The 143,604-nt window shown below is 47.5% G+C and overlaps 2 protein-coding genes and 1 non-coding gene across 7 annotated transcripts in view; 2 read left to right on the forward strand and 1 right to left on the reverse strand.

The window, feature by feature from the left end:
- Positions 1-15,790: 15,790 nt before the first annotated feature.
- UMODL1 (uromodulin like 1) lies at positions 15,791-80,913 on the reverse strand. 4 transcript variants are annotated; one of them, XM_066259317.1, is made up of 22 exons: positions 80,781-80,913; positions 76,750-76,992; positions 71,354-71,515; positions 69,440-69,561; positions 68,020-68,206; positions 66,052-66,192; positions 58,767-59,021; positions 57,479-57,591; positions 55,902-56,121; positions 50,117-50,254; positions 48,150-48,713; positions 46,854-47,111; positions 44,447-44,559; positions 41,172-41,385; positions 38,959-39,096; positions 36,850-37,187; positions 24,598-24,743; positions 23,834-24,070; positions 23,394-23,553; positions 21,607-21,691; positions 18,786-18,988; positions 15,791-16,942 (listed from the first exon to the last, which is right to left on the reverse strand). In XM_066259317.1, exons 1-21 carry the CDS (start codon positions 80,854-80,856, stop codon positions 18,807-18,809), a joined length of 4,092 nt encoding a protein of 1,363 aa, XP_066115414.1. In that variant the 5' UTR covers positions 80,857-80,913; the 3' UTR covers positions 15,791-16,942; positions 18,786-18,806. The 4 variants fall into 4 exon arrangements, with proteins under 4 accessions (XP_066115414.1, XP_066115415.1, XP_066115413.1 ...); XM_066259318.1 differs by having other exon boundaries at positions 23,394-23,499; positions 48,150-48,716; XM_066259316.1 differs by having other exon boundaries at positions 48,150-48,716.
- Positions 80,914-81,846: 933 nt separating this feature from the next.
- Positions 81,847-81,922, forward strand: TRNAT-GGU (transfer RNA threonine (anticodon GGU)). The gene has a single exon. It is a non-coding gene; the product is annotated as a tRNA-Thr (tRNA).
- A 45,772-nt stretch (positions 81,923-127,694) lies between these two features.
- ZBTB21 (zinc finger and BTB domain containing 21) overlaps positions 127,695-143,604 on the forward strand; it is a 19,542-nt gene continuing 3,632 nt past the window's right edge. Inside the window, exons 1-3 of one of the 2 annotated variants that reach the window (XM_066259321.1) lie at positions 127,695-128,718; positions 141,389-142,986; positions 143,584-143,604. The exon at positions 143,584-143,604 is cut by the window's right edge and continues 3,632 nt beyond it. In XM_066259321.1, the coding sequence (XP_066115418.1) occupies positions 141,402-142,986; positions 143,584-143,604 (1,606 nt within the window). In that variant the 5' untranslated portion in view covers positions 127,695-128,718; positions 141,389-141,401. Of the gene's footprint in view, positions 128,719-141,388 lie in introns of both variants that reach the window. The other variant, XM_066259320.1, reaches the window with a different exon arrangement.

The following is a 143,604-nucleotide window of genomic DNA, read 5'->3' on the forward strand; positions in this document are numbered from 1 at the left end:
CCTTGGCCTCTGCCCCAGGTGCTAGAGTGGCTCTGGTCGCGACAGAGCAACACCCCGGATGGGCAGAGCATCGCCCCCTGGTGGGCGTGCTGGGTGGATCCGGTCAGGCGCATGCAGGAGTCTGTCGGACTGCCTCCCTGTTTCCAGCTTCGGAAAAATACAAAAAAAAAAAAAAGTACATGAAAAGATATTCAGCATCATTAGTAATCAGAAAAATCCAAATAAATCATAAAATATCATCACACACTCACCCAAATGGCTGAAACTGAAGAGATGGCAACACCAGTTATTGGACAAGACATGGTACAACTAGAATTCCCATCACTTGGGAGGTGAAATGGTTCAATCACTTTAGACTAATTCTGACAGTGTTTTATAAAACTAAACATCCACACACCCTGTGACTCAAACGTCTACTTTTAGGTATTTACCCAAGAAAAGTAAAAGCATCAAAGGGGCAGTGTAAGAGACAGTAGCTTTATCCAAACTAACCAAACACTGGAGTCAGTTTGGGAGCCCATCATCAAAAGGAGTAAATAAATATTAGCATAGTCCTACAACAAAATAATAATCTTCACTATCCCCAAGCCACCCAGAGAATTCAGAATGTCACTTCATTCTAATGAAGAAGAAGGATCTGTATAATCATGATTCTTGTGCGGCTTGGAAAAGCCCTTACACACGAGAGTACAGACTATGCAGTTCCATTTGTATAAAGGGGCAGAACTGGCAAAACTAACCTAGAGTGAAAAAATAATGGAACTATGATTGCCTCAGTGGGATGATAGGTTTGGGGAAGGCCATGAGAAAAATGTCTTCTTTTCTCAAAATCTTTTTTACTGATTTATTGATTTTAGAGAGGGGAGGGGGCACGGAGAAAAAGACAAACACATCAATTTGTTGTTCCACTTATTCATGCATTCATTGATTGATTCTTATATGTGCCCTGACCTGGGATCAAACCCATAAACTTGCCAAGGCAGAACTTTATCTTAATAGAAATTAGACTTAAATATTATACATTTTGCTGTTTGTACAGTTTATTATTTATTATTTATTTACTTATTTATTTAGAGAAGAGAGAGAGAGAGAGAGAAGGAAAGGGGCAGAAGGAGTGGGAAGCATCAACTGATAGTAATTGCTTCTTGTATGTATGTGCCTTGACTAGGCAAGCTCAGGGTTTTGAACTGGTGACCTCAGTGTTCCAGGTTGATGTTTTATCCAATCTCTGTTTTATTCAATCTCTGTTGCATCTACTCAATGAGTCCACTGGGGCAAGAAACCAGCCATGGAAAATGTGCATGAGTCTATGTTCCCATACAACTCTATTTATAAATGCTGAAATTTGAAGTTCGTGTGATTTTTATATGTCACAAAATATTTCCCTTCTTTGATTAGTTTTCAACCATTTAAAAACATTAAACCATTCTTAGCTTGCAAGTCATGCGAAAACAGCCAATGATTGAGACTGAGCCCCAGGGCTGGAGTTCGCTGATCCCTGACCTGGGAGAGGGCATATGACAGTTTATTGCACAATTCTTTCAACTTTTCTATGTATTTGAAACATTTTCATAGTAAAATATTGGGTAAAAAAATTTAAAGTTAACAAATAAACCACAACAGCTATTTCCTTAAAAGTCTGCCATAAGAACTGTGACCTTGTATACACTTTCTGGTGTCTCCTATAGTTTTTACTCTGCATAGATTGAAATGTATTTGGTACATAAGTATTCACAGTGGGGACAAATATGTTGTGAATTGCATTCTTTGTTATGTCAGAGAGCCCTTCACAGTCTTGCCCAGTGCTTTTCAATTTAAACTCAGCCTCACCTTACATCAGCCACTGTTCTTGGATTTTCAGCCTTTTAACAGGTATAGGATGTCTCCTGGATGGGGCACAGAGTTGGGTTTCTAATATTCAAGGTAATTCCATTTACATTAAATGACCGGACATGTGCTTAATCTGAGTTCTCTGGTGTTCACGCAGATTATACTTTCTCTTTTTAGGAGAAGATGGTGTGACACCCACACCCAGCTTCCTGGCCATGTGGTTTTCCAACTAATTCCTCATTCAGCCCCACAAACTCTGCTTCTCAAGACCAAGTGGGTTAAAGGTCTCCCCCTGTGCCTGCACCTGGACTTTCTGCTCTCTCCATCTGGGAGAACTTGCCTTCTGCTAGCGGAGTTTTCTAAAGTTCGCAGCTGCAGGGTCTTCTCTCCAGCTCGCCCATGCTTGCGCTCCCACACCCCTCCCACCTATCTCAAGGCCTGAGATGGAGTTGACCCCGCTGTCCTCATTCCCCTGCTGTCTGCAGGACTTCCTCGAGGTTATGGGAATGTGGACTTGGATTATGGTCTTTAACCCAAAAGTCTGACAGTGTATTCTAAAAGTGTGCCAGCTCTAATGGCCATTTCTCTTTCTTCCCATCTCTCCTACCCATCCACCCCAGGCCAGGAAGTTTTCCTCTGCATCCCAAGACTGGGAAAGGAGGCCAGTTGAGGTCTGCTCTCTGTCGAGCACTGGCTTCGGCTGTGGGGCAGGCATTTCATGGGCATTTCCTGGTGTGAGGACAGCAGAGAGACACACAGCTGGGATAGTCCTGTGTCCCAACTGTCCTACCCACTGCTCCAGAGTGGTTTCCCAACTGCAGGTAATGGGAGAGGAGGTACCAAGATGAATGCCTCCACCTGGGAGTGGGGCAAGTACAGGAGAGGGGCCCTGAGAGGGCATGGACAGAGCATTACAGGTACTCCATGGGAGCTCTGCAGCCTCAAGCCAGGTGAGTGGCATTAAATATTTTAAGATCACGGTCAAGAAGTATTTTGTGATCTCAGGGTCTAGGAGGTTGTCCTGGTGCTGACATTCACCAGGTGAAAACCTCAGTCTCCCAGTTGTAAAATGGGGTGATCCTGAGGAAAAAGCCTAGCCCAGGGTCAGGTCTGGCCAGGTTCCAGTCGGCACTGCTGCCATTATTGCTAGCCGAACTGGTCTCTCTCCTGGGATTCCATCTGGCCTCTCCACCTCCACCTCATCCCACTCATCAGGGTTGTCAGTGCCCCATGAAGCCAGTGGCGCCAGCACTGCCCTCATTATCACCTCCTGCCATTTGTCAGGGAGTCCTGATTAGAGTGGAGAAAGGGCCACCCATGAGGACACCCTCCATATCTGGGTTGACTGTGCCGGGGGTCCTTGGGAAGCTGTTTTCCTATTAAGTGCCTCACCCTGGATACTGTTTATCCTCTGAGCACACCTGGTGCAGGATCCAGCTTCCAGACCCCCAGGGTCTTCCCCTGACCTGCCTGGAGTCCTGTGTTCCCCTTCCCCCATGGATTTGCAGAAAAAGACTCTGTCAGGGCTGTCAGCCCTCCAGGTGTAGGGGGCTGGTATGTGGTATTCCCCAAGGGTCACTTAATGTGCCCAGCGACCCTGTCCACTGGGAGCCAACTCTCTTCAGAACTAGTCTACATCTGTGCTTTCTGTCCTCTTTTCTGTTCCCTTCCATGTCTGGGGAGAGACTTAGAGGAGTTATACACAGTCAAGAACAATTCCAGCTCCTTACAGGTGTGTTCTACCCATTTCATGGAGTAAGTGCTCATTGAGCACCTACTATGTAGGAACTGGGCTACACTGTGCACAGCCAGGGTCAGCAGTGAAGACAGAGGTGGGAGCCTGCTTCCAGTGGATGTGATATGAGTGGAGGTGGAGAGAAGCCGGGGATAATGAGAAAACAGGAGAGGGAGAGGCACTCTGCCCAACATGGGGGTCTGTCTCATAGAGACAATAGCTCCTGGGCGACGTCTGAAGGACAAGCAAGATAAGCAGGCATGGAACAGGGTGGAGTAGGTTGGGGTCTTGCCACACAGAGCAAACAGTATGTGAATAAGCAGGGAGGATTCTGGGAGATGCAAGTGGTTTAGATGGCAGAACATAGAGCATACGGTACTGGGAGGTGAGGCTGGGGGAGAGGTGGGCAGTGATATGCTAGTAAGTGCTTAACAACCAGTCCTGTGCAGAAGGAAGCATGTTCCTACCTCTGAACATCAGCTTACCCTTCAGGTTATTGCTATAAAGAGAACATAGTGCACAACTTACAAATAATAATAAAATAGACAGTTTTTTTGGTTGTAAATTTTATAGAGGCAATGTATTCTCACAGAACGCTTTCATTGAACTTTGTTAAACTCATTATTTGTAGCCTACCAGATCGTTGAAGTTCAATTATGATTTCACCATTTTTGAAGCTATTCACAATGTAACCACAGTTACAAACCTGACAAACTTTTCAGTTAATCTGCATTAATACTTTCTCCATTACTCTAAGTCTAAATAACCACCACCAACAACAAAATAACTTAAGCCCTGATTGGGAGTGTTTGTTCATTTCTATGGCATAAATACTTCCATCGTGGCCAATTTCAGGCTGCCATCGTGATGTCACTGAACACAGATTTGGCAAGAACACAGGTTTTTTATATGTTTATATAACTTTTTAACAACAGCCATTTAAGACGGATTCCAAAAGTTGAGATAAGCCAGTCCCAGCACATCCCATAGGTAGAGACTGGACCTTGGAGGGATGCCCAGCTCACGTTACAGAGTGAAAGAAGTTCCTGGGTGCTGGGGGGCTGGGGGCACAGATCTGAATGTCACCCCAGCTGAAACCCTTTCCAGGTCCTAATCTTGAAAACTGTGAACATATTATCTAACAGCTGGAAAGGTATTAAGGCAGCAGATGAGGTTGAAGTTTATCAGCTAACCTGACAATGGGAAGATTAACCTGGTCATCTGGGCAGGCCTGGAACAAGCGCCAGGATCCTGAGACATGGCAGAGAGAGGCAGAGAGCTCAGAGCAATGAGAAGTGGGAGAGCCTGGACTCGCCGTTCTGCGTTTGAAGGTGGGGAAGGGGCCATGAGCCAAGGAACGAGGGTGCCTCTGGAAGCCAGAACAGACAGATGGGAAACCTCCCCAGACCCTCAAGAGGGAACCAGCCCTGTCGACTCCCCAATTTTAGCCCAGGGAAACACAGGTCATATAAAATCATACAGGGGTATTATTTTAAACTACTACGTTTTTGGCAATTCATTGCAGCAGTCACTAGGACACATATAGCCCTGGGATCCCCATCTCCTGTTCTGTGACCACTATGTCCCGCCAGCCTGGAGAGCAAACAGCCAGGGCCTGGGTGGACCCACAGGGGCCCTGGGCGGTCACTTTGCTTCAGACGGGACTGGAGGCAGGAGGGGCTGAGTCCTCTTTAAGCCAGCTTCTCTGGGAAGACTGGCCTCTCTTTTTCCAGAAACAACAGTGGTTGGAAGCCAATCCAGTCCTCAGGACAAGAACTGCTGTGCATTGTTTCACAACAGATGTGCTGTAGAATCGAATTCCTAACCATGGTGTGGCCCCAGGCCAGCAAGGCCCTGATGTGTTGTTTGCTTTTAATGATTTGGGAGAAAGCCATCTTTGGGCATTATGTCCTCCAAACAGATCAGCAAAGCAGAAAATGCCCCTTTTCTCCGCCACAGCTAGACGGGCGCACCAGGCCCCAGCCCCAGTGCACGGAGCTGAGCCATATCCCAGCTTTCCAGTTGACCACCATGTGAACTTGCCTGCCTCCTTCTCACCTGAGAGCAGGTGGAGGGAGCGAGGGCGGGTGTAAGTGCCCTCAGAGGCTGGAGTATGGAACAGCAGGTCTTTCTCCTAAATGCACCTGCTGGGAGAGTGAGGGCTACCACAGAGCAAGGCTGCTTCCCGGTTTTGAGATTCTCCGACACCTGCCTCACCAGATTTTATCCTTCACCATATAGTCCCTGCCAAGTCAGGCCCCCCAGGCTTCATCCAGGGTCAAAGGTGTGGGCTTTGGAGTCTGGAAAACCCCCAGAACGAACTTGCTGTGGCAGGGCAGACTGAGAGAGAAGTAGGGAGCTGGGTGCCAGGCTTTCCTTTCCACCTGCGCCTCCTGCCCCCTCCTCCCACCTGGCCTGGTGTCTCCATCTGTGCCCCCCCTCCAGTCTCAGCAGTGGCCAGGCAGACCTGGGCCAGGAGGATGAGCCTTGAGGCCTGCATGTGAGGAGCTGGGGCGTTGGGCTGCCGGCCCCACACTGGCTTTCTCCAGGGAAGTTTAGGAGAGAAGACTGGGCTCTACTGCAGAGGCCTTCTGGAGGATTCCTGTGTGGACATTAGACTCTGGCAGCCAAGGCCAGGGTAGTACTGCGCGGGGTCCTGGACTGTCTGAAGTTTGAGACAGGGTTTGTTGACGTGTGTTTACCGGACCCCATGCACCAAGTCCATGTCACCTAGAAGCACTGGGACACCTGCTGCCTCTCATTTGTTCAGCCCTGCAGAAGGCACAGAGGCCCAGTGCCAAACAAAAAAAAAAAAAAAAGAGAGAGAGAGAGAGAGAGAAACACCCCCTTCGTCCCTCTGCCCCGAGAAGGTGGCTACAGTGGGTTGTGGGATTGCAATCGCAGGGCAGCTGGGAGAGAGGGAAACCTCCCACTGCCAGTCTTCACGGTGCCATGCATGCGTGTGGGTGCTGAGGGAGACAGTGCAGGGCGTGAAGAGTCTCAGGTCAGGGCAGGGCAGGGGAGACCTGGCTGAGCAGACAGGCCGCTGGCAGGGCCCCCTGGTGTCGACACAGTCCTGTTTGCTTACGATGGACGGGCTCTGGAGCTCTGCACTGGGCCTTCCCCAGCCCTGCTGAGCTGTGGCACCCCATCTGTATCCCCGCCCTCTAGCACTAGAGCCCCTGGGCAGCACCCTGCTCTGACCTGAGCACTGGCTTCTGCTTCCCCCATTCTCCTCGGCAATCAGCCCTCAGAGGCATGGTTGAGGTCTCATTCCTTTTTCTCTCCTCAGAACCTCTCTTAGCTGTATATACAGTACTGTACTCAACAGGTATTTACTTCGCCAGCAGTTGTACAATTTACCCCACTATGCCCCATAAAGTCCGTCCAAGAAGCAGGGCCTCAGGTAGCTCCTCCTCTCCAGTTCTCAGCAGAATTCACAGCCCACGTCAACCTGAGCCACATGAGCAATGAGGGTCCATCTGCATTTGGAAATCTGCAAAGACTATTCCTGCAGTGCTTGAATCCTCCCAGAAGGGTGGTCCAAGCTTATAAGAACCGTGAATAAAAAATGAGGCTCCCTCCATTTATTGTATCAGAACTCCTGTGGGTGAAACCCAGGAATCTCAAATACAACTCCTGCCCCAGTGGTGCTGATGCTGGTGAAAGTTTGGGAGGACCCTGTATCACTGCACAGGTCATCCATTGCACAGATGAAGAAGACCCAGGAAGGGCTTCTTCCCACCCTCCGAACACTGGCAGCAAGTAAAGCCAAGCTCCCCACAGTGGCATTTGAGTTCATAGTCTCCACAGTGGCTCTAAGACTGCTCTGCACTAGAAGGAGGTGTCAACAACCTGGGATATGTCTCTAGGTTGTTTTCTGCCGGCCTCCTCGTCCCTCTCCCAAGAATCACCAAGAGCCACTAAAGGTGCTCACCTGGCAGGCTGGTCCCATCTCTGCACGCAGCCCATGTGACAGGCCTCCCTACACCCAGCCTCTGGCCCTTCCCTCTTCGTCTGTTCATTTGAGGCCAGGGAACCCCTGGACTCCATCAAATGAGAAAGGAAAGCTACAGGAAGGAGGCTGTGGGCTTTAGGAGTATTTTTTAAAGGTTGTAAGGTGGTTTTTTTTTGTTTGTTTGTTTTTGTTTTTTTTTCCATTTTTCTGAAGCTGGAAACAGGGAGAGACAGTCAGACAGACTCCCGCATGCGCCTGACCGGGATCCACCCGGCACGCCCACCAGGGGCGACGCTCTGCCCACCAGGGGGCGATGCTCTGCCCATCCTGGGCGTCGCCATGTTGCGACCAGAGCCACTCTAGCGCCTGAGGCAGAGGCCACAGAGCCATCCCCAGCGCCCAGGCTATCTTTGCTCCAATGGAGCCTTGGCTGCGGGAGGGGAAGAGAGAGACAGAGAGGAAAGCACGGCGGAGGGGTGGAGAAGCAAATGGGCGCTTCTCCTGTGTGCCCTGGCCGGGAATCGAACCCGGGTCCTCCGCACGCTAGGCCGACGCTCTACCACTGAGCCAACCGGCCAGGGCCGTAAGGTGGTTTTTACAAAGCATTTCTTTTCATGTTGCCACGCCCAGTTTAGCTCACACCAGCAATGTGCACGTGCATGGATTGAGACACTTGGCAGCCACTGGCTGTGCCCTGGGCACCTCTCCCTCCCAGGACCACAGTTTCTTGGTGCTCTGGGGATGGGAGTTTTCCTCCTGCTTCAGTGGTGTTTGTCCCATGGCTTATCGACCCCTCTGCTGTTCAACACATTCCTGCATTGATCAACTCAGCATTGCGTCTCAGCATTGATGTGGCCCCAAACTCCACGTCTGTCTGCGGAGGCACACTCCTGCACCCTCACAGGGGTGAGGCCGGGGTCTCTTTCTAACCTCACAGACAGTTGTAGATATAGCTATGAAGTGAGTGGAGATGCATGTTGAGGGATTTTTCACTGAAAGTTCTGCATGCTAATTTTCTCTCACTCTTAGTTTCTTGAGGTTTTGTTGATGTTATTTTCTTTGTCTCTCTCTCTTTCTTTTAAATCACAAAATTCGCAGAGAGTGGACTGGAGTTAGCCAGTGAACTTTGCAATACTTTGGCACCAACTTCGTGGAAAGAAAATGCAGACATGGTGGGCATGGCTGAAGGAAGGAAGCCTGGCTGGGCGGTGCCCCCCATCCAGAAAACTGAGCATGGCCTTGGGTGACCGGCCGTCAAGACAGTGACCAGGGCTTCTTGTGGGCGCCAATGGCTGTGAAATGGGAACAGACAGCTGCAGGAGGATGGGAGGTACTGCTCCCTGGTGACTGTGAAGGTTAACCGCATTAAACCCGGTCTGCCTGAGATCTTTTCTGGCCACTGCTAAAACGCTCATGTCTCCATGGTTACCCTCGTGCTTCTTTTTTGCTGAGCCGGTAGCAATGTCTGCCACTCTAAGGAGAACAGCTATAAACACTTGGAGAGATGTGTGAAAGGTGACGCAGCCCGACTGACTGAGGGGCCCTCTTCCGGGCCGCATACTCCTGTTGGTCTCGTTCTGCAGGCGGGCCGGAGTCCAGGAGACCTGCGCTGAGCCCTGGCCCTCGCAGCCCAACTCTGCCTAGGTCTCAGGGTGGCTTCCCCGCTCTGTAAGGGAATCCGAGCTGGGGGAAGGGAGGGGCCCCCTCCCAGCAGCCAGGATATCTCTTTACGAGAGTTCGGTCAGCAGAGGCCAGGGGTACCCTTAGACACTTGCTTCCTCCCACAGGGAAGGCCCTGTGCAGTAAAGGGTTAACTCAGCAGAGTTAGGCCATCCAAACCCTGCATCTTCCGAAAAAACCCACACCAGGTTTCTGGGTTTCTGTGGCTCCTGGGACTGTCCCATCTGAGAAGAGGTCTGCACACCTGGGCCCTGACTGATAGTCGTGCCCACAAGGTATCTGTTGGTCAGGGGGCCACAATGTCCTGGGAGGCTACCGGGCACAGAAGACACCTTCCCCGCTACTGAAAATTTAATGGACAATTTATGGAGGCTAAATTTTTTAAAGACAGCTTATGTTCCTTAAGTACATTTAGCTGATGAATCTTAGTTATTGATGTTTTGTGTACATCTGGGAACTTTTAACAATCTTTCGAGGGAACCTTTTGAGTTTGATGAACTCCGGTGATGAAAACCCTAGTAACCAATCAATCCTGTTCATTGAATTACCTTGGTCATTTAAAACTGTACTTACTACCTAATTTACTCGACTTTCTTTGGAAGGTGTTCCAGCGGCTGCGTGCGTGCCCTTGGACAAACTCCGGTGGAAGTAACGCCGGGAGCAGGGGTGCGGCAGCTCTCGGACTGGCGTGCACAGTCTGTTGACATATTTAGTTTTTCTCCCTTGAATCTTGCAACATGGATTCAACAGCCCAGAAGGAACAGCACATTTTATTTATTTTTATATGTTTATTTATATACATTTTAAAAAAATGAATGGCACATTTTAAACTAAAGGCAGCTTTTCTGAGGCATAAACTCTAAAAAGCTGAGCTGTGGGGGCCTCTGACGTGCCTCCATCTCCCAGCAGCATGAACACTGTAACACACACAGAGATTATTCCTGAACCTACCAGAAAAGTCTTACTCCGATGGCTTGGATTTATCATCTATCTCTGATTCTAAACATTCCTAGAGTTAAAAAGGGCTTCTCACTACACAATTTCCTACCCTAAGCAAGAACAGGGTATGCTCTCAGAGTGTGAGAGATTTTGTCTGAATTGGAGACCTCGGATGACAGATGTTCTGGCTAGTTAGTTCTATTAGACCACTAACGAGACCTTCTGCCACAGGACTCCATGTTCTACGAAGGAGCTGGTCCCTCAGGCCATGTCCCCAGGTCAGGTGCAGAGCAAGGAAGCCCCAGGAGCTGAAGGCTGAGAAGCCCAGCACCAGAGTGGACAGTGGACAAGCCGGGCAGTGACACTGATCCTGAGGCTGCCTCTTCTCAGCCTCCATCTCAGTCCCTTCCCACCATAGGAGTCACATGGCTGCAGGCCAGCAGGTGAGGGAGGCACCTGGCAGAGAGCTGCTGGTTGGGAGGGCTGTGTTCATCCCACACCCAGCACCTGCCTCCCTCGGGGCATGGGGTGGGAAGTGGGTGAGAGCTCTGGGCAGGCCTGAGAAGCCAGGCCTTCTGGGCACCTGGGCTTCCCAGAGAGAGCCCGCGGTCCTGCTGTTGGGAGGAGGAAACAGCTGTGAGAAGAGCCCTGGAGGATATGGGGTCTTGGCATTGCTGGGGAGCACATGGTCCACCCTTGTGAATCTACAGAATCACATAAGCCTCCCTGGGAAAGGGGAGGAAAGGGGGTGCCTGGTGGTTCAGACTTCTTGTCACAAGTGGGCCAGGCGAGACTTCTTCCTAGAGCAAAGAGCTGCCCTGCCCCCTATAAGGCCCGTTTACTCATAGGTGCTGGGTGAATGGATTCCTTCCCAGTGGGTGGTCCAGTTGGGCGTTCCAGGGGGTGCAAGATAGCTCAGAGCATGGGGATGGGGGAGGGTGGCAGGAGCCAGAGGCTATGGCAGCCACCAGTGACCCGACTTCATGTAAAGCACGTATGGTAAGGTGGCCCCCATATCTTCAGTTAAGGCTCCATGGCCACCCACCTCCCTGGGCCACCTGCCTCCCCGACTATAGCTACCTGCTTTGGCTGAGTGACTAGGGGTTCTAGGAGATGAAGTCCCAGCAGGAGGTCCCTGACAGCTGCTCAGAGAGAGAGCAGGAACTGCTCTCAGGAGGGTTCCACCCCAGCCTCTTTGGGGTCATGCCGGGTGCTGACTCACCACCCCAGGGGGAGGAGGGTGCCGGGGTGACAGTGGCAAGGGGCTAACCGTCACTCAGCTCCCCTTGGGGGGCCAAGTATCATGTTCACCTTGTGTCATGTCTTTACTGTTCTCTCCTGTCTCCCTGAGTCATCGAAACTTCTGTTTCCAGAGATGGAGAGCAAAGGTCAAGGTTACTGCATGGCCAGGACTGGGGCAGAGGCCAGTGCCTCACCCAGAGAAGTGGCTGAGAGGTCCTGTGACAGCACACTGGTGAGGCTTTGTTTAGTTAGCCTTTCTCACATTTGTTCAGACGTAACCCTCTCCTCCCTGAACACCCAGCAGCACCTGGTAACATGGAACTGCCCTTTTGCAGTCCACACTTTGGGAAGTGGTGTGATGGCCATGGCCATAGAAAGCCCGGGCTCAGGTCCAGCTCCAGCACTGACTGCATAACTGGAGAAAGTTACTGATGTCTCAGGGCCTCCCGTTCTCTTCTTGTGGTCATGCCTCCCAAGACGATGGCACCGAGAAACAGGCGATGTGTGTCCAGCCCCCAGGGGCTCAAGTGAGCGCTCTACAAGTGTCATCATCGCCTGACTAGAAAGAGGAGCATCAGAGCCCTGATGCTAAAGGACAGGTGATGTCCTCAGTGTCTCTCTCATCTGTTGAAGGCAGAACTCAAAGGAGAACCCAAGTAGCCAGCCCAGGTCCCCCGGATCCCCTCACACACACCACACACACACTGCCAGGACTGCGCTCTCTCTGCAAAGTAGGAATCAGCATGAGCATTCTTGAAGGATCATTTGACAAGGTTGCTTTATTCTTCATGGTTCCTGGAAAACATTCTGAGGGAAGGAAGCCCACAGAGCTTGGAGCCTGGCCAACCCCAGAGTGAGTGGAGAGGTGAACATTGACACAAACTTGTTCAAAATTGTCTCAAGTCCCCTCCTCTTTGCCCAGGTGCCAGGCTTGGGCAGTGTGAATCAGAAACATGGAACCCTTCTCTTTCCTGGGTGCATTAATTTCCTGTGCCCTCCAAGTAGCTGAAACTGACAGGCATGATGCCCCCACTCTGCGCTCCTGCCAGATGGAAGTGGCTTTATGCTGAGCTGAGGCTCAGATCCCAGCACTCAGCTCAAGAGATCCACCTGACCAGAGTGGTTGGCTCATGGTTGGGGACATGATCCAGGATGTTTCAATCAAGAGACAATCTCAGGCCCTTTGATCAATAGTTGGGGAGACACTGTCTTTCTTCTAGACATGAATGAAGGAGCATTTAGTCCTGATTACCATCCACAGTTATTTGGGGACAAAGAGAGAACTTTCGGTTGAAGCCAAAACCACAGAAGGAGTGCAAAAGATGGACAAAACCAGGGTCCTTGAGAGCTGCAAGATTGGACCTTGCCTGAAGCCTGCCTAGGGCTTTGCATTTACAAGAGGGCAAAATTTTTCTCTGTTGTTCATTAAAGCCTGTTGGATTAGATGTTTCCATTACTTTTAGCCCAAAGCTCCCTAAACCAATGCTAGTACCATCTCCATTTACAGGCAGGGAAACTGGCGCTCAGAGAGAATTGGTGTCTCACATAGGAGAGCTGGTGCCCTTAACCTCAACACCACCATGACTCCCATAATCACACAGTGCACTGTGTGATGCAAAATCTAAATATTCTCTGGTTTAAGGAACCCCCAAGTGAAATCTTTATTGTCAAATTCTTCCCATCAGAATGACTTTGGTGTTTGCGATCTCAAAGTGAGATCGGCAGTCACTGATGATGGAAATGACCCTTCCTGCCCAACCACGGTGTTGGTCCAGAGTCCTAATGTGGGAACCAGTAGGGCTGTTGTTCCAACCGCCCAACTCCCAGCCCCTGTATACCTTCCTCCCAGCACTTATGTCCCCCAAAATGCCAAAACTGTGTCCAAGTCAGAAGCGCTTCTACTCAAACACACACGCTTGCTTCCTCAAGACGGCCAGATCTCCAGCTTTGCTCGAACCCTGAGAACCTGCTGTAGGCAGCCACCACTGTCCCCTCCCAGGGTCTTCACTCAGGAAAGCTGCCACCCTCCCTCCGTCCTAGGGGCTCCTTCACACACAGACTGTATCTTGGTGAGGCTGCCCTTTCCTTCCAGAAACGAGGAGGAAGGGTAAAGAAGGTGATTCCCTCTAGTGGGAAATCAGGGTGGGAAAGCAGAGTCCATATCGGCTTTGCCCACACACCAGTTGCACTGGCCACAGCATCCAATAACTCTTTGTTCATAAAATGCTGGGTATGTGCACCCTACAGGACCAGTATCGTTTTCTGGGCTGCTTCCAGGTGCCCCAGACCCCATCTCAGCAGACATGTGCTTCAGGACCCCAAATGCCTTTGTTGGATGGATGAATGGATTTCAAATTTTCTTTTGTTTGCCGGCAAGAGGTTCCAATTGGGCAAAAAGCACCCACAAGAAAAGCGGAGAGGTGAAGGCTGTAGAAATGGAAGGACCTCCCACCCTGGTCTGCCCCGCCATCTAGTGGCCAAAAGTGGGTGGTGCATCTGGGCCAGGAGGTGCGAGGGAGGCACAGGTGATTCTCCATCAAGACCCTCCACCACAGGGGAAATCACAGCCTGGGTTCCTGGGCATATAGGCACTTAGGGTCCCTGGTGGTGTCTGAATGTGAGAACTACCTAGGACCCAGAAAGTCAGCCGCCCAAGGCCAACTCGCCTTGGGGTGTGCCGTCTCAGAGGTCCCTGAGTTCTAAGGTCCTCAAAGGCCCTCCCTCCTATACCTTGACAGTAGAACCACTAGGTCTTCCCTGGAGGAGCAGGAGGGGACTGAAGTAGGAGGAAGGAGATCTCAGTTTCCAGTCTGAGTTGCTTGGACCAGAAATGTAAACATTTGGCCTCAGTTTGCTCATCTCTAAAATGGGGTCAGCAACTTCTAACTCATAGGATTGTTGCAACAGTTAGACAAGTGAGGGGAGAACCCCCTCAGTCATGCTCACTGTCCTTCCATGGCTCGTGGCAGGAGGCAGAGTGGGAACACGGGCTCACAACCAGACAGGCTTGGCTTTGATTCCAGCTCCTGCACTCACTAGCTGTTTGACTTGGGAAAGTTGCATAATATCCCCATTCCTCAAATGTAAAGAGAGAATAATTATACACGGAGGCTTGTAAGGAGGATGAAGTGGGATAAAAGCTGCAGAGTACATGCATAGCTCCTACAAAATCCCCTCCACAGACACGAAGACCCAGAGCACACTCAGTGTGTGAAGGGGTCCTCCAAGACCTCCAGGTCTGGCTTGCAGGCTGTGTGCTGCATGACTCAGAGGATGACATCTGCATCGAAGAGCAGGCGCAACCTCTGCAGATGTCCAGGACCACACTGGATGCCTCCTATCTGCCTTCTGTTTCAGGGTGCTTTGGATTTATATAGTTTCTTGAGCTGTGCCAGAAGAAGGAGTCTAGGACTCGAGGATTTAAATGACAAGCAATAGGCTGACTGAGTGGATTCCTACACAGCAGCCTTGACAGAGCAGCACCCCAGAACCCACCTGTGGAGGTAACATGAGTACACACACATGTGCTGGCCCAGGTGCAAACGTGTGCACTATTCTTTTTCTCTCCCTCCCTTTCTAGCCTCCTGGCTATAGTATTCATTCTCCAGATGGAGTTTGAATTCCTAAGGGCAAGGTCTCTACCTCATTCCTTTTGTCTTCTTATGATCAGTAAAAAAAATACCCTGAAACTCAGTAAACATTACTTTGTTGGATGGATGAATGGGTAGGCGGATGGTAGAGTGAGTGGTGGGTGGGCAGATGGAGGGGTGATGGATAGATGGTTGAGTGCAGGGATGGAGAGGGGAATGGTGAATGGTTAGGTGAGTGAATGGAGGAACTAGGTCAGGGATGCCTCATAGCACACATGCATTTGTCCCTCTCAGCATTTGTCATCACAGCCATAATCTGGTGATTTGAGTGTCTCTCTCCCCAATGTGACCATATGCTCAATGAGGCAAAGCTCAATCTGCTCTCTCATAGTTTCCTTTGAGCCCGGGACCGGGAGCATGGTGTGTGCTCAGGAAATATTTGTCAAAGAAAAGACTGGGGCAGGTGAAGGAAGGAAAGGGGAGACCAAAGCTTCATTATTATGGAAAACACAAATGAATAGAAGTAGCCTGTTTCATGAGATGGCATGACAACTGTGGATGAAATTTCCAAAAGCCATGCACAGCCATGGAGCTCAAAGCCTGGGTTATTGCATGTTTATTGTTTCCTCTTCAAGAAAGGTATGTTATAGGTCCTGAGCTGATATCAGAACAAATGGACCCAGCTCGGGAAGAGCCAGAGACACATTCTCAGCTTCCCTGGGCTGCCCCGCTCAGCGCTCAGCACTCAGAACCTGGCCCTCAGCAGACACTTAGCTGAGCATACGAACCAAACAGAGCAGCCAGCACAGTCACATGTCAATGTCATATGCAATTTATTCTACTTGTTCAAAATCGCTTATCCACAATATTGCATATTGCAATTCTTTACTGACTCTGAGAATATCCGATAAACAAAAAACTCACTTTCCCCAAATGTCTGTATCAGTGGTAGTTAATGATATCCAACAAAATTAATCTCATGAAATTAAAAACTAAAGATCATGTTACAATTCTAAGTTCATCAAGGAAAAATATTATATACCTTCAGGTGTTTACTATCAAATACAATTCAGTTTGTTTTAAGTAAAGTAAAAGGTGTTAACTGTTAGCATGGTATAATGGAGAAAACTCTAGACAAAAATATTTAGGTTCTAGACCTATCTCCTCATGAATTCATTTTGTGACCTTAAGTCAATAGTCCACCCATTTCTCCTCTGGGTTTCATTGTGTAATGGTTAAATGGTTCCTCCCACTGTGGCAGGGTTATATTTAAAATGGTTGGAAAAGTGTTTGGAAAAATATAAAATGCTGATATATATTATGTTATTTGTATTCATTATAAAAATGTTCATATTACTAGAGTGCCCTTGGGGTCACTGTTGTGTAAATAAAGATAATTTCTCAGGGTTGCAAGAGAAAAGTTAAAGAGCATGGACATCTACTAAACACAACATCAACGATGTGTTTATCACTGACCTTACGTCAAAAAAACTTTAAGTGCACAGTCCAATATCTTTGAAAATCAGAAATGTTATGTATTTGACCAAGAGTTTAGGCTGGCTGGCTGGCTGAATGAATGAATAGATGGATGGATGGAAGATGAATGGATTCAAAGATGGATGGATGGATGGATGGATGGATGGATGGATGGATGGATGTCAATGGTAGCAAAACCAGGAAGTACCACTTGGACCAAATTGGACGGTAAAGGGTCTGGGAGCGCTGGAGTTGTGGAGGTGCTTGGTTTGAAGATCTCTGTGTCTGAAGCTCCAGGCATCTCAGTGCCCTGCCCACTTCTCCAACAGCTCCTCTCACCTGCCTACTTGTCAAGAGCCTACATAGTCGGCAGGCCCCCTAGGGGCAGAGGTTATGTGTCCATCATCTCTGAGGCTCCTCCTCGCTCTGGTTGTGAGATAGAGTAGGCTTCCATCGATGCTTGAAGAAGAACCGAACTTGATTTACGGCTACCTGCATGGGACAGGAGGTCACGTGGGTCAGTGTGCATGCAGAAACGGAAAGGTTCAAACAGGAAAACCCCTAAAGTCTGGGTACTAGAGGGTTACCACCAACCCTGAGGGCACAATTTCTGTGCTGGCTGCACAGGAAGAGACTTCTTCAAAAGAAGGGCAGCGACTCCCGGGAGCCCAGAGGAATGGAACTAAGGGGCTTGTGTCCTGGCTCCTGGTGAGTGCAGCTCCCCTGTGTCAGTGGGCAGGTGTGCTGGCACGCACACCCTTGAGCTGGACAAACACTTCCTCAGGGACTTTGTGTTATCTGCAGAGAACCCCCTGTGGGCACAGGGCTCCTGTGCCAAGGGCCAACCTGGTGTGTGGAGGGGTGGGTGGTTGTTTAACACTTTCCAAAGAGCAGATGTTTGTAGGAAACTGAAAGCTAGTTATACGTGGTTTTCACTTTGGGAGACAGAATCCTCAGCAGAATAAAAAAACCAGAGAGGCCAGTTTCCCCTCTGGTGTTTTAATTTCAAGGAGGGGAAACACTCAGCACAGCCTCAACACCACACACCAGATTTCCTTACATTTCAGAGGACAAGTGTTGGTCCCATTGCTGGGATCCACATTAAGTAAAATCCACTAAAATTCTTTTGTGAGTCTCTCCAGGGAAGTGACTGGCCTCCAGTGTAGCCCTTCCGTCTGGGCAGTAAGGGGTCCGAGACCCCGGAAACAGGTACAGAGCTTTCAGGGTTCTCAGAGCAAAGATGTGATCTTGCCAGCATCTGGGGCAGCTCCTTCACCTCAGATGGAGGTGACACGACCCAGGCAGAACCATCACCTTGCGGACGAGTGTGCGGTGACCTCCTCTGCTGTGTGACCCGGGGGGGGGGGAATCTCTGGGGCCGATTTCTTATTTTCCAGGACGCGGCCATATCTATCGCACTTTACTGAGTTGTTTTGAAGGTCTGTCACCTCAAGAGAAGAAGGAGGCGAACGCCGGGAGGTGATCTTGGCTGGGGAGCTGCTGGCCCCAGTAAGGAGATGGGCAGCAGTGGCCAATCACTGTGGGGCATGTCCACATGACAGTACCCCTGACAGGGTACAGGGTGGGACAGGGTCAGTAAGCAGAAGGGTATTCATAACCCAAACCTCGTGGGGCCTAAAGCAGAGACTAAGGCACCACACTGAGGCAGGTGATTTTTTTATGATTAGAGAGTCAGGGTGAACTGAAATTTGCTGCTGTTTGCTCTCCTATTTGGGACTCTCAGGGGTGGCAGAGGACCCCAACTAGTAGGAGGCTTCAGGGATCCCAGGAAAGAGCTGTTCTCCTGACCCCTATAGTCGCTCCATCTACTGTTGGATGTCTGGTACCTCACCTTGAAAATTGTGGATATCTTAGATAAATGCTCCCAGAACCCCATTATTTTTTATGGAGACTTCAATACATGGGCTTGTTTGATTAAATCATCAGTCATTAAGGATTGATCCAACTTCCAACCCCTCCACATTTCCCCAGAGATCAGGGGTTGGGACTGAAATCCCCAACCTTCCAATCACATGGTTGGTTCTCCTGGCAACCAGCCCCATCCTTGGGGGATTTCCAAAAGCCACCTCATCACATAACAGAAGACACCTTTCCTGCTCCCATCACTCAGGAAATCCAAGGGTTTTAGGAGCTCTGTGCCAGGAACAGTGAGCAAAGACCAAATATATATTTCTTATTATAAATCACAGGCACAAAATGCTGACACCCACGAATCTAGCTTTTGCCAAAGCCACTGGAACACACTGTGCAGCCTCTGTCAGTGGCACAGGCGGGACACGTTACCAGCAGTGTCCCATGCCTGCCCCTCACCCACCATCAGAGCAGTCGGGATCTGCTAGTCATGGAACACCTGGTAGCTGAAGTTGTTGGGCTGGGTTTTGAAGTTGTACTTTCCGGTCATTCTCTGGTAGCGCACAATGAGAAGGGCAGCTGCCCCGGTCACCACGGCAAAGACAGCCACCACAATGAGGACAATGTAGCCAGGACCCAGACCTGGTTTCACACCTGGAGACTCACCTGCAGGGTATGAGACAGGCACAAAGTGAAAGGTCTGCCCAAAGGAGAAGCAAAGCATCTTTGAGGGTTGGTACCCCCTGCAATCCCAGCATTGAGACGTTGTTGTGAGTGTGGAATGGAGGGCTCAGGATCGAGCCTGGACAGAGCTAATTCCACGCTCCTGTTAGCTGCTCTGCAGCACTATCACCTGAATGTGGTTCAGCTGAAGCAACATAGCGGTGAGATGTCTGCCCATGTACCTGGGGGCTCCCAAGGGTGACGAGGAAATTGTCCCAAGGCCAGGACAGCACAGCAGCCAAGACAGCTCTGCCTGCCCAGCATTCTGGATAATAAGCACTGGCCCACAGGAGGAGGCCATGTGGCAGCAACAGGCCCTAGGTGGAGGGAGACAGCTCAGAGGGACTGCCCACATGGAGACACACAAGGCTCACACACTATAGCTCGGAGGAGTGCGGCTGACCTGGACCCAGGGAGGGGCAATAATAATAATAATAATAATAATAAAAACACAGAAAAATGTGGAACCAAAACAGAACTCAAATACACACTTGTACACTCATGTTCAAAGCAGCACTATTCACAACAGTCAACGGTGGAAACAATCCAAGTGTCCTTCAAAGAATGAATATAAATAAAAATGAGGTACAATGTAGCACATCCATATTCCAGAGAAAAAGCAGTGCCTGGCTTACATAGATAAAATAATGACTAAGTGGGTGGGTGGGTGGGTGGGTGGGTGGATAGATGGTCTGATGGATGGTCTGATGAATAGATGATGGATGGATAGAACCCAGAATATTCGGTAATTTTCTCTAGGCCATATCCCATAAGTATGAGAGCTGGCATTCAAACTCAGGTCCCCTGACTCCAAGCCCACTGCTTTCCCACTCTGGTTTTTATGCTATCTGCCATACCTATGAATAAATAGAAGGTGTGTGCCTAGAAACGGCAATGCAGCTCGTGTATGCTCTATTTCATATTAGGACCCCTGTTCTCCCCAGCAATTTAAGAAAATAAAGAGGGTAGGAAAAGCACGTTGTCCTAAGACCCAAGCCTACAACCACTGGAGGACCAGTGCAAGCACGAGGGCCTAGCACCCAGCTCTGGACAATGTGTTAGCCAGGGTGTGGCCTAGGACCTGTGAGAGTTTACGTTTCCCAAATGCTCTGGGTGAGAGCCAGCGTCTGAGAATCCCTGGCCAAGAAGCCCTCTCTGCCCAATTCCTGATGAGCATTCACATCGTGGCTCAGATCCTACACCCAGAACACAGATGTTCTTGTACCAGAAACTATCAAGAGGAAGGAGGGCCGTCAAAGTGAGGAAGAAAACAACAAAGAAGATTAGGAATAGCTGCAAAAAAAAAAGAAAAAAAGAGAGAGGAAAAACCAAAATAGCAGTGATGAAGACTGTGGAAGTTTCTTTCTTTCTCGCATAAAATTAAGTCAGAGCCCAGCCGTTGCCTTGCAGCTTTGCTCCGCGGTGTCCTCAGGACCTGACTCCCCCAGTGCCTATCCCTGTAGTCCTCACTGTCCAGGACAGTGGCTGGTGGCATCCGTCCCACCTGCGTGTCAGGCAGCAGGATGGGGAACGAGAAAGAGGATGGGGTAAAGCACAGGCATGGGATGTTTTGAGGAGGGCAGCCCTTGGGAAGACCTCATGGGGCACTCCCATTTGCCTCTCATTGGCCAGAACTTACTCATATGGCCACACTTGGCTGCCAGGTGGTTATATGTTTAAAAATTACAGTTTTTATTCCTGGCTAAAAACTGAAGTTTCTATTACTGTGGAAGGAAAGGAGAGCAGATATTGGGGAATAGCTAGCAGTTTTTGTCTTAATACCAAAAGCACACAATTTTCCCAGTGGATTTTTTTTTAATGTGATAGATCACAAATAAAAGAAAATGTCTTCTTGAAAACTAATGCTGAATTTCAAAAATAATGGGAATGTCATCAGCTGATGGAAGTTTTATACTGAGAGAGAACTGCAGTGCCATATTTCTTGTCTTGCACCTCTGATTTAGCCAAGCCTAAAATACAACACTGGCCCCATTCACATGCGTGCGTGTGTGCATGCACACACACACACACACACACACACACACACACACACAGAATTTGACCTGCCTACTGCCTGAGTTCCTTCCTCCTAACTACCCACTGGATGCAGTTATCCAGGATCAGGGAGCTTGACTGTCTTCATGTGGTCCAGCTCCAATATGCATTATTCAAACATGTGCCAACCTCCTGAAGCCTCAGTCTTTTCATCTGCAACATGGAGATAATAAAAGACCCAACTTCACAGGGCTGCAAGAACAGCAAATTGCGTTCTGCACGTAAGGAATGTAAGGTGGTGTTTCAGGTGCAGGTTCTGAACCAGGATGTGGATGCTGATCAGGACTTAGGCGGGGAGGGTTTCTCAGCCAGGGGCTTTTAGCTGAAAGGCCGGGCCTCTACATCAGTGTTAGTGGCATTATTGCTACTGTTATGATTCTTTTGGGAAAATAATAGGAGCTCCATGTTCCCAGAAATTGCTTTTTGGTTTACACGCTGGTAAAAATGGAATTGGTTGTGTCTTTTCTTTAATTGTCTTATTGTCTTAAACCAAGTCACCAACTCACCATCGGATCGAACAAGGGGCCCCCAGGACGTCTGGTGTGTTTCAGATTGCTCCCCACTTCTCAGTGACCGGAAGTCATTGCAATTCTGGTTTTAGATTTTTGTTTTTTTTAAATGAAAGAAATTTCAAGTTAGTTGAACAATGCTTATGAAAAATTTACCCACTCCCAGGGATGGTACTCTGATTCATGGATATTTGTTTCCTGATGCAGACATGAAACAATGGTGGGTGAGCTTGAACAGGGAGAAGGAAGGCTGCAGAGGGCTGGACCTCAGGCTCTGCCCAATGTGATGGCAGGGAGGATGGAGCAGGGAGGTGCATGAGACAGCGAGATGCAGCCACCCCTGGAGCTGTCTCCAGTTACCAGCACTGGTCCCTTTGTCCTTTTGTGTGTGTGTGTGTGGGGGGGGGGTCTTTTCTCAGAAAAGCAATCAGAGTCCCCTTGCATTTACCATAGTCTGTTGCAGCCACTTTTGCTTTTAATGCCTGTGCCTCACAAAGAGTTTCAGCACTAGGGTAGGTCCTAATCCAATATGACCGTGTCCTTAAAAAGGAAACTTAAACACAGACATAGACACTCATAGAGGAAAGACTTAGAAGAACCAGGGAGAAGATGGGCAGCCCAAGCCAAGGAGAGCAGCCTGGAACAGATTCTCCCTCTTGGCCTCAGAAGGAACCAACCCTGCCAACACCCCAGTCTTGGACTTCCAGCCTCCAGAGCCGTGAGACAACAAATGTCTATTGTTTAAGCCAACTCCTTCTGGGGTACAATGTTATAGCAGCCACAGGAAACTGATATAAAACCCATCTTAAAGGAACTTGGGAAGAAATCTGCAGAGCTCATAGTGTAAAGACATTGGGAACTGGCAGCTCTCTGCCGAGGTGAAGTATTACTGTGTCTATTAATATTCTTAGCATTTCTGAGGGGTCAGTGGAACCAGATACAGGCTCACACGAGCCCTTAGCTGGCAATCATCAGTAGGGTATGTCTCTTTCCTCCTGTTACAGAGATCTAGTGTTTGAGCAGAAGTGCCATCAACAAAACCAATCGTCATTGGCTTTCTCATCCATGACCTACTGGTGCTGGGAAGCGAATCACCAGGAAACTGTATGAGAAGCAGAGGGACAAGCCTATCTCCCAACATGCAGAGAGACATGAACAGCCAAACCAACAGCCAGCAGAACCCTCTACGCTGTCCTTGGCCACGGACAACACGTGGCAGCCACTTCTTATACACTTGTTACTGGTATAAAGAAGAGTTTTCAAACTCAGGACTGCAAAGCGTATTTTGAATTCAAAGGTCTAAGGAATGAGAATGTAAAATTATTCATAGTCGCAGCAGGAATGCTGCACAGGGGAAAGAAAAATAAGCCTGATTAAATATCATAGTGGCTATGATTCAGCCGTGTTCCATCAATGTAGCTAAAAATAATATTACATTAAAATAACATCTTTACACCTAAATATGCATGAAATCACCTCAAGGAGAAGCACAATAACATCACAACAAGGAGGCTCGGAGGCTCTGAGGTCACAGCCAGCAGATGGTACAGTGTCAAGAAGGACTTATGTAACCATCCAGCTACATCGGTCCTCCACCCACGGCCGCCTGCTGTTGAAATCTCATTTCCCGCCTTTCAGGGGCCACATCCGCAGGGCTCAGCACCTCTTCCCACAAGTAGGGCCCCACAGCTGCCCACATCCCAGGCTTCTGATAACAGAGCAACCCTCCCCACAACAACAAGAAGTGATGACCCAGACAGGAGCTTAGAACACCTAACACCTACAATTTTGCACGTGGTCCCAGGGGTCTCCATGCAGACGCGCAGTTTGCAGTGCAGATAGACGATGGAGTTGTTGATGAAGGAGAAGATTTTCAGCTTAAACTGGGCCCTGTTGGAGTCCCCATTCTCAATCACGTTGGTGTGCGTGTTAGGGATGGGGCAGCTGAGAGGAGAGGAAAGGAGACTCATCTGTTATAAACCCACCCTCCTGTCCTTGTTTCTAGATGTTCAAGTTATGATACACCTGACTGCACGTGGAGTGTGCCCACGTAGGCTCGGTGAGAGGCAAGGATGGCTCGCTTGCCAGTTCCCAAGAGGAGAGGGTCTCCTGTGGGTGTTACTCAAAACCCAAGACCATACCTGGGCAAGTCTGGAACTTCAGAGGACCTAAGCAAGCCACAAGCAAGGGGAGCAGTGATGCCCAGGGCCTCCTGAGCCTCTACCTGTTGTTAATGAAGCCAAACATGACCGGGTCCCTGGCGTTGCTGGACGGCGTTGCCCAGCACTCGGTCAGGACCACCTTGAGGTTGCTTTTCTGTTTATAGAGCCCCACTTCGATCTTGACATCATCACTGGCAGACACACTATAATTTCGAGGTATAGGAGAGTCTCCAATAAATAACTGCATTTCGGTGACAAAATTTCCAGCGCCATGGAGGTCCTCGATGATGGTATAAACCCTGCAAGACGGAGCAGTTGTCAGGAGGTTCCCTCCTGGGATCCCTTCATCCCATTCCTCCTGAAAGGCAACCCCAAAGAAATGTGGAAATAAAGAAAGACCACCCAAGTGAGTACAGGCAAAGAAAGGCTATATAGTCCCAGCTGGCTGCAGCAGGAGCTCAGCCTCCATCACCTGCATAGTGAGGACTCTCAATGACAGGAGAGGGACAGCTTCATAGTGGAGAAGGGGACCTCAGCTGTGCCCTGATGGGGGCGTCTTCCTGGGGAAGCTGTGGGCAGGCTCTCTAGAAGTAAGGTGACCTATGTGGTTGATTCAGAAAGCATATTTGGCTAACTCTCTGGAGTTAGAAGTGGGAACAAAATTTAGGGAAGCTGGCCATTATTAATCAAGTCCTGGCCACCGGCCATTTGTATGTTCAGTCTCTTGGACGAATCCTCGGGTGATTGGAAGCCTAAAGGAACCCACAGCAGGGGTGCTAGAGAGGAACACGAGCTGGGGAGAGATGGGTGGGGACTCGCCACTCACCCCCACTCTGGGGTGTAGCCTGATGATGTCAGGAGGTCATTCTGGAAGGCACAGTGGATGGGGCTCAGGATCTTCAGATGGTGGATGATACCCTCTGGGGACAGGTCGTTCCTCAGCGTGGTCCTCACTACAGTATTGGTCATGTTCTAAACACAAACCAAACAGGGTGTGAGCGAGGTCCCGGGTCCCAGAGGACCCCAGCACGGCTGCAGACCATGGGTCTGGGTGCTGGAAAGGGTCTTTTTTTTAAAGGTTTCCCCCCCAAAAGTATAAAAGTCTTAATAATTTTTTTTCTAACATAATTGTCAAAGAGAGGATAAAGTCCCAGTGTTAGCTGTAGCCCGTTTCTTATGCCCATTTTTCCCATGGAAGAGAACCAGAGGCAGCCTGGATCAGAGAGTCACTGAAATAATAGGTCAGACTCCTGTCCAGGTGACCCCATGTGCATGTCTGGAAATGAGAGCACAAGGCCCCACCGGAGAGTTAAACGAGTAAAGATCTGTGACGCCCTGGCCGGTTGGCTCAGTGGTAAAGCGTTGGCCTGGTGTGCAGGAGTCCTGGGTTCGATTCCCGGCCAGGGCACACAGGAAAAGCGCCCATCTGCTTCTCCACCCCTCCCCCCCTCCTTCCTCTCTGTCTCTCTCTTCCCCTCCCGCAACCAAGGCTCCATTGGAGCAAAGTTGGCCTGGGTGCTGAGGATGGCTCCATGGCCTCTGCCTCAGGCGCTAGAATGGCTCTGGTTGCAACAGAGCGACACCCCAGATGGGCAGAGCATCGCCCCCTGGTGGGCATGCCGGGTGGATCCCAGTCGGGCGCATGCGGGAGTCTGTCTGACTGCCTCCCCGTTTCCAACTTCAGAAAAATACAAAAAAAAAAAAAAAAAAGATCTGTGACGAAGCAAACCAGCCCTCCAAAGATGCAGAAGACAACCTAATAGATAGGAATGTGACTCTGACAAGGACTTGGGTGTGAAAGTGACCACACAGCTAACTCTGTGGACTTGAGGCCTTGAGGACTAATATTAAGCCTGGTTAAGCCTGTTAATGTGAATGCAGTGAACCATGCCAAATGGTTCAAGCGTGCAGAGAACCAGTCCAAGGTCAGCTGGGATTGAGGTCTGGTTGCTGGGAATGTGGATGTTTAGCAGAAAGCGAAGCCTTCTGACTGCTGGGCTGGCCAAGAAGACGGGCTTTGCTGAGAGATTCCTGCAACAGGTCACACCAGAGGCGAAGACCCTGAGACAGGCCACTTCGCCATGTACGTCAGCAGAAGGGGCCAAAGGAGGAGATGGAGCTTTCTGTGAAAAGGACCATCAGGACCCTGGAGTCTTCTGTTGGACAATATATCTTGAAGCTTTAACTATCCATTTAAAGCACTTTGCTGGTTAGTGGCTTGGAGTCTGACTGTCATGGTGGTGGGCTTTCCAAAGCCCCTTTACTGACATCTGTTAGCTTGTTGCCAGAATAGAGCACAGGGTCTGCCAAGGACAGCTCTGGGTCGCCTGCAGTGATGACAGTCAGTGTGGGCACTGCTCTGCTCTGAACTCGCCAGCCTCACCTATTTAGAACTAAACAAGGGAAATTTTGTGCGAAATCAGTCAACCAGATCCATCAAACAAGGAAGGTGCAAGAGGCAGGGCTGAGAATTGACGACAGTGAAGAAGTTTGATGAGAGTTTTGAAAAGACAAGCCCATGACCTGACCCGTGGTGGCGCAGTGGATAAAGCATCGACCTGGCATGCTGAGGTCGCCTGTTCGAAACCCTGGGTTCGCCTGATTAAGGCACATATGAGAGTTGATATTTCCTGCTCCTCTCCTCTCCTCTCTCTCTCTCTCTCAAAATAAATAAATAAAATCTAAAATAAACTTTAAAAAATTATTTAATAAAAAAAGGAAAAAAAGAAAAGACAAGCTTCTCAGAAGACAAGAGGGTGAGGCAGGTAGATTGTGGGCTACAAGGCAACACGTATGGTCCTGATAAGGTTGTCAGTCCGGCGTTTGCTGGAAATAAAAAATTTGAGACTAACATTACTAATGGCACCCATGAATCTGATAGACAAAGAATCCAGTGGCCAATCAGGCACCACCATGAGTGGGTTTGAGAACAATATGTTGTAGGTAGGGCAACACTTATGGAGTAGGAGGGGAAGTGGTTGCTTTCGACAGTGCTTGATGTGGAAGCCACAAAAGGAGGTGTTTGCAAGTCTCTTTCCAAGTCTCCGTAACTTGCTACTTTATACAAAACTGTAGATTGAATGTATTTTCCTGTGTAGTAAACAGACCGGGACAAACTTTGGTAAAGTTGGATTACATCAGAGCCCTTGGTTTTTCTTTGGAAGCTATTAGATATTATTGGTCTAGGTTTTTCTATAAATAGTGAAATTTGAATCATAGTAAACCATGTTAATCTTTAGAATTCATTTTCCTTAGGAGAGATAAGTGATGCATTCTTTTCTGGGAACAAACGTGTATTGTTCTGAAATGATTTGTCCTATATGGAAGCCTCTAAATATTTTTGAATTTAAGCCTGTCTTTTGTTTGCTTCTTTAAAAAAAAATTACTTGACTTTGTATCTCCACATTTTGGGGTGATTGTCGACATGAGGTTTACAGGCCTTCTGGTTTTTCAGCCAATGAACAGACTGTCATTTTGCTCATTAATTTAAACAACAGTCAGGAAGCCAAGTCTGTGATGGCCCATAGTAGAGACACCGGGTCTGGCACGTCTTCACAGTGATGTACGTTTTGTGCCTGGAGTCATTTGGCAAGTGTCTCAGAAAAACTGAAACGTTCCCTCTGTCTTCATCAGAATTTTACATGTATTTATAAAGATGATTCTGTGCTCCAGTGAAACTTATGGGATATGGACAGATTTGTATCTCTTCGTCACCACACCTGCATGATCTGTTTATAGTGATCAAACATACAGCTGTGACCTTAAATTTAATTAAAAAACAAACAAACAAACAAACCTGGAGGTCAATAAAATTTAAACTGCTTAACAAAGACACAAGGGAGGTGGCACCTGCCAAATGTGTGCAATCCACTGTGTTTGTACAAATAAATCTTCAAGGCAAAATTAGTTTTCGACAAATATCAAAGAACATGCAGAACTTGCATGAAATCCAGGCCTGGCATGACTCATGAAAGACAGATCACCCTTTGCTGACACCAGGGCCCAAGCCCGACTAAATGTAACTGCTAACCCAGGGGCTTGTGTAGCTCAGAGAAACCAGGGGAGCGAGCTGCAGCCTCGACTCTGGGCCCCCTCACCCACTGCGGTGGCAGACTCACCCTTGGGAATAGCCTACAGGAGCATCACAGGCAGGAGCTGGACAGTTCTGCCCATGCCCAACCTCCACCAACACCCCCCCACACACACACAGCATACTCACACATACACACATTCATGTTCTCACACACACACACACGATGCTCACGTTCACACACAGGCTTGGGCTTTCCTGCCTTTTTTCCTCTCCCACTGGCTCTGCCTGTGCATCACAATCACCGAGAGGATATTTTGAACCCTGACTCTCAGACCTACCCCAGGTCTTTTGCACCAGAATTCCTGCAGGAAGGAACTCTCAGGTCCCTGGTTCTAGGGTATAACCCAGTAGTAGTTAACCTGCTCCCTACTGCCCACTAGTGGGTGCTCCAGCTTTCATGGTGGGCGGTAGCAGAGCAACCAAAGTATAAATAAAAAGATAGATTTGATGGGTGGATGACGTCAGAATAATGGTGGGGTAGGAAGCGATACCGATAAATCTCCCCCAAAACTCAACAAGATCTTCAACCAGAAACAGAAAAACCTATCCTTGGAGCCTCCAGATGTTTCGCAATACACCCGAAGGTATGATCGAGTGAAAAATTGGCTAAATATATAACCAAACCCTAAAGGAAATAGGGAGTAAGAAATGTTCTGCCTTCCTCACTAACCTAAACAGGGCGGCTTTCACTGGAAACTGAGAATATATAATAGAAACTAAGGCGGGCAAAGGGGGTGAATAGATCCAGGCCGTGGCACAAACGGCCGAACCAGGTTGTGGCACGGAGATCCAAGCTGAGGAAAAACTGTTCCTGTGACAACCTGGGCAATACAGCAAACACTTACGCCAAACCCAGACAAAGAAAGACAAGCGGGGCAGCCATTTTACCCAATCTCCTGGTCGGCATGCGCAGATAGTGGGCGAGAGATTCCTTCCAAAGCCCCGGGAGTGCGCGCCCGTGTTGTCCCACAGAGAGGCAGAGTCAGAGGCGTTTGGGTGGGCCGAAAGTGGAATCTCTGGGCAGCCCCAGCACCCTGGGAAAGCCGCGCACGGGAGGGAGCGAGAACTAATTCCAACGGTGGAACTTTTCCGTGCGGGAGGGGGTTTCACTCAGAGGGTGAGGCTGCTGGTCTGATATCCTGGTCTGCGTGTGCAGATAGTGAGCGAGAGATTCCTCCGAGTGCCTCGGCAGTGCCTGCCCGTGTTATCCCACAGAGGGGCAGAGTCAGGGGCCTTTGTGTGGGCCAAAAAGTGGAATCTCGGGCTGCCCCAGCACCCTGAGGGAGCCGCGCATGGGAAGGGAGAGAGAACTAATTCCAACACTGGAACTTGTCCGTGTGGAAGGGGTTTCACTCAGAAGGTGAGACTTCTGGCCTGACATCCTGGTCTGCGCGCACGGAAAGTGGGCAAGAGACTCCTCCCAGCACCTCAGGAGTGGGAGCTCGTGTTATCCCACAGAGGGGCAGAGTTAAGGGCCTTTGAGTGGGCCGAAAGCAGAATCTCAGGCCGCCCCAGCGCCTTGAAAAAGCCGCACACGGGGACGGAGCGAGAGCCAATTCCAATGCTGGAACTTTTCAGTGCGGGCGGGGGGTTTCACTCAGAGGGCGAGACTTCCGGCCTGACATCCTGGTCTGCGCGCGCAGATAGTGAGCGAGAGTTTCCTCCAAGCGCCCCGGGAGTGGGTGCCCGCTCGTGTTACCGGACAGAGTGGCAGAGCCAGAGGTCTTTGAGTAGGCGGAAGCCTCGGCTGATTATGCTAGCAGCTCTGACTGACTGAGCCTTACCCAGAGCCCTGTGCTGAGTGGGAATAGAGTGGGGAGTGGCCAGCTCTTTGAGCCTCTTACTATCCAGGCAGAGGCAGCAGCAACCCCATAGCTGGATTATCAGGCTACTAATTGAGGAAGGAAAGACTAGGAGAGAGGCTCCAGGAACATGGACTCTCTCACTGTCGGAGCCTATAAATGCTAATGAGCCTCAACTGCCAACGTGACTAAAGCACAATACATGACATTGCCATAGAGACTTATCAACTGCAAACCTCTACCTGAGCATGCCAAAGGGGCAGTACCCGGGGTACAGAGTCACTGACCAGGAAGAGGGAGAGAAAGGAAAAAGCAAGAAGATAAGCTCTCAAAATTAAGAATAATCTGCAGACTTTATAACCTATCCCATTTTATTATATTTGTTCGTTTGTTTCTCTTATCTTCATCCTTGATTTTTTTTTTCCTCCTCCAATTTGGTCGTTTAACTCTCTACCGGTCTTACTCTCTCCTCTCCTTGAACTACACTGCCCATAAGTGTTACATCTCCCATTATTATTTCTTTCCTCTTCCTTTCTCTCTATGAGGGTTGCACTCTAAAACCCTTAACTCTCTCTCTCTCTCTCCTCTTTTTTCTTTTTTCTTCTTTTAGTGGTTCCCTCTTTTTTCTCTGTCTCTCTCTTTCTTTTCTCCCTCTATATTAGTTTCTTCCTTTCTCCTTTACATCTCCTCTCATTCAAAACTCAATAACGAACAAATTATCTTATCTGGGACTCAAACTTATGTTTGTGGCATTTTGGAGGGTTTTTACTTTACCTTTTTAACTCACTAGCAGTGCTCCCATCCCTGGCTCTCCATTTTATCAAGCTCTTGTTCCACTAAATACAATAGTAATTTTTTAATTTGTTCCCCCATTTTCCTGTTTCCCTCTTATTCCTCTCATCATAACTCTTAGTCAACCAACACCTAAACACAAATCATTTTATTCTTGATCCAAAATTTTTCATTATTTATTTTTGGGGGTCCATACCCCCCTCTTTTTTATTTATTTATTTATTTATTTATTTGCCCCTTTATTACTTTTCCCCAATTCAGGCCCTCCATTACAGGCATTGTTTGTTCTATTAAATACAATATAATTGACAGTTCACCACAAGATTTTCTCAAGAAAGAGGGGAGAGGAGAGGAGAGGAAAAAAGGAGGGGGGCGGGAATAATTTACTTTTTTAAATTTTTATTTTATTTTATTTTTCTTTATTTCATTATTAATTTAAAAAAAACAACTTTTTTCGATTTTTTATTTTTTTAACTTTTTATTCTTTATTAAATCTCATCAATACTATCAACAAAACCACCCTCAGATGCCATTAAGGAAGAGAAAATCGAATATCATGGATACAAAAGAAAGAGAGGTAACACAGATAAATGAGGAAAAATCTAATCTATGGAGAAAAAATTTAATATATTGGAAACCTTGGAGCTAAATGACAGAGAATTCAAGATAGAAATCCTAAAAATACTCAGAGATATACAAGAAAACACAGAAAGGCAATTTAGGGAGCTCAGAAAACAACTCAATGAACACAAAGAATATATGTCCAAGGAAATTGAAACTATAAAAACAAATCAAACAGAGATGAAAAACTCAATTCACGAGCTGAAAAACGAGTAACAAGCTTAGCTAATAGAACAGGTCAGATAGAAGAGAGGATTAGTGAAATAGAAGACAAGCAACTTGAGGCACAACAGAGAGAAGAAGAAAGAGACTCAAAAATTAAAAAAAAGAGATAGCCCTACAAGAATTATCTGACTCCATCAAAAAGAATAACATAAGAATAATAGGTATATCAGAGGGAGAAGAGAGAGAAAATGGAATGGAGAACATACTCAAACAAATAATAGATGAGAACTTCCCAAGCCTGTGGAAAGAACTAAAGCCTCAAGTTCAAGAAGCAAACAGAACTCTGAGTTTTCTTAACCCCAACAAACCTACTCCAAGGCACATCATAATGAAATTGGCACAAACCAAAGGCAAAGAAAAAATTCTCAAGGCAACCAGGGAAAAGAAGAATACAACATATAAAGGAAGGCCCATTAGATTATCATCAGATTTCTCAGAAACTCTACGAGCTAGAAGAGAGTGGACCCCAATATTTAAAGTCCTGAAAGAGAGGAACTTTCAGCCATGAATACTATACCCATCAAAGCTATTCTTCAAATATGAAGGAGAAATAAAAACATTCATAGATACAGAAAAGATGAGGGAATTTATCATCAGAAAACCCCCACTCCAGGAATTACTAAAGGGGGTTCTCCAATCAGATACAAAGAACAAAAAAAAACAAAGCCACAAGTAAAAGCTCCAAGAAGAACACAATAAAACCAAATTTAAACTGTGACAACAACAAAAAGAAAGGGGGGGAGAGGATGGAGATTAACAGTAGCAAAGGATGATGGAGTGCAAAAGTACTCACAAAATAGTGCGCTACAATGAACAGGGTAGGGACCCTTTTCATTACTTAAAGGTAACCACCATTGAAAAAACCACCACAGAAGCACATGAGATAAAAAAGATAGCAACAGAGGAAAGATGTATGGAATACAACCAAATAAAAACAAAAGATAGAAAAATGAAAGAGAATGATCAAACAAGACACAAAACTAACAGAAAGCAAGATATAAAATGGCAATAAGGAACTCACAAGTGTCAATAATTACACTAAATGTAAACGGATTAAACTCACCAATAAAAAGGCACAGAGTAGCAGAATGGATTAAAAAAGAAAATCCAACTGTATGCTGCCTACAGGAAACTCATCTAAGTAACAAGGATAAAAACAAATTCAAAGTGAAAGGCTGGAAAACAATACTCCAAGCAAATAACATCCAAAAAAAAAGCAGGCGTAGCAATACTCATATCGGATAATGCTGACTACAAGACAACAAAAGTACTCAGAGACAAAAATGGCCATTTCATAATGGCTAAGGGGACATTGAATCAAGAAGACATAACAATTCTTAATATATATGCACCAAACCAAGGAGCACCAAAATATATAAGACAGCTACTTATTGACCTTAAAACAAAAACTGACAAAAATACAATCATACTTGGAGACCTCAATACACCGCTGACGGCTCTAGATCGGTCATCCAAACAGAGAATCAACAAAGATATAGTGGCCTTAAACAAAACACTAGAGCACCTGGATATGATAGACATCTACAGGACATTTCATCCCAAAGTGATTGAGTATACATTTTTCTCCAGTGTACATGGATCATTCTCAAGAACTGACCATATGTTGGGCCACAAAAACAACATCAGCAAATTCAGAAAAATCGAAGTTGTACCAAGCATATTTTCTGATCATAAAGCCTTGAAACTAGAATTCAACTGCAAAAAAGAGGAAAAAAATCCCACAAAAATGTGAAAACTAAACAACATACTTTTAAAAAATGAATGGGTCAAAGAAGAAATAAGTGCAGAGATCAAAAGATATATACAGACTAAAGAAAATGACAATACAACATATCAGAATCTATGGGATGCAGCAAAAGCAGTGATAAGAGGGAAGTTCATATCACTTCAGGCACCTATGAAGAAACAAGAGAGAGCCCAAATGAACCACTTAACTTCACACCTTAAGGAACTTGAAAAAGAAGAACAAAGACAACCCAAAACCAGCCAAAGAAAGGAGATAATAAAAATCAGAGCAGAAATAAATGAAATAGAGAACAGTAAAACTATAGAAAAAAATTAATAGAACAAAGAGCTGGTTTTTTGAAAAGATCAACAAAATTGACAAACCCTTGGCAAGACTTACCAAGGAAAAAAGAGAAAGAACTCATATAAACAAAATTCAAAATGAAAGAGGAGAAATCACCATGGACACCGTAGATATATATACAAAGAATTATTGTAGAATACTATGAAAAACTTTATGCCACTAAATTCAACAACCTAGAAGAAATGGATAAATTCCTAGAACAATACAACCTTCCTAGACTGAGTCAAGAAGAAGCAGAAAGCCTAAACAGGCCTATTAGTAGAGAAGAAATAGAAAAAACCATTAAAAACCTCCCCATTAAAATAAAAAACCATTAAAAATAAAAGTCCAGGCCCTAACGGCTATACCAGCGAATTTTATCAAACAATCAAAGAAGACTTGGTTCCTATTCTACTGAAAGTCTTCCAAAAAATTGAAGAAGAAGCAATACTTCCAAACACATTTTATGAGGCCAACATAACCCTCATACCAAAACCTGGCAAGGATGGCACAAAAAAAGAAAACTACAGACCAATATCTCTAATGAATACAGATGCTAAAATACTAAACAAAATACTAGCAAATCGAATACAACAACATATTAAAAAAATAATATATCATGATCAAGTGGGATTCATCCCAGAATCTCAAGGATGGTTCAACATACGTAAAACGGTTAACGTAATACACCATATCAACAAAACAAAGAACAAAAACCACATGATCTTATCAATAGACGCAGAGAAGGCTTTCGATAAAATACAACACAATTTTATGTTTAAGACTCTCAACAAAATGGGTATAGAAGGAAAATATCTCAACATGATAAAGGCCATATATGATAAACCATCAGCTAACATCATATTAAATGGCACTAAACTGAAGGCTTTCCCCCTTAAATCAGGAACAAGACAGGGTTGTCCACTCTCTCCACTTTTATTTAATGTGGTACTAGAGGTTCTAGCCACAGCAATCAGACAAGACAAAGAAATAAAAGGCATCCATATCGGAAAAGAAAAAGTAAAGGTATCACTTTTTGCAGATGATATGATCCTATACATCGAAAACCCCAAAGAATCCACAAAAAGACTACTAGAAACAATAAGCCAATACAGTAAGGTTGCAGGATACAAAATTAACATACAGAAGTCAATAGCCTTTCTATATGTCAACAATGAAACAACTGAGAAGGAACTCAAAAGAATAATCCCCTTCACAATTGCAACAAAAAAAAATAAAATACTTAGGAATAAACATAACAAAGAATGTAAAGGACTTATATAATGAAAACTATAAACCATTGTTGAGAAATAAAAAAAGATATAATGAGATGGAAGAATATTCCTTGTTCTTGGTTAGGAAGAATAAATATAATCAAGATGGCCATATTACCCAAAGCAATATACAAATTTAATGCAATTCCCATCAAAATTCCAATGACATTTTTTAAAGAAATAGAGCAAAAAATCATCAGATTTATATGGAACTATAAAAAACCCCAAATAGCCAAAGCAATCCTAAAGAAAAAGAATGAAGCTGGGGGCATTACAATACCTGACTTCAAACTATATTATAGGGCCACGACAATCAAAACAGCATGGTATTGGCAGAAAAGTAGACACTCAGACCAATGGAACAGAATAGAAAGTCCAGAAATAAAACCACATATGTATAGTCAAATAATTTTTGATAAAGGGGCCAAGAACACACAATGGAGAAAAGAAAGCCTCTTCAAATAAATGGTGCTGGGAAAACTGGAAAGCCACATGCAAAAGAATGAAACTGGCCTACAGTTTGTCCCCCTGTACTAAAATTAACTCAAAATGGATCAAAGATCTAAACATAAGACCTGAAACAATAAAGTACATAGAAGAAGACATAGGTACTCAACTCATGGACCTGGGTTTTAAAGAGCATTTTATGAATTTGACTCCAATGGCAAGAGAAGTGAAGGCAAAAATTAATGAATGGGACTACATCAGACTAAGAAGTTTTTGCTCAGCAAGAGAAACTGATAACAAAATAAACAGAAAGCCAACTAAATGGGAAATGATATTTTCAAACAACAGTTCAGATAAGGGCCTAATATCCAAAATATACAAAGAACTCATAAAACTCAACAACAAACAAACAATCCAATAAAAAAATGGGAAGAGGACATGAACAGACACTTCTCCCAGGAGGAAGTACAAATGGCCAACAGATATATGAAAAGACGCTCATCTTCTTTAGTTATTAGAGAAATGCAAATCAAAACTGCAATGAGATACCACCTCACACCTGTTAGATTAGCTATTATTAACAAGACAGGTAATAGCAAATGTTGGAGAGGCTGTGGAGAAAAAGGAACCCTCATACACTGTTGGCGTGAATGTAAAGTAGTACAACCATTATGGAAAAAAGTATGGTGGTTCCTCAAAAAACTGAAAATAGAACTACCTTATGACCCAGCAATCCCTCTACTGGGTATATACCCCCAAAAACTCAGAAACACTGATACGTAAAGATACATGCAGCCCCATGTTCATTGCAGCATTGTTCACAGTGGCCAGGACATGGAAACAACCAAAAAGCCCGTCAGTAGATGACTGGATAAAGAAGATGTGGCACATATACACTATGGAATACTACTCAGCCATAAGAAATGATGACATCGGATCATTTATAGCAAAATGGTGGGATCTTGATAACATTATACGAAGTGAAATAAGTAAATCAGAAAAAACCAGGAACTGCGTTATTCCATATGTAGGTGGGACATAAAAGTGAAACTAAGAGACATTGATAAGAGTGTGGTGGTTACGGGGGGAGGGGGGAAAGGGAGAGGGAAAGAGGGAGGGGGAGGGGCACAAAGAAAACTAGATAGAAGATGACAGAGGACAATCTGACTTTGGGTGATGGGTATGCAACATAATTGAAAGACAAGATAACCTGGACTTGTTATCTTTGAATATATGTATCCTGATTTATTGATGTCGCCCCATTAAAAAAATAAAATTATTATAAAAATAAATAAATAATAAAAAAAAGATAGATTTAACTATAGTAAGTTGTTTTATAAAAATTTATTCTGCCAAACAGCGAAAATCTGGTATAAAGTACTTGGTAAGTAATTATTATTATATGCTTTAATTTGCTGTAACTCTGCTTTATAAATTTATAAAGTAAAGTTACTTCCCTACTTTATAAATCACCATTACTGTGGAACTGTTGGGCAGTTAGAAAATTTTACGACTAACAGAGACACAAAAGTGGGCGGTAGGTATAAAAAGGTTGACTACCCCTGGTCTAGGCCAATCTCCAGTGAGAACGCAGCCCTATCCTGGCTTCTTTGCTGGGTCCTTCATTTAAAATCAGAGACCTCGAGGCGCTGAGTCCTTCCTGGTCCCCAGGTCAGGTGCGGGCCCTTCCCATATCCAGGCCCCAAACAGCTCGGACATCCCCTGCTGGACTCACATTTTGCACGAGGGTTCCACACTCGCTCCATCCGGCCACCAGGAACACGTGTGTGCTGTTGCTGTCGCTTACATTGCAGGATGGGTGCCCCAGGTACAGGGAGGACTCAGGGATGGACTCCTGCTGCAGGAAGCGCCTCTCAATGGCGATGGCCACCTTCTCGATTTCGCAGAGCACCCTGACTGCCCCAGTTAGGTTCAGCCTCTGGGGCAGGTCCTGGGGCACTGGGCTGTCACCTTGCACAGAAGCAGCCCTAGTTTCTGCTGGGGTGGGGGGCTGCTCTCGGCCGGGAGCCAGAGAAGATCCAGGGGCCTGAGTTGTGTTGCCAGAAGAGTCACCTATAAGGCATGAGGAGACAAAAGCCAAGTGTGGGTCTGTGTTTGGGAACTGGTGTGTGAGCTTGGACAGTGAGGCCAGCACAGAGGGCCAAGCAGTGAAGAGCAGACGGGAACCACCCTGCACCCTGCAGAAGCACACACCTGGGATTTGCACATCCCAGTCACAGCCACACACACACGTGTTGCACGTTTCTGCTGGTCCAGGCAGCTGGGCTTGGCTTGGCTCCCTATGGGCCCCTGTGAGCCAGGGAATCAAGGGACTCTGCCCTCCCAGCCTTACCCAGGCTAGTGCTGGGCATGTGCCAAGCCTGTGGACTTGGGACAAGCTATTTCCTTGAGAATCCCCAAGTCCTGGCTCTAAGATGATTTAATGATGTTTACTCTCAGGATCCTTGAGTCTCTCGCTCCTGCTCAAGCCTCCTGCTTCTCCTAAAGCACACTTGCTTTCATCCCCAAGAATAATGAAGAGGCTCCTCAAAGGTGTCCACCATTCTCCCCAGGCCCCCTCTCTGGTCTGCATGAAGCAGACCCATGATGCATCTTGGCCTGCCCCCTGGGCACTCCTCTGCAGTTCAGTGCCTGTCACCTGGCACCTGCCTTCTCTTGTCTCAAGGTGGGGGACTCTCCCATCACTCTGCTGCCTCCCCTAACTCCTTTGCCTCCAGGGTGCAGTACAAATCACTGCCCCGGGTGTTTGCAGCCTATTCAGCTGGACTTATACACCACTCTTGGCAGCCTGCCTCCCACTCTCTCCCTCCCATCTCCTGAGGTCACCCACTCGGCAGCCAGCCCAGCTGCGTGCCTGGACCATGCCCGCCTTCAACAGCTCTGTTCTCACCATTGTCCCCACCCACCACAGCTGGTTCCACCACAACGCCCTCTGCCCAGTGCTAAGTTATCTTTTAAGACCAGCTGTAAGACACCTCTCCAGGAAGCCCTTCCTGACCATACACATGAAGCTGCTTCTACCTCAAGCAGAGTACATTCCGAATTCCCTGTGACACTGTGTTTATTCGTATAAACGTCTGTCTCCCCCCACTTGACCACAGATCTCTGGGTGGCAGGCATCATCTCTGAGTCAATGCTGAACCCTCCAAGGCCCCATTGAATGGGGAAAGTGTCGAGTGGCAAGAGAGGCTGAATAGAAAAGTTTCACATGTGTTGCTTGTCCCACAAGCTGTACATTTTGCAAGACTATCTTTTAGCATTTGAGAGAAAACACCTCAGTTGGTGTGTGTGTTTTCTCATCTGGTTCAAGAGAAAAAGCATTTGGGGATATGAGGCACCATCCAGAAGGCTAGAGATTTATGGGAGAATGTGAAGGGACAGCATGCACACATGTGTGTGCATACACACATGCGTGTATATACATATACATGTATACATGCGCACGCACATGCATGTACACATATCCACTCACACAGGTACATGCGTGTACACACACATTTGGAAACTTGCTTATAAAAATAGACTGACCTCGTTGGGAAAAAAAGCGTTTTGTTTCTTTTAAAAGAAGAGATGATCCAACAGTATTTTAGAAAAAGGACCAGGAGCCTGACCTGTGGTGGCGCAGTGGATAAGGCATCAACCTGGAAACACTGAGGTTGCCGGTTCAAAACCCTGGCTTGCCTGGTCAAGGCACATATGGGAGTTGATGCTTCCTGCTCCTCCCCCTTCTCTCTCTCTCTCTCTCCCCCCCTAAAATGAATAAATAAATAAATAAAAATTATAAAAAACAAAAAAAAAAGAAAAAGGACCAAGAGGATATTACCTTCACAGGGTCTTCCAAAATATTCTGCAGGAAGGTCAGGGGCACCCCCCACACAGCCGCAAGTGAAAGACCCAAGGGTATTGCGACAGGATGCGCCCGGTTCACAGTCGTCCTCCCTCATCTCACACTCATCGTAATCTGTGTGACATTTAGGGAACAAAACAGGAGAACTTCTCAGGGGGCTGGAGGGTATCCATGCCAGCAGTTTCCAGACAGCCTTGGGGAAAGTGCCTCTCAGAGAAGTTGAAAACTATCAAATGACAACAAAAACAGCCAGTTCTAAAGAGTTCTGGAGACAGGGATGGCTGTTCTGGAAGGAGATTCCTGGTCCCGGGGCTGGGCAGAGTAATGTCACACCAGAGCAGCCAGGAGGTGAGCAGGAGCCACCCAACCCCTGGACCTCAGCCCACCTGCTTTTCATTCCTATGTTCAGTCCCTTATCTTAGTAACAGTAATGAACAGGTTTACTGATGAAAACGGACAGAAACCAGAACAGCCTAGCAAAGAATACGAGATCCACCGCTGAGATAACCTCCCAGATATAACAGTGTTCGCCCGGTTACGTAGTTCACCCTAGTCCTTTATAATACAGACAACCACACAGCTGAAACCATGTTCTGTGCACAGATGTGAGTCCGTGCTTTCTTCCCTTATCCTTTCTCAGGTATGTTGTCTGTCTCAGCAGAACTCATTTTCAATCATTGCCTGACAGTCTGTGGCACAGCCATACCACAATTTACAGAACATTTCCCCTGTTTTGGGACGGTGGGCGATTTTTAAACTTTTCCTTTTAAAGAAACAGGGAAGTTTCTTTATAAATATCTTTGTGTATAAACTATGGTCCCAGCTGTGACCTACTTTCTTAGGATGGAGTTCCAGATGCAACACTCTGAAGTCAAAGTGGAAGGGGGACATTCTTAAAGCTCTTGACAGATACTGTCAAACTGATTTCCAGGAAGCATGAGCTAATTCTATTCCTGCCTTTAATACAGGTTTATCAGTATTACTATTTTAAAAATTGCTCTTAGACAGGGAAGAGGTGCTACTCCTTTAGTGAGAATGCCTTTGGTTATTGAATCTTTGTTAGTCATTTGTGTTTCTTTTGCGTATTGTCCGTTTGAGACTTTTCTGCATTTATCTATCAGGTTCTTAGTATCTTATTATCAGTGCAGGGGATCACATTATATATTCAGGGTATAAATCTTCATCAAACTTTTGAAGTAATTATAGTTTGGTTTATCGTTGGCTTTAGGTTGTTTGACATAATAGACCCACATTCTGATGTAGTCAAACAGTCCAGGCTTTTCTTCTGTTGGCTGGTTTTCCTTCTGCTTTTAAACCTGGAAAACCCTTCTCATTCCAAAAAATCAGGAAAATATTTATCTATGTTGTCTTTGACTTTTTTTATACACTAGAAGCCTTTTATCATATATTTTTAAAGCAGGATATAGGCTATGGAATGAGTTGTACCCCCTGAAAGTTCATCTGTTGAAGCCCAGCTCCCCTCCCCCCCAATGTGACAGTGTTTGGAGATGGGGCCTTCAGGAGGTAATTAGGGTTAAATGAGGTCATAAGAGCAGGGCCAGGGATTGGTGTCCTCCTAAGAAGAGATACCAAGGAGCTCTCCTTGCGAGGACACACATCAGGAAGCGGACCCTCCTCAGAAACCAAATCAGCTGGCACCTTGATCTTGGACTTCCAGACTCTAGAACTATGAGATAAATGTCTATCATTTAAGCCTGTGGTATTTTGTTATGACAGCTCAAGCTGACTAAGACAATATGAGAAAAGACTCTAGGTTGCCATTTCTTCCTGCTTTTCTTTTCAATCATTTTCACTAGCATCTCCTTGGCAACTGTGCTTGGGAGGAAGCCAGGCGGCAGGGAGGCACGTATCTGCCCTTGGCCCACGGAAATGGGCAGCGGAGGAGGGGGCAGGATGCAGCCTGCGACGAGGGAGCAGCACCCTGGGAATCTTTGCAGGTTTATGGGAAGATGTTTTCAACCTCTACAACTTAAAAAAAAAAACCCAAAAAAGTAGTAGAAATAAGCGAGAGGAGGGTCCTATCAGTTCCCCATTTTCATCTAACATAGGGAAGCCCTTAAGAGGAAGCACATGGAGGGGCATCTTTCCGAAACAAAGGCAGTAGCTGGGCTCTTGCTGCCTCTTGTTCCAGACCTGGCAAGCCCCCCTCAGGCCCGACCTCCACGTACCCCATATGAAGGTGTCCCTTCCGACCACCTCCAGCAGAGAGGCATTCTGAAAGGCAGCGAGGAATGCAGCAGACACCTCCTGGACATCCAAGTCTGCGATGATCAGTAGGTTAAACTCCACCACAACACTGTCATTGGCGATGCGGGTTACTTCTACCTGCACCCCGCCAGTGTCCAGGTGCTGACGCATGGCTGGTGACAAGGAGTCCCGCACCTGTAGGGAAACAGAGCTGGTGAGAAGAGCTGCCTGAGAGGAAACAGGGACTTGTCCTTAGGTGGCTCCCCCTGAGATTCCAGCCAGCAGCAAGGCTGGCCTTGGCATAGAGGTCAGAGCCACAGGTCCGTGCTCAGCCCAGTCCCAGTGCCTGTGGCTCTGAGACACTGAGAAGAGCCCTGTTCGCTCCTGACCAGCTGGTCTGTACAGGGCTGGGTGCAAACGCCCTACCCGAGGGGCTTATCACTTGGTAGTGGACTTGCAATGGCACTTAGGATCTGCTTCCTTCAGCTTAGAGTCACGGGGGCCAGGGACTGAATGAGTGGTCACAGGAGGGACACCTCCTCTCTCATTTTGTGTTTTTTTTTTTGCAACAATCCTGTTATTCCTGATATGACACATTTCTCCTCTATCTTCCTCCCCACCTCTCTAGAAACTGTTTCTCCATGAACACCCCTACTGGGACAGGCTGTTCCTGCCTCTGAAAGCCTTGTTTTTATTCTACACTTTGGAGAGCACATTATACCACACACGGTAGCATTCCATTCTAGCCCATCATGGCTGAAATGCTCAGGAAGACCCCTGATGTAGTAATGAGCTCTAAGGAATCCATATAATGGAAACTTTCTATGGAGAAGTGCACCTCCAGGCTTTGCTGTCAAGGAGATAACCTCATCCTCCTCTGCACTGTATGGGATTTCCTTTCCAGCCTTGGGACAGTCAACCAAGCCAAGTCTATTGTCACCCATCAGAGGCAACACAGGCCCAGAGAGACCAGGAGCTTCCTGCAGTCTCACGGCTGGCATTATTATCGTTTGAACAGTCAGCTCTTACCTAACATCTGTCTGTCTATCTATCCATCCATCCATCCATCCATCCATTCATCTATCCATCTCTCCCTCCCTCTCTTCCTTTGTGTCTCTTTTGCTCTTCTGGGACCTCCTAACTGGGATCTGTCACAGCCTTGGATTAATGCCACCTTCAGTTGCTTTTCAAACTAATCTCAAACCAAGTTCCAGGCTCCTTGCTAGCAAGTTATACAAAGAACAAGATACTGCATTAACCCACAACTTCCTAGAATTTGTTTTGAAGTCACACCTATGAGGTTAGTGGCACAATTACTTGCTATCCTGAAATTCTAGACAAACAAACAAACAAACTGCCCTGAAAATAAGCAAAAGAGGAAATGGTTGAAAGAGAAAAGATTAATCAAGACAGTTGGGATGGAAATGGAGCTCCCTTGTATGCTCACTAGAGAGATGTGGACTGATTTTGTCATTTATGTGTAACTATCACTAACTCTAAAGAAGACATATACACGAATGAGTCAGACCATCAACCACTCTGGAACCCATGCATGGTGCCAGAAGCTGGAGATCCCAGGAAAAATAATGTGGAATCTCAGGTCCTGAGGAGCCTCGATTGAACAGTTTCTAGAAGTGGTGTGACTGTTTATCACGAAGTAATGTTGACAGGGTTGAACAGATTCAAAGGCGAGGCCACCTTCATTGCTAAGGCATCCTCACGTCATCACACTCCACCACTAGGGGGCGCTGCCAAACTCTTGCCATTCTGTGTCTTAAACTACCAGAATAACGAAAAGCTAAAATACAATACGCAAGGGCAGTGAACACACAATACTGCAGGTGATGTATTACAGAATTGTGCACCTGAAACTTACATGATTTTATAAATCACTGTCACCCCAATAAATTCAATTAAAAAATAAAATAAAATATATGAGATTTCCCCTGTGCAAATAAGATTACTAGGTCATGATCATAAATGTGTCCTTTATTCATCAAAAGGTGATCTAACCTCCATCAAAAGGAATATTGAAATTGTTACCCTGACTAAATGTAACAATATACCATCTCAAAGAATGAGCAAGGAAGAGTAAAAAAAAATCATTTTTTAAGGTAGGGGGTTATGGAAGCACTAGTCTCAGTAGTCAAAAACTGTCTGTCGCCTGACCAGGTGGTGGTACAGTGGATGGAGCGTCGGACTGGGACGCGGAGGACCCAGGTTCGAGACCCCGAGGTAGCCTGCTTGAGCGCGGGCTCATCTGGTTTGAGCCAAGTTCACCAGCTTGAACCCAAGGTCGCTGGCTCAAGCAAGTGGTTACTCAGTCTGCTGAAGGCCCACGGTCAAGGCACATATGAGAAAACAGTCAATGAACAACTAAGGTGTCGCAACAAAATACTAATGATTGATGCTTCTAATCTCTCTCTGTTCCTGTCTGTCCCTGTCTATCCCTCTCTCTGACTCTCTCTCTGTCTCTGTAAAAAATAAAAAATAAATAAAAAAATAAAAAAAACAACTGTCTGTCAATGAGTGAATGCATAAAGAAAATGTGGTCCTTCCCCATGGAGGAATATTATTCAGCCATTAAAAGGAATGAAGTTCTGATACTGCTACAACATAGATGAACCTTGAAGACATTATGCTCAGTGAAACAATTCAGACACAAAAGATCACACATAGTATGATTCCATTTCTATGAAATGTCCAGAATGGGCAAATCTATAGGGACATAAAGCACGTTGGGGGTGGCCAGGGGCAGGGAGAAGGGGAATGGGAAGTGATTACTAATGGGAAGAATTTGGGAGGAGTTGATGAAATGTTCTGGAATTTGAAGGTGGTGATTGTTGCACAATTTTGTGACTACAACACAGTCTGAACCACTGAACTATGCATTTTAAAATGCTGAGTTTCATGGAGTGCAAAATAGATTTCAATTGTTTTAAGTGTTCTTTTTAAGGCAAGAGGAGAGGCTTTCTGCTTCAAGGGGGTCCACCTCAATAATGTTTCATGGAACAGTAAACAGTGTGAGGCAAGAACTCAGCAGAGAGAGAGCTGTGTCTCCCATATACTGCTGAGTCTGCTAGTGGCAGACCTAGGGAACCCAGGCTCCACACCGGGGCGGGGTGTCTCAGCTTCCTTCAGGAAAGAGGAGTCTGCAGCACCTACAGGTCGAAGTGCTGCTTGGCCGCAGCTAGGATTCTATCTGCCAGCCTCCTTCCCACCCTTCAAGGAAACAAGGACAATGCCGCCAACTTACCATCCTAAAGAATAGCTCTAGGAAATCCCGGGTCTCCCTGCTGCTGCCATTGTGGAAGGATTCTGAATAGCTGACGTTTGCTATTTTGACTTTCCCAATGAGCTTCTGGGCAGCTGTAAGATAGAGAGTAAATATGTTTGGAACAACAATATGTTAAGGAACAGATGATCACTTCTATCATAATAGTAGTATTTTCATGTTGGCTAGGAAGGACATCAAATTGAAGCTGACTAGGACTCTATAAGGAAGGAACAGTACCTGACACACCCAGACACAGCCCACCATCCTGGAGGACACTGGGACAAAGCCTGGGCACAGAAGGAGAACCTTCTGGAGCCCGGGGACCTTCTGGAGCCCCTGTAGCTTTTCCTCCCTGTGCGTAGCATGTCCAGGTAATTTATCAGCTCATAGGTACAGCTTTGAGAGTGAAAGGAGGCATTACTAGTCTGTTGTGTGCACTGGGTGTCCCTGGCAAGCCAGGACATGGGGTGGCCTTGCCATGCCTCTGTTCAGAGGTCCTGGTGGTCAGTTCTGCCTCCTCCTCAACAGCGCTGCTGTTCTGCAGTTAAAGGGCAGCCCCTGTGTCTGCACTGGCCAGTTCCTCTGCTTAGGACTTCTAGGATGTGTAGTACAGAGCTGGTCCAGGAACGTTGCCTGGTTGCATCCCACTCCCAGCTTGGCAGGTGTCTCACTTCCCATTCAGCCCATCATCAGACGTCTTTGAAGCCCCTGCTATGGTCCAGGCCTTCTGGGCAACAAAGGAAGACAGAGCTCTCCCATTGGGAGCCGGGAGTCGTTCCCCCAGGACATGCTTGCCCCCGACGTAAGACAAATCACAACACTGTCCCACTATGCATTCCAGCATCAGCCCAAACCCTATGCCCCTGGGATCACTGCCTGCTGCATCTGAGGGCCACCAGTCCAGACTCAGGACAACTGGAGTGTGCAGCCTGATCTAAAAGTGGTCAGGAGTGGGACAGATGCACAGGTGAGAGCAGAGGTGGATACGCCTCAGGCACCAGCAGCTCCTCCCTCCAGTGGGCGAGACTTTCAGAGGCCAGATCAATGCTGACTCAGGGTTGCCCTGCCTGACTGTCCAGCTGACAGTGACCTCTCCTTTCCAGCTCCCATGAATTTGCACAAAAACATCACCTAACTCCTGTATTTTCCAGTCCATAGCTAATTAGGACTTTAAAACAAATAAACAAAAATTCTCAGCTTTTCTGACTGCATCCCTGTAGGTTACGTTAAGCACTTCCCAAGGAGTGTGCACCCCACCTTTGGGAACCACTGCCATCAACCCCGGACAGCCACCCGAGATTTGAGGACTAACCAGCAACACCTGGTTCCCCTGTATGGATATTCAGATAAGTTAGACATTCAAGAAACTATCTGGGTGAAAAATGCTAATGAGGAGAAAAAAGGGAATTTTATCTGCATAGGTAACTGTGGTCACCAATCAGCTGTACATACTCAGAGTCTACATGTGATTTGCTCAATTCTGTTGCCATCTCTTTTACTCTGCAGCCCCAGGCTCAGGGCGGTAGGGGACATTCACGGACACTCTGCGTGTCCAACTCTCTATCATCATTCTTCCTGAAAACCAAATCCAGGTCTATAGAGTGTGAGAATGGCCAAAAGGAACGAGTGATATTCCGCAGACCTGCACCACCCCCACCTTCCTGCATGGAGGACCCAGGTAAGCAAGCATCTCCGACCTTGTGGGAAGAGCCTGGAATGCTTTGCCACTCCACCTCTTTGCCCACCATTACCCAACACTTTTTCCTAACGTGAGCCATCTTCTATCTGGCTGTCCCATGCCAGCCAAGAATAAAATGAGACAGATATTTCTACATTTGAGAAGCAAAGGGAAACCCAGTAGTCCACAAATACATCCAGCTCTTTCAAGCCTTAACCCACCGAAAATGTTTTTTCATGCATTTTCCTTCCCTTTAAGAACAAATGGTAGACCCTGGCTGGCTGGCTCAGCGGTAGAGCGTCGGCCTGGCGTGTGGGGGACCCGGGTTCGATTCCCAGCCAGGGCACACAGGAGAAGCGTCTATTTGCTTCTCCACCCCCCATCCCCCCTCCTTCCTCTCTGTCTCTCTCTTCCCCTCCCGCAGCCAAGGCTCCATTGGAGCAAAGATGGCCCGGGCGCTGGGGATGGCTCCTTGGCCTCTGCCCCAGGTGCTAGAGTGGCTCTGGTCACGGCAGAGCGACGCCCCGGAGGGGCAGAGCATCGCCCCCTGGTGGGCAGAGCGTCGCCCATGGTGGGCATGCCAAGTGGATCCCGGTCAGGTGCATGCGGGAGTCTGTCTGACTGTCTCTCCCCATTTCCAGCTTCAGAAAAATACAAAAAATAAATAAAAAAGAACAAATGGTGATGAGCGTTTCTGAACCCCATTACCTGTTCTCACTTTCAGGTGTATCTTGGAACTTTCTCTCCCACATGCTTTGGCCACTATCTCAACCAAGTGCAAGACCCCGGGCTCCAGGCCCCACAGCTGCAGACTTGTGTTCTGGGTCTCCAGGCGCACAGTGTGGCTCCGTGTGGACATCAGGGAGAGCAGGAACATGGGGCGCAGGGTGAGATCTGCCACCCACACCACACGAAAGCTGGTGCTAGTCAGGTTGGAGACCATGACCCTTCTGATGGGGGTGGGAACTGGGAAGAGGAATTAAACGCTGAGATTAAAAACAAACATTCTGAGCAGAGAGGAAGAGAGAAGACTCATCCAGCGCTAAAATCAAATGTACCCCTCAGATCATAAGACGTCCTCAGGGGACACTAGCCCAGAGAAGTCCTGTGACATCCCCTTGCTGCAAGCAGAGCCCATGGGTACATAGTCCTTGGACAGCACCCCTGACCTTTCAGTTTCGTGTCTGCCTCTGAACCCCCTGGGCTTTCCCAAACCAAGGCCTCTGGACCAGGTTGTGGGCAGCTCCTCCAGAGGCACTGTTCCCTTCAACCCTTGGGCAGACTTTCCAAGGAGTCAGCTGGTAGCTAGAGCCATTCTTACAGGAGGACCCCGGCACACTCAGCAGTACTGATTTACATGGGCTTAACAATTTTAGTCTTGGAGCCTGAACAGCTCAGCAAAGGAAATGCATTTAACAGCTAGTTCTACGTGGATGCAATCCAGACAGCTCAAAGAGATGTCAACATGGTCTCCCCCATGGGAGCAGGCACTGCGTGACCATCTCCTGCACAGAGCTGTTGCCTGTCTCCCGAGCTGTCACCCAGGGACCTTGTTGATGACTAACCCCTCAACATGTAATGTAGAACGTGGAGCTGCTGGGGTCAGCACAATCAGAGTCAGCACAGCTGAGGAGGTACAGAAATGTTGGGAGGCCCAGCACTCTGGGGGCTGTGCCCCAGTGCTTATGGTGATACATGTGCCCCACAGTCTCCTCCAGATGTCTGAATTCCTGTCCCAGCTGTTGGCAAACAGGAGGCTTCAGGAGGGGGAGGAAGAGCTGGAAAGAATGCAGAGACTAAGTTCTGGTCGTAACTAGACCAGAAGTCGGCCACCCAGGGACAGGGCTGCTCTGTAGCCTGGTTTGTCAAGCCTTAAAAGGAGAAATCCACCTGAGTGTTCCTAGAAGGTCTTTGACTCGACAGTTGTATGAGCCTTTGCCACTGGAACTCACTCTGACCACATGGTCCCACAGTTCCCCAGGACGTACCATTCCAGGCACTTACCACAAGCCGAGGTCTTCAGAAACACAGGGGTGGAGGCCAGGGGCAAGTCTGAGGAGCTGGAGGATTCAGAGTCTGTGTTCTGTGGCCATGTGGGGTCCAGAGATGCTGGTGGTGTGTCCCACGTGGGGAGGCTGGCGTGCCACACGTGGCTAGCGGGGCTCTCATCCAGGGTGGTATATGGCTTTGTGGTAGAATTTCTTAGCAACCATCCAGGGGGATCCAACAGGCCACCCACAGCCCCAGGAAGGGAGCTGTGGGTTGGCTCGGAAGTTGTGCTGGTTGTCCACTGGCCTGTCCCCAGACCTGGAGCCTCGCTGAGTGCCTTGTCCTCCATGCCTTGCCCTGTGCTGTTCCTGTCCTGCCCAACCATGCCATTGTCCCCTCTCTGGGGCGGGGGCCTTGGGGTCTGGGCCTGGCCTTCTGCAGGGGTGCCCCATGGGTGCCTGGGGCTGGGTGACAAGGCAGGGGTCTCCAGGTCAAGGGTTGTTGTTTCTGTGATGAGAGCTGGGGCTGTTACCCCTGTCACCAGGGATAATGTCCCTTCCATGAGCCTCATTACGTCACCTGCTGGAACACAACCACTCTCAGATGGGGTGTCTGAGCCAAAAAATCTGAGCAAAGCCCACCAGATGCCGCCCACAAGCAAGAGGCCCCCAGGTAGACCTCAAGTAGTGACTATTGACATATAGTGTGGCCATCATCCAAGCGACTCTTGTCACCCAGTAAATGAGGATTCTGAGACCTCAAGCATGGGGGTCCTGCTGGGGGGCTGCAGAACCAGGACACAGACACAGGGCTTGGCTCTGGCAGGCCTCAGATGATTCCACCAGCCTTTAGGGGACAGAGCACTTTCCCAGAATGTATGCTCAAGGTGGAGCTTGATGCTGGCCACTGATCGGCCTGCTGGATGTCACAGGACCAAGAAGACTGGGAGGAGAGAAGCCTGTGGATGTGAGGAGGCAGGGCCATGTATACAAGGGGGCAGGAGCAGAGCTCCTCTCCAGGGACAGGTATTTGCCACTGCTTCCCCAGGGGCCTTCACTGGGATGGCAGAGTTGGTGCAGTGCCCCCACTGCCCACTGCGTCCAGGGCCGACAACACTGCACATCTATATGGGCCTCCTCTACTTCTCACCTCAGCTCTCCAGCTAGACCCAACCAATCGGTTAGAACTGGCCCCAGAAAAAATTCAGGGTAGTTTTTTGGCCCCTCACTAGGGCCTTCTCCACACTTGTCTGGGTCTCTACAGCCTCTCGGGCTCCAGGCCACCTGGGCAGGGACGCCTTCCTGGAGGCTGCATTATGACTTTCATGAACACTTTCTTCCATAAAAAAATGAAAACTTATATTTTAAAACTGCACTGGATGGCCCTGGCCAGTTGGCTCAGTGGTCGAGTGTTGTCCTAGTGTATGAATGTCCTGGGTTTGATTCCCAGTCATGGCACACATAAGAAGTGACCATCTGCTTCTCCATCCCTTCCCCTCCCCGTTCTCTCTCTCTCTTCCTCTCTCTCTCTTCCCTTCCTGTAGCCATGGCTTGATTGGCTAGAACACATTGGCCCTGGGCACTGAGGGTGGCTCCATGGAGCCTCTGCCTCAGGTGCTAAAAATAGCTCAGTTGCAAGCATGGCCCCAGATGGGCAGAGCATCTGCTCCAGACGGGGGTTGCCAGGTGGATTCCTGTCAGGGAGCATGCAGGAAACTGCCTCTCTGTCTCCCCTCCTCTCACTTGGAAAAAGAAGAAAATAAAACTGCATTGGTATAAAGATTGTGTTCATTGTTGATATTCACTATTATTATATTCATTTATTTCCTTTGATTTTAAAAGAAATTAAAATGAAAACATTTCTGTGTGTTCCTAACAGTATACTGAGCCCTTGTCACTGTGTCCAATGTGCCTGATACAGCCAGGTCCCCGGGGTGGGGGCATGGCCCAGAGCTGGGGGAAAGGATGGGTTGGAGGACTCACCTGCACAGGCCCGGCCAGCTCGGGAGGGGTTGGCGTCCTTGGCCGTTAGGCAGCGGCAGGTGTAGGAGCCCTCGAGATTGATGCACTGGGCAGCCGGGGAGCAGTCATGCTCCAGGGTGTCTGCACACTCGTCCCAATCTGACAGGTGGGGGAGGAACAAGATGGGAGCCAGAGAGAAAATGGCCAGAGGCTGCTCAGAAAAATGAATGGTGACAGAACAGACTTCTTCCTCACCATCTTTGCAACGAATAGCCCAAAGGAGAAGGCCAGCAGTGAGTGAAGTATCCACGATGTCCAGCACCCTTGGGAGGAGGCCCTGCACAGACACTCCCCTAGAAGCCTGAACTTGAACGAAGGCCACCCGCTAAGCACCTGTCTGTGCTGACCTTCACCATTGGCTGCCTGATTTGGGAACAAAGATTACTTGTGAAGGTATTAGCACCCACAGGTGTAAATATACTTCTTCCTTGTTTATTCTTTGTTCCCAGACCCTAATCTGTTTGAGGTGTCAACACCCCCTAATATTTAGTGTTTTAAGAAAGAAATAGGAGGCCCTGGACGGTTGGCTCAGTGGTAGAGCGTCGGCCTGGCGTGCAGAAGTCCCGGGTTCGATTCTCGGCCAGGGCACACAGGAGAGGCACCCATCTGCCTCTCCACCCTCCCCCTTTCCTTCCTCTCTGTCTCTCTCTTCCCCTCCCGCAGCCGAGGCTCCATTGGAGCAAAGATGGCCCGGGCGCTGGGGATGGCTCCTTGGCCTCTGCCCCGGGCGCTAGAGTGGCTCTGGTCGCGACAGAGCGACGCCCCGGAGGGGCAGTGCATCGCCCCCTGGTGGGCAGAGCATTGCCCCGTGGTGGGCGTGCCGGGTGGATCCCGGTCGGGCGCATGCGGGAGTCTGTCTATCTCTCCCCGTTTCCAGCTTCAGAAAAATACAAAAAAAAAAAAGAAAGAAATAGGAAATGACTGAGCTGGATGTCCAGGTAAGCATAGCGTGAACTTTCCTTGACATGGACAGGAATGACCCTTCAGTACTTCCTCTGGTGAATGACTCTAAAAGTCCCAAAGACTCATGTCACCAAGAAGCCCTGACCTTTCTGACTTGGAAAAAAAGAATGCTAAGCACCCCATCCCTGTAAAATGCCACGGTGGCCCCCAGCCCTGGTTCACTCACATCAGATCCAGCCCTGCCTTTCCCAACAGCAGGCAGACAGGGTTTGCATTGGGCCAAACTGAGAAACACAATTCCTCAGGAACATCATTTCTTTTCTTCCTCCCGCCCTCTCCTCTCTCCTCTTTGGGGAGCCCTCTGCCCCAGGACCAGCACCCCTACTCCCAAACCTGCTTTAAAAAGAATCTGATGGTCTCACGCATTTTACACATGACTAATCAATGAAGTGCTACATGCAATAAGTATGATAAACCTTAAGGCATAAATATGTCAAACTGCTTTTCAGGCTGGGAGAAGCTGGGCTGGGATTAGCTTTCCCACACCCTTAGAATTCCATCCTGCAGCCCAGACCTAGCTCTTTGGATCACTACTTGCCCCATCATCCTACCCCCCAGGGGAACTAGTGGCTCTGAACAGAGGCACCTCTGCTAGCAAGGCAAACTGGGGTCCAGGAAGGGACTGGCTTCCCCAAGCGGGGGTGGGCTGCCAGGCCCTTCTGCACACCGTCCCTGGAGCCTGGGGCAGAGTGCCCAACCCATGCCCAGTGCACCAGAGGAGCCAGGCTTGGCTGGGATTCAAGTCGAGATAAAGGACGAGTTTGGTTTCGTGCGCAGAAAACCCTGCAGCACAGAAAACGGGTGCTCAGAGGCCCGTTCTGTGGTTTTTAGTTTTGCTGCATGTGATCTTCACGGAAGCAGCTCCCCAGAGATTAGTAGGCTCACTCATTAGCTGATGCAACACTACACACACACACACACACACACACACACGTGCACCCTGACAAGGGTTCTTTTATAGCCCAGGCCCTGCTAGCCTGTCCCCCAGATGTTCCTGGAACCCTAACTGACCACCAGCCTACAGGCAGCTCCAGGGTGCTGAGGGGGACTGCACCCCGAGGAGAGCAAAGTCCCAGTCAAGACCTGGAAGATCTGGGCTCAAACCGCAGAGCGCCTGGTGGATATTTTTAGTGCTGGTGACTCACCTACCATTTGCTCCCCCCGGCACACGGCTCACCAGCAACCCCGAGTAAGGCGGGCACAGCTTTATTTGGTCTTATATGAAAGCCCAAAGCCAGGTGACTTTTCAGGTCAGAGGGAGGAGGCAGGTCTGGGAGCAACCAGAGCTGCTGAGTGGTCTCTCACCTCTGGAATTGGCCAGAAAAGGACGCAGGCAGTAGCCCCCATAGGATGCTGCTCCTGCCTGTCCTGAAGCTGGGACAAGGGTGTGGCCTACCTCCCACAAGAGGGGGATAATCACTGCAAAGCTTCAACTCCTGGTACAGGACTCCCCTACCCAGGAATGACCGGACCTCTGGGTCCCGGAAGGGGCAGGTTCCTCACAAGGCCCCACACTGGGGCCCAGGTGCCTTTTGGAGGCGAAGTGTGAGCCAGAACCCTTGTATTCCCTGGGTGCTGGCATCAGATTCACACCCAAGGGAAAGGCAGGCACAGAGAACCTGGTTCTAATAGCACCACATGCAGAAGCTGGACAAGAGGCAGCACCACCGAATGTAAAGAAAGAAAGCTCATGCCAGCAGACCGGGTGGACGGCGACAGTCCAGGGCCAGGCTCCCTTCTGCTCACATCCCTCCCCCCACTGCAAGTTTTGGGGAGCATGGATAGGCTTGCCCTGACGCTCACAGGAGGAGGTGGCTACCCAGTGGCACTGTGGTGATTTCAGGGGTGACAGAAGACCACGGGACCCCTCCCATAGAGCAATGCTGACAGAATATTGAAGCACAGGGGTCCACGTGCAATGTCCTGTGGCAGCCCAGTTGGGAACTGGCACTGAGAGCAAATGAGCAGCATGATCCTTCTTGAGAGCAGATCTTAAGGGACAGGGAGACAGGGGTAGGAGATAGGGGCGATGGGAGGCAGCAGGGAGGAGCCCCTCGAGGAGGAGGACCCATGGGAGCCCAGGCAACACTGGAGGACCTTCCTGGCCTGAGAACTCACTCACCTAAGATGTGAATGTTTTCCAAAGGAAAGAGTTAACCCCAAGTGTGTCTGTCATCTGTGTGCCAGGCCCTGTGCTAAATTCCACCCCTGCGCTGACCCTTCATGTATTCAACCACCCAAAGAGGTGAAATATGTGGTAATCTCCCCATTTCCCAGGTGAGCACACCGAGGCCCAGGGAGGTGAAGTCACTTGTGCAGGGTCCCATAGTGAATGAGCATCAGCACTGCAATTACAACCTTCCTGTCCTGGGCAAAACCATGAACTGCCTTCCATATCATGCTTCCTCCTTCATGGCAAAGTGACAGGACCTGCCAGCCCCCCAAGGGTTGGCTCGCAAGACCAGTGCCTCTTCAGCATCTGGCTTCCCAGCACAGGACACACCTTCCTAGAGGAAGACACCGGACATGTGGCCACCAGTGACCCCGGATGGACAGGCCTTAGGGAGAAGATAGGTCAGAACAACGTGACCTCCTCACTGTTGGGACTTGGTGACTCATGGGCAGCAAGTGCTCCCAGATGATCTAACAATACTGAGATAATGCCAACAATGTCATTTCCACGTGAGCTACAGGGGAAAGGAGCTCTTTCTGTTTTGATTTTCTGCAGAACAGCAATAAATAAATGTGCTTCTTCTCCTGTTCCTGGCCTGCAAGGTTGGAGACTCTGGGGAGGGGTCACCGCCTTCCCCACATGTGGGCTCAGGTTTGCACTCCCTCCCCTGTGGAGGCTGTGGCCCAGGGACTGTCCTGAGGGTTTTGGTGTCAGAAGCCAGTGGTAACTGGGTCAGAAAACTGTACAGGCAGGGCGCCACTCTCGCCAATAAACAACCCAAGGCCTCCTGGTCCAGGGCCAAGGGCAATTGCCTGCACAGGGAGGCCTTCCCCCAGGGACTCCTCTGCTCCAAAACGTTATGCAAACAGCCCACTGTTTGTCAGGACCCTGCAGGGCGAAAGCCTTCTCTGGGCTATTCACTTCTGAGGGGACCTCTGGAACTTCCTGGGGACGCCTCAAAATGATGTGCTGAGAACCTTAGAGTGTCAGCAATGCGAGGTGCCTCTTCCTCTTCCGAGCTTTCTGAGGCTGCATACCAAATTACCACAAGCTTTTAAACTGACTTAAAACAACAACATTCATCTCTCATAGTTCTAGAGGCCAAATTCCAAACTCCAGGTGTGGTGGGGGGTGGGGGGAGTCCCTCTGAAGGCTCCTGGGGTGGGCGGGGGTCCTCCTCAGCTTCTCAAGGCTCAGGGATTCCTTAGTTTGTGGCCACACCACTCCATCTTCACGTGGCCTTCTCTATCTCTGAGTCTTCTCTTCATCTCTGCTAAGGACATTTGGTTTGCCACTGGATTTAGGGGCCATCCTGATCCAGGATAATCTCAGATCCTACCTTAATTACATCTGTAAAGATCCTTCTTCCAAATAAGGTCCCTTTTGCAGTTCTGTGTGCTATGTCTTCTGGAGGCCACCATTCAGCACACTGCATCTTTGGACAAAGATCTGGAATAACCTAAGCCCTGGGGCACAAGGACAGTGGGAAGTGGTGCCAAAGGGCTGCTGGATCCCTGCACATGGCTCCTAGCTGGTCTCAGGTGGGCCCTGGGGGCGCAAGCTGAAGCCCTGCCCACAGCACACCCAGTGCCCGCTAGGGCTGAGAGTCACTGCCATCCATCTCCAGGGGCTGAGTGACAGAGCTACTTCCAGGTTAAGCAGGCAGGTATGACTTGAGGTGTGACACTGTCATCCTTCCCTGCATCTTTAGGTAGAAGGAGGTTGGAACAGCAAGCCAGCACAGGACAGAGCTCAAAGGAGATGACAGCTCGTTTTGAGCCCTGTTCCACTGGGGCATCAGAGGGACACCCATCCCACAGACCTCAGTCTGCTGATGTAGAGACTGCAGGTGTGCTTATTGCACAAGGGAACTTGATCTCTGTGTTTGAAAAACAAAACCTTCCTTACATATCAGCCCACTCTGTCTCTATATATGTATCTCTAACTCTGTCTCTAGATTTCTGTCTCTCTCATCTTTCCCAGTCCCCTCTTTCCCATCTCTCTCTGTCTCTTGATATCTCTGTCTCTATCTCTGACTCAATCCCTCTTTTATCTCTCCCTCTTCTCCTCATCTCTCTGTCTTTTATATGTTTCTGTAACTCTTTCTCTCTCTATCTATCTCTTGGTCTCTTTTCCTGTCCCTGATTTGTGACTTCCTGCCTCAAGGCAACACCAAGTGAAATTACATAACATTAGGCCCAATGGAATAGACCCGCATGTTAGGGCCCAGGCTCACTTGGGTGCTTGGGCCCTGACACAGCCGCAGTAAGCTCTCGCCCTCTTCCCCTCATGGGCCCTCCAACTTGGTTTGACCCTGAGCTCTGGGCCTGCGGCAGCCAAGAGACACCTCCGAAGCAAGGTCTTCTGGTCCTGGGCTCTTCAGGTCACTTTTCCCTTCTGGATCAGCAGGTGTGGGACACAGGTGGGCTTACAGTTTTGGGGCTGTGGACCTAGTCCCCGGTTTCCGCAGAGAAATACAGAATAAGGATTCAAATTTCATTTACCTTATCTATCTTTTGGAATAAAGTTAATGTTGACCTGAAATACTGTAGTATGGACAGTAGGGGGCATCTTGGTGGGTACACTAGGGTAATGGGGGAATGACCCTACCTTGCACTAGCGTCCCCCTCTGATCGATCTGAAACACTCTGCTCGCCCACAGCCGTGGAAGCATGGGGGCCAGCGTGGAGACACCCACTGGGAACTCGGGGTCCTGCACCGTCACTCTGAGCTTCACGACCACGCTTCCGGCCTGGAGGGACATGATCTGCAGCCTCAGCTTCCCCCTTCTGTGCAAGTCAGATGCTGCTGGCGGAAGGGCACTTTCCACCTGGCCAAGGAGAGGCAACACCACTTGTTAGAGCCAATTTTCCATCAACACCTTCAAAACTGTTAATCAGGACCTCGGGTGTGGCTGACAGATGAGACAGAATCCTTTGCTCTCTTCATGACTAAGAAGAGACACTCAGCAATCAATCTTTTAGGGCAAGCAGACACACTCCCAGGTTCACCGCCCTCCAACACAGCTTCCCCTGGGACAGCAGACTGTGCATTTATGAGAACACAAAGTGACTACTCAGTCAGGCCCCCTATTGTGGAGCATGAGACACACAACACACTCTGGGTGCCCTGGAAATCGGTAGGATGGCAATTTGTGTGAGAGACAACGGACTGTTGGATTGACTGATGCATGGATTATTGATCAAGGGGGACTGCTGAGGAACAACCTCGTGGCTATTTGGTGCTGTTCCCGACTCACAGGGCTGTATCTGCCAGGAAACATGAGCAGAGCCAGGGGCTCAGGGTCAGCCTTCCCTGTAGATGAATGTGGAGAGACAGCCCTCTTTTGAGCTCTCATATTCCTACACATTTTTCAAATAGAAGTACTAACTACCCTTTTGTTCCAGAATATCTTTCCAAGGCATCTGTATTATGAACAGCCTTGAGGGAGAGAGATCGTGGCCCCTCCAGAGTAAGGGCAGATATGTTGTTCACTCTCTGATGTAATAAAGTAATGTCTCTCTATAGAGTAAGGTTTAGGCAATTTTGCTCACAGCCCATTATAAATGTTCAGGTTCCCTAAGCTTGGGGACTCCTCTGCTATGTTCAGACCTACTGTGTGCATCACCAACCTGGGTCCCTCTGAGTCAACCCCATGGAACCTGGCAACCATGTGGAACTGGCACCAATATAATGGCCAAACCACCCGCTGTACTATAATTAAGCCCTTTGCCTGACCCAGGCATTTCAGGCCTGCTTCCAGCACCAGCAACAGAAAGAGGCTAACTCATGAGTTTTCAAGAAGAGTAAAATCTTAGACCTTCCACAGTTCTTGACAATTTATCAAGTTATTTTCTTCAATTCATCATCTGAGGACAGATAGTGTTTGCACTGGCCTGGCTCCCCCTTTAGCCACACGGAGGAATGGATGTCTGATCACTGGTAAGCGCCCCCTCAGTGAAGCTGCCCCCAGGTGGGGAGATAGACCCCCAGGTTCCCTGGATAGAAGTTCAACAGAGAACCCAGCTGTGGGTCAAGTGGTGTAGTCCATTTGAACCAAAGGCATATTTCAAAGATGCTTTGGCCCCAAATCTAGATTAAGTCCCCTATAACTGGAGAGTAATGGCTTGTGTAGGTCCCTTGCTTGGAGCATTGAGGGGAGCTTACTGGCCTGCCCTCAGCTTTACCTCGTGCAGAAGCTGCTGGGAAAAGTCCTGGTACTCGGGGCTGCTGTGGTTCAGCAGCGGCTCGGTCATTGTGCGGTTCAGGATCCTCACCATGACTCCAAACACACGGGCATCTGAGACAGACAATCATGCAAAGTAACTAAAATCCAGTGATGCAATATTATGCAATTTTCTGTCAATATTTTTCCTAAAGCCTAGACTTACAGGAGAAAGAAAAAAAAAAGGCCCTGGCCAGTTGGCTCAGTGGTAGAGCATCAGTCCAACGTGTGGATGTCCTGGGTTTGATTCCTGGTCAGGGCACACAGGAAACACACCCATCTGCTTCTCCACCCCTCCCTCTCTTGATTCTCTCCCTCTTTCTCTCTCTTTCTCTCCCCACTTGCAATTGGAGTGAGTTGCAAGTTAGCCCCAAGCCCTAAGGATGGCTGGCCTCCACCTCAGGTGCTAAGAAGAGCTTGGTTGCTTAGCAATGAATGGAGCAAAGCCCCACATGGGCAAAGCATCACCTCCTAGTGGGCTTGCTGGGTGGATCCTGGTAGGGGAGCATGTGTGAGTCTGTCTCTCTACATCCCCCCTTCTCATTGAATAAAAAAAAAATAGATTGAGGCTTACACTGCCCAGGTGTCACTGTGACCAGGCAAAGGGGAGCTCAAATCATGGAGCAGGACAAAAGTCAGCCACCTGGTAGAGTCACATGGGCTATACCAGCTGCCTTCTGGACACGAGAATTCCCAGTTCATTCACTGAGCTAGTTTGGAGGATAAAGTTCTTTCACAGCACCAATACGGTGGACATGGTATTAGCTTGTCAAGCACACGGCATGGGAAATGAGGCATGCTTCCTGAGGATTTTGCGTGGTGGCTCAGGTTTTGGTTTGGGGAAGTTATATACACTCAGCCCTGTGGAGTTCAGTGAGACAGTCTTTCAAGGTGTGCAAATCACCACCAGCCTTTGCATCACTTTATCTGACTCCTTTACAAGTCCTTCAAACTATAGAAAGGCAGGGTCCCTATGGATCCCTCAACATAGGGAGGGATAGCCTCAGCCTCGGACTCAGCCCCAGCAGGATGCTGTGGAGGGGAGCGAGGGACCTTGTGATGGCTATGACCAGCATGACACTGCTCAGAGGACACGGAGCACCCACGGCCCCTTTAGGACAGTGGGGCCTGGTTGATGCCTGCCCCACTTGGTTATAAGAAGAGCCACAATTTGAATCTCTGAGGCCAACAGAACCAGAATAGAAAGACCAGCTCACAGGCACCACGTGGTGTTCAGATGAGTGGCTTACCTGTTCTGACTGTCAGCATGGTGGTGATGTTGGTCCTACATGCCTGGTAGCTGGTCTTCACCCTGTACAGCACTCCGGCCTCTAGCCCAGTCACCTCCAGGGTCGTCCCCTGGGTCCTGGCACTCCTGAGCAGTCCCTCACCTCTGTAAACCTGCACATGAAAGGTGTGGTTCTGGGTGGAATTCAAACTCCAGGACACTTGAAAGCTGTTGCTGCTGACACTGAGGACCATGTAGTCTGTGATGGGAGGTCCATCTATGAATGCACAGAAAGGGAAGATATGGAGAACGCCAGAGAGAGGCAGCAAAAGTAAAAGTCAGCAAGTGAGACTCCACAAACCAAAACGCTTCTGCACGGAAAAAAGAGACCATCAATAAGACAAAAGGGCAACCTACACAATGGGAGATGTTTGCACATCATACACTTGATAAGGTGTTAGTATTCAAAATAAGTATGGAACTTACACAATTTAATAGCAAAAATCAAATAATCTAATCACAAAATGGGCCAAAAATCTGAATAGACATTTCCTAAAGAAGACGTGCAGATGGCCAGCAAGCCCATGAAAGGACGTTCAGCATCACTGCTCATAAGGGAAATACAAATCAAAACTACAGTGAGACATTCCCTCGAACTTGTCAGAATGGCTGTCGTCAAAAAGATAAGAGGTAAGTGCTGGCAAGGATGTGGAAAAAAGGGACCCTTGTGCACTGTTGGTGTAGTCACTATGGAGATTTCTCAAAAAATTAAACCTAGAGCTGCCCTATGGTCCAGCAATCCACCTCTGAGTATTTATTCAAAGGAAATAAAATCACTACCTCAAAGCGATTTCTGCACCTCAATATTCATTGCAGTACTCTTTACAATAGCCAAGACATGCCTGACCAGGCGGTGGTGCAGTGGATAGAGCGTTGAACTGGGATGCAGAAGACCCAGGTTCGAGACCCCGAGGTCACCAGCTTGAGCGTGGGCTCATCTGGTTTGAGCAAAAGCTCACCAGCTTGGACCCAAGGTCGCTGGCTCAAGCAAGGGGTTACTCGGTCTGCTGAAGGCCCATGGTCAAGGCACATATGAAAAAGCAATCAATGAACAACTAAGGTGTCACAATGTATAACGAAAAACTAATGATTGATGCTTCTCATCTCTCCGTTCCTATCTGTCTGTCCCTGTCTATCCCTCACTCTGACTTTCTCTCTGTCTCTGTAAAAAAATAAAATTAAATTAAAATTAAAAAAATTACAATAACCAAGACACAGGAACAACCACAGTTGTTTTTGCAGCTATGGTCATTGTGGTGTGTCACAGGCTAAATTGTATCCCCCAATATTCATAAATTTTAACTCCCAGGACATCAGAATGTGACTGTATTGGGAGACAGGGTCTTTGAAGAGGTAACTAATTTAAAGTTAGGTACTTATAGTGGGCCCTACTCCAATCTGACTGTGTCCTTTAAGAAAGGGAGCTAGGTCCTAGCCAGTTTGCTCAGTGGTAGAGCATCAGCCTGGCATGTGGATGTCTTGGGTTCGATTCCCAGTCAGGGCACATAGGAGAAGTGTCCATCTGCTTCTCCACTCTTCCCTCCCTCCTTTCTCTCTATCTCTCTCTTCCCCTCCCACAGCCAAGGTTCCATTGGAGCAAAGTTGGCCCAGGCGCTGAGGATGGCTACATGGCTTCTACCTCAGGTGCTAGAAAGGCTCTAGCCGCAACAGAGCATCGCCCCCTAGTGGATCCCAGTCGGGCACATGCAGGAGTCTGTCTGACTGCCTCCCTACTTCTAACTTTGGAAAAATACGCCCCCCCAAAAATAAATAAATAAAAATAAAAAATAGGTTGGCCCTCAGTCTAGGCACCATAATTTTTACATCTAAATTTGAGTTCTATAAAAAGCAAGCCATGAAGATATATTTTTAAAATTTTTTGCAAAACTGCCTGACCTGTGGTGGCACAGTGGATAAAGCGTCGACCTGGAAATGCTGAGGTCACCGGTTCGAAACCCTGGGCTTGCCTGGTCAAGGCACATATGGGAGTTGATGCTTCCAGCTCCTCCCCCATTTCTATCTCTCTGTCTCTCCTCTCTCTCTCTCTCTCTCTCTGTCTCTCCCTCTCCACTCAAAAAAAAAAAAATTTTTTTGCAAAACTATAGTAAAAAGAAACAATTTTTAAAAAATTTGGTTTCCCAAAGCCCTTGATGTAAGGATACATAAAACATGTTTTCTAGTATCATGAAAAAATTGTTTTCTAGACAAATGTGTAGGCTTCCTTTCAGTAAAAAAAAATAAATAAAAATAAGTCTAATTCGACCCATTTCCCTTTTTGCCTTGACTGCCAAGAGGCTCAGAATCACGTTTAGTGCCTCACCCTAGTTCTGCGACTCAGCCCTGCTGTGTCCTCCTCCAACTGAGCACTGAAATTCTCTTTATAAGTGGGGGTGCCCTGTGTGTGCATGCTTTCTTACTGTGAACCCCTAGGGATCCCCCTCAAAGCAGGTGGAAAAGATAAATGGACTGGCAGCCACGACAGTGGTGAGCCCCGCGCTCCCTCCCCCCACTGCCATACTCAGATGGGATTGGGAGCCTCTACTTAAATTCTACTTAAATTCTTGCTGTTCCCTGATAACTCTCCCAGGACGAGGAGGGGGGTAGAGTGTATTTGAAGATGACTCACCTGTCCCTTACAGACTTCTGTCCTGCAGAACTATGACAGAATATATTTCTGTTGTTTTATTCTTTTTTTTAAATTAAGCTGGTCACTTTCTTTCTTTCTTTTTTCTTTTTCCCCTTTTCCCCACTGTTTTATACCACCAGGCATGTGGCGCTTTGTTACAGCAGCCATAGTAGATGAGGCCACCTCCCAGTCTTCCCTAACGAGTTTTCAAGGCAGTTGTTGGCTGGACAGCAACTTGGAAAGTTTGTATTGCTGCAAAATCCGCCAGCTTCTGACACACTAATCCTTCTCTTGTAGAACAGAGCATGAGACGTGCTCAACTGGGAATAGTCTGCCTGCCCTTATGCTCAAACCCAGATTTTAGTCCTTCATCAGGCAGGATACCCTGGCTCTCACTGGCCCTTTAGGATTTTGACAGCCTTCTTAAAATGTGGCCCTAAGAAATAACACCCAATTGTTGGATCTCTGTGGTGGGTAGACACTGCTGCCATGTGGCCCTTCCCATCCTTCAGTCGGGAACTTGACCTTCATCTCAAGGAAGCACATTGGATTTCCTGTGTCCGTGGGTCTAGGCCTTGTTTCACCTGGGCAGCCCTAACCTGTCACTGGTGAAGCAGGAAGAAACCTGTTGGGGATACTGCCTTCCCCAGGATATCCCGTGTCAAGCTGTTCCCTTGTCCCTTGGACTTGTCACCCTGACAAGCCAAGAGTTGGAGCATTCATTTAGGGGTGGGTCTCGGCCCCAGTGATCTTGGGAGGCCACTTCCTGTCAGCCTGGCTGCCTCTTGAGAGGGCAGTCCCGCCCTGGCCAAGCTCAAGTACAGGAGACGTTTCTCTATGGAGCAGAATAGCTGTCCAGTTCCAGCTGGGAAGCAGACCATGTCAGAGGGAGTAAAGATGACCTTGAATACAGTCCCACTCTGTCCTGAAAGCAGAACGTGTTCCTGGAACATTATTGCCAACTGGGCAACATTTTTACAGTTTCTATTTTGTGCAAGAATCCAGATGCCTTGTGTGTCATTAATTGAATGACTAATTTTCACAAGAAAAGCATGTGAATTTTGCGCTGTATTTTCCACGGGTTTGTACCTCTCAGCCATTCCAGTGGATTGCTCATTTATGTTATCTTCTAAATGTAAAACATGTGGGGCTCCTCTGAGCAGTACACCACTGGATTCTCTCTAAGGGTCGGAGCTGGCAAAGCTGGGTCCTCCCTTTCTACCCTATGAGGGGTGAAGGTGGGCGGGCCACTCCCCATTTGTGTTTACCTGTAGGGCAGACCTTTACTGGAAGGAATCTCACAACTCAGTACCTGGGCAGCATGGTGGAGTTTGGCTGCCGACATCTCTAACTAGAAATAGAGTCTAATGTTTCTCTCAGATTACTGTATTTGAATCTATTCTCAATGATGGACAGGATTCTCTCCCCACACCCAAGGCCACAGCAAAGGAGATCTAAGGATGGTCTGCAGGGCAATCTGTGCAAAGCTGGGTGGACACAGTTGTGTGTGGAGGGAATGCATAGCTCTAATTAGACCCTCCACATCGTAAGCTGCATAGTGGGGGAGTGTCTTGTTGCTAGAAATGGGCTGGTAGGTGTACCATTCAAACCTCCAGATACCCAAGGAATACAAGGAATAGCCATCACTCAAGTATCCCTTTTCATTCATTGATATCAAGTATGTGTTGAATGTCTATTATTTGCCAAGTATCGGGACTCACTGGCAGTGACTAGGAGACCTTCCCTGAGGAGCTTCATCCTGGGGGAGGTAGAATATTCTAGTAGATGAAGACTGACCCCAGACCCCTCTGGGTCCTCCAGTGGTGCTGGGAGCCAGCCCCTCCCCAGTGTCTTCCTGCAGCCTCCACCCTCTCCCCCACACAGCACAGCCAGAGGCTCAGTAAGGGCCTTGCACTCATTATCCTGTTGGGCTCTGGATCACCAGAGGAAACATCCTACAGCTCTAGAGCTCTAGTCAAGTCCTGACAGATGGGGGAGCATGGCCAGGGGGTAGCACAATGCCTATGATGAGGCACAGCCCCTGCGGGATGCACTGTGGGGCAGTTGGCTGGTGGCATTGTTTTAAGGATTAAATAAATTGATACTATAAGAGTGCTTATTACAGAGCCTGGGTGACTTAAGTGCTAAGCAGCTCTATGCTGTGTTATTACGAACAAAGGAAAGGCCCTTTAAAGGGGACAGGACATGTAAATTAAACTAAGTGATTCGAACATGATCATAACAATATTCTTCATACCCACTTCACAATGTTAATGAAAGTTCTAGTTTTTATAGCAAAATGTTAGAAGCCACCTTAATGCCCCCCATGAGGCAAATAGCTAAAACATTATATCACAGCTATACAACAGCATTATTATTCAACCACTGAAAATTTCGAATTATGAAGACCAAGTTGCTTCTTGGAAACCTTTATATGACATAATGGTGGACGAATAAGGCAAACTACAAAACTGCCTGCATAGAAGGATTGAAATCAGGCAGAAAACCTGGGAGGCAGCAGAGAAAAATAAAAGTTTGCGGGGGCATTGGGACTTGAGGTGACTTATCTTTCCACTGTTACTAGAATGTTGCTAAAGTAATAAATCAGAGTCTGCAATGACAAGAGACAGTTTTAGTGGCCAAATTGAATACGTGGTATCTGCTCTAGGCCAAACTGTGAGAGAAGTACCCAGTCCATCCAAGTCCCACCCTGCAGCCTCCTCTCCTGCCAACGCCCTCCCGGCCTGTGGTTGGGGCCCAGTTGTCCTCGGGGAGGCCTGGTGCTTGTCCAGCACACACACCTCCCCACCATACCTGCTGTCCCACCACCAGCCACCTGCTCCCAGGACCCTACCCGAATTGTGCCTCCCTGCTCCCTGCCTTGTCCTAAGTCACCTGGATTAGGATCAACTGCTCCATTTAATAGGAAACCCCACATAACAGGGTTTGACCTCCATCAGGTATACCCCTTGCCCAGGCCCCCTCACTGTCTTTGCTTAGCCTTATCCTCAAGGTCACCATGTGGCTCAGATGGCTAATGGGGCCTTGGCCATAGCAGTCCTGTGCCCCGCCTGGTCTCAGTAAGGCCTGTAACTAATAAGTAGTCTTCCTGACTCTCATGGAAACTTCTGCTACATCTCATTGGCTAAGATGAGTCACATGGCCACACAAGAGAGGTAGGAAAATGTAGTCTTTTCAACTGACACATTTCCACACAAAACTCAATCTAAGTTCTGTCACAAAGGAAAAAAGAATGGACTTGGGGTCTACCCTGAGCTCTATTCTTCACCTAGCATAGTAGGCACAGTACCTGGCACATAGTAAGCACTCATTAAAACGTGTCCCTTAAGTGAAGGAATGCAGACTAACCAAACCCTCCCTGCCTATTCATGCAAGCTATTGAATAGAAGATTCCATCTGAGTGTCTCCTGCTCACTTTCCCCGCTGCACCTGCAGCCTCACTCACCTGCAGATAATCCTGCAGCCTGTGGGCACTGAGCCTCCCCTGACCACAGGCCAGCCATCGGAGCAGCTGCAGGTGACCATCACCCCCAGCTGGGGAAGCCCTAACCTAAGGGGAGGGCAGAAGTTCAAGAGCAGCTTCTCAGAAGAGAAAAAGATTTCCTGGGCTCCAGAGCTGCAAGAATTGGCTAGGTCTTGCCCATCAGTACACAAGCCTGCTTTGGTATCACCCATCTTTCAAAAAGACCTTCCTAGGAGTCTTCCTCTTCCTCCAAGTTCTGCTTGATTTCTGAGCCTTGTCATTGTGAACAGACTCCCAAGGCCTCTTTCCTACTGTCCTTATCACCTCTCTCAGTCTCTTTGCAAGCCCCTCCTCCTATACTGACTTCTAAATAGGGGAAATCCTCAGCCACAGTCCCCGAGCCACCTCACTTCCCCCAACCATGCCCATAGTGCAATGTCACCTGGACATGGATGGCCCCAGATTTCCAAATGCAGCTCTGCCCGCCTGTGAGCTCCAGCACCCAATATCCAGCTCAGGCAGCATCCTGGCCTCTCCACTCAATTTCCACCCCTTCTCAATTTAAACTATAATAATAATAATAATAATAATAATAATAACCCTAGTCTTCCCCCTACTCATTCAGGAATCACCATCTATTCCATTGTTCAGGTAAGACGTGTACATTCTGCCTCATCTCCCTCTTTCTCTTTTTGCATCTAATTTATCAGTAATCCCAGGGATGGTCCAGATTATTCCTGGTCCCAATGTAAGTATTAATCAGGCCCCTTCCACTCTGAAAGGTGTCTCAATTTAAACAATAAGTTGCATGGCATCCTACCACTTTCTATGCATCACACTTGGCCAGCAGTTGGCATGTTCTCCACTAAGTGTCCTGGGCATAGAGATGATGATATAGCCATACATGTTTCTGTCACCAGCATCTCACACAGTGAGTGGCACATAAACAAACATCAGTTTGATCAAAGGATGAAGGGGAGAAGAGAACAATATGAGATTAAGAACGATATACAGAACTAGGGGACTATTCTCTGCCCCTGAGCCCCCTGGTCCCTCTTTGCAAGAAGAGAGGATCTCTGTGGTCGATGGGCCATTGAGCCTGAAAAGGTTCCTTAAGCGAGTCCTGCGCCATCTTACCTTCACACGTGCAGTTCAGCTTCTGGGGAGACGAGGCCGGTGGCTCTGGGTGGTGGTCGCACTGGTAAGAGCCCTCCACATTTAAACATAGCTCCCTTTCAGGGCAGCCGTTGAGTTCCTCATAGAAACATTCATTGAAGTCTATTGAAAAGAAGAATAGGTGAGTTGCAACCACCTGGTCATTCTCATTAACCTCCAAAAATGTGTCCTACTAGCTGAGGAAGTGGCCTGGGCAGTGGGCCCCAGCTGCCTCTGGCAGCCCTGTCTGAGAAAGCCCGCAGGCCCCCTGGCCGCCTGCATGCAAGCAGCTGGCCCACATCTCAGGACACATGGTGTGCTCACCGCAACCGCCAAATGGGCACTGGTGGCTGCTGTTACCTGTGAGAATCACTTTGGGGATTTATTGAGTCTGAAGGGTCAGAAATGGTGGGGCCCAACATCCCGCTCGATAATCTATCTGGTGGGTGGGCACCTTTCCTCACTGAGATGGAGAGCAGAGCAGCCCCAATATTCGGAAGTGGCCCGTCACTCTCAGCTGGGCCCTGTCACTATCCTAGCAACAGAAACAATCTCACAGAACACAGGATAAAGTGACACAGAGCCATGCCACTATACAATTTCAGCAAAGCCAGAGAGAAAAAATGACCACCGTGTCATCCACCGAATATCACCTTCCCCCTTGGGCAAAAGGAGAGACTCTTACTTTTTTACTAATGATAGCTTATCTTCGGGCTAGTTTGCCTCTCTCCATAAACTAGGTTTATTGAGATGCCCACTCACTTTCTGACAGCATACACTCTAGCACAAAGCCACCCCTCCAAAACCTCCCAGTCAATGGCCATGTCCCATAACATCCCATCTGCCTTCTCGTGTGCCTTCTCTGCCCCACCCCATGATGTGCCTTCTCTCACCGCTGCCAGTACAACCCCACTTTGTTCACCTACAGTACGCCCCTGTGGTCTCCGCCCGGGGCCTTGACAGACCAGACAGGCACTTCTCTTATCGGTACTGCTCGTTTGGTCCTCAAGAACATCTGTGGATTTTCAGGGGAATTAAATGATCCAGATCCTGGCACCATTATATGTGACCTTCACTGTCTTAGAAGGAGCTGCACCAGAAGGAGCAGCCACCTCCAGAGGGAGTGGAAACTCAGTTGCCGCCTGCTGTGGGGAAGAACATTCTGCTGGTCATGTGCTCACACCATGTCCACAGCTCCATCCATGCCCATGCAGCTCAGCAGTTGAGACAGCGGCCACGTGGCCCACCGCTTGAAGTACTTACTGTTTTATGCTTTTCAGAAAATGTTTGCTGACCTCTAAGATAGACCCAAAAGAAAGAAAAAAGAAGGAAAGAGAGAGAAAGAAAAGGAAGGAAAGAAGGAAGGAAGGAAAGAAGGAAGGAAGGAAGGAAGGAAGGAAGGAAGGAAGGAAGGAAGGAAGGAAGGAAGGGAGGGAGGGAGAGGGAGGGAGGGAGGGAGGGAGGAAGAGAGAGAGGGAGGGAGGGAAAGAGGGAGAGAGGGAAAAGAGAAAGAAAAAGAAAGACAAGAAAAGAAAAAAAAAAAGAAAAGAAAAGAAGAATGATCAGGTAATTTCTCTCAGAAGCAAGGTCACATCTGTATGCTCTACCAAATTCAACTTTGTACAAATTCTCCTGCAAGGCCTTCTAGGTACAAGGATGTTCTTGGTGAGGTTGGGGAAAAGACAACGTGGAAGTGTAGGAGCCTGAGAACTGAAGAAAGAAATTTTGGTGTTGTTCTGGGATCTGTTCGCCAGCGCCCACCTGAATGGGAGGAGAAACCTGGGCGGGGGGGGGGGGGGGGGGGACAAGGAGTTTACACTTAGAGTTTGAACTTGGTTTGGGTCAGAATAAGCTAAAATGGGTCAGCTTCCTCTTACCTGGCAGATTGTTGCCCCACTCCTGCCCCCCCCCACCACCACCACTAAGGAGAGGATCAAGGGAAAGCACCACCTTGCACCTGGATGTTGATCACTTCATAGACACGCTTCACAATGCTGTCCAACAATGCGGAGACATTGGCCATGGGCACCGGCTGCTGCAGGCCCAGCAACAGCCTTGACACTGTGGTCGAAGTGTCCCCACAGGCTGAGTGCAGGTGGTAGACCGCTGCATCCACTGGCCTCAGGGCACTGGTGACCTGTGAGGCCAGAGTCAGAACATCACCCAGTAGAAAGTGCCCTTGTCAGACAGGACAGGGACACGAAGGCCTGGAGAAGTTCGAGTTCATTACACACGCACCACTCTGGTCTGCAGAAAAGAACCTCTGTAATAGTTTATTTCTGTCACCAACCCAGTAAAAGTCCTGCAAACCATATTATAAACACTTCTGCAACACCAGTTGTCATGGACTGCGGAGTGCTCCCCCCACAAATCCTTATGTTGGAGTCCTATCCCCAGGACTTCTGAATAGGCCCTTATTTGGAAATAGGGTCCTGCAGATGTAATTAGTTAAGATGAGGTCATTCGGATGGGCCTTTGCCCAGTCTGACTGGTGTCCTTACACAAAGAAGAGATTTGGACACAGAGACAGATGCTGATAGAAGGAAATGTTGTGGGGACACAAGGAGAAGACAGCCACCTACAAGCCTAGAAGAGGGGTTTGGAAGGGACCCTTCCCTCACAGCCTCAGAAAGAGCAGCCCTGCTCACACTTAGATCTCAGGCCTCCACCTGCAGACCTGCAGGAGCATAAATGTCTGCTATGTAAGCCCCTCAGTCTATGGTGTTGTGTCATGGTCACCCCTGAAAAGAAAACACTGGTCAACCCCTGGCCCTTCAGTCCCCACCTTCACAGCTTATGACAGAAAAGTAGATCAGCAATTAAAGAGCTGGCCGTCAAGCCGTGGTCTTATGTGCACATCTGATGTTTTTAGCTTCAGTGATCCCTTTCTCCTTTCATATGAATGCTTTCTAGAGCCTAACATCTCTTTATGCTCTTTCCATGTACTGTTTAAACCTCACAGCCACTGTCACCATAGGATTATGACTATTTCTAATCAATGGAAGTGTTCTCTAAAGTATAGAGAGGTTAGGTAATTTGCCCAAGGCCACACAGCTGATGAGTAACAGCAATGGGATTTGAGCCCAGGCTGTCTGGCTCCTGAGACATGCTCTCACTGGCCCGTTGAGCCATCTTCCCCTGTCAGCAGTGAGCTCAGAGGAGACAACCCCCCCCCCCCAAGCTGGGGCAGTCAAGGAGAAGCTGTTTTACTGGAGAGTCCAGAGCGAGGTGAGTGTGTGTGCCACCTGTTCTGTAGGGAAGTGACCCAAATCTGGGTCACTCGTGGAACCTCCCTCCCAACTCCCAGTCCCCACCAGGCCCCCATGTGTGCCAGCAGGGGTGCCTGGGGGCTCTTTATCCCATCACCTACCATAGAGTGCAGCAGCCGCATGTGGTTCAGGAGCCTGGGGTCCACCTGCTGGAGCTCTTGGAAGTTCATTTTCACCAGGACAGTCACGTTGTACCAGGAACTCACCAGGGTCCTCTCTGGAGCTGCAGGAAGGCACATGCAGTTACAGATCCAGGACCAGGTGGGGCAACCAGAGGCCCCGGGGTGAGAAGTGGAACAGGAGGCCTGGAAGGCAGGAGGCTGGCCCTTTGGCTTTTCCCTTCCTACATAAGGGTCTGCAGCCTGGCCGGCATAGGACACTTCCCCCACCTCCTGCCCCACACTTCTCTTCCATTATCATATATATAACCCTACGTGTACTATTAATAACATACCGTATTTTTCCATGTATAAGACGCACTCTTTTTCTAAAAATTTGGGGTCCAAAAACTGGGTGTGTCTCATTTTATTTTACTTTACTTTATTTTATTTTATTTTTGTGGCAGAGACAGAGAGAGTCAGAGAGAGGGACAGATAGGGACAGACAGACAGGAAGGAAGAGAGATGAGAAACATCAATTCTTTGTTGCAACTCCTTAGTTGTTCATTGATTGCTTTCTCATAGGTGCCTTGACTGGGGGGCTACTGCAAACCGACTGACCCGTTGCTCAAGCCAAAGACCTTGGGTTCAAGCTGGCAACCTCAGAGTCTCGAACCTGGGTCCTCCACATCCCAGTCCGACACTATCCAGTGCGCCACCGCCTGGTCAGGCAAAATTGGGTATGTCTTATACAGTGGTTGTGGCATTTCAAATGCCATAGATGGAATTGAGGCCGAGGTAATATATGAAGACAATAATAAGTCATCAGACGCAGATGAGGACAAGCTAGTGGATAGGAGTTTTGACAGTGATGAGGAGTTGTATGAATTTTATGATGAATAAAACTTGATTGAGTTCAATAACTTTAAGTGATACTTTTTTTTCAAATTTGAGCCCCCAAATTAAGGTACATCTTATACATGGGAGCATCTTATACATGGGGAAATATGGTATTACTATAGATAATGTATACTAGATAATACTGTCTGCAATATATAGTCTACAAAATATATATACTGTGATGTATATAGCAAAAGAGCATCATTAATATGTGATACGTAATACTTTACATTATTTATACTATACTAATACTAGAATATATAATACACATTGTATATGATTTTTAAATTTTTTTTAATTTTTTTATTTTATTTATTCATTTTAGAAAGGAGAGAGAGAGAGAGAGAAGAGAGACATAGACAGAGAGAGAGAAAGGGGGGAGAAGCAGGAAGCATCAACTCCCAAATGTGTCTTGACCAGGCAAGCCTAGAGTTTCAAACTGGCAACCTCAGCATTTCCAGGTTAACGCTTTATCCACTGCACCACCACAGGTCAGGCCAATATATGATTTATTTTTCCCTAGCACTGAACCTTCACCAACCTGTTCTGGGAGCAGCCATGGTTAAGACCAGAACCTTCCAGACCAGACAGACAGACCTGCCAAGCAGGTGCTGTGAGCAGGATTTTGGGTCCCTGTGGTGTTTCAGGAGCAGCTGCACACTTTCTTACTGTGAGGCAGGTCAGCTTCTAATAAGTGCCGCCCAGAGCTCTAGGGCTCCCCAGGTGAACTTGGGACACTTGGGAGAGTCACTGCTCTGCCAGAAATGTCTTCCCCATTCAGAGTGCCTGTGAGCACTCCTCTCTCTCTTAGACATCAGTGGCCAGATTTTGACAGAGGCGTTGCATTGAGCAGAAGTGGGATGTGCCTTGCACACAGCTACAGGCCCCACATGACATCATGACATCGGCTGGTATTCCTGGAAACTGTTCCCCTCTCTGCCTTCACCAGATCAGAGCCAGCCGCAGCCCACCAGCAACTGCCTAACTGGACACCTTTGCTGCAGGACTCAGTCCTACCTTGAGGTGTGGGAGCCACACAGCGGTGGCCCCATGACAAGGGGCAGCATTTCTGAAGTCCAGGGCAGTCAGCATCCATAATACAGGGCAAGGTGGACACTTCCTGTCCCACTTTAGGGCAGACTCCAGGTCTTGACGCAAACTCCCAGGACCGATTCAGGGCTGGGGAGAAAGTAATGAGCAGTTAATGGTGTTAGCAATAAAAGCTGAGTGAGCTGCTCAGGCATCACATCTGGGTACCTCCTGATACCAATTCTGTCTGCGGTTTGTTTTTGCTTTTTTTGTTTGTTTGTTTGTTTGTTTGTTTTTTCAGAGAGAGAGAGAGATAGACAGGGACAGACAGACAGGAACGGAGAGAGATGAGAAGCATCAATCATCAGTTTTTCATTGCATGTTGCAACACCTTAGTCGTTCATTGATTGCTTTCCCATATGTGCCTTGACCGTGGGCCTTCAGCAGACCGAGTAACCCCTTGCTGGAGCCAGCGACCTTGGGTTCAAGCTGGTGGGCTTTTTGCTCAAACCAGATGAGCCCGTGCTCAATCTGGCGACCTTGGGGTCTCGAACCTGGGTCCTCTGCATCCCAGTCCGATGCTCTATCCACTGCGCCACCGCCTGGTCAGGCTCTGTCTGCGGTTTGTAGAGGCACACAAGGCATCCACTCAAGGGCCATGGCCAGGTCTAGCTAGTGGCATTCTGATGTCTGAAGTCCTGGAGAAGTTGCCACACAAAAACTGGCTTTGGGGCGAGCCACTGAGACAGAAGTGCCAGGCTCCCTGTGGGATCACTAACTAAGGACCCAAAGGTTTTTGCTTTCTCCCCCATCATAAAAACCATAGGCCCCAGGGCTAAGGAGACATGAGACTAAATGTGAGATGGCTTCCAGGACAGAAAAATGACTTCAGGAGAAAGAAAAGTGAAATTCAGATGAAGTATTCAGTTGAACTAATAGCAGTGCACCATGTCAGTTCCTGGGGGGGAGGCAGTACACGTGAACCATGGTAACACAAGACACTAACACTAGGGGACACTATTGAAGGGTATGGGAGAACTCTCTCCACCATCTTTGCAACTTGTCTGTCAATCTAAACTATTCTAAACTGAAAGGTTTATTTAAATGAAAAGAAATTACAGATCACCAAGCAAAACCAGCTCCCAAAAATGGCTGTTCACAACAGACATATTTTCAATTTCAAGTTCATCTTGATCTGACCACTACTGGGACTCCAGCCCTTCCTTATCACAGGGCTGGTACTCACTGAGAGCCTAAAAGGACAGTCAACAATTTTAACTTTGTAGACAGTCAGAAATCTCCTTCTCCTTCCACTACCTTAACACAAATAATGAAACAGGACTGCCCAGTGCCTGGCAACCCAATTTAGTCATGGTTCCTGGGGACTAACCACCAGAGATTTCTGTCTGAGCAGCAGCACTCAGGTCTCCTGGACTCAAATGGATCCTTCTGGGATATCATTCCCACTCTCGTCTCCTCCCCAGATGTCTTCCTTCCCCAAAGAGGCCCTGATCTCAACCTGGGAGGGATGTGGAGTTTGAGGTAGTCTCCAGGTGCAGTGGGGTCCTCTATCATGATGATGGGCTCGTGGTGAGGATGGGCTGAGTGGGAACCAGGGTGTCCCTGCAGTTGGTGAGCATCAGCTAAGATGCTCACTCAGTTAGTTCTACCCCTGCAACTTGGATCTGAGGGAATAACTCAGCGTATGCGTAGTGGTATTGGGACTGTTGGACACTCATCACAGCATTATTTATAATAATGAAAACTTGGAAGCAACTAGATGTTAAATGGTAGGAGATTGCTTCATGCTGATACATCCATATGAGGTAATGCCATGTGGCCATTGAATCATGCTTCAGGACAATTATTTATTGATATGAAACGTAGTCCAGATACATTGCTAAATGGTAAAAGCATGTTACAGAAAAATCTCGAACAGGGTGACCATGCTTTTGCAAAATGTCTGCTCTGAATGAAGATAGAAGAAAATATTCACTGTTGGCTATGCTTGGGGAGGGGGGTGCCTTATGGATAATGTCTCTGTGTTCTTTTCTATATTTTTGGATTTTCTGCGTGACTTATTAGTTTTTGTAATGCTAGTACAAAGATACATTTAAAGAAAATAATGTATGAGCTATCATTGCATCTCAAATGCTGTATTTTTAGAAATTGAAAGTCATTTAGACTGAAAGGCATCACTTGTGTTCTCATAATGTTCTTCCCTTTTTAGTTGATCGGTTGTTGAGTGGGAGGGGAAAGAAGAGAGAAGGAAGTTAGTCTGAGGCCTTGCTGCTGCCTAGAGATGAGGGCTCTGAGCTGAGAGCACCAGGCTGTGAACACACAAGTCACCTCACGCCCAGGGGGAGGCCTGGAAGTCCTCCTGTTCTCCCCAAATTCCCAGGCTCTCCCCATAGCTACCACATACAGATTTTGGCTTCTGCCCCATTCTGTACAAAACAACTAGCAGGTTGAGGCATCACTTACAGAGAATTCTCTCTTCAGGTTCCAAAAATCCAGCCTGTCACCAGGCTTCTCTAAATGAGCTCTGACCTGTCAAGCCCTGAAGAATCTGTACCAGTGTGGAAAAGGCCATATTGCCAATACCTGTGGAGTAAATGCTTTCACCATGGAAAGCTCCAGCTGCCCATGCACTGGCCCTGAGCACGGAAGTGGGAAGAATTGCTCAGTGTGTCCACCTACATCCCCACTCTCCTACTCCAGCCACATTTCTACTTAACTCCCAGAGCAGCCCTGCTCACTGGACTTTCTAACTAGAATATTCTGACCCTCCCCCCACCCGGTGAATTCCAGATTAAAAGTGCTAACACTTTAGAAGTGGGGTCGATGTCCCATGAGAAACATTTCTTGGCAGCTGGTTTGTTGAGGGGAAAGAAGATGAGCAGCAGGTGGCAGGGAAGGAACACCAACCTCCCTACCTTCCTTTGGGACTTTACTTGTTTAGCTCAGCAGAACAGCAGCCCTTAGAGAAAGGTCAGCCTTTGGTGCTGGGGCTGGTGTGGCTTAGCCAATCCTGGGTTCTCCCCTAGGCCACTGGACCTGTGACCTCACTAGCCCCAACAACAACTTGCATGTCTCTGACTGTGTGGCCTTCACAGGTGAAGACAAACGGAGCAGGGCCACACCTTCCTTCTTTCACTGGATTCTAATGCATTGTACCAAGGTGCCACAGGCCCCAAGGTCACCATAAATAATGAGAGCCTCCATCCCCCGGGAAGAGAGGGGCTCCCAGGGCAGGGGCAGCAGTTCAGCTGGTCGCCCCTTTGTGCACATGGCCCTTGAAGACAGGGAGAGCGGAGAGGGGGCTAGTGTCAGAATAGGAAGGGACTCCTTTTACCCAGCACCTGGGCAGGACCTGCAGGGGACAGCTCCTCCCTTCAAGTGCCCTTTAGAAAAACAACATGAATATATAATGGCACCAAGCCATGGGCCCTGTGGTCAGCCAGCCCTGTCTGGTTTTTATGGGTGGTGGCAGCGTTAGTGATACTGGTATTTTAATATGCAACCCTGAGTCCTCAGGACATCTCTGTGCCTGGCCCTCTGAACAGGGTCTGTAGAAGGTGGCAGGTATCCCTGTCCTCTGGAAGATTCTTCTCTGTTTCCATATTTTCTGCATGGCTCATGTATTTATATGTAAAATTATAGTAAGAAGATAATTTTTAAATAAAATAGTGTAGGAGTTACCATTGTGTTCCTAATGCTGAATTAAAAAAAATGAACAAGTCATTTAGGCTAAAAGAAATATCACATGTGTCCTCATAACACTCTTTCTATTTTAAATCATTGGTTGTTGAGTTGTTTAGGGGACCTGAGGAAGGCAGGCACAGGATGACTCAGCGAGCCAAGCCCACGCAGCCTTCTGCAGGGTCTGCAGAACACAAGACTGCATCCTGGACCCCAGGTGTGGGGAGGAAGTCAGTACCCCTGATGTGCAATGTCCACACACCCTAGCCGATGCTGTACTCGCTCGTGCCCCAGGTGTGGGCCACATGAGATACCCCTCATGGCTCCCTGACCTGATACTTTCTGTATTCTGGGGGCAGCCACCCTCACAGCTTGGGATGACCCTGTTGACATTCATTAGAGTCACACCCTTCTCACTCCTCCTCTATGACAGGGTGGGGACAGGGGGACCATCTGACTGCTCAGAAACTCATCTGAGATCTGGTATTGACTCAAATGTAACAATCACCACTACCCACACACTCACATATGCACTCTTTCCCCTGAATGAGGTCTTCTGGAAAGTTCCCTTCATATCGAGAGGCTGAGCTCTGAACCCTCACACAGCACAACTCACCTGGCCTCAGACACAGGTCTGGCATAGCCACACTGATCACCCTGGTAACCATGCCCAGCATCTTCCAAACCACACTGGAGAAATGACAGGACTTAGGGGCCTCTAAGCAGTTGAGAGGGGTTATGAAGGGGCTTCTTCCATCTCTTTCACATAGTGGAGTTCAGATTAGGATTTCAGATAAAGAAAGCATCCACTGCAACTTTTAAAAAGAAAAGGGTGACTGCTAACACAGAAGAGATGACAAAATTGGTTCTCAAACTCAGGCACAGGTTAGTGCTTAGGGAGCTTTAAAATCATCCCAATGCCTGACCCTGGCTAGTTGGCTCAGTGGTAGAACGTCGGTCCACTCTGTGGATGTCTTGGGTTTGATTTCCAGTCAGGGCACACAGGAGGGGTGACCATCTGCTTCTCCATCCTCCCCTTTCTCCCCCTCTTCTCCCCACTCCTGCAGCCATAGCTCAACTGATTCGACCGAGTTGGCCCAGGTGCTAAAAATATCTCAGTTGCCTAGCAATGGAGCAATGCCCCAGATGGGAAGAGCACCCCCCCCCATAGGGAGCTTGCCAGGTAGATCCCAGTTGGGGCACATGTGAGAGTCTGACTCTCTGTCTCTCCTGTTCTCACTTAATTTAAAAAAAAAAGATCATCCCAACGCCTAACCTATGCCCCGGACCAACTCCATCACAATTTCTGTAGGCAGGACACAGGCATCAGCATTTTCAAAGCTGCCCAGGGGCCTTCAGTGTGCAATCAGGTCTGAAAACCACTGCTCCAGAACAATGGTTCTTAAATTGGGGCCCTCGAGTGAGCAGCACCAGCACCACCTGGGAACTGGTACTTCACCCCTGACCTACTTACTGGAGTCCAGGGGTGGGGCCCATGATCTGTGCTTGGACAAGCCCTCCAGATGCTCCTGATGTTCAAAGTTGAAAACCAGCATTCCAGAAGGATCTACTAAGTTCAGTGCTAAGGGATGTGAATGATGACTATCCCAAGACTCATCAGGATTCCCAGGGAGAAGGAAATGGAGGAGTGTTCTGCAGCCCGCCCGCGGCCCTGGACTCACGCAGGACGCAGTAGAGACCCAGCTGCTCATAGCCCTCGCAGCAGTCGGTCACATTTCTGGATTCAGGGACATCCACTGCCAGGTATCGGGTCTTGTAAATGGTCTTAGGGCACCGCCTCCACGGGATCCAACCGCCACAAGGGGCATAGGTCACATGGGACATCCGGACCGCCTCCACTTTCTGGACATTTTGGGTCACGCTGTAGTTGCACAGCTGGTAGCTCAGCAAGGACAGGCCTTTCTCTGCAAAGGGGGAAGGAGAACAGAGGAACCAAAGAGAGAGCAAGCACCAGAATCAAATTGAAGTCTTCACTTCTGCAGGAGCAAATGAAGCAAGACCCCTGACCCTGTGCAAACCCTCAGAACCTGCCCACCTGCCCGCTGAGAAGTCAGGGCAGCAACATAAGCTGGAAGGGATAAAGCGGAAACAGAGACCTGCCCACGAAGAAACTCGCCTGCACAGAAGGTGGATCTGCCACCAGGACACACCACACTGCCCACAACTCCGGGGTGCACAGAGACACAAGGGAGCCAGACTTCCAGGGCTCAGGTCCCCTTTTCTGCTCTGTGCTTTGTGATTCTGCCGCCAGAGAATCTAGTACATGTCTCGGTCTCCATGAGCCACATTTTGTCACATGGGAAACGCATCAGTAACAATCCCACAAGAACTATATCTGAAGGCTTACTACGCACCAGGCTCGGATGACAATGACATCCCTTTATGAAATGATATAGAACACAAACAAACAAAAATCTTAAGCAAACGTGAGGGGCCATAGATGGTAAAGTTCAGGCCAAGTGTTAGTCTTCATCAATAAATGAGGGCATAGTGCCCACTGTAGGATGACACTGCAGGTCCCTGTGCCCAAGGCCCCTTTATCACCACACTCACTCAGCTCTCTGACCCTGAGGCACCCACTACCATCACCAACCCTGTGCCTCTTTGTCATGGGCCCTGTGGCACCTGGGGTGTCCAGTCTGCCCGAGGGGCTTCTGTTGTCTCACATTGCAGGGACTGTTACGGGCTGAATTACATCCCACATCCACCCAAAAGTCGTATGTTGAAGTCCTCACTCCCGGTGTTTTACAATGTGACCTTAACTAGAAATAGGGGTTTTGCAGATATAATTAGTTAAGATGAGGTTATATTAGAATAAGGTGGCCTCCATCCAATAGGACAGGTATCCTTATATAAGATGACATTTGGACACAGAGACTGGAATGCACACAGGGAAGCCATGTAATGATGAAGGCAGAGATTGAGGTGATACTTCTATGAGCCACAGAACCCCTAGGTTGCCAGGAAGCCAGCAGGAGTGGAGGTTGAGGATGGGACAGAGTTTCTCTCATAGCCATCAGGAGGATGGCTGTCACTTTGATCTCAGACTCCTGGACTCTAGAACTGAGGGAAGAATCCTGCTATCTAAGCCCCCAGCCTGTGGTACTTTGTCTAGGCAGCTCCCGGGAACCCATGCAGCCAGCACCGAGTCTCTGCACTTGGGGCTCTCAGTGCAGGATGGATACATGGTCTGAACATACTTCACATTTTCAGATTCTCAATCTCTGAGCTCCACGCTTGATGAAACTGCACAGCCAATGGGGAAGCACCCAATTGCATAGTGTACAACCCTCAGTGAGAAGCTGGGTGTCTGGGTAAGAACTCAGGCTGACAGCAGGAATCATCTTCATCCCCAACACCAGGCACACCCCTGAAGGCTCCTTTCTTTGGCCTCACAGCAGAAAGTGAGACTCAGGGAGTCAGTGGTTCCCAGGATAAATGGTCTGAGCCTGTGCTGGTGAGAAAGCCCACAGCCTTACTCTGGGCTGAATACAGTGCTGAAACTCCCCAGCCCCAGAACGAGCCCACCCCACAGCCATGTGAGCCACTTGGCTGCCTCCCCATCACCATGGCAGGTGGCAGGGCCTCTGGGAATAGAGACACCTGTTGCCCATCTCCACCTAAGGGGTGGGTTATACTAAGCTTTGGGAAGGAATGGGAAGCCCCTCATTATGTGGGTGAAGCAGGAGAAATCAGCCTCCAAGTCCAGGGTTATTTGGTCCAAAGTTTACCAGTGACTTGGATGAAGAACTGGGGACAGTGGCCACTGTGAAAGTTTGAGTGATCAGTAATAAGACATAGTGCAAGGACATCCTGGATGGAGAATTTGGCACAATGAACCTAGATTTTGTTTTTCACCTAAACCTAAGACGAGATGCCAACCACTAATGAAGGTTACACATCCCTGTCTATAGAGAGTCACCAGTTCCCATCTGTTTGTGACAAGGTCTCAGCTAACCATTAGCACACACACCACACATGCACACACACACACACATCTCCTGTGAAACTGCACTTGGGAGCAACTTGTTTTGTTTTTTTTATATATATACTCCCAGAGACTGCTGGGTCATCTCCAAACCTGACTTCTTAGCAGATCCTGCCATTCAGTAAATCCCTTCATGAGCCATCAGCATGGAAGTTGGGGTCCTGGGTTCCAGTCTCAGAGGTGGGACATCTTCACACTCCAAAATCAGCCTGGGCCCTGTTCACACCAGCTTTACAAATACCAGCTGTATGATTCTGAACCTGTTTCAAGCCCTTCCAGTGCCCCAGTCTTGTCATTTGTAAAGTGCTAGCTATGGCCTGACCAGGCAGTGGCGCAGTGGATAGAGTGTTGGACTGGGATGCGGAGGGCCCAGGTTTGAGACCCCGAGGTCACCTGCTTGAATGCGGGCTCATCTGGCTTGAGCAAAAAACTCACCAGCTTGGACCCAAGGTCACTGGCTCGAGCAAGAGGTTACTCGGTCTGCTGAAGGCCCGCGTTCAGGGCACATATGAGAAAGCAATCAATGAACAACTAAGGTGTCACGATGAAAAAACTGATGATTGATGCTTCTCATCTCTCTCCGTTCCTGTCTGTCTATCCTTGTCTATCCCTCACTCTGACTCTCTCTCTGTCCCTGTAAAAAAACAAAACAAAACAAAACAAAAGTACTAGCCCTGAGTTGTAGAATTAACTGAAATAATTCCTGTAAAGGCAGTACCCAGTAAGTAAGCTAGACCACATAGAGGAGCCACCCTGAGCTTCTGTTCCCCATGGCCTCACTTGTGCAGCTGGGGTTCACGAGACATCTCCTTTAGCTTCGCGCTAGTTCCACATATTCTGCCACTGAGCTGTGTGGCTTACATGTGACCCATTCCAAAGGAAACATCAAGGGAAAACAATCACAATGGAACCAAAATCCTACTTATGGGTGAAAAAACTTTAAACAGGAACAAAACTAAAGTTAATTACAGGAACAAAATAGATCTGTTTGAGTTCCCAACTGAGTAAGATAGCTTTCAGGAGTAAAATGATTCAAAAGTTTTCAGATATCAATCCCAGAATCTGGGGTTTCAGAAATTCAATTTGGTTTTTTGGGTGTTTTTTTTAGCAGCAGACCATGTGCCTCGCAAAGGCTTTGGACAGGTACGCTCGCTCAGCTCCTCACTCCCCCCCCCCCCCCACCGGCCACTTTGGTCCTCATTTACCGCAGAGCTCAATTGAGGGACAGATGGACAGAAAAGCCCACTTCATGATGCTGCCTCCCCATCAGGATTGCTCTGGTGGAAACTCTGCCCTCAGCCACTGTGTGGCCTTGGTCAAATTCCTGACCATCTGGGCCTCCATCTCCTTCTCTGTAAGTTGAGGACACTAGGGTCCGGAGACCTCAATGCTGTGTCTCCTCTCAGTGTGGCCCGTGGACCGGCACCACCCACACGACCAGCAGAAATGCACAGCTCCAAGCCCCACCCAGATCCAGTGAATTAGATTCTGCATTTGAACCCCGCAGACCCCCCAGGTGATTCAGAGGCAAACACGCCACCTCTTTTGTGGTTACAAGAAGGTCTAGTGAAAAGGAACAGATGCTACCTCTCAGAGCAGAAGTGTCCTTGCCTGCCCAGCGTTCAGCAGGGCTGCCATCCTTACCCACCGAGACCTGCTTCCAGGAACCCCCTCTTCCAGCACCACCGAGCCCAGGTCCCTCACCTGTGAAGCCGCTGGCCTGGCTGGAGCCAACGGTGCTGAGCAGAGGCAGCAGGGCCAGCCCAAGGGTCCTGAGCATGGCTGGGCAGTGGTGGTGGTTCTGGGCCTCTCCTGAGCAGAAGCACCAAGGGGCCCAGGCCGCCCAGACCAGAGAAAGGGCCCTTCTGTTTCCTGTGCTGCCGACAGTGGCAATGGCTTCAGAGGGAGCGCTCCCAGGGAGCGGTCCCTTATGCTTGCTCATTAATGCCTGCCACTGCCACAACGGTGTCCCCAGGGGCACCTGTGTGTCATAGCACATTCTCACTCCAGGCAGATGGCATCTTTGAGGAAAGGTGAGTACCCAAAAGCCAGGCTACATCGCTGGGTCCCATCTTGCTGTTACGCAGAAAACACATTTCAGGCCCGAATCTGACTCCATCAAATACAAAGTATTCTCTGAACCTTATCAGAGCGAGCTGGCAGGAGAAAACAGCGTCAGATCAAAGTGGTCCATCAGATTCAAAAGAGCATCCTTCCCACAAGTGGACAGTACAGATCAAAAGCCATGAAATTGTCCCTATGGCTTAACCCAATGATCTCGCCTGAGGATCTAGCTGCCTGAGGGCCAGGAAGCTGCAGTCCCAGAGATGTGAGTGACTTGTCAGAATTTAAAATGGAAAAGTAGCGAGTCATCGAGTGAGCCATTGCAGAAAAGCAAGAAAGTAAATTACAACAGGGCCTCTGGACATGGCCTCCCCCAGATAGGGCAAGCTCAGCTGAAGGCCCTGCGCAGAAGGAAAACAAAACTTCATGGTGCAAAGTCAAAGCAGCAGCTCATACAGCTCTGTCCCCATGAAGAGTACGACTCTGTGTGACCGTGGAAACATGGGCACGATCCTGAAAGGGCCACAGGAATAAAAGAACACATAGTGAGGGGTGATAGAATGATGGCTGATTTTTGTTTTATTTCCATGGCCGTCATGTGTATAAAATGAATTTTAAAATTTCGCATGAAATCCTGTCTAATGGGTGCTGTTTCTCCTTCTCCGGATGGGTTGTCCTTCAGGGCTTGATACTGAAAACTGAGTTGGCCCTGGCCGGTTGGCTCAGTGGTAGAGCGTCGGCCTGGTGTGCGGAGGACCCGGGTTCGATTCCCGGCCAGGGCACACAGGAGAAGCGCCCATCTGCTTCTCCACCCCTCCCCCTCTCCTTCCTCTCTGTCTCTCTCTTCCCCTCCCGCAGCCGAGGCTCCATTGGAGCAAAGATGGGGCGCTGGGGATGGCTCCTTGGTCTCTGCCCCAGGCGTTAGTGTGGCTCTGGTCGCGGCAGAGCGACGCCCCAGAGGGGCAGAGCGTTGCCCCCTGGTGGGCGTGCCGGGTGGATCCCAGTCGGGCACATGCAGGAGTCTGTCTGACTGTCTCTCCCTGTCTGACTGTCTCTCCCCGTTTCCAGCTTCAGAAAAATACAAAAAAACAAACAAAAAAAAACTGAGTCATGATTTTTAACACTGAGTGAAGATCTCATTAGTTCTGCTGAGAAAACATCCAATGAGGGCAACAAAGACCCATTTTGGCCAGTGGTTCAGAAGTCTAAGTCCCTTGTGTCTGAAATACTAACCAGCTTTTCCAGAGGGGAGCTTCTAGCCTGGCGCCCACATCAGCATTGTTGCTATGTTTTATTCTCAGTAGATTAACCTCTGAGTTGATTAACTGTTGTATTTACAATGTTAATGGCTAAATGGGCATGCTAAGACAAGAACACACACACAAAAAAGGAGCTGGAAATAATTGTGGTGTTAAGGGGCTCAGCCCGAGTCTCCCTTTATCTAGAGAGCAGGATTGACTCACTGACTGTGTTGGAATAGAGGTTAAAAAAAAGTTTCAATAGAAAAAAAACACACTTTAAGGCTATAATATAATAGTGAAGAAAATAAAATTTAATTAGTACTAACAGAATAAATAAAAAATATATTATAATATAGGTAAATTTGAATGTTTAAAAATGTGGGATGAATCTGTATTATGATAATCTATTATATCATCTTTTAGAATATTTGCTTCTATAATGTACAACCATTTCTATAAAATACAAAGGTGAAACGAAGGGTGATAATACATTTTAAAACTGAAGTTGGTGCTATGCACCATTTTCTTTCATCAAGACCACCTTATGAAGTAGATTCCTTATTCCTATTGCACAGAAAAAGAAACTGAGGGTCTAAGAGGCCACACAGCCAGTGAGTAGGAATTTGAACCCTGAAACCTGAGCCCTTCATGCTCCACTCCACTCCCTATCTGGTCATGGTACCAACCAGGAGACCATCCAGTCACAGGCCCAAGAGAGGGGGGAGCAAAGTCAAAACATTTTACCAGGTTGCTAATTTGGAATTCCCCATAAAATATCATTGTGCATGCTTTCTTTTTATATTAAAACTTATATCATCAAAAACCCCTCGAATGAAGGGGTGGGGGATGCATTTGGGGCAACACTAGAATCTATGCAAACACAATAAATTAAAATCAATTTAAAAAACAACCTCAAAAACCCTCAAGTCCGACCAGGTGGTGGAGCAGTGGATAGAGCGTCGGAGTGGAATGTGGAGGATCCAGGTTCAAAACCCCAAGGTCGCCAGCTTGAGCTCAGGCTCATCTCGTTTGAGCAAAGTTCACCAGCTCAAGCCCAAGGTCACTGGCTTGAGCAAGGGGTCACTCAGTCTGCTGTAGCCCCTCGGGTCAAGACACATATGAGAAATCAATCAATGAACAACTAAGGTGCTGCAACGAAGAATTGATGCTTCTCATCTCTCTCCCTTCCTGTCTGTCTGTCCCTATCTGTCCCTCTCTCTGTCTCTCTTTATCTCTGTCACAAAAAAAACCCTCAAAATTGACAGTCTGTTTCTAGGTTAGCTTAGCCCTCTCACAACTTCCCTTTCATACAGGGACAGAAAGGGTGTGTGTGTGTGTGTGTGTGTGTGTGTGTGTGTGTGTGTGAATTTAATCAACAATGAAGTCTCTCCTTCAGTTTAATTATAGAGGCACATTTTTCCACATGATGACTATAGGGATTTTACACATCTGCCTTTTTCATGTAAACACTTTGAAGAGAAAACAACCATGCACAGTAACCCAGCAGGGAGAGAGCTGTCCCACTAGGTTAGGACATCGCATCTAAAACCTCCAGGGTGTGCCTGGCCACGGGTTCCTCCAACAAAGAGCCCCAGGTTCAATCCATGTCCAAGAACTGGAGACTAGGGCAGCCACCATGCTGCAGTGCTAGATTTAAGGATACAAATATACACTCTCACTCATGCATGGACTCACATTCACACTCACACTCTCATATGTACACATGCATACAGGCACATTCACACATGTCCACACTCATGCATACTCACACTCCCGTGTGCAGTCACACACTATTACTTTCATACATGCACACTCATGCATATCCACACCCTCTCACACTGATATGTGCAAACGCTCACACAAACTTGTAGTCACACAATCACTCATGCATGTGCATACACACATGTGCTTGTGTACCTGTAGAAGCGTACACCCTAGCACACTTGTACACATGCACAAACACACAGGAGGAGCATGCTCCCTGTCCCTGGAACCAGTGTCTCCGTGGACATGAGCCGTGCTCCCTGCGTTCAGTGTTAGTCCCCAAGCTGAGCTCTGCCTGCTTTCTCCACCTGTGGAAGGAAGAGGCCTTTCTCACTGCAGGTACTGAGTTCTGCGGTCCTGCCACAGAAACAAAGGTTCAACAGTCTCCACTATAGAATTGTGTCTGTCGTTACGCTGTGAGCCAAAATGTATATATTCCCAGTGCTGCCCTTGAATCTGGTGGTCGTGTTCCGAGGGACACTGTAAGTAATCTGGTCCCTGTTTCCCCCCAAATTCAGGCTGTTCTCTGTACCTAAAACAGTACTTCCTGGGCGACAGTGAGGCCACTCCTGTTGGAATCATAAGGAGGGAGCTTATCACAAATGCAGGTACCTCCCCAGAGCAACCTTTCAGCACCTCAGTTTCCCCGATCTACAGGATGGGAATAGTGGTGTCTTTTAATTTACTAGTGTGTTAATGCCCCTCAATTCTGCAAGAACCAACTAAAACGGTGTGGAAAAGTCTTCTAGAACTGCAGGGCACTTTTAAGGTATCCGTCTTCTATGGTCACTAACTGTGGTAAAGGTATTATTGGGAAAATTTAACAACAAAATCTGCCCCCCCCCGAAATCCTCTCCCAAAGGTGGAAGAGAAAGCAAGAACTTTTATGATTGAGTAAGCATTATAGAATGTAATGAGTGCCACCAGCAACCCACCAGGAGATGACAGATGCAGAAAAAAATCTCACCTTTTCCATAAGTGAGCATACACAGCCTATTACATTTGGGTTCTCAAGATAAATGATAACCAGTCCCCATGTAAAAGGATTGCCAGCACCATTGGTCACACACACTCCACCCTAAACTCACCCTGAAATGGAACTGATGATCTGTTAACTAATTGACTTTATCCAGAAGAAAAATAAAACTTCTCACCTCTTTATTACAGGGCATTTCGCAAGTTAAAGCAAGTAGCCCACCCAGGCTAGGCTCCCACCCCCCAACAGAGATTGGAAGGTCGGAACTACCTCCCTGGGATTTTACATCAAAAAGACACAGTCCAGGCCCTGGCCGGTTGGCTCAGTGGTAGAGCGTCAGCCTGGCATGCAGGAGTCTTGGGTTCGATTCCCGGCCAGGGCACACAGGAGAAGCGCCCATCTGCTTCCCCACCCCTCCCCCTCTCCTTCCTCTCTGTCTCTCTCTTCCCCTCCTGCAGCCAAGGCTCCATTGGAGCAAAGTTGGCCTGGGCACTGAGGATGGCTCTGTGGCCTCTGCCTCAGGCACTAGAATGACTCTGGTTGCAACAGAGCAACGCCCCAGATGGGCAGAGCGTCGCCCCCTGGTGGGTGTGCCAGGTGGATCCCAGTCGAGCACATGCAAGAGTCTGTCTGACTGCCTCCCCATTTCCAACTTCAGAAAAATACAAAAAAAAAAAGAGAGAGAGAGAGAGACAATCTCAAGACCCAATGCCACAAAAAAACGCCAATCTAGTCTTCAAAAGGATTTATGTACCATTTCAAAGACAGGAGCAGTCTTCAATTACAAGTTTTCTAAAGTATAAGCTCAAAAAAATAACAGATAAGCAGAAATGTCCTAAGAAAGACGGCAGAAAGATGTTGAAAATCTAGAGCGTTCTGGCCATCTGCCTCTGCATGGCTGCCACCTCAAATGGGTCAGCAAGCCCATAGCTTTTCATCATTAGAGGGCTGCTCATGCCCTTGAGCTGGTCAGTGAAAGCGGGGAGCTTTCACTGTCATTCTTCCTGTTCACAACCTCCTTCCATGTGACAGCTTGTCCCCCACCCCTTTTATACCCTCCTCCAGGGCTGGGCACTGGGCAGTGGGGTCCAGACACCGTGCTTCATTCAGCCAGCATTACGTGAGCTCATTGCCGTGCCCAGCTTGCTAGGCCGTGGCAGGTGGCTGCGCCTGGCTGTGCCCTCAGGGTGCTCAGTGAGGAGCAGTCTGGGCCACCCTCAGATCCCACTCAGGGAACAGAGTGCAGAAAAAGGTGCCCCAAAGCTTGGAGCCGAGGGCATGCAGAAGGAAGGGCAGCCTGGGGGCAGCTGTCCTGTGTGCCACTCCAGGTTGCTTCTGAAAGGATATCTGACTTTAATTACAGCACTAAGTGCAGGCTGTGTACATACCACAAAGCCACCCCTGGGGCAAAGGGAAGGAGCAAGTAAGTGGCAGGTGAGGGTGACATTCATAGTGACTCTCTAAGTGTCCTTACCCTAGAGTCTCAGAGGCAAAAGGGCCCCTCTAAAGTGTGGGAGGGTCTAGTCTAGTGGTTTTCACCCCATCTGCTCTCAGGATAGAGTGACCAACTGTCCTGCTTTGCCAGGGATTGAGGCATTTCTCAGGATGTGAGACTTTCACTACTAACACCAGGAAAATCTCGGGAAAACAGTATGAGTGTACTAACTACTGGGAAGCTCTTTAAGGAATACCAGTGTGTACCCCCAACCCAGGAAAAAGACCTAGAATCTGGGGACAGGAAGGAAACCCCCTTTCTGTAAGTCACCTGGGGGAATTTCAGGGGACAACAAGACTGACATCCTGGGACCCAGTCCAAACCAAGGCAGTTTACCAATGAGGAAACAGAAGTGGGGTGCCCTTGTCCAAAGTCATCCCATATATTGGCTTGAATGATAGACCCTGAAAAGATATAACCATGTCCTGAACCCTGTTACCTGTGACTATGACCTTATTTGGAAAGAGTCTTTACAGATGTGGTTAACCCAAGCGTCCAGGGTTTAGAATGAGTTTCATTCCAATAACTGGTGTCTTACAAGAGAAGGAACAGAACTGTAGACACAGTAGGGAAGGCCAAGGGAAGACAGAGGCAGAGACTGCAGTGATGCATCTATAAGTCAAAAACACCATGGGTAGGGGGGAGACACCAGATTTGGGAAAGACAAGGAGGATTCTCCCCCTGAGCCTCCAGAAGGAACCAGCCCTGCCGATATCTTGGGTTCAGATTTCCAGCCTCCAGACTGTGAGAGAAGAAACTTCAATTGTGTAAGCCGCCCAGGACCCTCACACACCCTGTTGGTCAGAGTTGGAGACTCACTCACTTTCCATCAGACCCCCAGCTCTCACTCTTACCCCCACCCCCTTTGTTCTCTGCCCTATCTCCCCTTTTTACCCCATAAGCCAAGACCCTCCCCAGTGCCAGCAGAGCTTATCTTATCTACGATGAACTGTGAGAGGCACTCAGCACACACAGGATCTGTGGGTGGACACGTGCCTTAGCCTGCTCAGGAAGTGTACGTAGCAATCTAAGCAGCACAGCCAGGGTTCTGTGCCTCCCTGACTTGGGAGGTTTCTGCAGTTTGCAGAGCCTGAAGAAGGCCTTCCAGAACCATCGCCAGTGGTGATTGTAAGTCAGATCCCTTGGCGTTTCTGTTCACAGCCCCCTAGGAAGTCCCCGCCTTTGATCTGATGGGTCTATAGTGCCTTCATCCCACTGAATAGGTGCCTTCTCCTCCTCTGAGGGTGGCTGTCATCTCTGCCACTTCTGTGTGGCTGCCCTGGGGGCTGCTGGCCTCTGACCCAGCACATCCCTGCCTGGATTCCCTGCAAACTTTCCCCGCTTTCACTTGAAAATTATTTCACGTTCTGTCTACAGCGAGTAGTTTAAAAGAGCACTGTTTTGTCCTCAGGTCTCTCTTTACCATGGTGAGATAGTCCCAGGGTCAGCACTCCAGCCTTAGCAGGACCGAGGGGGAAAGTGACAGAACACCCAGCACTGGGGTATCCAGGGCCCCGACCCAGACTCTGTCCTTACTGCTTTTGCCTGTCTCAGGCTCAGCCAGGTGTCCACACAGCATTCTTCTCTGTGCCTGACAGAAGACAAGGAGATCTTTCCTGAAAAGGACTACTGTGCATGCTGTGGGCAGAACGTTTGTGTCCCCTCAAAATTCATAGGCCAGAGCCCTGACTCCCAGTGTGGCTATGTTAAGGGTAAGGAAGTTATTTAGGTTAAATGAGGTCATAAGGGTGGTACCCTGATCAGATAGATAAGATTGGTGCTCTTATACGAGGAAACACCAGAGCCCCTACCCCCTTCTCTTCCACTTTCCCTCTCTTCCATGTGGGGACTCAGTAAGAATGTGGCAGTATGAAAGGTAAGAAGAACCCTCACCAGAAACTGGCCATACTAGCACCTTGATCTTGGACTTACAGCCTCCAGACCCTGAGGGATAAGTTTCTGTTGTCAAAGTCATACAGCTGTGGAATTTTGTTATGGTGGGCCCAGAGACTAAGACAGTGTAATTTGAGAGGCTAGCAAAGATGTTGGTAGCCACAAGCACCTAGCACTAAGCAGTCTTACTGATTTTTTGAGACCTGGTCAGAGATGAGCTCAGAGCCTCTTGGGTGACAAAGAAATTTCCCAAGATCAAAGCCAGAGCCGGCCTCGCAAGATCCCTGTGCGGGATTTGGCCCTGTAGACAAGTTGGAATAAAACGGGGCATGAGAAGGCCTAGCCTCTGAGAATCAAAGCGGGTCAGCATCACACCAGCGGAGCTCACCCTGAGAGCAGTTTTCAAGGGCCAACGTCCCCAGCAGCCCCAGAAGGACACAGGAAGCTGCTGGGGGCATGTGTGGGGCCAGAGCTCAGGAGAAAGCTCCGTCCGTCACTGCTCCTTATTCAGGAAGAAGCGCGCCTTCTCTCATGGGCATGTCCAGCCCTGATGCTTTCGGCTTCTGGAACAGTTCAGATGAGAGGCAGGAAACAGGAAGTGAGAACGGAGAGGGGGTGGCGAAGACGAGAGAATACAAAGAATTCACAGTTTGGGAAAGAAGACTCAAAACATACAATAAAGTGGAGGAAAAGAGAAAAACCACCAGCTCAAGCCGGACTTTTCTTGGATGTCCGGTCTTCATTCCAGCCTGTTTGCAGGCTCTCTGCCTGCTCACTCATCGCTCCACAGACACTCCCCAGTGCCTTCCAGGGTCTTTACAGATGCAACCTAGCTAAAATGATGTTAGCCTGGCCTTAACTCCAATATTACTCGGGTCCTTATAAGAAAGAAGTTTGGGTACAGACACACAGAGAGAAAAGACCATGTGATAGTGAGACAGATTGGAGGGATAACAGCGGCTAGCCAAGGGATGCCAGGCAGTGCTGGCCACTGCAGAGGAGAGGGCAGCCCTGCCGATACCTGGATCTCAGACTCCTGGTCTCCAGAACAGTGAGAATCAATGTCTGCTGTTTGAAGCCCCCTAGGGTGTGGTACTTCGTTGCAGCAGCCCCAGGAATCTAACAGAGTGCAATGCAGAAGACGGACAATAAACCTAATTTCACAGCTGGTTATGTCATGACAACAGAGTCCATGGATACAAGTTGAGACTTGAAGGCAGGGGGCATAGCCTGCAAAGGCTCTGGGGCCAGGAGCTTGGTTCCTCGGAGAAATTGGTGGAGGGGAGGGACCCTGAGACTCAGAGAGAGCCAGGTGTGCCCCCCTCCCCCAGCATCGCATCACACCGTCCTTCCAGCCATAGCTCAGAAGAGCAGGGCATCTGAGGACCGAGCTTCTCTTAAAGTGGGCATTGAGGCAGAGCACCAGGGAAAGTGGGTCTCAGTCATCTTCTGTCCCTGACCCCCTAGGGGTATGTGATGGGGCCTCAGTGTCACTCAGGGCCAGATCCACAGAGGTCTCAACTTCAATTGCAGCAAGAGGTATTTGGGTCAGATAATGAGGGCTGTTAAGGGGTGGAATGCCTTATCTAGAGCCCTGTGACGAGGAGCGCTGGCCTGGAGATGATTGTACCGGCCAGAGGCAGGTGGGGCTCCCCGCCCACATCCCACCCAGCCTCTGTGTCTGAGATCACAGCTTCAGAGCGAGGTGCCCTTCACAAGTGGGTGGTTTCAGCTGAGAGTAAGCAGGTACTTAGCCCCAGGAAATAGGATGTAGAACCAGTGAGACCCACTGGCGCCAGAAGGAAAAGAAGAAAGGACCTTCCATGGGCCTTGCTGTCCCGCTCCCACCCTGCCTCACCACTCAGTCTCTGAGCAGCCTCGGAAGGCAGCTGGGCTGTGTTCTTACCTGCAAGCAGGGAACAGCACCTGCTCCCAGGTGGCCCTGTAGGCTCACTCACTCACAACTGGTGCTTCATCAAGGTGCCTGTCTTTGCTTCATCCTTATGAAGATCAACGACAAGAGTGACCATGAGACAACCTTTGTACAGGGAAGGGCTGTCCATGCATGGGAGCTGCTGGCCAAGCAGACTCTCTGTCACTGGTCATCTGGGGAGAGACAGGCAGACAGGAAGGGCCTGGCCTAGAGGTAGAGCCCTACTGGGCCCAGGTAAGAACAGGCCAGGGCTGGCGGTGGGGGGGGGTCCCCACCAGTGGTACAGCAGGGGTACTCAGCCTGGGTCAGGTCAAGCATTCCAATGGGGTCCAGCAGTAGCTGATTAAACAGGTTGCAGTGTGGCAGACAGGACAGCATGGACCATGAGTACATGAATTTCACAGATGGGAAATGTGGCTGGGGTCGGGTGGCTGTCTTCGGGGAGGTGCACGATAGGTGGCAGGGCTGGTCTGGGCCCAGAAACTCCTGACCCAGAAGGTACTGGGAAAAGTCACTGTGGACAGGGTGTCACAACCAGAACACAGACAGAAGCAAAACTGAGCAAAGGAGTTGGGCTCAGGGTCCACACTGGCCTGGCGTCAGAGGCCAAGGTCAGGTATCACAACTGGGCCTGGCCTAAGGGGCTAATGCTTAAGAAAAGCACCAGGGCCATCTGGTTAGGGCTGGACTACAAGGAAACAAATATTGGTCCAATCAGTACAGGCTCAAACACTAATTTCTCCCTGTGCCTTCCTGCCCTCACCCAGCTCCATCCCTCTGTCTTCTGACATCTTTGGCCCCTTTTTCTTTTATATGCATGTGAGCAAAGGGCTATTCTTCCTTGATAAACACTGGGCAGCATAACCGGGGGCAGCACAACCGGAGGCAGCATGGCTAAGCCACCCCTCCAGGCACCCAGCCCGTGTCTGGCATGCAGCAGGTGCTCAATCAGTGCTCATTGACTGCATGGCCTGGGGTTGGCCAAGTGCACGTTAGGGGATCATGAGGACATGCATGCAGAAGAGAGGACGCCACCATTGGCCTCCCCACCCTCTGCCCAAAGACACTTTATTTTCGAGTAAATAGATGGCCTGACAGAGCCACAGCCACTCTTCCCAAAGTGGACATGAACCGTCAGGAAAATGCTTCATTCTGGTGTTGAGGGCTCAAGCTGGCTGCACCCCCTTTTCCACAGAGACCACACACAGGAAAAGTTACTGTTTCAGCCACTTTCTCTACCGATTTCTTGGCAAGGGAGTCCAAGAGTGAGAGGAAGCATCTCGGGTGAGAAATGGATGCCCAGTGGCTCGCTTGGCCTTAGGAGAATATTTACACTGAATTTTGTTATACATTTAAAATTCTTACAGGGGCAACAGTCCCCTCTAAAATGGGCCACTTTCCAAGCCATTGACCCAGAAAAGCCTGAGTGCTGCACCTTAAGACAGAGGATAGCTAGGAAGCGGGCCTTTCCTGTCCATCACTCTGGCTCCTCTGCCTTGCCAGGCATGCAGACCAGCCAGTGTTGAGTGAACCCTGGCACGGGTGGACCCTGCAGAGGGGCTTTTTCTGGTGAGCAAGAGGATCCACTGGAGAACCGTGGCTGGGCATTCAAACCTGTGACAGCAGCAAAACATAATGCTCAGAATGTCTGCTGGGCCAGTGGAGTCATGGAGAACACTTTTCCATCCCAGAAGGAAAAAGACAATGTAGCATTTCCAGCTCACTTCAGGGATCTGGGCATGAGTCAGGGAGAAACCACATGGGCGTTGTCTGGGGCCACTGCTCCGTGGAAGTGTCCCAACAGTGTCTGAAGAGAAAAAGAACCAGTCAGGGCCACCCTGAGAAGGAAGAGGCGCAAGCATGGATAGCAGCCATAGTAAGTTGGCTAGTGTCTTCCCAAAATTCATGTGCACCCAGAAATTCAGAATGTGACTTTATTTGGCAATAAGACCTTTGCAGATGTTATTAAGGTAAGGCTCAAGAATGCAATTCAGGGTCAGGCTGAGCCCTGAATCCTTGGAAGGAGGCAGAAGACAGACACACAGAGGAGACAAACACTGGAGTGATGCAACCAAAGCCAAGGGCGCGAGAACCACCAGGAGCTGGGGGAGGCAGCAAGGATGGTCCCCCAGAGCCTCCGGAGCAAGTGAGACCCTACCCACACCTTGATGTCAGGCTTCTGGTTTCCAGAAATGCAAGAAAATAAATTTCTCTTTTTTTTTAACTCACAAATTTTGTGGTCATTTTTTAACAGCAGGGATGGGACACTATTAGAAATGGAAAGGACAGAAAGAATCCCCCGGGATACAGGCAGTGCCCTTGCTTCAGTCTTTGCTCATCCTTGTCCTTCCCGTGAAGACAGCTGAGTGTGGAAGCTGGCTTAATGTTTGCTCGGAGATGAACCACCTAGAAGGAAATTATTCTCTTACTGAGATTCCTTTGCTCACAGAGAAGATGGTGCCTCTGGATGCTAAAGCCAGCACAAAATTTTAAAGGGATTTGCCCCAAGATTTCCCAAAATATTTTGAGAAAATTAGGTGAAGAAACTGTTGAGCAGGCCAGAGGTATCCTGAAAGCAAGCTCTGATTAGACATCCAAGCGGAAGCATCCCTCCTGCCTGGCCTGTGAGCCAACCAGAGGAATAGCTCTTGGTCAGAAATTCCATGGAGAAAGGCTGCAAGGCGATGGGGCAGGTCTGGCTGTGCCACAATCCAGAGGAGCTTGAACCAGGGATGCGACCATGCAGTACCACCCTGTCAGCTTGTAAACGCAGGGATTCGGCCACACCGTCCAGGGCCTTCCAGAGCAAAACCCAGATGTGCACAGTCATTTCAAATTCTCCTTCTTTCAACTTTTATAAAGTAGAAATAAAATGGCTGTTTGTTGTCTAATGTATCCTCTTAGAAATATCCTTTCTTAGATGAATGAAAGGGAAAAAATGAAAGGAAGGAAGGGAAAGGGAGAAGGATGAGAGAGAAAGGAAGGAAAGGAGCAGGAGAGAGGGGAGGGAGGAGAGAGGAAGAGAGTCAGAGAGGAATTCCAGAGGCAAGGGCCTTACCTGGGGTTAGGGCCACACTCTTGCTCTGACCCTCTATTTCTCACGCTGCCTCCCTGCCACCTTCAGTTAGGGAGTCCAGCTCTGCGCTTGGGCCCACAGAGGTTTCACAGCCTCGTGTGTTTGGAGTCCCAGTAGAGGATGTCTGACACTTTGCCCTTGAACCTTATCTCTGCAACGAGGACCCTGAATGAGAACTGAAACTGCAGAGATCAGGGAAAGGCAAGAGGGCAAGGCCGCCTCCATGCTGCGGCTGTCCCCTTGTCCCATGTTCCCCACTCACAGGAAGTTTCGGGTGATGGGACTTCCTGCTCCAGTGGTGTCGGGATTGTTCCACCCTGTGCCCATGGGCAATCTAAGATGGAGCAGCCCAGGCAGGTCTAGGAGGCAGGCACCACAGTCTCACTCCACTCTTTCTTGAGGTCCTCCCACTCCATCCTAGCCTTCTGGCATCTTCTTGCTGATCCAGGCTCAAGACCCCCACCCATATCCCCACCATTCATTCCACCCTCAGGATGCCAGATTTACCCACATGCAGACACTGTGTGGGGTAAGGGCACAGCAAGGTTAGGTCCAACTCCTATTGCTTGTCATGCCGTCCCCTGCCCTGGACACCCACTCTTCCCTGGATGCCCACTCTGCTCTGGCACACTCCAGTTGGAATTGGGATTCTCATGGGTGCATAGACCCCATCACTAATTAGTTGACATTTATGCAGGAGATGAAAATATTGATAGATAGTGGACACACGTGGGAAGGTGCAGGGCATGAGCAGAGCAGGTCTGGTGCCCATTTCCGAGAAGAGTCTTCTTGGAGAAAACTGAAGTAGGCATGGTGGCTGATGGCAAGTATTTGAAGGAGTGTCATGGGAAAGAACATATTTATTTGATAGAAAGCTGAAAATTAGAAAAAGGGACAATGACTAGAGGCTATCCCCAGGTGGGCTTTGACTCAATAAGAAAGCAGTTTTTCAGCCCTGGCTGGTTGGCTCAGTGGTAGAGCATCAGCCTGGCGTGCAGAAGTCCTGGGTTCGATTCCCAGCCAGGGCACACAGGAGAAGTGCCCATCTGCTTCTCCACCCCTCCCCCTCTCCTTCCTCTCTGTGTCTCTCTTCCCCTCCCGCAGCCAAGGCTCCATTGGAGCAAAGTTGGCCCGGGCGCTGAGGATGGCTCTATGGTCTCTGCCTCAGGTGCTAGAATGGCTCTGGTCGCAACAGAGCAAAGCCCCAGATGGGCAAAGCATCGCCCCCTGGTGGGCGTGCTGGGTGGATCCCGGTTGGGCACATGCGGGAGTCTGTCTGACTGCCTCCCTGTTTCCAACTTCAGAAAAAATAAAAAAATAAAAATAAAAAAAAAAGGAAGCAGTTTTTCATATAATTACAGCTAAGCAGTAATGGCTGCCTTGTGTGGTCATGGGCTCCCTGACACTGGGAGTATTCAAGCAGACCAAAGGTCCGTGCAAGGTCCTATGAGCTGAAGTATTGTGAACGCAGGCCCTGTGTGACCAGGGACAAGCTGAGGCTTTGTTGAGTGCAGCAGAGGTGAACTAATCCATGGGCTGAGATATTCCCAGACTGTCCAGACTGTCTCTGAAGTTCCATCAGATCTGGAAGCCTTTGGGTCAGAGCCACAAAGAATGTAAGAGAGTCAGGGGCCAGTGACAAACTAATTCACACAAAGGTGTGAATACCTGGTCCTTGCCCGTTTCCTGGAAATAGTAGGAAGGATGACAACCAAACCTATGCCTAAAAGAAGAGAAGTGCCAACCAGCCAGGCTATTTCGGTTGCAGTGAAGATAAATTTCAGAATCTACACAACTTTGGTTCTTGATCTATTGATTTGAATAAATGTTCACAGGCCTTCATAAATGGATGGAGACAAACAAGAGGATGTATGACCTTGGGGTTTTTGAAAGGCTATTGAAGTTGCTCTCCTGAGGGGCAAACATTTGAAACAACAATACACAATGCCGACAAGGACATGAAGCTCATAAACGCTGGTGCCGGAAGTGTGAAACACACCACCACTTAGAAAAGGGATCTGGAAGATTCTTATAAAACCACATACACCTACCCTAGACCCAATAATTCCAAACCCAGACGTTTACCCAAGATACATAAAAGACTATATTCACACAGCACAAAAAATGTGTTCTTGACACAGCAGCTGTTTTCGTAATAGCCCCAAATTGGAAACAATCCATAAGTCCATTAACTGGGGGGGGAGGGGGGATAAACAAATTGCACTGTGTTCTTGCAATGCGGCATTACTCAGTAATAAAAAGAAATGAACTATCACTGAATCACGAACAGCATGAGTGCCTCACAAAAACAATGGGTTGACCGGCACAAGCCAGAACAACTGAGTACATACTCTGTGATTACATTTGTAGAACATTCTAGAAGGGGCTAACCATCTTTGTGATGAAGAGAACTCAGAGCATGGTTGATTCTGAAGGATGAACATGGTTTTTGCTTGGAAAGGAGCATTAGAGAACTTCCTGGGGTTCTGGTGCCGTTTAGTACATAGATGGAGATTTACACATTTTTCAAAACTCAGTGGGTATAGACTTCACATTTGTGCTTTTCACTGTATCTAAATTTTACCTTGAAAAGCAAATGTTGAACTCTAAGTGATGGTATGGGTGATGGAGTTTTTAGGATGATAGGTACAGATGTCTGCAGGTGACTCTGAAATTCATCAGAAGCAAGATAGCAGGAGTTGAAAGATGTGGGGTAAACAGATGGGGAGACACATGGTAAAAGAAATATAGAAAATGTTCATGGTAGAATCCAGAGTGTTCACCTTCACAGCTCTTTCAACTTTTCTGTATGTTTAAGATTTTTCATAATAAATGTGAAAAAACAAAGCTGGCTCCTGGGAAGCCCTTGCTCCACAGGTCACAGATGTAGAAGGCACTCCACAGCTTCCAAAGACCTCCCATCCCCTCCGATGTGGGAATTGATCGTGTTGACTGGACACCTGTCAAGATCCTGCTTTTATATCCGTGACTTTGTGTATCCTTAAAACAACCACAGAAGTTGCGAGGAAAAGGTGTCACGGCTCATTTCCTGATGCAAACTCAGATCATCTGATTCCAACTTCCTATCCTGACTCAGCAGAGAATCAGGTGCTTTTTACAGAAATATACACGCAAGGGAGTGTCTTATAGGAGCCTGTCAGCGGTTAACCAACGAAGTGACAGTGCTTGGAAAATCAGGGCCACGTGCAGAAGCCCATGCAGCTGCTTACCAGCTGCCTGAGAGCTCCTGCTATAAATAAGGTCTGTCCCCACAGCACTGGCAGCCCTCTGTGACCAAGTCCCATGTGGTGACCTCTGAGGTGGTGACCTCTCAGGTGGCCTCGGGAATAACCTGGCTACACCCTTTACCATTGTCACCTTGGACAAACTCTCTACATGAGCTTCATCATCTTCTTCTGCAAATGAGAACAGGTTTTCTAGAAATGTCTATTATTATTATCACTATTCAAGCACATTTAAGAAAATGACACCACCTTCAACACCTCATGTTAAAAAATTTAATGTGTTGCCTGTCCAGTGGTGGCACAATAGATAGAGCATTGACCTGAGACACTGAGGTCTCAGGTTCAAAACCCTGACGTCGCTGGCTTGAGTGCGGGCTCATCCAGCTTGAGCGCAAGGTTTCTGGCTTGAGCATGGGATTATCAACATGATCCCAAGGTCGCTGGACTGAGCAAGGGGTCACTGGTTTAGCTGGAGCATCCTCCCCACCCACCCCCAGTCAAGGTATGTATGAGAAGCAATCAATGAACGACTAAAGTGCCGCAACTACAAGTTGATGCTTCTCATCTCTCTTTCCCTCTCTTGCTTAAAGAGAGAGAGGGAGGGAGGGAGGGAGGGAGGGAGAGAGAGAGAGAGAGAGAGAGAGAGAAAATAAGAAAATGTGTAACCCAAGCCAGATTCAGTTAACTTGTAATGTCTTTTAGTTATTATAAAACATCTTGCTGTTAGGCAAAAGGTGTTATAAATGTTAAAATGATTTTTTTTGTTTTTGTTTTTTGTTCTTGTTTTTGTTTTTTAAAGTAAAAGGCAAGCTAAAAACAGCTTCTCAGCAAATCTCACTTGCTGAAGACTGGGACGCAGGAGGTCTGCCTGAGTAGGTCAGGAGGCTCTGGTCTAAATCCCTTGCTGGCTTGGGACCTGGGGACTGTGGCCAAAAGCAATCTCATCATCGCCTCTCCTGCTCCTTATCTCCACCACACAGCCCTTGGAGATAAAGCCACCACAAAGGGCTCTGAGGTTGGGGGTAACTGACATCACTCTGGACAAAGAATTATTTATTATTCAGTTATGAAAAGGCAGGCTGATCTTGTTGAAAACTGGCAAAGCACTATTTTCATTTAGCTCGGAAGTTTTCATTGCTTCATCACTAGGGCAAAATTTGTAATTAAATTCATGGCAAAGAGCATGGCTACAAATCTACCTTTTAACACAAAAACAGCTTCTAACATCAGGTTTGAGAACAGAACCAGGTATAGACTGGTTCTCCGGACAGACCGGAGTCAAGATGACACTGCTTCAGCAGCTTGAAGACAGAGCTTGGGTGTCAGGCACATCAGGTTCGCCCGGGTCAACTTCTTTTAAAAATTTGTCTGCTGATGCATGGAAAGGATCTGTGGATTCCAGGCCTTTAGATGAAAGCAATATTTATGCCATTGACTCTAGTTCATACTTTACTGAGGAAGTGAAAATAACACTTTTGCTCTATATCATCATGATCCTGACAACTAAATCCAATATGTGATCCTGGAGAGGCCCTGGACTGAAAAAAAGTAGCCAGAAAGGGCATTAGATATGTTATAAACTACAAAAAAAAGTTTAACTTAATTGTATGATTTCATTATGTTCACTCATCATCAGTGGCTACATCTCCACCCCCATCTCCACAAAATAAGTGTTCCCCAGAGGAAGTAATCTCTGGACAAGTCAGTATTTGAACATTTTCAAACCTTTGAGACCTTTCCAGTGGAACAGAAACAGGCAAAGAGAGCCTCCATTATTCGTCCTGGGGAAGGAACTTGTGAGGATGATGACAACAGGCCAACCAACCAGCAGCATTAATCCACCAGGAAGATGTCGCAACAAACCTGTCCCATCTCATACCATCCTATTCCTACGCGCTCTCTACCATCATTTTTTATTTACTCAAATGTACTACTGATAGTGTCAGTGGAAGCTGAACAGTATCAGAAATTCACAATAAATGTCAACCAGAGTGACACATTTTTAACTTTTAAAAAGGGCATCATATTTGAAAATGGACAGTGGATTAGAGATGAGGATGTAGTCATGTTAGGTCTCCTGATTTTGATAAGTGTACTCTGTTGATGTAAGAGACTATAGTTCATTTGTAATGAGAATATGTACGTAGACAGATATTGTGTACATGAAAAGATGTATACATAGAAAAAAAGTGTATCTCTGTGTGTGTATATATTTAAATGAAAAGCTATTTGGAGAGATAGAGTGTCTTAGTAGTCCATTTAGACTGCTGTAACAGAATACCACAGAATGCCTTATAAACCAGACAAATTGATTTCCACAATTCTGACGGTTGGGAGTCCAGATCAAGGCTCTAGCAGATTCGATGTCTGGTGAGGACCCATTTTCTGTTTCAAAGACTTGTCTCCTCACTGTCCTCACATGGTGGCTGGGGGGAGGGAGCTCTGTGAGCTCTCTGTTACCTCCTCACAGCCCAGCACCTGGTATGGCGCAGGATCAAAAAGTGCAATAATGTAGCCAGGGTGGTGGATCTGGTATAAATCTGCCCTTGGCAGCAGCCAGCCAGTGACCTCACACCTGGCTTCCGTCTGAGCTTTGTGGTAATGACCTAAAGCTGGTGTGAGGCGTCTCCGACTTTAAGACAGGGCTCATTGCTCAGAAAAATAAAGTACGGTGCTGATGACTTCAGAATCTCAAAATAAATTTCATTCGGCCACAAGTTTCTAAGGTCTAGTGTTGCATCTTAATATCGCTTTACTTCCCTTCTAAATTCTACCGTGCCCAGGGGGATCTTTCATATGCATCAGGAGTGGTACGTTTCTCCCCCCACCCCCCACGTACCACCCAACCCGCTGTACAGTCACACTGGACTTAGCACAATGAGGTCATCCAGTTCTCCGTCAGACATGGAAACCAATGGCTCCCAACTGTTTGGACTAGAGATGCTTAAACCCACTTTTGGTTTCCCAGAATTCTTCCTCCCTCCCTTTCAACACAGCCATGGTAAACCAAATATTTCTTTCTTTCACTGAGACACGTTTTGAATAAATACTGCCATTAAAGATTTCGTTGTGCTTCAAATAAACATGGAAAAGTCAGTTGCCAATGTCTGCCTTATTGTTTCAAAAACAAATTTTAAAGGCTATGGTCACTCAACTCTACCTCGCCCCAGAATCTGATGTATGGCAAGTCTTTTTCTTTTGCAATTTAAGACACAGAGAGAAGACAAGTAGTGCATGCTGATCTTTGTCCTCAAATGATGCTGAGTCAAGGAAGCAGATGTCCATTCCTTCCAAAGCCACCCATCCTGTCTCTGGCGGGGAGATGGACAGATGCTGAGCAGAGGTCAGTCTCTGTTCCAGGGGGATGAGCAGCTCCCAGATGTCTGAGATAAGCTCCCAGACGTGCTGGGCAGCGGTCTCATGTGGCTTAGGTCAAAGTGGAAATGGAGACTGCAGTTGTGAAGCAATAAAAGGGTCCCTCACCTGGCAAGTCCGGAGACCTTGATAATAGGCCACCTATTAATCTGTTAGGAGCCTGGACAAGAATGGGGACTATTACCTAACTATAACCATATGCTACACAGAAAGCAAATTCCACTTGATATTTTTTGGCTCGCTTATCTGTTACTTTTCAAACTTCCCCATGGAAAGGGCCACTTCTGAGCCTTATGGAAACCTGTGGTGTTATTCATTCATTCATCACTCTGTTGATGACCTTTTCCTCCCAATTGCTTCCATACCAGATCATGCCTCCGAGTCTCCAGGTCACACACCGGGAAGGTACCCTCCCTGCCTCCCTCTTTGGGGTGTTTGGGGAGGACTAATCGGGGCCACCTTAGGCCACCTGGAGAGCCTGCATTCAAACACAAATCCTTAGGATACCTGGGCTGTATTCTCTGCCTAAATTCCAGTACAAGAGAACAGTCAGCTACATTTGAAAACATCCATTTTCAAAGCTAACAAAGCTGACTGAATTTTCAGCACCCCCACACACACCCCGCTGTGCCAGACCCAGCACTGGTTGGCGGATGAGGGGAACATGGGCCTTAGCTGACCTGACACATATGGCAGGAAAGGGGAATTTCCCACGGTGGGCATGGGGCAGGGGGTTGGGGAGGTGGTGAAAGAAGAACACTTGAGATCCACAGGTCTCAAAAGTCTGAAGGTGGAAAAAATCACAGATGCTTGCAGGCACCTGCTTTCCTACTCCACAGCTTCCATGTTTGTTTCAGGTCTCACCCAGCTGACTGTGATGGAGGGGCGGGTCAGCTCACGGCAAGAAGATCAGGGCTGACTTCAGGTGCAGGCACAGCCCACCTGATGGGGCCTCAAACTGCATTAGGAAGGTCACGTACCCAAGACTCATCCCTGATTGTTGGTCCTCTCCTCCCCCTCGCAATCATATAAGATGGCAATAGGCAGCCATGCGCCAATTTTGTGGAGCAAATTAATTTAGAAACAAGTTTTTAAACAAGTTTTAAAAGCCTAGCTCCAGAGCCCTGGCCGGTTGGCTCAGCGGTAGAGCGTCGGCCTGGCGTGCGGGGAACCCGGGTTCGATTCCTGGCCAGGGCACATAGGAGAAGCGCCCATTTGCTTCTCCACCCCCCCCCTCCTTCCTCTCTGTCTCTCTCTTCCCCTCCCGCAGCCAAGGCTCCATTGGAGCAAAGATGGCCCGGGCGCTGGGGATGGCTCCTTGGCCTCTGCCCCAGGCGCTAGAGTGGCTCTGGTCGTGGCAGAGCCACGCCCCGGAGGGGCAGAGCTTCGCCCCCTGGTGGGCAGAGCGTCGCCCCTGGTGGGCGTGCCAGGTGGATCCCGGTCGGGCGCATGCGGGAGTCTGTCTGACTGTCTCTCCCTGTTTCCAGCTTCAGAGAAATAAAAAAAAAAAAAAAAAAAAGCCTAGCTCCAGAGATTCTGTTATTTCCCAAAGAACACAATGCATAAATAAAACTCTGTGACAGAATGAAATGTCTCGCACAGCGTTACTCCTATGACCGTACTTTTTAATTCTAAAAAAGCAATGTTCCCTTGTTGGTTTTTCAGTGAAATGGACTTTCTGCCATGACACACCCTTTATCAATTTTCCAAGTAGATGGACAGAATTGACCATAGTATGTAAAGAGGATATTCGCTAATGCCTGAGCTTGGCTTCCTTCATAACAGATCCTAAGACAAAAATTTGTGTGCAAATCGTTGGTTTGTATGGTAGTCCTGGAATGCACAAGGGAAAAGGGAGGACAGGGACTTTAATGAGAGGGTCAGTCCCTCTGGGGCTCCACTGAGTGACCAGGCAGAACAACCACAAAATTGTGCCAATGAGTCAGGAAGGAGCTGAAGCGTTTCCTCAACTCTTGTTCGTTGGGTGTCACTCCTGCCTGGGACTTTGACTCCCCATCCTTTAGCCAGTCCTGTGAGCAGGATGGGCTCATGTCTCAGTCTAGAGAATGTCCTTGTCCTCAGCAGACAGACACAGGCTGAACTCTGTTGGTGTGCACTGCGTTTTTGCCCAGCTCCAGAATGCTAAGGGAGGGGACCCTGCGTATGTGGCTGGGGTGAAGACAGCATCCAAGAGGAGGAACAATACTTGGTTTTGTCCTCTGTAAGCTGTAGAGCTTCCCTCTGCATGCAAGTTTATAGAATCTGGGTGCTGCCAATAGTCCCACAGGGATCTTCAGAAAGACTTGCCTTCTCTCTACAGTATTTTGTCCCTGTCTTTCCCCACCCCACATCCCACAGGTGGCCTGTGCCTGTGACCGGTATGTATGTCCAAAGAGGAACCATGACTCCATACCCCCCAAAATTTCCTTCTTCTCTGAACTCGCTACCTGCCTTATAAAATCCCACAATCTATCAGTTGTTCATGCAGAAGACAGGGTCACCACGATGCTTCGTGCCTTCATGCTTCACTTCCCATCAGCCTCAGTTCAGGGAAACTCAGCCCCGAGTCTGCTTCTGATCCAGCCTCTTCTCTCCCTGCTGCCACTCTGGCCTAAGCCACCATCTCTCTCTGCTCTGGACCTGAGTGGCCACTTGCCAATGTTTATTGTCCCTCCAATCCATACTGGGCATGGCAGCTCCAAACACTTTACCCTCTGACTTGCTGATCATAGTAGTTCCCACGTGAATAAATGAGTGAGTGAATGAATGCTGTTCCTTTCAAGCATATTTGCAACTCACCACCTGCCACACATAGAAACACGCTCCTCCCTTCATTGTCACTCAACTTAACAATCCTTAGCCTAATGTCACTTGCTTATAGTAGATGTTTTTATTGGCTCTGAGGCCAGATGAGGTCCAGTTGTAACAACGTAGATGTTTTCATTATATCCCTTATCACAACGGAATTATAGGTTGGTATGATTTCATATGTGGTGATCAGGTCTTCTCTGTGAGAATGTAAACTCCCTGGAGGCCAGCATAACTATGTACTTTCTTGGGACCAAGCACATGTGCTGAGTAGTACATGAATGAGTCAAACTGGATTTGAGGTAGTGATGCTGCTAATCGCCCGCTGGGTGTTCAAATGAGCTGAGAGCTCAAAGCAACTGTCAAGTGGGAAACAAGGGCTTAGATGTGTCAGCTTTGAAGCCAAAGAGAACGGGGTCTGCTGGAGGTACTGGGTATAGGAAGCTTGGCTCCTGCTCTGTCACCCATGGGCCAGGTAGGAAGGCTTAGCCAATGCATCTACTTAGAACTTAGATGACCAAGCTGAGCCTCAGCTAAGGAAACATCCAGACTCTTTACCCAGAATCTGGAGTCCAGGCAAGCCACCAGGAGTTGAGGCCAGATGCCTCAGGAAGGTGTGGGGGAGCCCAGAGCCTGAGGATGGGGCCAGGAAGCACATACTCAGGACAGGTGATGACGAGTCTGAGAATGACACCAGAAGAGGTGGTGATGCTGTAGTCAAGTCCAGTCGCCTGGCACAAACTCTGACTTGGCCAGAGTTGGGCAAGACTGACCCCTCTGAAAGAATTGGGAAACTCCTTGGGTAAGTGTTAACAAAAGAGTTAGAGACCCAATCATGGAAAACAGGCCTGAGCCTGCTTATACTGGGGAAGGTCAGTGTCCGCTAGAACTAGTAACCTTCAGAATTTCTTGCAACTCCCTTTTATGCTCAACCTTGCATGGTTCTCTGCTTTGGCCAATAGTAAAACCTATGTATCAGTTTCCTGTCTTTCCTGTGATGACAAGTACAATACATCTGATGACTTAAAGCCACACAAATTTATTATCTTAAAATTCTGGAGGTCAGCAATTTGAAAATCAAGGTGTTTGGTGGAGCTGCATTCCTCCCAGAATCTCTAGGAGAGCATTCTCCTGCCTTTTCCAGCTGCTAGAGGCTGCCTGCACTCCTTGGGTTGTGGCCCTTCCTCCATCTTCAGAGCTGCAGCACAGTGCCTTCCTTCCTCTCTGACCTCTGCTTCCATCACCACATCTGTTTCTCTGACCCTCTCGCCTTCCTCTTTCCCTTGTAAGGACCCTTGTGATCACACTCAGGGCCAACCTGGATACTCCAGGGCCATCTTCTCCTCTGAAGATCCTTAACTTAATCACATCTCCAGTGCCCCTCTGCCATGTATTCACAGGTTCTGAGGATCCAGATGTGGGCCTCTTGGGGGGAGGTCATTATTCTGTTTATGACAGCCCTTAGGAATCTGAAAAGCAGCTTGTGTCCTTGTTCTCAAGAGAACAGAATAGAGAAAACAATGGAGAGCTTGCACCCAACTCTGATGTTAAGGGGCTGAGAGGAGATACAGCAGATGAACCCAAGGGGAGACAAGCCATCACAGCCAAAGCAGAGCCTCAGATAGGAGGCAGCCCCAGACCAAAGAGCAGGAAGATGACAGCAGGTGGGGAGCTGTGCAGAATGGAGAAACAGTTCCATGGTTCAGCCAGCAAGTAGGCTGGGTTTTCCAACTTGGATAAGGGCAGGATTTTGGAGACACATTCTTGAAGGTCATCATAACCTACTGGGCTATTGTCCTTCCAAATATCTTTGTGAAAGGAATATTATCCCCTTGGAGAAGGACCTTAGACTCCTACCTGCGTTGAGAGCTACCTTGCCCATTTCCATTCTTTAAGACCCAGAATACATGGCTCTACATGACAGTGATTGACAAACTGAACATCAGCTCAAGATAAAACTTGTTGGCATGTCAAACCCTGTTCTTCGCCAACCTTGATGCTGAAATGTTGTATCTGTTTATATTCCTGTCACTCATTTATTCAGTTGTGCAATCCCCAAGAGCCTGGCATAAACTATGTCACAGAACTTTGATCTGCTCCCAGGAGTTCAGGACCTCTTTTTCCACCATATCCACTAGGTGTTGTTGTATCATGGGCAACTCTTCAAGGTGAAATGGCAGCATAAGAATTTAACTGGGAGGTCCTACATATTCTACAATAGAACCCAGGTGGGCAGGAGGGCTGTGAGGGCAGAAAAGGAAGGAGGGCCCCAATGTCAGCTGTGGGGACACCTGAATAGTCCACCCAAGCTGGCCCACTTTTGTTTGTTTCTTTTTTGTTGTTTGTTGTAACACCTTTATTGGGATTTAACTCAGACACCATGTAATTCACTCATTTAACGTGTAAGAGTCAATTATTTTTAGTGTAAACACAGTATTGTGCAGTCATCACCACAATCCTTTTTAGAACATTTTTATCATCCTTCAAAGAACCCTTTTAGTTATCACCTCCCCAAGTCTTCCAGCCCTCTTCTCACCCCAGCCCTGCTGGACCACTAATCTATTTTCTGTCTTAGTGGATTTGCCTTTTCTGGACATTTCATGCAAAAGGAATCATCCAATATGTGGCCTTCTGTGTCTGGTTTCCTTCACATATCAGAGTGTTTACAAGGTTTGTCCCTGTTGTTGCAGGTATCAGGGCTTATTTCTTTTCATGGCTGAATAATATTCCACTGCATGGGTAGAAAACATTTCACTTTCCCATTCATCTGGTAAAGGGCGTGTGGGTTGTTTTGGTCCCTAGGCTCTTCAGAAGAGTGCGGCAGCTGCTCCTTGAGTTTAGTTTCGGGTTTTGCACCAGAAACAAGCTCTAGCATGGTCTCATGGCTGCCCCTTCTCCGTCTCCCTGACAGGACCTGCAAGGAGTACCCCCAGGTTTCCTTTTATCTCTTGGAAACCACAGCCAGCATCACCCTTAGTATATAATCTGAGGACGCACCAGGCCCAGTTCCTGCTGCTGATGGCCTATGTGTCCGTTTAAATCCCATGTAAGGGTTTTCAGCAGGTCTGCTCTCCCTGGCAGACCTAACCGTGAACTCCATCTCACTGCTCTGAGCATCCTGGGGTGAGTCCATCCAGCCAATGTCGCCACCAGCCACCAGCTCAGATGCCTGCTCAGGGGGTGGATAGCAGCCACCATGGGCCTCCAAAGTGCCATGACTAACTGCAACCTCAAGGGTTAGGCTCTCTCCTGTAATATCATGCCATGAAATCTGGCCATTTGTGAGTGCAAGTGTCTATAAATTCAAGAATTGGTTTTCGAAACCCCTCATCAAAACATCACGATGTATGTCGCTGGCTGTGATGTCCACACCCAAACACTACCATTAAAAAAATCCTTGGAGCAAAACCTATCCCAGCAAAGACATATAAAATTCTCACCTGAAATTTAGTCACTGGGACTGAAATCAATGTATTGCTTCTTCTGCTCTCTTGCTGGGAAATCGGTGGGAATCTTACCTAAAACTTTACCATATCCAACCCCAGGTAGATGAAACACTGGCAGAGGAAATGGGAGAGGCAAGTCCTATGTGCAAATGAGTCTATGACATGTGCTTACATAGTCACACAAGCATGACGTTGACTTGTCTGTCCAGCCCTTGGAGTACCCTGGGACTACAAAGAAAGGAAGGGACAGTGGGCAGTGGGCCCTGAGGACCTTTCAGAGAACTGATCCAACCAGGTCTCGGGTACATGGAGGGTATTTTAGCCCCACTGGTGGAGGGGAGCCATGCAGGGAGAAGACCAAAGTCACATTAGCCAGAGGTTTGGAACTGGGGAAATAAAGTTCTGGAGAGGAGAGAACAACAGCCTATGAGGGAACAATCAAAAATGGAGAGTAACTCAAATCAATGGGCCACTTCATCTGGACAAGAGCAGACAGAGGGAAAGGCCCTAAAAGAAAGCAGAGAATCCAAACTCAGGACATGTGAAATGGCAGGGGACAAGGCAGAGAAAGGAGACAGCAGAAGAACATGGCAACAGTGTCTGCGATGGGCGAGCTGAGGAAAGGCGCCTGAATACACAGTGACCTGGGAGGGAGAATATTGAGAATCCTTTGAAGTTAAAAAAAAATGCTGCAAGGTGCCGGGAGAGTCTATGAAAAGATTAGAAGATAAAGGGGGGAGGGGCCTGGGACTTCCCTGTTGGATGGTGTCTGGTTTTCACAGGAAGGAGAGCCAGGGTGATAGGTGTCGGTGCAGCGCTCTGCAGGGCCACCTGCTGCTCTCACATCCAGTCTGTCTTCCCCTGGTGCAGGTGCGGACACTGGCTCAGAGCAAGGTCTTCGCTGAGCTGACTCATGAGGAAAGACTGCATCTCTGACAAGCCCAGATCTCCTGGCTGCAGACCTGGGCTCACAGGTTGGGCCACTTGAAAGAGAGGGTTTTGTGGCTGCAGGTGAGACACCTGCCCCTGGCTGGGCCTGGTACCAAAGTATGGCAGGGGAGGTCAGCACACAGGAGGGAGGAAGAGGATGGGGGGCGGCCCCAGCTACCCTCCTGGAAACAGAAGCAGGTTCAGGGAGGGCCACACCCATGAAAGCCCAGCACCTGCGTCAGGTTACACCAGTCTTGGGGGTGTTTCTCCCGTCCAGTTCAGCAGGGCCAGCTGTGGGATCTATTTTGTTACGGACTAAATAGGAGGACCAGAGATGAAGCCAGCCCCCCAGTGCAGAGCCTCAACCAGGAGAGGAATCCCCAAAGGAAAGTTTAGGGTCAAAGATCACCTCCCAGGACCTCACCTCATAACTCCTCACCTCTGGAAGCTTCTGGATTAACTTGGCCTCCCCGTCCTTGCAGCATCTGTAAGACTTTTAACCCCCAGGAGAGGGAAGAGAGCTTCCCTGAGTGTGAAAAGCCCAGCTGTGCCTGGTCAGGTTGCTGTTCTTAAACGGGGCGACTGGTTCTCCAGAGACACTTTCAGTAAAGCATGCACCTACTGAGTGCCCACCTCCGACCCTCTGGGTGCCTCAGGGTCTCTTTGACACCACCTCCCCCCCTACCCCCCACCTCCAGGCTTGCCTTTGCCTGGGGCACAAGTGGTCAGCGCTGAGGGCCCTCGACCTGGACCACTCACTCCTAAGCTCAGTTCTCCCTACTGCTTCAGGGTACCAGCTGCCAGGGTTTCAAAAGGGTGTCCTCTGCAGGGAGGTGGGTGGGGGCTTCAGAGTCACTGATGTATTTCTCTTGTCTCTGTCCTGGACCAAGAGAAAGCCAAGTCACTAATGTAGGAACAAGAAGGACACCCCATTTATCTGAGTTCACCAGGCCCATTTAACTCAGCAGTTTTCAGACCCCCCAGAGCTAACCGTATTTCTAGTCACCAAATATATGCCCAGGTACTTTTAACCTCTTTGTACTAAGGTGTCTTCATTTGATTGTGACCTATGGAACATGTTAGGATTAGGTTTGGCTGAATAAAGCAAAAGTCTGACTACCGTGGCATAAACACAGAAAGGTTTGATTCTCATGAATAAAAGAAGTCTGAAAGCAAGCATTCCTGGGTAGAGTTGGCCGCTTCAAGAAGTGATCAGAGACCTGTGGTGGTGCAGTGGATAAAGCGTCGACCTGGAAATGCTGAGGTCGCCGGTTCGAAACCCTGGGCTTGCCTGGTCAAGGCACATATGGGAGTTGATGCTTCCAGCTCCTCCCCTCTTCTCTCTCTCTGTCTCTCTCTCTCTCCCTCTCTCTGTCTTCTCTAAAAATGAATAAATATAATTAAAAAATAAAAAAAAATAAAAAAACATTTCTTAAAAAAAAAAAAAAGAAGTGATCAGAACCCCAGGCTTCTTTATTTTTCCGTTCTGCCACACACGATTTCCCTTCTCAGAACCAACTCATGGCCCAGGATGGCTGCTGGGTCTCCAGCTATGGCACCCGCATTCCGGGAAATGGACAGAAAGAAGCAGGGCTGAGAGAGGGTCCCGTTCCTTGGAAAGAGAGTTGCCAGAATTCCCATGACATGTTTCCATGGACATCCTTGGCAGAACATCGCATGAGGACCACGAGGGCCAAGAGGCTGGGAAAAGCAGTCCTTTAGTGGGCACACTGCCATCCCAAATAAAAGTGGAATTCCATTATTCAGAAGGAAGGGGAGGGAGGGCATTGGGTGAGTACCAGCAATCTCTTGCAGTGCTTAGTATTCTTTGAAAAGAAAGTTTTTATGGGCATTCATCATGGCTGTTCTCTCTCTTATTTCCATAGTTAACAGATAAAGAGTCAAAGTCGTAGTTGGTGATGACAGCAGTTTCCTAAGAGTATTAGGGAGTCGAGAAAAGCAAGACAGATGAGGAGGAGTACTGCAAGGCCTAACTTCTGTTTTTCTGCCGTGATGCAGTTTCTGCATCCATGGCCACAATTGACCAGTCAGCAGTTGACTTATCAGCACTTACTTTGTGCCTGTTACCCTGGGCTTAGAGCTTGCAGCCTTTGTAGGGCTTTTCATTGAACTTAGATGCTGCTTCTGGCTGCTCTCCCCTCCGTATTAATCAGCTCAAGCTTCCATAACAAAATACCACAGGCTGGCAGTTTAAACAAAAGAGATTTATGTCCTCACAGTTCCAGAGGCTGGAAGACCAAGATCAAGGTGTCGGTGGGGTTGGTTTCTCCTGATGCCTCTCTTCCTGGTTTGAAGACCCTCTTTCTGCCCCTACTTGCTGTCTCTTCACATGGTCATCCTTCTGGTCCCTCTGTGTGTCCCTATGTCCTGATCTCTTCTCTAAGGATGCCAGTTAGATTGGATTGGGGCCACATTAATAACCTTGTTTTAACTAATCAGCTCTTTACGTTAAAGGCCCCATCTCCAAATAAGGGGATGAGGTGAGGGTTAGAACTTCACCATATGACTTTAGTGAGAACATAATTCATCCCCTAACACCCCTCAAAGCCTGGCTACAGTCACCATTTTCTATTTAAGACAGTGCTAATAATTTGATGGAAACTATGCTTCAGCAATTCTACAAAACGTATTCTCTCCTCAATTCTATTTCACCAGCGCAGAGGTACATTAACATCTGCCTCAAGTGACTGGTTCCTCAAAGTCATAATAAACAGCTCCAATGCCTCAAAAGGTGATTGTGTTCCTCTGTCAGGCTTTTGGTGCTTCTGGGAAAAAAACAACTTATTTTAGGGAATCTGTTGTTTTCCTAGATGAAAGCAGTATTCCCCATTTTGGAGCACATATCCTGAAATCAGTTTGCACCTAATCTTGAGCTTCAGCTTCCTCTGAAGACTGCCCCAGTCTGTGAAGTTCAACTGTGCCTTGTCTGTGTTCCTTACACAGAGCCAGCTCAGCGGGTGGACAGGTTTACAGGAACAGGGACACAGCACACCTGTGCAGGTCCTGGATACCTGAACTCAAAGGCTGGTGACATGGATTCTTGCTACTTGTTCCATGTGTTGCAAGTTTTGGGAAGGAAGTTAATAGGAGTGTGTTGGAGGTAAGGGAGAATGCTTCACACTCCACAACTTGGGGCCGGGTGGCAGCGGGACCAGTGCCTGCAAAGACATCTGGAGCTAGGGAAGGAAAAGCCAATTGAAGGACAAGCTTGTTCCACCCCTGGAAGACCCAGCACCATGTCTTCGACATTCGAGTTCAGCTTCCCATGAAAAGGCTTTAAGCTGTCTCGCTGTTTCATCACAGACCAGAAGAGAATGGTGCCCAGAAAACTAGAGGCAGGCAGAGGGCTCTCTCCAGGATTCCCAACCATTGGAGCCAAGTGCCCTGGAGTTCAAGGTCAGAATTTTGACTCTGATGCAGCCTCGGCCCTGTGTGCTCACAGCTGCCTATCTGAAAGGGCAGCACATGGAACTCAAAGACCTCCAACTTCTTTTCCACCTCTGGAGACCTGTGACTTTTTCTTGGGAGCAAAGAAAAATTGGTTCGGTAAGCAGTTTTGGGGGTTCAACTGTGCCCTTAGAATCCAGAAGTCCCACAGCTGCCCTCTGTCCACCCAGGGCCCTGCCCCCACCCAGACACAGGGAGCTCTAGGACGCCTGGCTCTTGACTCCAGTTGGTCAGACACTGCTCCTCTCCCATTTTCCTCAGCCTTCTGCCAATTGTTATTTATGAAATATTAGCTATCATAGGAGTTTTATTTTTTTAATTATTTTTATTTATTCATTTCAGAGGAGACAGAGAGAGAAAGAGAGAGAGAAAGAGAGAAAGAGAGAAGCAGGGGAGGAGCAGGAAGCATCAACTCCCATATGTGCCTTGACCTGGCAAGCCCAGGGTTTTGAACCAGCGACCTCAGCATTCCAGGTCCATGCTTGATCCACTGCGTCACCACAGGTCAGGCCTATCATAGGAGTTTTAGAAGGGGCACCTTTCTCTTCTCTTCTTAGAATACATATAACCTTATACATGCTTTTTAAAAAAAAACACACAACAACTCTATCTCAGTTCAAAAGAGACTGAGAAGCATGTGTGCCCTGCACTTTTTGGCTGATTAAAAATCAGCTTGAGCCTGACCAGGCGGTGGCGCAGTGGATGGAGCGTTGGACTGGGATGCAAAGGACTCAGGTTCGAGATCCCGAGGTCGCCAGCTTGAGTGCGGGCTCATCTGGTTTGAGGGAAAAAAAAAACCCACCAGCTTGAACCCAAGGTCGCTGGCTTCAGCAAGGGGTTACTCGGTCTGCTGAAGGTCCGTGGTCAAGGCACATATGAGAAAGCAATCAATGAACAACTAAGGTGTTGCAACGCACAATGAAAAACTAATGATTGATGCTTCTCATCTCTCCATTCCTGTCTATCTGTCCCTGTCTATCTCTCTCTCTGACTCACTCTCTGTCTCTGTAAAAAATAAATAAATAAATAAAAATTAAAAAAAAAAAGTAAAAAAAACCCCACAAAAACAGCTTGACCCAATCAATGGAAATGTTAAGGCACTTCCAGAGTCTAGAAAGGAGCAGAGAAGCAAATCTGAGCACAAAATGAAAATACCATCTGGGGTTTGGTGACAATGAGTAACAACACTGGCTTTTCTGAGCTCAGATGATTATTATATGGAAAAAGGTGGGGGGGGGTTTAAGCCTGCACAGTTAAAATGGTAAAAGGTGTCTAACGATGACTAAAAAGACAAAAATAATCCCAATAGTCATGCACTGCACACCCTCAGACACAGGACGTTCATCCTGTCTGGAAACAGAAGCTCGGGATAGAGAATGGCATTGAGGACATCTCAACCTGTCAGTGTGTAAAGTGACATCATCTGTCACTTTCAGAGTTCATGGTCGCTCCATATACCCAGTCACTAAAGAAGAGGTGGGGTGTGGGGCACGGAGGCAGGAGAAAGTTCATTAGCTAGTACCGTGGCACTTTGTCAAAATATTTGAGCTACAATCAAACCAACATGCATCGATGAGGAGCGTCTCGTGTCTTGCACCCCATGGCTTAGTCTTCCCTGGAGACTTCTTAAACCAGCCAGAAGCCATCGATCTCCCCCAGTTCTAGGATCTCTGCCTCCCCCTGTCCATACCTAGGCCAGCTCTGAAAGTACAAAGATTTCTCTTTTCAAAGCTAAAAGCCACATCCCGTGGCTGTGGTCCAAAGGAGACTGCCTGCCACCCACTGTGTCACCCGTGGTGAATGAGCAAGAGATGGAAGTGGTGGAGAAGGCCTTCGCGGGCTGCTAGTCCCTGGAGCATGTAGCAAGAAGCACGGACATTTCTGCTAGTGTGGTTGTAATACTCACAGCTCACATTTCTTGAGCCTTTAGATGTGCCAAGCATATGAGAGCATATCCTTACTTTCAGTAAATGCACACTGAAGTATTCCAGAGTAAGGCTCAGGACCAAGCCAGTGTACTCTCAGATGAGGCAGGTCCACGTATAGGTATGTGCAAAGTGTAAGCAAACGCGCGAGCAAAGAGGGCAAACTCGATGACAGGGGGGCTGGGCCCAGATGGATACGGGCATTCTCATATACTTCCTGTGCCTGCAGCTTTTTGGCAAGTTCCAAGTCATTTCTATCTAAAATGCTCTTTGCAAAAAGAAGCTAAAGGCAAAACTGTGCAGACCAGGAACCCATCAGTAGTTGCTGGGGGCTTGGGGGAGGAAGGGACAAACAGGCAGCCACAGAGGATGTTTAGGGCAGTGAAGCAACTCTGTAAGAGACCGTAATGATGAGTTTGTGTGTCCAAATTCATGGGATGTACAACACGAAAAGTGACCCTGGTGTAGACAATAAACTTCAGGGGGTGATGATGTGTCAACGCCAGTTCGTTGACTGTCATGAAGGTACCACTCTGGGGGATGTTGACGGTGGGGGAGGCCATGCCTGTGCAGAGGCAGGAGATACATGGGGAATCTCTGCACTTTCCCCTTAATTTTGCTGGGAACCTAAAACTGTTTGAAAACATCAAGTCTTTAAAATTTTGAAATGCAGCAGCATCTGAGCCTATTTAACACGAAGCTAACCAGAAGAACCCATCTTCCTGAAACGCCAGTGGACAGCAGTCCAGTACCTCGTTCTCTCCACAACCTGCACCAGCAGATCAGCCTCTCAGAGGCCCATGGATCCCTGCCAGACCTCAGGCCTCCCCCAGTGACCGGGCCCTTAGAGCAGGGCCACGTGGTGGGGGTGCTGTGATGGAAAGGAGCCGAGGACTGCCCATGTAGGGGAAGCTGTGTGCAAGGAACAAGAGCCAAAGGCCACTGTGTTGACATCTGGGGAAGGCGTTATTGGCACCCCGTCCCCATATGCAGGCTGCTCTGGAGAAACTGGCTGTCAGTGGCCATAGCTGAGATCTGGAGGTCTGACTGAGACCTCTCACTTCCTCCCCCGACCCAAACCTCAGACTTGATCAAGTTCATCTGTAGGAAGAAGGAGCTGCCAGGCCCCAGGATAGCATCTCCTGCCTAATGGAGAACAACCTAGCTCCACCTCCCAAGGAAAGATCCAGAAGGTGGCAGAAGCTGTGTTGAGACAGCACAAGGGGCAAGCCCACACAATGTAAGCACTATTTAGAGCAGGCTCAAAGTTCTGGGATGGACTTCAGAGTCTGCATCCCAGGTTCTCACAGGGCTGGTGACTCACTGCATGGGCAGTTCACCCACATGGCACTGGGGCTAGGGCAGCTGAGAAGAGGGTGGGCAAAGGAGCAAGCCCACCAGGGCAGATGCAGGAGGCAAAGCATGCGCCTGCCCCACAGGATTACAACCAATTTGTTTTTTCCCCGTTCTGAGGCATCAGTATTAAACCTGGGCTCTCAACTAATGTTTTATTTCAAGGTGTATAAATACCATAGGGTTGATCAAAGTTTTTACTCCTCACTTCAAAAATATTCACCAAAACTACAGATAATTTCCCCATTCACATTTCTGCTTAGAAATATCCCAAAGCAAAGCAAAGTATCCACAACACTTGCCAAAAATACTGTTTCCTAATAGCCTTGTTTATAGAAAAGCAAAATGTCTGTACCAAAGCCTCAGTTGGAGGGATGACCCTCTACATGAAGGAAGCCAGCAGAGATTTATTGCCTCTGTCAGAGATCGTGTGGGTTATGCTCCAAACCTAGAACCTAGAAATAAAAAGATCTGGGAGGGACTGCTCCAAAATCTGCCCTCTGGGCTTTTCAGGGGAGCACAGAGCTATTCCAGAAAACATCAGGACCGTATGAAGTTGAACTTTCAGACCTTTGAAAGCCTGTTTTGCATTTTTCTTTTCTTTTGAAATTAGATTTAATTCAATGATCATTAAGAGTACATAGGTTTCAGGTGGACATCTCTATAGCATTAAACTGTTGATTGTGTTGTGTGCACACCACCCAAAGTCAAGTCATTTTCCGTCACCGTATATTTCTCCCTCTTTACTTCCTTCCTCCTACCCCTTGCCCCGGTAACCACATCACTTTTATCTATGTCCATGAGTCCCGGTTTTATATCCCACCTATATGGGAAATCATAGAGTTCTTAGCTTTTTCTGATTTACTTATTTCACTTAGCATAATGTTCTCAATGTCCATTGTTTTGCATTCTTTATGTTTTTCTAAGATGGATTTATTGAAGTGAAACGTATTGAAGTTGAAATTCATCCCTCTTGGGTACGCAGTTCTGGAAGTGTTGACAATCATGCTGTAAGAACCATAGTAAAGCTATAGAACATCCTATTACCCCCAAAAGTTCCCTTGTGCCCCTCTGCAATCAATCACCTACCTCCACTCTCAGCACCCCTGACTTACAGCCCCATAGTTCTGCCTTTACCAAAATGTCATATAAATAGTCACACAGTTTGGAGCTTTAGTGTCTGGCTTCTTTCACCCAGCCTAATGCTTCTGAGGTCATTCACACTCCTGTGGAATTGTTTATTACTGAGTAGTGTTCGATTTTATGGACACGACACCATTTCCCTATCTGAGCACCAGTTAATGGCCATTTTTGATGTTTCCAGTTGGGTGATAAAGCTGCTGGATGACTCTTTTCTCTTGGGGAATGTCACTCTAGGAATGACACTGCTGTGTCACGGAGGACAGCATGTGTTTAACCGCATAAGGCGATGCCAAGTGGTCTTCCAAAATGGTTGTACCATTTCACATTCCCACCAGCTGGGTGTGACAGTTCTAGCTGCTACACACACACACACACACACATACACACACACACACACACACAGTTGTTGGTTCTGTTCCTCTGGAGAACACTGACTCGTGCACTATATTTATTATTTTTCATATAAAGTGGCAGACACTTCATTATTCACATGACATTGGCTTTTCAATCCTTCACAAAGATTTTGAATTTCATCACTACCTGGGTTACCTATGGGCATGGGTAGTGTGTGTAACCTATCATCAGTGAGTATTTCCGAAGAACAATGTTGAGAACACTGTCCTGCCCACCTAGAGTAGGGATGGAAAAACATGGAAGCTCCGAGAGGTCCAGCCACAAGCAAGACAGAAACTCAAATCATGCGTGTCTGCCTTCTGGCCATGGGGGCCAGGATTTAGGAGGCCACCCTGATTTAGAGTGGAAAATGGGAAGTGTAGAGGAGAAAAAAGGCTTATGATGAGCTTCAAGCCAGAGCTAAACCTGTACCAGAGTTTGTTGAAGTCGGGTGAGGCACAGGGAAAAATAGCATGCCATTGCTTGACACTGACCGACAACTCCAAGGAGATGATGGCAGGGTGAGGACTAGGTCCTCATAGCGCCTTTTCTTGTTCCTGGATCCTAGAATGCAGTGTTTGTTGAATGAACAAATAAATGATTGATTTCTATAAAGTCAAAATACAAGAAGTTTCTATGCACAGAGGGCTATGATTTCTTCACCTCCCAAACCTATTAATGAACTCACACAGCTGTGGCCAACACTCAGTGCCCATTTTAACATCTGCTTCAGTCATTACCCCCCCAAAATTGGGGAACACATTTTTTTATGGTAATTATTTTTTTATTTAAATTTATTGTGTTTACATAGATTCAAGTGTCCCACAGAATACATCCCCCCTCCCCTGTGTTCTCTCAACATCCCCCTGGCCCCCTCCCCCCAATGCCCTCCCCACTTCCCTCCAGGATTTGTTTTCCTGCTCTCTATAATGCTATGTTTTATATATATATATATAATTTCACCAATCTCTTTCCCTTTTCTGATCACATCCTCTCATCCCCTTTCCCTCTGTCCGCTTTCCCTCTGGTCCCTTTGATCCTACCTATGCTTCTATTCCATTCCTAAGTTCACATTGTTCATTGGATTTCTCAAATGAGTGAGGTATATGATTTTTTCCTTTCTCTGCCTGGCTTATTTCACTTAGCATAATAGTTTCCAGGTCCATCCATGTTGTCATAAAAGGTAAGATTTCCTTCTTTTTCATGGCCCCATGCTATTCGATTGTGTATATGTACCATAGCTTTTTAATCTACTCGTCCACTGACAGACACTTTGGCTGTTTCCAGATCTTGACTATTGTGAACAATGCTGCCATAAACATGGGGGTGCATTTCTTCTTTTGAATCAGTAATGTGGTGTTCTTAGGATATACAGTATTCCTAAAAGAGGGATGGCTGGGTCAAAAGGGAGTTCTATTTTTAATTTTTTGAGGAATCTCCATACTGTTTTTTGTGGAACACATTTTTTTTAATCTGTTGTTTCAAGTGCCTAAAATGAAACTACTTTTCCACAATTTTTAGAGGTTTTCATAAGAGACACTGCTATAGGTTGAATGCATTCCCCCAAAAGATATGTTGAAGTCTTAATCCCCAATACCCAAGAACATGACATTTGGAAATAGGGCCCTTAGAGATGTCATCAAGTTCAGATGAGGTCAGACTGGAGTAGAGTGATCTCTAATCTAATGACTGATGTTCTTAGATGGGACACAGGAAGAAGGCCATGTCTAGACAGAGGCCGAGATTGGAGTGATGCAGCCACAAGCCAAGGAACCCAAGGAGTGCTGGCGGCACCAAAAGGTGAAAGAGACAAGGAAGAATTTTCCCTTAGAGCCTTTTGAGGAAGCAGGGCCCTGCTGACATCATGATTTTTGGACCTCTGGCCTCCAGAACTGTGAGAGAATCAAGGTCTATTGTGTAAGCCTCCAGCCTGTGGTACTATAGAAATGAGTACAGGTAAAATGGCATAGAACAAGTATTAGTGCTGAACTGAACAGGATGGTTAAATTCTGAAATATGGAACCTTTCACATGTAACTAATATTCTTAGGGTGCTACTATAACAAATGACATGTCTTAAAAACCTCGATTAGTTTATGCCGGCTAAAACAAGTAATGGTTTGTATTATAGCATACAGCTAGTGCTCGACTTACACCCACGATTGGTTCTGACAGACCAGTCGTAACATGATTTGGTCGTAAGTTGAGTAGGCTATATGTACAGTACTGTGAAATGATGTTATAAAAATCCTTAAGTCATATTTTATCATAATTTTCTCTCATTATTGTTATATATCATAATTTTCTTTGTTCATTTTATGCCATTTGTACCATCTCTACACCATTTTGTTTCTTATTTTTACATTCCTCAGGTTTAAATAAAACACTGCATTACCAGTACAACTGGTTTAATAATTGCAAAATACAGGTGCATACAAAAACACAAAATACAGGTGTAAAAAATACCATTTTCCCAATTTCAAAACATATCAAAATACCCGTAATTCATCCAGACTATCAACAAACTTACATGCTCCTTCCTCATCCGCACTTGCTGCTTCTCCAGTCACTCGAACACTATGCATTTGGAATCTTTTCTTGAATCTCTGGAACTAACCAGTGCTTACTACAAATTCTTGACTGTAATCTTCTCCAGCATGCTCCTTCACAGTCTGAAATAGACTTCTCATCTTTATCTGCACAATAAAAAGACTTAATGGTGTCCGTTTTTGAATTTGATCTTCCATCCAAATATATAGCAATTTCTCCATTTCATGGATGGGCCCACTTTGTTGCTTTGTTATAACTGTTGATTGCATGGGTGCAGAACCTTTCACAGCTTCACGAATTCTTTATCTTTCAAAATCGTCAACACAGCCTGACCTGTGGTGGCGCAGTGGATAAAGCGTCAACCTAGAAATGCTGAGGTCGCCGGTTCGAAACCCTGGGCTTGCCTGGTCAAGGCACATATGGGAGTTGATGCTTCCAGCTCCTCCCCACCTTCTCTCTCTGTCTCTCTCTCCTCTCTGTCTCTCTCTCCCTTTCTCTCTCCTCTCTAAAATGAATAAAATTATTTTTTAAAAAATCGTCAACACAGTCGAATGTGATAACTTCGTATCACATGCGATCACATTCACTTTCTTTCCTCCTTCGTACTGCTTAATTACCTTCATTTTCGTGTCGAGATCGATGGCCTTTCTTTCCTTCTTGGCAGGCTGAGGCATAGACAAAGACAATTTCCTCTTGGTAGACATCTTGAAAGGGGTTTGATGAAAAATATCCAAGACACAGAACACAAATTGCTGTACTGAGTCTGAGATAACAGTTGAAATAGTGCATGCGAAGATGGTAGTGCTGTTGGAAGCTGGTCTGCACTGTCATATGCCTAGCTGGGCAATACTTGCGCTGCCAGACGTGGAGAAGTTGTGGCTAGCGATTGTGGTCATAAAGTCGAATGGTCATAAGTTGCATAGGTCGTAAGTCGATCAATACCTGTAATTGTCTTGGTGACCATTTAGATTTTTTTTTTTTTGGCACCTGAGCCTAAGATAGGCCACTAACTCTACTGGCCAGTTAAGGGCACTAAAAGCAGTGAGGCCTCCCTCTCAGAGCACTGGGAGAGGATTTTGCCTTTAATACTGAATTCTGACATGCTAACTTCAATTCCAGGAGAAAGCACACAATATTTAATTTTAGAGTAATTATGACACTGCTGATAACAGTGGTAACACTGTCTTAATAAGCATGCCACCATGATGAAATCAGGCACTACAGCCCATTGGTTATGAAGGGAAACTCAATCTGAAAAGGAAATCATATTTCAGACAGATGCCCATTTTTCTCCACCCTTACTTCCTTATCCCATACTCCAACCATTGTAACTTACTTGATTTGCATAAGTCAAATATTCTTGGGAATAGTTCCATCATTATTTGAAAAGTCTAAACTTCTTATAGCAAATGATATGTCCACTAAATTCAATATGCGACTTGGTCACACCTCAGATGACATCACTGTGGTTCTCAGCCATTTGGTCAGTACCACTTGTCACTTTTCAAAGTGTGAGAACATGGACAATAATTTGCCAACCTTAGGTGGAAAAAGCATTAGAAGAATATGGCATCTATTTTTAGGTAGTAATTTCACAGATATCAGAGAGCCAGACAGTGTCCCAAATCAATGGAGTCAAGGTGGAGGGGAGGGGCTGCTCCTGCAATGGAGAAAGAACATTAAGTCATTCGCCCCAGTTTTTATGAGAGTGCTTCATAAGCAAACTTTCAGTTCCAGAATGTTTTGTCAAGTCTAGTTCTAAAATCACTATTTTAATGTAAATTTTTGGGAAAATACTGATGTTTAAATGAGTCAAATTTACAGCATAAAACATGCCAAATACCCACATGAGTTTGGAGATGATGAAGTAACAAAGTCCTTTTAAAATGAGACTTTGAATGCATGTTCATTTCTTTTTTTCAGTAGGGTGACTCATGTTCTGGACCAGGACAAGGCTGACTATTACTAAAAGAGAAGGGGTAAAGCTCTGAAGTTGCCAACATTTAAATAAAAAAGGGAAGGGAAGGGAAGGAAAGGGAAGAGAAAAGAAACAGACAAAAAACAGTCACATCTCTGGTCTTTTAAAAATTTCAGGATCAAATAAATTTAGTCAGTATTCCAAACCACCTATTCATTATGTGTGCAGAACTACATGAGGCTTGAGGTCCAAACAGGACAAATGAGGTGCAAACAGGACAAACGTGCTCGGCTGTTCTGAAATGTCGTGATAAGAAACATCATCACTTTGCCTGTTAACACACAGTATAACAGCTGTTTGGAAAGGGCTTCCCAGACCAAGTCCCGATGGTGAGTTCATCACTCTTCCCCACAACCTAGTGTCTCAGTCTAGAAGTCCAGAATGACAGTGGTCAGCTCCCTCTCGCCTGTGCCGGAAACAGCACAGCTTATGTCGGGGACAAAGCTGGATCCCCTGATTTGTGGTCATTGTACTGATTGACTCGAGTTCCCTTCATAGCACTGAGAGGACCGAGGCTGGCATGGCCACCAGGTCACAGGACCTCCTCCCTTCATGTCTCATAGTCCTGAATACACAAGTTTCACAGCACTTACCACTTGGACTGATGGTTCACATCTGTTTCCCTGGAGAGGATGGCAGTCCCTTGAGGGTGGCACTTGTCTTTCAGACCCAAAGCCTGGGCCATGCCAGGCACAGAAATCATAATGTTGAATGGCTAAGAGACAGACCTGGACCATATCCCCTCACACCTCACTCTTCACAGAGTAAGCGGCTCACCCAAACAAACTGTGGAGTACGAGTCCTCTGCTTCTGGCTTTCTGCTAGCTTATCCCCATCTGCACACACCATCTCCCTTCCCAAAGCTTCTAACCAGAGCTCTATGCTCTGGATACCCTCCTTCCCACTAGGAGGAAAAGAAGACCAAGGGCTGACCAGTGAGCAAATTTCACCCAACACGTCTGAAATACTTTCAGAACAGCTTGTTTAAAAGGTGATGGACTTTGCTAACAGACCTGGTTCCAATCCCCATTTTCCACCTCCTAGCCTTAAAGGGCCTCATTCTTCTGGTGTGTAAAAGGGCATTTATTATTCCTAAAGAGCATGGTGGCTGTGTGGATTGAATCATAATTGAGGGCAGGCGCTTGTTCAACAGTAGTTGTCAATCTTCATCCCATTTCTCAGCCTTGGGAAGGTAGGGGTCTGTCTTTCACAAACAAACCCATGGTGTAGATTTTAAAGAAACTGTATTCCTCACCTTCTTTCATGATAGCAACTTGTGGATTACCAAATAAGAAATTCCATTTCTTATTGAACGGTTTTCTAAGTCCATTTCCTTATTGTACAGTTCATAATCAAATGCCGAGAATTACTACCACTATTACAAACACACACGCACATATACACATGAAGCCCTCCAGTCTTGTTTAAGGCAAAAGGGTAACTAGAAACTAGTTATAATCCAGTTACTATTAGTAATGACTGTCTCCTGAACTGGAAGACTTCGAGGTGTCTTTGGTCTTATAGGACCAGGTTGTTTGGAAGAGAGAGAAAGGCAACCAGGCCCGTCTAAGTAAGGGAAGCACACAGCAGACATGTGTGCGTCTGGCTGGGGAGACACTTCATCTTGGTACTCCTCTTTTTTGATGATAATGTTTAAAGACAAGGCTCCTCAATTGTGAAAACCCAGTGGGGTTGACACTTAACCAGACCCAATTTCAACAATACTGAAGCTAGAGCCACAGCCATCTCCAGTTCTGAGCCTAACTGAGCATTTCACATGGTGTTCACAATGAAGGTGATGGTCATAAACCATCCACACAGCAATCTAACATTTCACCACTTCTCAGTCCCATCCCCTTCTCTTCTTCTTTCTTTATTTTTGTATCATATGCTTTTCAAAGACCTTCCTCCACTGCTAACATGAACACAGGAAAACTGCCTCACCTGAAGTAGGTTGAATATTTGTTTCCAAAGATAACAGGTCCTAATTCCTAGAACCCATAATATGACCTTTTATAGAAAAGGGGTCTTTGCAGATGTTATTAAGTTAAAGATTTTGAGAAGGGGAGATTATCTTTGATTTTTGGTAGAGGGGCTAAAAGCCATCGCAAATGTCCTTATAAAAGAGAGACAGAGGGAAGAGTCAACACTCAGAGAGAAGGCAATTTGACCACAGAGGCAGAGACTGAAGAGATGGAAGAGATGCGGCCACAAGCTAAGGAATGCCAGCAGCCACCAGAATCTGGAAGAGGCAGGAAAGGCTTGCCCTCTTGAGCCTCCAAAGGGAGCACAGTCCTGCCAGCACCTTGATTTCAGCCCAGTGATACAATAATAGACAGTGAAAGAATAAATTTCTGCTGTTCTAAGCCACCAAAATTGTAATTTGTGACACCAGCAATAAAAACTAATATATCATCCTCTCTACCCCAACCAAATTATTTAAAAGGGCAACCTCCCCTTTAATGACACATGTTCAAAATGAAAGATGGTTAAGAGGATCACAGCTGATTAAAATTTTCCACCTTCAAAAAATGTGGAGGCTTAGGTTTGTAAACCCATATAGACCTCCCTCTCCCCAATTTATGAAAGGGCTGTTTGTTTGGTACATAAAATGCAAACAAACTAGGTTGTATAGTATTACCAATACCACTGAATCAGAACACAGGTTCTAAGGGGAAACTGGCCATTGGGAACAGCCCTAGTAATGGGCCCAAAGCTCTGGGAATACACAGGTTAACAGACATGGTCTCTGAACTAAGGAGCTCACAAGCTAGTGCAAAGGCTGGACTGTGAGCAGCCAGTGAAAGATGGATGGTAGAGGGGTGAAAACACAGAGGCAGGAGGCCTTGGGCTGGTGCTTGGAAGAGCAGTCAGATCTCCCAGATGACTGAGTAACAAAAGGGGATCCTAGTCAGTGCCTGTCCCAGCCAAGTGTGGTTGAAGTTGATGCGGGGAAGGAGCTGAGAGAAGCTATCTCAACCATATGCTATAGACCACCCTAGCAGACATCAGATTTGCATTTAGAAAGATGATTTGGCCCTGGCCGGTTGGCTCAGCGGTAGAGCATCGGCCTGGCGTGCGGGGAACCCGGGTTCGATTCCCGGCCAGGGCACATAGGAGAAGCGCCCATTTGCTTCTCCAGCCCCCCTCCTTCCTCTCTGTCTCTCTCTTCCCCTCCCGCAGCCAAGGCTCCATTGGAGCAAAGATGGCCCGGGCGCTGGGGATGGCTCCTTGGCCTCTGCCCCAGACGCTAGAGTGGCTCTGGTCACGGCAGAGTGACGCCCCAGAGGGGCAGAGCATCGCCCCTTGGTGGGCAGAGCGTCGTCCCTGGTGGGCGTGCTGGGTGGATCCCGGTCGGGCGCATGCGGGAGTCTGTCTGACTGTCTCTCCCTGTTTCCAGCTTCATAAAAATACACACACAAAAAAAAAGATGATTTGACTGAAAGCAGACTGGGAAGGGAAGGAGCAAAACCAGAGGAACTTGGTTGAGGAGCTACAGTGATTGCCCAGAGACCACAGAAGCCAGGAGCAGCAAGAGGGCTGGTGAGGACAGATTTAAAGGGCCATTTAAGAGATAGATTGCTAGGTTTTTACTGACAGGTGGATGCAGAAATTGAGAGAGGTCTCTAAAATAACTATCAAGTATATGGCCTGGGTAATGGGGCAGATAGCAGCCCCAGTGAGGACATAGACCAGGAAGGAAGAACAAGTAAAGGGAAGATAGCAGATTGGAAGTTTAGCTGAGATTGCTGAGACAGCAGTGTGGGTTATCCAGATGGGGCTAACAAGAAGCTATGTAAATGTTGAAATGTTGTGAACTGTGTATAAATAAACACATATGATGCTAGAGAGCCTGTTGGGATGCATCTGAGTATGGCTAATACTCAATAAAAATATGTGGCACTCCTAGTTAAGTTCAGGCAGCGTGCTGGGCTCTTTGCATGCCAAGGCAGATAAGAGGGTATGGTAGGCTGGGAGGACAAAACAGTGATTTTGAGTTTCTGTTTTTTTCTTTTTTCTTTTTTGTGACAGAGAGAGAGAGATAGAGAGAGGGACAGACAGGCAGGAAGGGAGAGAGATGAGAAGCATCAATTCTTCACTGCAGTTCCTTAGTTGTTCATTGATTATGTTCTCATATGTGCTTTCTCTGGAGGGCTACAGCGGAGTGAGTAATCTCGGGCTCAAGCCAGCGACCTTTAAGCTCAAGCCAGTGACCCTGGGATCATGTCTATGTTCCCACACTCAAGCCAGCACCCCACACTCAAGCTGGTGAGCCCACATTCAAGCTAGATGAGCCCACACTGAAGCAGGTGACCTCGAGGTTTCGAACCTGGGTCCTCTGGGTCCCAGTCCAAAGCTCTATCCACTATGCCACCACCTGGTCAAGCTCTGCTTTGTCTTTTTACTGTATGACAGCCCTGCTCACACCTGGAGTCCAGACATTTAGGTAAGGACCTGAGCTTAGGATTCCTGCCTCAAGGTCCTCCTTTGATTTTCTCCAGGACACGTTTTAGAAACACAACTTAAGAGTTGAAACCATGAAATGTTAGTGATCTCCGTCTCTACCACTTTATAATTAATAGGTACTTCTACCCTACTATCTCCATAGAGCAACTGAGAGCCGTCAAAAACTTAAGCTAGGGAATGGCATACCTTTTACTTTAAAAAAAAAAATTACGCCTGACCAGGCAGTGGCGCAGTGGATAGAGCGTCAGACTGGGATGCGGAAGACCCAGGTTCAAGACCCCAAGGTCGCCAGCTTGAGCGAGGGCTCATCTGGTTTGAGCAAAAGCTCACCAACTTGAGCCCAAGGTCGCTGGCTCCAGCAAGGGGTTACTCGGTCTGCTGAAGGCCCGTGATCAAGGCACGTATGAGAAGGCAATCAATGAACAATTAAGGTGTTGCAATGTGCAACAAAAAACTAATGATTGATACTTCTCATCTCTCCCTCTCCATCCCTGTCTATCCTTCTCTCTCTGACTCTCTCTCTGTCTCTGTAAAATAAATAAATAAATAAATAATAATAATAATAATAATAAAATCACCTTCTGGCTTGACCAGGCGGTGGCACAGTGGATAGGATGCAGAGGACTCAGGTTCAAAACCTCGAAGTCACCGGTTTGAGCGCGGGATCATCTGGCTTGAGCACAGGGTTGCCAGCTTGAGCGTGGGATAATAGACATGACCCCAGGGTCACTGGTTTGAGCCTAAAGGTTGCTAGCTTGAAGCCCAAATTCGCTGGGTTGAGCCCAAGGCCGCAGGTTTGAGCAAGGGGTGCCTTACTCTGCTATACCCCCCCTCCCCCCACCCCCACCCCCATCAAGGCACATATGAGAACACAATCAATGAACTAAGGCACCACAACGAAGAATTGATGCTTCTCATCTCTCTCCCTGTCTGTCTGTCCCTATCCTTCTCTCTGTCTCTGTCACAAAAATAAAATATTATAAAATTATAAAAACACTAACTGAACTATGAGGGTTGGTTAACAGGGGACGACCTGGAGGCTGGGAGAATAGTTCGGAAGTTGTTGCGGTGGAAAATGGTTATGTTATCAGAGAAACATTCAGGAGGTTGATGGGCCGGACTTGGTGACAGGCGGGATGCTGGAGAAGAGGGGCAGAGATGGTACGGAAGTTTCCTGGCTGGCCTAATGTCCCAGGGGTGGCAGAGTCTGCACTGGGTGACTGAAACAAGAGGGCCAAGTAAGAAACACAGGAAACCAGCATGAGGCCAGACACGAGAGGCCGAGGACCACAGTTGGTCAGATAAAAGGGAGAAAATTCAGGAAAACGGAGGCATCACGAAGCAAGTAGATTTGAAAAAGCAGTCGGTATAGAGCAGCAATTTTCAACTGGTGTGATATATATATAGATATATAAATTATATTATATATAGATATATATATTTATATATAGATATATAAATATATATATATTTATATATAGATATATAAATATATATATATATATTTTTTTTAAGTGGGAGGAGGGGAGATAGTAAGACAGACTCCCGCAGGTGCCTTGACTGGGATCCACCTGGCAACCCCCATCTGGGGCCAATACTCAAATCAACCAAGCTATTTTTAGCACCTGAGGCAGATGCACTCCAACCAGCCCAGCTATCCTCAGTGCTCGGGCTGACACTCGAACCAATCGAACCACTGGCTGCAGGAGGGGAAAAGGGAGAGAACGGGGAGAGAAGCAGATGATCACTTCTCTTGTGTGCCCTGACTGCAAATCAAATCTGGTATATCTATACGCCAGGCCAACACTATCCACTGAGCAAACTGGCCAGGGCCTATAAGAGTTTTTAAGACACACAATACCCAACTATTTAGTTAGGGGCACTGACTTCCTTTCTCTTAGGTGATCAAATAAAAAAATGACAACAGCCAGGCACAATAGCTGTCCAGCGTGAATGAATCAAAATTACATGTTTTTTTTTGTGTGTGCTGCAGAATTTTAGTAACGTCCTTGTGTGCCAGGAGATGAAAAAGATTGAAAACCACTGGTACAGAGTCACAAACCCAAGAGGACAACTGAAAGAGGGAAAGGTTTCTGTGGGATTTAGCAGGCAAGTCCCTTTCAGTGAGATGGTGAGGGCAAAAGCCTGCTCTCATGGCTTAAAGTGGAGACACCAACCTCGACTTTCCTGAGGCAGCTAGAAAGGGACATAGACACAGAAAGACTGCTTTTGGCATGTAGTACAGTACATGGTAAATAGGAAAACCTAGCTAATAGCTTTGGCTCTTCCCACCTGTAGCATGGGGATAAACACATGCACTCAACCAGCCTAAACACAGGGGGACCCTAAAACCTAAGGCTCTCTGAAGGATTTGCAATCACCACTGCATTCTCTCTTCTAGGTCAAAGCTACTTTTTGCTACACCATCATTCCATTCAAAATAAACACTTTGGAAAGTTTTAAATAGTTGTAGGAGAAATTTTTTAGTTGCCAGTTTCTTCCTTTTGAGACTAATAAGACTCTTAGAATTAATAAAACTACAACTGATAATAGAGCTGGTGATTTTTAAACAAGTTTTTAATTTTTATCAATCTGATGCAAACATTTCATAAATTACTTAGTTTAGGGTCATGTGCATAAAGTCAACTTTTAAAAAATAACTTCTTTGAAAATTAACAGACATTTGAAAAAATATTAAACATGATGTTCTATTTAGCTTGTCTAATAGAGCCTTTCTTCAGAGTTTGAGTTTACAGTTTGGTATTTCTGTTATACAAATTTTCTGGCTCTGATGAAAGTGAAGTGAGTTTTCTAAGCAATGGACTTGGAATTTTCATGCAGAAAAACCAAGTTTAAGAGATATCAAATTGCCTGACCTGTGGTGGCGCAGTGGATAAAGCGTTGACCTGGGAATGCTGAGGTTGCCGGTTCAAAACCCTGGGCTTGCCTGGTCAAGGCACATATGGGAGTTGAAGCTTCCTGCTCCTCCCCCCTTCTCTCTCTCTCTCTCTCTCTCTCTCTGTCTCTCTCTCCTCTAAAAAAAATGAATAAATAAATAAATAAAAAATAGCAACCCTTAAATTAAAAAAAAAAAAAAAAAAAAAAGAGATATCAAATTAAAATTGGTATTAGAGGAAGTTAACTGCCTAGTGGTCATTTAACTCAATGCCTACTAAAAGCGAAGGTTTTGTCTGAGAACGCGCAGTGGACAGATGCCATGAGGCTAATGATCAGAGCAGCCACCCCAATCTGTGCAGAGTGGACCTGGAGGCCGTTTCCTCCAATTCACTGCCACACTGTCCTTCGTGATCAGATCGTTTTGGTGGAAGAAAGCATTAGGACTCAAGGTCAGCAAGTCCTTTTCCGGCGCACTTCCACGCGGGCTGTGAAGCTTCCGTGCAGCGTGCGACCAGACGGAGAGCCACCACGAGCCCAGCATCAGGGACACCGGTGCCCAAGACCGCCGATAACGCCCGCCCGGGTCCCCAGCCCGGCTCCTGTACCCGCGCTTCCGTCCAGGAAACCGACCTTCGAGGGGCGTGTGGAGACGCCACCTTACGCGCTGGGCCGGGGGCGGAGCAAACGACCGCAGCGAGCCTCCATAGTGCGCGCATTTCCCCAGTGCCTGGACCCACCGGACCCACTCGTGCCCCGTGTCTCCGCTCCCCGGGATGCGCGTCACTCCCGCTGCCGCTTCCCTTCACGATCGCCTGGAGTCTGCCTCCGGCCGGTGAGAGCACGAAACTGGAGGAAAGCTAGCGGCGGCGGGAAGCGGGCGTCGTAGCAACCCCAACAGAAGCCAGGCACGGGAAGACCCTAGGGCGAAGGGAGCGGAAGGAGAACGCGGGAGAACGTGGGTTGCGGCGCCGGGGGCGCTCCCGTCGGACCCGCCTCCGCCCCGCCCCCGGCGCTGCGCACCTCCCTCGCTCCGCCCCCAGGCGTCCGGCATCCAATCACAGCACTGCGCACGTGACGAGCGCTGCCTGCGATGACCTCATCCCTGGTGTGGGATGACGTCAAATTCAAGATGGATGGAATCACAGCGGCAGCGGCGGCTGCGGCGTGCGCGAGCCGAGTGTGAGTGGAAAGGACCCGGCGCCTGCCTCCGGGCTGAAGACCGGTGAGTAACTGTCACGCCCCTTGCCCTAGGAGAACTGCGGGGCCCAGTGAGAGGCCGCAGCCTCCCCGCAAAACGCGGCCTTTCCTGACGTAACTCTGAGGTGATTTCTCTCCTCTTTTTTCTCCACCAGTGGGTTGCGGGCTCCGAGCACTTCTGCGCGTGCGCCGGCTTCCGTCTCTCACCGAGCATGCCCCGGGCTCCCACGTAGCCGATTGTGCCTTCATACTGCGCATGCTCCTTTCCCGCACTTGGCCTCCCCCTCACCACTGCGCAGACTCCGTCCCTCACTGGGTTTCCCTCGCCCCGCCAGGTGGCCTTTGGGGGCGGAGGCTCCCGGCCTCGGCGCTAGCTGCTGTGCTGAGCGGTTAGGAAGCCTTCTGGTGAAGGGCGCGTGCTGCAGCCCCACGCAGTCGTGGTGGCCGGCCACTGGCCGGTGTCTGCCTGAGGGGGCGCGAGCGTGTGCGGAAGCTACAGGGTCAGTGGGACCCCGCACCTGCCACGGCCTGCGCCCCTTCCTGCCATCCCCTCGGGCCCCGCCTGGTGGCTGCCGGCAAAACAAACCAGTAACCCAAGTTGATTGCTTTCCGCGCCCTGCCTCCTCTCCGGCCCTCCACCCAACGCCTGGACCCCGGAGCGCAGTCCTTTCTCTACAGGCCCTCCTCAAGACCTATTTTATCTGACTCCACTGCCCGCGGCGGAGCACAGCCCCCTCCGCTGGCCACAAACGTTTCTGCTCGGTTGTGGATGGTTGTCCACTTGAGAAAGCTCCGCCGGCGGCGCTGTATACCCCAGCCCTGAGACTTCCGCTAGCCTTAGTCCCTGTGGTCTTGTAATGGGTTCTCTTATAGCCCAGACCACCTATCAGGAACACACTCAGTAGCTCACTACAAAAGATCATACCTTTGGCCTTAGGAGGACCCCTCTATCCTAGCCCTTCACCCCGGTTACTCTGCACTCCAGCCACAGGGCTGCGTGGTTCTGGAGAATGCTTCAGCAGCAGAATGATTGGAGGTTGGATGGTTTTAGACAGGTTCTGCAGAGGGAGTGCCTGATAGTGGGAGATGGGGGAGCCGTTCATCAGACTCGGCACAGTGGATGCCACAGCCTGGGGGTTTTAGTGCAGGAGCCAACAACGCTGCTGGCTGCTCGCCCCCTCCAGTATCTGAGGCCATCAGTGAATTACAGCATAGTCCAGTGATTGTTCATAATGATGACCCTGAGTCCTCAATGAGGAGCCTGCTTTATGTTCTGCATACCTTGTTTAAGAAGAAAAGGGGTTAATCCATTTTAGAAAGATATTTTGTTGACGATTTTAGAAACTTTCCTCTGATGCTTGAAGTAAATTCTTCATTCATCTCTATAATGACTAATAGTAATTGCATTTAAATTTAAGTGTCCCAAAATGTTGATGTTAAAAAGAAAACAGAGATGAGGGTATTGGTTTACTTAAAAGTAACTTTTAATTCATTCTTTTAACACTTATTTGTTAAATATATAGTGTGCTTCCTTCTGTGAAAATTAAAGTTGAAAAGATTGTAACCCCTGCCCTCCAGGAATTTTCAGTGATTATGGCAAGGGGTATTAGCTGTGGAACAGAAAGGGCTCTGAGATATGAAGGAGTCTCTGGGTGAAGAGGAGATAACTGAAGGGACAATTTTATTTTATTTATTTATTTATTTATTTTTTTGTATTTTTCTGAAGCTGGAAACGGGGATAGACAGACTCCCGCATGTGCCCGACCGGGATCCACTCGGCACGCCCACCAGGGGGCGACACTCTGCCCCTCTGGGGCGTCGCTCTGCCTCGACCAGAGCCACTCTAGCGCCTGGGGCAGAGGCCAAGGAGCCATCCTCAGCGCCTGGGCCATCTTTGCTCCAATGGAGCCTCGCTGCGGGAGGGGAAGAGAGAGACAGAGAGGAAGGAGAGGGGGAGGGGTGGAGAAGCAGATGGGCGCTTCTCCTGTGTGCCCTGGCCGGGAATCGAACCCGGGATTTCTGCACGCCAGGCCGACGCTCTATCACTGAGCCAACCGGCCAGGGTTGAAGGGACAATTTTAGATATCCTCAAAGCCAGTGGGAGTGGGAGAGCAGATTCTCAGACTGTTTAGGAGCAGGATCTGGCAGGTCATAACTAGCTAGAAAAGAAAGGGAAGAGGTTTCTGGTTTGGGAGACCTGGTGGTTGGCAGCACACCAAGCTAAATAGGGAGTAGAAGCCTGATTGGTGGTGGCACAGTGTATATATAGAGTGTCAACTTGGGGCACTGAGGACCCAGGTTCAAAACCCCGAAGTTACCAACATGGGCTCATCTGGCTTGAGCACAGACTTACCAGTTTGAGTGTGGGGTCAGCAGCTTGAGCATGGAATCATCGACATGATCCTGTGGTTGCTGGCTTGAGCAAGGGGTCAGGGGCTTAGCTGGAGCACCCTGGTCAAGGCATGTATGAGAAGCAGTCAGTGAATAACCAAAGTGACGCAAATACGAGTTGATGCTTCTCATCTCTCTTCCTGTCTCACTAAAATAAAAAGAAAGGAATATCTGAGGACAAGCAGATCTGGGGGTAGGGGTGAGGATGTCAGTCATACCTACCGTCCTGGACATGTGGGATAATCCCATGATGGAAGTCTTTATTGAGCACCTGAGAGGCTGGAGTCCCAAGGAGAAGTGCAAGCAGAGATACAGATTTCAGAGTCATTATCCAGTGGTAAATTAAAGCCACAAGAACTCATACACAAAGCAAAGAAAGCAGTCATGTGCTGAGATCCATAGCAGATGCTGAAGCAATAAAGGTGAGCAAGTCCGAGTCTTGAGCCTTTAGTGTGATGATTTCTCTCTTTGCCCAGTAGATACCTGCCAGGCCTTGTGCTAAGCATTAGGGATACACAGGTAGAAACAAGGGTTCTCCCTTTTAGGGACTCATGTAGGAGATATGAAAGCATATCATCCAAAATAGTGTAGAGAGATGAGATATTGTGGTAGTTCAGATGACTGAGCTACTGGCTAGGGCCAAATTTAGTAAAGCTTTATAAGAACATTTGAGTTCGAACTTTCTGTAGAAGTTGACTGGGTAAAAGAAAAGTAAGAAAGATATTTTAGATGCTAGATATCAAGTATGCAGGTTTGAAGGGTGAATGGTAAGGAATGTTCAGTAAGGGTGGAGAGATGAATTGTGATTAGAGTATGAAGAGTTCTGTGTGTCAGTCTGGCATTTGGATTTTATCTAGGAAGTAATAGGAAAATCAATACAATATTCTAAAGTAGTGCAGCGATGGGACCAGCTTTATGTCGGGAAGCAAAAGGCACGATTTCCATTCCTGCATTTAATTGGAGTGTCAGAGTATTGAAAAATCAATAAATATTTATTGTCATACAAGATACTATGTTGAGCACTGTGAAGATTGTTAAAAGATATTAAATAGATTCTTAGTCCTTAAATAGCTTACAGTTCTGTTGGGGAGACACAGAAGATGAACAGTGTAAAGGCGCTGAATAAACAATGCATAATTGATGCCACTCAGTGTAATATAGGAGTTGAAAGGCATTTGCTTATTTAGCCTAAAGTAGTCAAGGAAAGTGTATATTTTTCTAGGGCTGCCATAACAAGGTACCACAGACTTCGTGGCTTAAACTACAGAAGTTTATTTTCTCAGTTCTGGAGCCTAAAAGTCCAAAATGAACGTATCAGCAGGGTTGATTTTTCCAGAGGCGACTTCTTGGCATGTAGATGGCCGTCTTCTCTCTCTCTTCATATGACCATACCTCCGTGTTTGTGTCCTCTTCTTACAAGTATACTAGTCAGATTGGACTAGGGTCCAAAGACCTCGTTTTTAACTTAATTACTCTTTTAAAGACCTTACCTGCAAATACATTCTGAGGCACTGTGGGTTAAAACTTCAGCATACGAATGGGTGGGAGGGAGGCCATGCAATGCAGTCCATGACAGAAGGCTTAATTGGACCTTGAGCTGAGCTTTGGAAGATGATTAATGCTGAGCTTAGTGGGGTGCTGGGGAGAAGGCTCGATTTGGTGTAGAACCTTACAGACTGGGTGCTAAAAGACGTGAGACGTGGGCTTTCTCAGGGGTGAACTGTCTGAAGCAGAAAGTTATAGGAATAACCAAGGGAAAGAAAATCTAAAAAGTAGTTTGAAACCAAATTTATAGAACCTTGGAATACACATTTTTTAAGTTTCGCATTTTAGCGTGATGGAGAACCATTGTTATTATTTTGTGTCAGGGTTGGCTTTTTCGCTCAGATGTTAAGTCTCAGATAAAATGTTACATTAAGGCAATTCCGTACCATCTTCCCCAAACCCCTAGTTACTCTGCTCAGTGAGAGCACCCTATTTCCATTCTAACACTTAGCACAGTCTGAACTCATCTTTTTTGTTTCCTTGTTTATCATCTGATTTATATTAGTAGAAAGTGGGAGTCTTGTTTGTTTTGTGCACCCCTAAATTTCATCTGTATCTTACCACATCTAATAGGAGCTCAAACAAGCTGATTTAATAATAGTAATACTTAATGTGTACATCCGATGAACGATCAAAGCATTGTTTTAGAAAGCTCAATCGAGCAGCAGTTTATCAAGGATGAATGTGGAAGGTATGACAGGAAGAATCAATACCACTTAGTGGTATTGACCCTAACTTATGTTAGGGTCTTTTAATAATGAGAACAGAAGTTGACTGGTTAGGTTGAATAGAAAAAAGAATTTATTATAAAGCTACAGGGTTGCTCTTGAGACTTAAGGAAAAGCTAAAGAATGGGCTGGAAAGGACAAAAACCATGGTAACTGCAGGAATCTACAATATGTAGCCAGGCATCAGCAGGCTGCCCTTTCAGGCAGCTGTGGAGATAAATCAGCTCTGCTCACTTGCTTCCTTTCTCATCTTTCTCAGGCCTGTGTTGCATACGGAAAGTTTCTGATCAGATTGGCTTTGCTGGTGTACCTATCCCTGAGCATGGAGAGCAGGCATCAGACTGTACTCAGGGGAGCGAGAGTGGTTCTTCAAAGCCAAAGCTAGGGACCTCCTGCAGCAGGAGAACCAGAGAGGCTCAGCTCACCCTGAACTGAGTTACAGTAGAGTCATTCAGCTGGAGGTGCAGAGAACACCCCTTTAAACAAAATCAGACCTTCTCTGGAGACTAAAAATGTGGTGAGATGAAATCCAAGGGAGTGAGTGACATTACTCTCTTTAAGGATCAGATATGCAAGGCTGGCTTTGAAATCTGAGGAGCTTCAGATAATTCCTGGATATCTGCATTGTCCTGGAGTGAGTGATGATAAGACCTAAACTCAGAGCCGGCTTCCTGTCACCATCTAATAATAACATCAAATGGTGAGAGTTGGGGCTAAATCCAGAGGTGAGGGTTTGAATCTGAATGGTGTGTGTGTTTACATTCTAAAGTCCATGCAGGTGCATTGGTTCTCTTAAGTTTGTGTTTGTTTTGTGTTACATGCATTCCCTCTTTTTATCCAGTGTCATTTTTAGGACTATTTAAGCAGTCTCCAACATTCCAAAGGTTTTTGTGCCCAGAGTTCAATTTTAGGTTACTATTTTAAATGTAAAGACACAGTTCCCCATAGAACTGGTAGTAAGGGTTTTGTGTGTTAGGCTTGGAGCCAATTTGATATATAATATACCTTAGCTCTAATGCCAGCCTGAGTTTTAGTCTCCAAAACTTGAAATTAGTGAGGTTATTTTGGTCCCTTCCCATCTTCCTTTCTGAGCCCCTTACTCATCTCCAAGTATCTTTTTATCCAAGTGCTTACTGTGCTTTGCTTTTTTTCTATTTTTATCCCCAGCATGCTTCATACTCCAAAATCTTCTACCTATCTCCTTAAAAATCTTAACTTGCTTGCAACTGGTCTAAATATGTTATAAAAATGAAATTATTTTCATTGAATTAAATTATATTAAAATATGAATTCCTTACTGCTCTTAGCATTTAGTACCTGAGACATTTGAGGTGATGGTATGAATTATTTTCTGGAACCCAGTTGTGAAGAGCTTTGTAGCCATTCTAGGGAACTGGAACCTCAGGCCAGGGCAAGCCTTTGGGAGTTTAGAAGCCCTGGTGGGATTAATGAGCGTATCTGTAGTAGAAATGTGAAGAATAGAATCTGTACTGTTATTGTAATAGTCAAGTGAACTGTGAGTCCCAAACCTTCCTGGTGTCCCCACTGTTCCCTCGCACCCTTAGCCCAGTTAACTGCTTCCTGAAATCAGTATTATCATACACTTCTTGTATCCCTCATTATTTGTGTCTGTCCTACCATGGGAATGTGTGCTGCTGGAGAACAGGCAGTGGCCAGCTCAGTCATCTGCCGTCCCCAGCACCTCCTGTGATATGTGGCGTATAGCAGGCCCACATAAATAAACATTCAGGAAAGGAGGGAAATAAATGCCTGCCTGCCATATAGGAAACACTGTATGTTCTAGGAACTTTCAAACATATTGTGTCTTTAGTTCATCATGAAAATTCTTTGTGGGCAGTTGTGTTAGCCCTGCTTGTCAGGTTAACAAAACTACTAGTACTCAGAAAGGGTGAGTGATCTTTACAAAGTTACATATCTAATAGGTGGCAAAGCCAGGAGTTGAGGCAAATATACCGATTTGAAAGTTTTTCCCATGGAGCTACGACTTCCATGAATTGTTAACCGTAAAGATTCTCTCTTTCTGAAATTTCAAGAAACAACAAGACATAGAAACAATTCAGGCAAGAGTTTGGGAAGATATTTGTATTTGGGGATCCAAGTGGTCAGCAAGCCATCCTGATTGAGAATCTGGTTTTCCTGGGGTATTTCCTCCCAGCTTTTTCTGCCTCTCTTAGAGGGGCCTTTTCTTCTACATATCACCCACTTTTTTTTTAAAGAGTGCCAAGGATTTTCCACCATGACTAGAGGGGGAGCCTACACTGATGAGTCAGATGGAGATGAGCACAGGAACAAGTACTGGACATGGATGCAGTGGCAATGTGTATACATGAGAAGTTTAAAGTTATGATGCACTGTCTTATGTAAATCAGAGGCTGATTATTCATAATTAAAACATACATGGGAAACCAGAGTTTGCTGAGTCAGCAGATTTATGGAAGAGGAAGTACATCCAGTAACAAAGCTGGCCTCGTCTGAGGGCAGAAGAGCAGAAAAGGCTTTGAGAGTTTAGGCTGTATATCCACCAGCCACAAGGGTTTTGGTGGGTTATCACATGACCATTGGCAGTTGCTTTTCCCCTTTTTGTTTGCATTCTTAATGTAGCAGTTTACATTTTTAGCTAAGTTATTAAATTTCATAAATATACCTACTGTCATTAAAACACAAAAGTTCAAAATGTTATTTGTTTACAGCTGTGCCAGGAAAAGGGCCATTGTTTTTAAGTTCTATTAATTAAATTAAAAGGTAAAAGCAAAGGCCTCAACCTAAAGATGAGGGATCTACACTGTCCTGTGCTTTGTGTTCTGTTGCTCCAAGTATTTACAGCCTTAGTCCTGGGCCACTAGGGAGCTGGAGAAGGCCACCTCCTTTTACAGACCTGGAATAGAGCCTTGGGACCCTCGGGCCTCTCTCCCCTCTCCCCCCTCTCCAGCCTCATTGCCTGCCTTCTCTACATGCATCCTCTGCTCCAGGCCTGCAATCGGTCTTGTCTCTGTGATGTTAGACATACTGCTCCTATTTTTGAAATGCCCTTCACCCTTCCTTCCTGACTCCTCTCATGTTCTTAACTCCTGCTCGTTATGAGACCTCTTATCTTGAATGCTTTTCCTGACCTCCCTCTCACCTGGATCAGTGCCATCACCTGTACTCCCTCTGTACCTCTGTACACACCTGTCTGGTGCTTAGCATATTGGATCATGATGACGGATTGACTTGTTCTGTTCCCACACAAGACTTCAAGCACCGTAAGGCAAGACTACACTTGTCAGATTGATATCCTCCATATCTAGCCAGTTCTGGCATATATCAGATGGCTGCCCAGCTATGAGAAGCATGTAACGTGATGACTAGGGATCCAGGCTCTAGGATCAGACTCCACCCCTACTACTAACTGCCTGAGTGACCTTGGGCACATTACTTGACCTCTCTTTCCTAATTTGTAGAACAGGAATGATGACAGTGCCTAGCTCAGGTCTTTATGTGAGGATTAAAAGAAGAAACTAGAGGTGGGTGATGTAGGAGTTAAGAGCATGACCTCTGAAGCCAGTTAACCTGGTGTGAGTCCTGCTGTGCAGCTAACTGTCTGTGGCCTTGAGCACGTTACTTATGCCTCTGTGCCTTGGTTTCTTCCTCTGTAAAATGAGGGTAATAATAGTACCTACAGCCTAGGTTGCTATAAATAACTGAGTTAATGAAAAATGTTTAAAATAGTATGTGGCAGTAAATGTTCAATTAGTGTTTGAATGAATAGATTGGAAAACACATACTGTTGAGTTATCAGGCTTATCAGAAATTTGGTTGTACTTAGCCAGTTCTTGGGCAAGCAGTCTCGTTGAGACTCTTAAGTAAAAGTCACAGTCAAATAAATAGTTTTAATCCCCAAATAATTTTCAGGGACAGTGACTATTTTTCTTACAACTCAACTCTGAGTGACTTGTTCCCTAATTCCCAGATGTTTTTGTTCAAAGATGTAGAAGGCTGTGGTTCAAGGAATTGGAAGTACTTAGAGCAGAAAGAGGGAAGATAATTTGAAGAAAGCAAAAGAAGGAAACTTTTCTGAACAATGAAAAGTGAGGAAATGTGACTTTTAGCATACAGAAGTAGGATGCAGGTGTATGGCGTCGCATTAGCTTCATGTTCAAGGACAGAACTCTCACTTGGTTTAGTCTTTACACAGTTCCTCAGCCTATACATATAGTTTTTGGTTCCCTTGATATCTTATTTTGGGTTCCCCAAAAGCAGGCCCTGAGACAAGGATTCAGATACAGATATTTATTTGAGAAGTGATCCCAGGAAGCACAAGAAAGGTTGTAGGGAAAGTGAAGCAGGAAAGGGTGCCTGTCAAGGGTAAATTAATAAACAGGTTTCTGTTAATATTTAAAATATCAGAACTAAATTCCTGAAAAAAATTTGAACCTATTTTTCTATCAAATTTTATCTCAAATTAGGACATCCTTCTAGTTACTTTGGCAGAATCATTGGAGACATCCTTAATTGCTCACCTTATCCTCTGTAGTCAGTCCATTAGCAATCCTAATGATGGCCTTTATCTCCAGGCGCCATTGTGTCTCACATGCATCATTGCACTACTAGATTCCTAGCTGGTCCAGGCACCATAATGTCTCACCTGGATCATTACAGTAGATTCCCAGCTAGTCCAGACATCATAAAATCTCACCTGCATCATTGCAGTAGATTCCTAGTTGGTTCAGGTCATCATCATGTCTCACCTATGACATTTCAGTAGACTTCTAGTTGGCCTCCTAACTACCACCCATTCCTTACTTTCCATGGTCCATTCTCAACAACATAGCCAGAGTGATCCTTTTAAAACATAGTTCCTCTGCTCAGAATCTTCCCATGGCTGCCCAGTTCACTCGTGATAAAAAATGTATTTCTCCCACGTCTACCAGCCCTGCACAGCCTCCTCATGTTTCGCCAGTGTCGTCCTCCGGGGCTCCCTCAGCTCTCTGTTCCAGCCCTGCTTGTTATGTTGGCTATCCCCTCTGCTTGTAACACTCTTCCTCAGTGATCATCATCCTGGCTCATCCTTGCCTCCCTCAGGCCTTTTCAAATGCCATTTTGTTGAATGAGTGAATAAATGGTGACAGTGACTGTTTTCTCATTTAATTCTCAAAATATCATTATTTTCACTCTATAGTGGGGAGAACTGAAGCTCAGGGAGGTTGATGAGCTAGAGCACTGACTTTCACTTTGTCTTGACTCTGACCCACAGTAGGGAATATATTGTATACCCCCTAGTCCAGTACTTGCTTACATATGTGAGGATATGTGCATAGAAGTGAAATAAAAGTTCCACAGGATCGTAGTTAGCCTAACTACATTTGAGATATGACATTTTCACTCTGCCCTCATCACTTTTTTATTGCTTAGTTTCACCACTAAATTGATTTTAAGAAACCTCTGAAAAATACTTGTCCAAACTTTTGATTCTGCATCTATTGATCTTTCCCTGTGGCAACATCTGAACTAGCTTTCTCAAAAATTATTAGCACTAAGAACAGTGTTCAGTACACAGCTGAATTGATGTGTGGCATTATAAGCCTGTTTCTTTCTCTGTTGACCTCTGTAAAAGATGAGAAGAAGTGTTTGTTTGCATATAAGTAGATGTGTGATTATAAAGACAGTGCAGTAGAGTTGAGGGAGAAATTAAAATAGCTAACAGGGAAAAAAGGAAGGGAAAATCTCTTTAACAAGCAGTCACAAATAGAATAATTAAAATTTACCAATGATATGAAATGATAATAGGCTGAAATGAACAGAAACTCAGTAAAGTCTGACCAAGGTGATTGTGGACAGGCCACAGGCATCCTCCCTTGAGCAAAGTCATGCTTCTGAGTCAGTTAAATGGAACTAGCATCGTCATAGGGAGTCAGAATAATATTAAGGAAGTTGTATACAATGTGTAGACAGACCTACCAGACTTTTCCTATGGGTTCTTCTGAAGAGCCCAGATCTGGCTGGCCAGCAAAGGCTGGTCCGTTGAAGCTGGAGGAGAACTTGCACCTTTGCTGGGGGGGTGGAGTTTGGTACCTCTACACTTGCCCTCTAGAGCAGGGGTCCCCAAACTTTTTACACAGGGGGCCAGTTCACTGTCCCTCAGACCGTTGGGGGGCCGCCACATACAGTGCTCCTCTCACTGACCACCAGTGAAAGAGGTGCCCCTTTCCGGAAGTGCGGTGGGAGCTGTATAAATGGTTTCAGGGGGCCACATGCGGCCCGTGGGCCGTAGTTTGGGGATGCCTGCTCTAGAGAATGAAAAAGCTGTCACAAATAGTCATAGTTACTTTGAATCCATTTTAATATTAAAAATAAATGTCACAACTCTTTTAAAGAAAAGATGGCATTATAAAATCAAACAGAAGAGATGAATTGTTATAGTAACAGAAGCCTAAGTGAAGGGTCAGAGTTGGGGAGTTAAGCATTATCTCCTTTGTCCAGAACATGGGTGGGGTTATTCTGACCTCCCCTCCCCCCTTTTTTATACTGAGTTAAATGCCTGCTAATCCTGCAATTTCTGAAAATTGATTACACGACATTTGTTCAGTCCTTACTATGGATAAGGTGGTAACTCACCTCATCTTTGCAACCACCTTAAAGAAAGAAGGGCACCGTCCATGCTCCCATTTCAGGTGGGGGGGGGGCCTGTTAGGCTAATGCACTGCGATGAGGGAGCCAGCGTCCCAATCCTGCATCTCAGGCAGAACCTGCACCCAGCTACTAGGCTGTGTCTCACCTTTAGATTCAAAGAGAACATTAATGAAATCCCAATTCAAACCCTTGAATTTAGAATTAGTAGTAATTTAGTTTAGACCCAGGCCAACATTTCTTTTGTCCTATTGTTGAATCTGTGATTTGGTAGGAAAATAATATTCAGGAGATTGCAAGATGTTTAGCATAAAAAAGAAAACAAAATCTTTTATACTTGAACATTTCTAATCTTTGTTAATAGTAATTAGCATATAGTAGTAATTAGTGAATGATTTTTCACTTTCCAATTTGTACCTGTTTAAAGGTCTGGGGAAACCTATACTTCTCAACCCATTGTTAATTCACATAGCAAGTAAATATGCCCAGTGTGGGGGAAGGAGAAACTTTCCTCTACACTTCTAGGTTTTTCAGGCTGGTCTAATAATTAAATCTACATGAGACAGATTAACAAATGAAAATAACCTAATTTAATTACATTTGTACATATGGGAACCCCACATACACAAGAGTTTCAGAGATAGGGATTTGAGGTATTTGTGACACTGAGCTAAGGATGAGATAAGGCACCTTGGGGGCTTCAGGGGGAAGAGGGTCATTGTAGGACAGTAAGAAGAGCAGATGTTCGATAATTAGTAGTTTGTCCTGCCTTATAGAGAGATCAGAAAGGTTGTCTGATAATCTTACTAGGGGCAAAATCCCTAATTCAGTTCTTCTAGGTTGTTCATGGGGCTGAAGTTTCTCTTGAGCCCACAGGGTCTCAGTTGCCTTCAGCTCAGAATGACTCACACATCACAGAGGCACCTATTGGGTGACCCATTCTGAGTTCCTACACAGTAATAAAATGGATTTTCTTTCAGAATTATAGACTTAAGTCGTTTCAATACATTATAGTCTCTGAAGCCATGAGAATAGAACCAAACATAAAATGGATAAGGACCCTAAGTAACAAAATCATTATTTTTAAATGTTGCTTCCTAACATACCTGCCAAGTTCTAACAGCCTTTTTGATGGTATGAAAGTGCCTGTGTTAATCTTTAGTTTCTAAAACCCCTCAGTTTTAATGATGATGATCTACTTAGACCATGAGACTTGTTTCCTCATATTTTCTGTGTTATTTAAATAAGATTGTTCATTCAAAAAGCTTTTGTGTGCTTGTAATCAGCTAAATATTGACACCTCTGAAAAGACAGCTCATGGTCCCTGTTCCAAAGGAGCATTTCTCTCCTGGCAGAGAACTTTTTGCCTCATTGTTCATAATAACTTTACACCTTGTCTTTCAGATAAACCCGAGCAATGGAGGGATTGCGGCATTACATCAACCCCGCCCACGCCATTTCTCTCCTGAGCGCGCTCAACGAGGAGCGCCTCAAGGGGCAGCTGTGTGACGTGCTTCTGATTGTCGGAGACCAGAAATTTCGAGCCCATAAAAATGTCTTGGCTGCTAGCAGTGAATACTTTCATAGTTTATTCACAAATAAGGACAATGAGTCACAAACTGTATTTCAGCTTGACTTTTGTGAACCAGATGCTTTTGATAATGTTCTGAACTACATTTATTCCTCGTCTTTGTTTGTGGAGAAAGGCAGCCTTGCTGCTGTGCAGGAGCTAGGTTATAGCCTCGGGATATCCTTTCTGACAAACATCGTCTCTAAAACACCTCAAGCCCCCTTTCCCATGTGTCCCAACAGAAAAAAACTATTCACAGACCCTGATGAAAACATTTCTCAAAAGAGAAGTGTCATTGTCTGTCAAAGTAGGAACGAAGCACAAGGAAAAACTGTGAGTCCAAGTCCCCCCGATCTAAGCCATACGTCCCGGCCGCCCCAGAGCACTGCAGTGAAGGCCAATACCAGTAAGCCACAAGTTCCCAAAGCTATTGAACCACTTCACAATGTGTCATTAACTGACAAGAGCTGGCCCAAAGATGGTTCTGTGGGATACACAAAGTCCCTTGAGTGCTCCGGATCTTTGGATGATACTAACAGAAGCAACCTGGTGAAGAGGAACACCGTCCCGCCTCCCACGCCTCTGCCGGACAGAGAGACTGTGGACAGTAAACCAGGCGGGAGCGGTCAGCTTCCCAAAGGAAAAGCTATAGAGCTGGCTTTGAAAAGGCCGCGGCCACCTGTTCTGTCTCTTCGAAGCTCATCAGAGACTCCCTATGTATTGAAAGAAACTAACAGAGGCAGTGGCCCGGGTGAGGACAGGAACCTGTTGTACTATTCAAAGCTGGGCCTGGTGATCCCATCCACGGGATCTGCTTCTGCAAACCAGAGCATTGACAGAAGCGGCCCGCTGGTTAAGAGTCTCCTGCGGCGATCACTGTCAATGGACAGCCAGGTTCCTGTCTACTCACCCTCAATAGATCTGAAATCTTCCCAGGGGTCACCCTCCGTGCCAAGCGACACTCCAGGGAATGTGTTTTCTGCTTTATCTCAAAAGTCATCTTTAAAAGAGGGTAGTGAAAAACCAGCCCTGGATGATGAGACTCCAGCTACCCAGCCGCACCGCCTCAGGTCCTTCAGTGCTTCTCAGTCCGCGGAAAGGGAGGGTGCCCCTGCTGTTGCTGAGGTTCGAATCAAGATGGAGCCCCGCAGCCCAGTGGCAGATCCCTCTGACATCATTCAGGTCACTGTGGGAGACGCTGCGGGGGCGACGTCCAGCCTGAGAGACCTTTCTCTGAAAACGGAAGATGACCAAAAGGACATGAGCAGACTCCCAGCAAAAAGGAGATTCCAGGCGGACCGACGACTGCCATTGAAGAAGTTAAAGGTGGACGAGCACGGCTCCCTGGTGTCAGAAGATAATCTCGAGGAAGGTGCAAGCCCCACTCTCAACGCTGACTTCCCAGATTCTGACTTGAATAAAGATGAATTTGGTGAGTTGGAGGGAACAAGACCAAACAAAAAGTTTAAATGCAAACATTGCCTTAAGATCTTTAGATCAACAGCAGGTCTTCACCGGCACATTAACATGTACCACAACCCAGAAAAGCCCTACGCTTGCGACATCTGTCACAAGCGCTTTCACACAAACTTCAAAGTGTGGACCCACTGTCAGACCCAGCACGGCATAGTGAAGAATCCGTCACCAGCCTCTAGTTCACATGCCGTTTTGGATGAAAAATTCCAAAGAAAGCTGATTGACATAGTGAGAGAGAGAGAGATTAAGAGGGCCCTGATCATTAAGTTGAGGCGCAGCAAGTCCAGTTTTCAGGGGCAGAGTAGTTCCCCAGCTCAAGTCATCAAGAGGAACTTGAGGTCACGCGCCAAAGGCACGTACATTTGTACTTACTGTGGAAAGGCCTATCGCTTTCTCTCTCAGTTCAAACAGCACATAAAGATGCACCCGGGAGAGAAGCCCCTTGGAGGACACAAGGTCGCTAAGCCGAAAGCACTCGCTCTTGACGGTCCAGTAGAGAACAAGGAGGTTTTCCAGTGCCGCCTCTGTAACGCTAAGCTCTCTTCTCTCCTAGAGCAAGGCAGCCATGAGCGAC

Source organism: Saccopteryx bilineata, chromosome 2 (assembly GCF_036850765.1).
Source record: "Saccopteryx bilineata isolate mSacBil1 chromosome 2, mSacBil1_pri_phased_curated, whole genome shotgun sequence".
Lineage (NCBI taxonomy): Eukaryota > Metazoa > Chordata > Mammalia > Chiroptera > Emballonuridae > Saccopteryx > Saccopteryx bilineata.

What these genes read in the sequence shown, in the direction of transcription:
- UMODL1 (XM_066259316.1), bottom strand. Translation starts at nt 80,856, where the DNA reads ATGCTCAGGACCCTTGGGCTGGCCCTGCTGCCTCTGCTCAGCACCGTT. An exon ending in CCAGGCCAGCGGCTTCACAG is followed by an intron (nt 76,993 to 80,780) that starts GTGAGGGACCTG and finishes CCCCCTTTGCAG; the next exon opens with AGAAAGGCCTGTCCTTGCTG. An exon ending in CCCAGCAGCTTCTGCACGAG is followed by an intron (nt 56,122 to 57,478) that starts GTAAAGCTGAGG and finishes CTCCTTGGCCAG; the next exon opens with GTGGAAAGTGCCCTTCCGCC.